This window comes from Parasteatoda tepidariorum, chromosome 1 (assembly GCF_982258835.1).
Source record: "Parasteatoda tepidariorum strain Cologne lab strain chromosome 1, Ptep-v5.0, whole genome shotgun sequence".
In the NCBI taxonomy this organism is placed as follows: Eukaryota; Metazoa; Arthropoda; class Arachnida; order Araneae; family Theridiidae; genus Parasteatoda; species Parasteatoda tepidariorum.
In genome coordinates this window covers 57,005,522-57,149,700 of record NC_141755.1, presented here as the reverse complement: position 1 = coordinate 57,149,700, position 144,179 = coordinate 57,005,522, and the positions used below count along the sequence as shown (strand labels likewise).

Genomic DNA, 144,179 nt, shown 5'->3' with positions numbered 1-144,179 from the left:
TTTAATATTATTTGTATAAGAAATTTCTTAGATGCTTTTATTCCATAAATGACGAGATGTTACTATCGCAGTACGTAAAAATAAAATGCTTTTTTTTAAAAATATAAATACCATATGCTCGATATTTGCAAGAACATTTAGTCGCCTCTGGTGGAGGGCACTCATTTTTCAGGGTTGCTAAAGCAATACTGCTGCCTACTAGCACCAAAAGGAATGCTCTTATTGCCATCTTTTGAATCTAGAAAATAATAATTTTCTTTAAACTAGCTAATATTTGAAAAATACGTCAGACAATAATGAGATATCTGCAGGTAACGTAGTGTGGGTATCTCGATCATGATTTGTAGTTGAAACGTTGCATTTGTTTACAACTATTCTTACCAATGTATTTCGAGTAATCCAAGCCCGTCAAGTATCAATTCTCCTAAATGATACATTCTATATTCTTACACAATGAATCTTTCTCAACGATTTCAAATTTTGCACCATATATTTCTTACTTGCACGAAGCCATGTAGAACAGAAACAAACTAATTATGCACGCCATTTAACTTCAAAACGATGAGCTGGGACAGACGTCATAGATTACGTGTGTGGGCATCCATGATCTTCTTCTTCTTCTTGAAGTGCAAGTGCCCAATTTTGAAAATTCTATGAGTTAAAGGCAGAGATTTTTATTTTCATTTTCACCCAGCTTACATTTTTAATGTTTTCACATAATATTTAAGCATATTTTTCCTTTTATGATTAGCTTATTCACAATTACTGTCTTGGTGGCGATTTTAATGTAAATATGAATACTGAAAAAAAGAAAAGAATTTTTTGACGTCTTAAAAAACATTGATGGCTCAAGCAATAAAGCATTCGCCTTCCAATGAGGTGAACTGGGTTCGAATCCCGACACTAGCAGGTTGATACAAATTCCGCTTCCGTCTTGTCCCGACCACAGTGCTTACATAAAATATCCTCAGTGGTAGACGGATCATGGGTTAAAGTCCCCATGTCGTCAGGCTAACCGTGGGAGGTTCTCGTGGTCTTCCTCTCCATGTAACTCAAAGGTGGGTTATTTTCATCAAAAAGTCTTCCAAGAAAGCAAATTTCTCCTAAAACTTTATCCAGAAATCCCTTGTCTTCTGAATTGGGTTCAAAATTGCATGGCTACGTAGTTGAGCATTAGTAGTCGTACACCCAGAAATCGGGTCTTCTGTTCATCAAGGGTTATAAAATACGAAATATTGGACGACAAGAGGACAAACATCAAATGCAGTTTTTGCAACACATGACTAAAAATGCTGTGGTGTTTATGAAAGTCTATTCAGAAATAAAAAACATTTGGCTAATTTTAACCAGTGTTCGCAATAATGCCATCACAATTTTATCTCTTTTGTAATTAATCATCTTCATGTTCTTTTCTCATATATTTTTTCTTTCTTAAAGTTTCAGGCAATTTTTTTCCTTTTTACTTGACTGTACTTAGTCATTTAAGACATCAAAAATTTTAAATTACAAAAACAATACAAATAAAATCATTGAGATAAATGTTAATGTCTTGTAAATAAATGTTAAATACTATTATTTTTTTTTTATTTCTTCAAATTTTGATAAAAATGAAACTGAAACCCAAATAGAAATAAATATTGGACTCAAAAGAAAAATACAATAGATAAAACTAATTAATTTGAGATTTGTAACTCAACTCAACGAACTAAATTTCTTGAACAGAAATTTGAAAAGAAAGGATTGTTGCTTTTATAAACCTTAACAAACATCACTCCAGTTACAAAGTTTAGCAATTTATATCAATAAAAAGAAATAACTTACTTTGTTGCCAGAAATCTGCACTCCTTTTATTCAAAGAAAATAAAAAACCGGCAGAAGTAAGTCAAAATAATTTCTTATCTGTCCTATACTACCAACAACACATGTTTCTTCTCATACAATGATAAAACTTTTTTTTAAAAGTACAATATAAAACCAAGTGTAATTTAATATATAATTTTTATAAAATATTTATTTTTATGAAAGTCATAAATATGTACAGTTCTCAAAGTAAAAAATGAACCAACCTGAATAACTTTTGATCTAATGATCGGATCTTCTCGTTCTAGGACTTAATCTTAATGGCTCGAGAAGGTGATTTCAAATATACTAACTACTATGTGCAGACGATATTTTAAGTTGCGGAATAAGTCACAAAAAAGTTAATCTCTGAATAAACATTTTTTTTTGTTGAAGAATATGGTTTTTTGGCCCCCAAAATATAGGGGGTGATCCGCCATCTGAGAAATATGATCTCAATAGTTCGGTCGGGAGAACACTCCAAAATTTGAACCACTTAATGTTAATTTTACTTTCGGTGTATTTTTCTATATTTCGAGAACTTTTTAAGCGAATTAAAAAAAATTCTCACACAGTTATAAAATTTGGTTATCCAAAGACAATTCCGTGCATAACTTTCAGTAAATACTATCTTTGGATAAATTTGCTAAAACTTATTTATCTTTGCCTAAAAAAATCGAAACGTTTGCGAAAAGGTATTATTTTTGGATAAACGAATTTCAGAATTGTGTGTAAAAAAGTTTCCTTACAAAGCTTGCGGGATATAACGAAATAAGCAAAAAGTAAAATTAGCATTAAGGGGCCCAAACTTAGGAGCACTCTCCTGACCGAACTATTGGGAACATGTCTCTCAGATTGGGGCTACCCCCTATATTTTGGGAGTCAGAAATCCGAATCCGTCAAAAGAAAAGTAGGCTTATTCAGAGAAAGTACGTTTTTGTGTCGGATTTTGTAACTTAAAATATCGTCTGCACTTATTAATCTCCATATTTAAGACCACCCCCTCGATCCATTAAGATTGAGTCCTAGAACGTGAAAATCCAATCATTAGATCAAAAGTTACTCGGGGTGGTCCTTTTTTGGGCAATGTACATTTAAAAGAATAAAATTAGGTTTGTTGCTTTTATACTTATAGGCAATAAATAATATTTCAAGACTTTCACTATTTCTGAAAAATTATATAATATTGATTGATCATTAATTCATTCTACACAGATTGATTTAAGTCGTCGTGTAACAAAACAAATTAGAATTCTTCAGATTATGTAGTTTCAAAAACATGCTTAAATTAACTTAGAAACAAAGCTTTAAACAATGATTCTATTTAAACCAGGGATGCACAATGAATTGGTGATAATGACTCGGTGAATTTGGGATGCAGAAACTAAAAAAAAAAAAAAATTATGTTAAATAAAAGGAAGAATGTGTGTATAACTTTCTGTTTACGTCAGTGTGACGGTGTCACTCTTTTTTGCAAGAATTCTGAAATTCGGAGGGCAGGAGAAAAGGGGAAAGGGAGAGGCAGAATTTTAGGTCCAAAATTCCCCGATCCTAAAATTTGATCAAAATTTTATTGAGTCCATTTGGAAGATATGTTTGAAAATGCATTTTTCTCATTAGTTTTATGATTACTTACTGTTATAAATTGAACTAGATGATACTGTTATTACAAATATTTACAGTGCTATTCATTGTTTTCACTGATTTAACTTTTTCCTAATTATTTAAACAAAAAAGTTTATCCCGCTTATTATTATTATTGGATTATTTTTATTCATTATCTCAGGTTTTCTCAATGATGAACGCAACTGGTATATTAGGGCTACATCACCGAATTAGTACTTCTAAAGATATTCGAAACCATGCATTTTTTTTCATTTATAATTAACTTTAGAAACGTGTTCCTATAAAAGTAAATAATTTATAATTAACGGTGATTAAAATAAAATAACTTTGTAAAAGAAAAGCAAAATTAATAGAATAAAGATAATCATTTCGGAGACCATAAGAAATGCCATACTATTATTGGCACTAATAAATTTGATAATGAGTACAATTAGTATTATGGTAATAGGATCCGTTTTTATAATAGTGAAATATACTAGTGATGTACATAATATTACCCAATATACTAATAATACAGCATAATGTAGGTATACTACTGTAGTAATATGATTTTACGCCCACCAAGGTAAAAGGCCAGAAAAAAATTTCTTGATCGCGGGACGTTTTGACTGTCATTAGTTAGTTTTGAGAAATATCACTATGCCAAATAATAATAAATATATTTAAGCCATATTTTGATTAGGCACTGAGGATGCCGGCAGTTTTGGCCGAAAATTTTTTTATTTTACCGGAGCATATTATGGAAAAAAAATTTCTGATATACAGTAATAACTGCCATAAAATAGCAGAATCACTCCAATTAAATAAGTATTACTGTAAGAGTTATGGTATAATATTTTAAGATCAAATTTAATTTTCGTAAAAATGGATTTTACGAATGATGCCGAAATTTTTTATACCGTATTCTAACATATAATAATAAATTTTTAACAAATTAATAATTTCTGCTTATGACAATATCGTTTATGATTTCGTTCCATTGTTAAATAAGGATTTAGTAATTACTTACATTTTTTTTACCAAAAACATAGAACGGGTATTCTGTGAGTAAAACATAATTAAAAGAATTTTTCGGTAATTTTAAAAACATATAATATGTTAAAATCTATATCTATCTGATATAAATATATCTGAGGATTAGGGTCGATTTACACTAGCATAACTAAATTTTTCACTATGTGCAAATAATAAGAATTAAAATGAATAAAAACAAATATAAGCAAATATAGCTATTGGGTTACAAAGCAAATTATTACAGCAAAAGGTGCAAAAAAGAAAACAAAAGCAGATACTTATAAATTTTCAATTTACCATAGAAGTTGACTTTTTCTGCATGGTGAATAGGAAATTCTTTACTTTTTTCTTATTATTTACTTATTATTTACTTTTTTCATTTTGAAAATTTACTTTTTATCCTATAGAATTATAGAAATTTGTAAGAAAACACATATCACAATACACATATCACAGTACACATGCCATAATATCAAACCTTGATACTTTAAGAAAGACAGAATTAGATCGAAAATTTACAGTTACAGAGCACGGCTGAAAAAAAAGATAATTTTTCTTTCCTTACGTGCTATAATTAATTTTTAAGAATTCAGAGACCAAGTTAAAAGGCTATAGAGACAAATTTCCCTCCATGGGCCTCAAACAGCGCGTCAATAATTCAAAATGAGCATTTTTAGAATGTTATTCTACTTGAATTTATCAAAATATATGTTGAGCTGTGTTAATGAAATGATAAATTTCAATTTTGCTTTAGTTCTTTATTTATAACACTAATACATGAAAAATTTAGACAAAAATGTTCATTTGTTACAAAATTGGCGAACGGTAAGACCATTTTTTGCAGTTGGAGAAACACATTTTGCTACGACTATATCAGCACGATTGCTGCACACCCACTTCAAGCTGTCATCACACTGTAGAGGATTTCCTAAAAATTTCATGCAAAACTTTTCAGTAACATTTAAGTTATGTTGAATACAGAACTTTAATTCACTTATATTAAATACGGAACTTTTTAGTTGCTATTCACTTACACTAAATACGGAACTTTTAAGTAAATATTTATTTATATTAAATACAGAACTTATAAGTACTAATTTATTTATATTAAATACAGAACTTTTATATAACAATTAATTTAAATTAAATACAGAACTCTTATAAAGCAATTCACTTATATTAAATACGGATATTAAGTAACAATTTATATTAAATACAGAACTTTCAAGTAACAATTTATTTATATTAAATAAAGAGCTTATGAGTTGCTATTCACTTATATTAAATACCGAATTTTTAAATTGCAATTCACTTATTTTAAATACAGAAGTTAGAATTTATTTATATTAAATGCAGAACGTTTACGTAACAATTTATTTATATTAAATAAAGAACTTATAAGTTGCAATTCACTTATGTTAAATACAGAATTTAGAATTTATTTATATTAAATACGGAACTTTTAGGTAACAATTTACTTATATTAAATAAAGAACTTTTAAGTAACAATTTATTTATATTAATTACAGAACTTTTAAGTTGCAATTATTTATATTAAATACAGAACTTTTATGATGCAATTCATGTATATTAAATGCGGAAATTGAATAGAAATCCATTTATTATTAAGTAGAAATTCATTTACTAATCTAGAGTTATATTAAATTAAGAATTTTTAAGCAACAATTACACTTTTATATATATATATATATATATATATATATATATATATATATATATATATATATATATATATATATATATATATATATATATATATATATATATATATATATATATATATTAAAAAATTTTCATTTAAAAACGTTTTACCATCAAAGTAAAGCCGAGCTAAACACAATAATGTGTCAGACCATGTTCCTTCGTCTAGGACATGAATTTTATTATCACTAAAATTTACTTCGGAAAGCAATGGCATTTCCGAAAACATGTCGTTCGGTAAAATGCTTATCTTGTTGTATCTGCAAAATAAAAAAAAATCATTTAAAAAACATTTTTTAAATCATTTTCATTCAGTTTCAATTTATAAACGGAACGATATCCCTGTTAAAAAATTCCGGATCAAATTACGGCAAAAAGTACCGGCATTCAGGGTGCTGGTACTTTTTATCATAAAATCCATTTTCACCGGAGCATGTTACAAAACATAAATTCTAATATTCCGTAATTTTTGCAATAATAATTACCATAAAATCATTGAAACACTTTAATTAAATAAATATTAATGTAACAATTACAGTATAATATTTTACAATAAAAATGGATTTTACGAAAAAATTGATTCTACGATAATACACCTTAAATCACGATAGTATAGTATTTACATTTTTTATAGTAATTTGATCCGGAATTTTTTGCAGTGTTGGCTGATATCAAAGTAAATTTTCTATTTAAATACAAAGCAGAGTAAAAGCACATTATGTATATTTTTCTAGTCATAAAAACGGTTATTAAAATAAGTAATATATTTTTCATTATACTTTTTATAATCTCACGATTTATCAAATAAATAAATTTAAAAAAGTTGTTCCTTCATTTATTTGTCACTAAGGTGCTTCACTGCAAATACTTTAAATTAAGTAGAAGAGAGCCACCTGTTGAATCAAATTGGAATGATTTACAATGGGGGAAAATTTTTGTTGCTTTTTCAAATACTTGATCTTACGTATTTCGATATCCTATTGTTACTAAAATTTATAGAAAACTAAGCTGGATTTTTTTTTATTTCAATTTGTTTAAGCTTATGTGCATACATACCACTAGAAATAGAGTTCCCCTGTACGATAATTAAAGTTGCCATATCATTGAAATAAGAATATTAACGTCGAATCTTATTTTTTACTCTATACGTGAGAAAAAACAAGAATTTCAGAAATAATAAGTTAAAATAATTCTTTTTAGACAATTTTAAAATGGAGGGCGCAAATAAAAGAAGGAAACATCAACTTTTAAATTTTTCTCCTAGCAAATTCACAAAATTTCGAAATTATTTGTACCCTTTTTACCCCTTTCAAACGAGGACAAGGAAATTAGTAATCCACTTGTTAGTATTTTTAAAATAATGTGGATGATAAAGGGACCCATTTTTCTAAAGGTTCGAAATAGCTGTTAAGTCTTCTTACCGTAGACTGTTGAGTCTTATTCCTTTGATAACATAAAATCTAGGTTCTTTTCGTGTAAACTTGTTAGTTGATTGAATTCGGATATTAATTTAATTAAAAACAATTTTTCATGTTCTCCGAATAAGCTGAAATAAGTTAAATTAATCATTAATTACATACCAAAGGATTTTTCATTGTTAATAGTATAACAAAATTCATAATTTTACTAAGATATAAAAAGTTTTTACATATTGTGAGAAGCAAAAGATTCCCAGAAAGAGATACTTTTGGGCTATTTGGACCTGTTGTACTTCTTGAACTAGTCCAAGTACAACTTACATACACTTTTCTAGTATTCGTAAAATTTGCATTTTATGTTTAAGAGAATGACAATTCGGAAAGTTGGTTACCCTTGTTAAGCTTCAAAATACAAGAAATATCGGGTTTTATTTTTCCTACCTAATTCATTGAAAATCATGACTCCACTAAAACAAAAGATCGCTATCATAAGCCTGTAAAACCATGAAGATAGTCAATGTTGATACGAGCATCAGCCACAGATGAAGCAAAACTCCTATACTGGTTGGTGCAAATATTACATTGGCTGACGGTATATGCAACATAAGGTGTTGCACTCTCGCCTATATTTAAAATGTGCATTATTTGTAACAGATTTCAAGGATTTTGGACCTTATGGTAAATAACAATAATGTTTTCTATATCCGTAATTATAGTCTCATACGATTTACAATTCAAAGTGCGTATTTTTTAAATTCCACGAGTTTGGATTACCAGTTTAGATGCAAGTAATGAAGTTTCCAGTTTATAAGAAAAAGAAGAGAAAAGATTTCTAAGCTTTCTACTTAAAATAAAACTAAAATCAAAAGGTACTAAGTTATTGGCTGCGAATGCGAAAAACATATAATACAATAATGCGAAAAACTTTTTGCAACACCGATTTCACTTCGGTACATATAATTATGCATTTATAAACGAATGAAAAAGGCGTTCGAAAATAACTGTCACAAGGAAATATGAATATGAATAGCTGTATGTAATATTGTGGTTTGCCACTTTTTTTCAAAGATGACATTTTTATACGCAGATTTTTCCAGAGAAAACAATTTGAAAGTTTTTGGAGATTTTACTAAATCGCCACACAATTGCCAGGAAACTTATATCACTTATATTAAATCTTGGTGGTTTTGCCAAAAAACAATTTCCCGAATAATTGGAAAAAAAGTGGCTTATCATTACATAGGCCCAAGCTCTTCGTACACTTTTTAACTTACTGTAGGTCCATTTTGCGTAAATGACTGGCTGGTGATGGAAACATGATTAAAATGATTTCCCACCACAGTTATAAACATCAAATTGTCCAAAGAGTGGAACACCTTATCACCTAATTCTTTGATTTCACATCTTTCAAGCAACAGCATTTGCAATGTTTTAGGTCCATTGGCAAAACAGTCATTACCAATTGTAGGAATATTGTTGTCTTGAAAAGATGCTATCTATAATGAATATATTGTTAAGATTCAAATTAACAGTCACAGGTAAGATATAGAATGATATTCATTAAAATAATGCAATATGTAATACTTCATAGACAAACACTTTTTTCCTCCGATTAAAATCTAAGAATAATTTTTAAAAAAAAGACTTAGTGCTGTGTAAGAAGGCAGCGGATGTTCCAAAAATGTCAAACGATTTTAAAGATGAATTCTGGGGAAAAAGTTGGAGTTAAAACGTATACAGTTTGCTGCGATTTCTTTAAGAATAAAGAAAATTTGTTCATAATAAATTTTATAATTAGTTACAAACTTAGTACTGCGTGCTTCAAATATAGAAAATTTTAAGAATATGTCCTTAGCATAAGTATCATTCATCATTTGAACCCGTCCTAAACATAAGTATCATTTACAAAAACATGTGAAGAAAATTACGAGACACACGTGCTGATATTATTGGTGAAGTGATCTAATATGATGCAGAAAACATTGCTTTGGATATTTCTAGACAACAGTGCAAACTATATCCAAAATTTTTAAAAAAATATTTCTTCATCCGTTTATATATACTTTGACCCTTCAAATCTTCAGTTTATGTGGGAATAAAGTGCAGAAAGGCTTTAACTCTTGATTTTATAAAGCAACATGCCAGTGTCATGTTTATGATATTTCAATAATGGAAGTATTATATGACAGGCATTTGGGGGAAATAATAATAAAATTGTTTTGGATTTTTGGAGATGAGAGAGACTTTTGATATTAATTTCAAGTTAAAAAAGGGACATCAGCATTTATTAAAACAACAGTATATGCTAAAAATTGTTTATACAACATAAATTTATCTTATCCTAATTTCTCTTGCAGCAGTGGATCAGGGAATCGGGCTTTCGCCTCCCAATGAAATATCCCAAATTCAAATCGCAGTGAGTTTTTCATAAATATCTTGAGTTTTTCAGAACAATAAAACATTTTATCAATGCTTAAAATGTAGATTAAGTTGAAACAGTGTCCAAAAAGTGTCACATAAACAAACATACGATCGCTTTTAGTATAACATGAAACACTTTATTCAGGGTCGAAAAACTAAAACTCCGGAGAAATAGACCGTTCATTTGAATTTAAAGTTTAATTTTTTTCTAGAAAAATGTCTAGGCTTACTTTCATTTTTTCCAGATGACTCAGTTTCATATTTAAAAGCATGGAATCTGTGTTGAAACTGTTTTTAATTTCCAGTTCCTCAAGTGATTTTTCAAGACCTGAAAACGGAGTGGATCCTAGAGAAAGTGGACCATTATTGACTTGCCAATTATCCAGCACCAACTGTTTCACATAAAGATCCTTAAATAAATCATCAGGTACTGAAGATGTTCTAATTCCAGCCAGCGTTAATTGATGAATGCCGTATCCATTGAGTCCCTCGAGATTGGATTGAAGATCTTTTTGGCTTTTAATCTGGTTGCAAGATATGACAGGAGCTAAAAACGAAATACAGGACATGATGTTAATGTGTTTTAAACAAGTTTTTTTATTGTTCAAATACTTTAGAAACCTTAAATAGCAAAATACTTATGAACATAGCGATGATTCAGTTCTTAAAGCACAGAGTTGTCATTGTGAAGTATTGCAATTTGAACCCGGTGGCGGCTTGAAGATTACTTAGATCGAAGATTATCAACTTATCTGGAAAATAAATGCAGTCGGTGTGCATTGCTGACCTGCTGATCACATTACCACCATTTTTCCTATGATCACGAAACTATGGAGCCTCCATGATTCCTCCTGGTCACATATAGCCGTTGCTGGAATGTTTTTTTAACTTGTGAATGTGCTAATCACCCCCCAAAAAAACTCATGAAATGTAAGTGCTGGCGTTTTTCACAAAGTAAAATCGTCTTATTTCACCGTAAAGTAAAAATTCTATATGATATGATGTTTAAGGAAATACAGAAGCATCCGTTATGAAAGCTTTACAGTTAACATAAATGAAAACAGTTTATGTAATTACCCATTTACAAAAATTTTGGCAAAATACATTTAACTTAACAACAATAGAATACTTATATTATTATACATATATATATTATTATATTAAAATACTTATTAGTAAGAGAAACTATTTATTAGACTTATTCAAACAGTTCTTTAGTTCGAAAACGGATATTTAGGCTTTTAAATTGCTCGCAATTTTTTTTCATAATAGATGGAAGTAAGTCATAAAAAAACTTGTTAGTCTTGTGTTACTCTTTTAAATAAACAATTGTTCTACATCACGCTTTGAAAAAATTTTAAAAAAATAATAAGACATAAGTATCAAAAATAAAAAATTTAAAAATATATCATTATTTTCAAAAAATTATATACTTTTAACAAACTTTCAAAATTACTAAATGGAATGATGAAAATTGTTGTAAGAATCTCACATAGATTCAAGGTGGCTTAGCTTTGGACACATAGATTTTACAAATATTCGAACTGTATTATTTATTATTACGTGAATATTTTGAAATTATAGCTCAAAAAGAAAAAAGAAAAAAAACATACATAAAAAAATATATTTAAAAGACATTTAGTCAGCCTAAGAAAATTTATGACAAATACTCAATTTAAAAATGTATTCAAACGTCTTATTCAAAAAAAAACTTTTTGTAATTTCGAGCACTAATTTACTAGGAGATTTCATGAAGAGAATCCCTACTATAATTCGCTTTTCTACTAACAGTATGAACAAGAAAACTTGTGCCAAAGTAATCAGGATAAAATAAAACCTTTATTTATTTGAGTTTCCGAAAAGTTAAAGAACAATTACTTTAAATTTTGCACGCATTTGAAATCAATTAGTTTTTCGAAATAGGTGTGATCATTATAAATTAATAATTGTAAATTAATGATTATAGATTTAAATAATTGTCCAGATTATTTTACTTTTGTTTAAAATGCTATACTCAAAAAAAAATAACTAAGTGGTCCACCCTGAATAACATATAAAAGTAAAAAGTGGCATTAGTCCCTTAAAAAAATCATATTTTAAAAAATTGATTTCTCAAGAACTACTAGACAATTTCTCTCAAATTTTGCATTTTTCCATGCAAGACTAAATTAATTAAAATTACGAACAAAATTTATGTAACTTACAATTAAAAAAAATTTTGACTATTATTACAAAAAAGATTAAAAAATACTACACATTTACTAAAAGTTACTTTTGCATGGAATTGTCTTTGGATAATTTAGAATAAGCAAATTTTATAATTGTGGGATAACACTTTTCAACTCGCTTAAAATGCTCTCGAGATCGGGCAAAATACGCAAAAAAACAAAGTTAACATTAAGTAATCCAAACCTAGGACCACTCTCCTGTCCAAACTTTTGTGATCATATTTCCCAGATCGCAACCACTCTTATATTTTGGGGGTCAGAAAACCAAACCAAACAAAAAAGATCAAAGTACGTTTTTGTGTCTGACTTTGTCACTTAAAATATTGTCTGCAATTAATTGGGATATTTCAGGCCACCCCCTCAAACCATTAAGATTGAGTCCTGGAACGTGAAAATCCGATCATTAGATCAAAAACTATTCAAGGTTGTCCGTTTACTTTTTTTTGCGCACTGTACATACTTACAAAAGGCTGTTTTTGAATGTAATACATGCTGTAGCAGATTATTTGTTGCAAAGAAAACATTCTTCATGGTTCCCTTCAAAAATCATATATTATTCAGAAAATGGGAAAAAATTTCAGATTTATCCCGAAAGCAAAAATAGTTTTCTCTGAAAAGTAGTTTAAGTTAAAACTTAATGTGCTATAAAAGCATAAAGTAATAGAATAAAATATGAATATTTGAAGACATGATATTCATAGTAAGAAAACTTACTATAAATGTTGTATAGAGTTATTCATACTTATGATTTTTTTTCTTAACAAATTTCGAATTATTTAAATGCAAAATCATTTCTTACTGTCCATAGCGTCATATGACTCTGATTCATTTAAAAAAAATATACCTAAACTAGCATTTTAAGTGTAAAAAAATACATTTGCATATTTCATATTCTTAAATTTAGCATTAGAACCTAAGATTGGAAGAGCAAACTAACAATTGCGTAGATCGTTCTTTTCGCGGAAAGCTAACTTCTAATAATAAACTATTTTTTACTTTCCATTATTACGTTTAGCAGAAAAAAAGTGTATGTAAATATCGCAGTACTATTTTCTGTCATTAAAAAGTTAACAGAAATTATAGATAAAATATTGCTTGTTAGTAATAAATACATGATATTATGAAGTATACATATAAATACGTATTTTTTTTTCGAAAGTGTTATTTTAAATCTTTTTAATCAGTTTTATTTCAGAAATTACATTAGCTATTATTTTAGAACGAATTATGCAAAATTAAATTATTAACAATTCGAAAGAGCAAGTAAGAGTAAAGCACAGCAGTTTTATTTAAACTTACTGTTTTGTCTCAAAATAATAAGCCTTAGTCTTAGAAATTATTCCTATAATAATAAATGTCTTAGTTATTTTCAGGGAATCATAACTTTTTTGTAGTGCTAAAAAGATCTTCTCGGTATTTAAAGGCGAATAAGGATCAGATTATCCTGTCTTAAACCCTAATGACATTTTTAAAAGTATAACGATATCATCGCTTTTCTTATTGCTTTCTGAAGTTATAGCTACGCACCTAAGAGCCATCTGCAAGAACATGACGTCATTTCCTCCGGTAAAGGACACTCATTCCAAAGGGATGCAGCATAAGCTACGGAAATACTTGCCAATACAAATCCAAAAAACTGTAATGCCATCTGAAAAATAAATACATTAGAAATATTGTTTTAACTATATTGTTTGATTCCGCTTACCGTATCTCGTTTTTCAATGTTTAACTCCTTGAAATTCTTTATTTGACAGAAAACTGAAATTTACAGAATAAATTACAGTGTTTGTTAAATCTAAATTAAAGATTGTTATTCCTATCAGTTATCGATTTTTGAAAGATTCAAAACTGTTCTTTACGAACTAATTAAAATTAAATTTGAAACCTTTAAAGCATAGGATATGGTTAGGAAAAGTTGAAAAGAGTTATACTTCAAATTAAAACCATCGACTTTTTAGCTATTAATTGAACTTAAGCTAACATAAAGTTAGGCTTAACGTATATGCTCGCAAATTATAGTCGCATAATGGTGTTTGGGGTTTTTAGATCAATTGTCTAAATTGAATTAAAGCAAATCATTATTTAAAGCAAAACGAGATGATATTTCTCAATTACTAATAATTTCGTACGCAAATGCGTACCGTTTTACAGAGCTGATAGAAGAATATAAATGTTAGAATTCCTACATTTTAGTGTTAGAAATCTATTGCCCCAAGGGTAGTTCTTTATAATTATTTTTATAAAACTGTAAATATTAGAAGTAATTAATATGAGTATAACTGATAAAGAAAAATGACAAATACTGAGAGGGAAAAATGGTAAATTAGGCATTCCTTCGAGAAAAAAAAATAGTTTCGCATATTTTAAGTTATTTAAGTTATTTTTTCTGTTGTATGAGATTTTGAAACAAAATTCAGATACTTTTGTATCACTAGTTTTAAATCTCCAATCAGTTAATTATAAGTTATAATAGTTAAATTATTGATAAAATTATAATAATTATGAGTTGTAATTTAACATGGCTTACTGAGCAAAACTATTAAATAATTGTTTCAGAGTAATTAAAACTTACAACAAAAATGTGAAACAATCTGTTAACAAATTAGCAGACGCCTGTGTAAATATTTCAATTGTAATGATCAAATATCCCTGGAGTGTCTAATTCGCTCTTGGCATTTCCGGCAAAATTAAATTCCTAGTGCACTTTAGCATACAAATAGAGTCTCGGTGCTGCTATCTAGTGTGGCAGAAACTAAACGTCCAAATTAACATGACCAACGGTATCTCACCCATTGTGGTGGTCCTGAAAGAGTGGATACCACCTCTGGAGAACGCACTAGGTCTGCTCATCGGCAAGACCGATTGTGCAGCTCATTAGAAATGAAAAAAAAATTAAAAAATTAAAAAAAATGATCAAATATCATGCACAAGGGGAAACAAATTCTGGAAAAGTTATCGTATAGTTTAATAATGGCAATTCTAGCAGTAACAAAAAACTATAATTTGGGTTAGTAAAGCTAAAATATATAGTATTTAAAGTACTCATTTGGTAATTTTTTCGTTCGAAATTCGTTTTGGAATTACGGTTCTTATTACCACATATTTAGTAAAATATACCGAACTGTAAAGTTAATTTATCCAAATAATGTACAAATGTAAAAAAATGTAAAATTGTACAACTATTTCAATTCCTATACTATTAATAATATGATTTTTTTTCTTCAATAAATTGTTAAAATACTCATTCACTTGATTACAATAAATAAAGTCACAGATTTTTTAAAATCCTATTTTCACAAAATCAATCTCAAGTAGAGTAATTTTTAGAAATGAAATAGGTAGTTATTGATTGTCTATTATTTGCCTTATATTTTTATTCTTGAAGTTTAAGTGTATAATAAATTTCTTACCTTCATCTTCGTGATTTTTTTCAATTGACAAAGAGAAAAAAAAACAGCATATGTTCTTATTCAGTTGTTTATCTCTTTAAGATAAGTATGTTCCTATGTTTCTTTTCCTGTGTCAGAAGATGTTTTTGGAAGCCAAGAATATTTTTCTAAAACTTTGTAGCGTGAAAAAAAAGTTTTATTTTTATTTTTTTTATTTTATAACCGTCGTTGAACAGAAGACCCAATTTTGAGTTTACGGCTACTAATGTTCAACTCCGTAGCCTTTAATTTTGAACCAATCCCGAACACAAGGAAACTCCTGGATATATACCCCCAGAGGTATGATTTGTTATGGGAACATGGAGGATTTTCTGAACCGACAGATTTAACGTGCACCAGTCATTATTTGCGAAGAAAAGTTCTGTCAAAACCATCAGAATATGGTAACATTTACTGTGTTTCAGGATGTATAAGGACGCCAAAAAGCTAGGTATTTTTTACCGTAGCGCTTTGGTAATGATTTTGATAAAACTGATAATAAAATATGCTTTTATAATATGTGATAAATTTTAGTAAATGTGGAAAAATTTGGCAATAGAGAATAGCATAAAAGCCATATTTTTCGGTAAAATTTACTTTTCAGTTTTTTATTTTTTATTAAATGTGTGCTAATATGTCAGAAACTGTGGTAAAAAGCCAAACCGGAACTTCCGGTAATCTGTTTCATTTACTTATTACACTTATTTATCTTTACAGTTTTGAAACCATTTCCAGCCAGTGTGTTAAAAAACGGTGATTACAAAATTGTACGGTTTTGTAACCAGTTAAAACTAGCATGGTTTCAAAACCAGCAAAATGAAATTTAACTGGGCATCGGAGTTAGATTACGTTAGGCTTTTCGTTAGGTAACGGAAATTGAAGCTAGGTTGAGTTGCATGTTGTCAACGTTGGCTGTGGCTTAATTAGTTTATCTCATGATGTTATCTATCTTGAGGAATGGGAAATATAAGATTTGTTAAGCAAATCTGTGGTGTTGCTATCTATGCATGAATGAGAGTTATCAAACAGATCAGAGTCACTAATTCAAGACAGTGTAAACTCTTCATATGTTGAAGAAATAGAAGAAATAATGCGGTGTTAACGTTGATATTTGACCGGACCTCGTGTTCTGTAGTTCATGAGATTGACAGATTAGCCCACTCCGGTACCGTATGTGCCCAACCGCAACGAGCTGAATGGCTTCATAAGGCGCGGCGTGTATAAAATTCTGGTTCTTTAACTTTATTCGATGAAAAATATCACTGCATGATTTTGTTTTACTGTTAACAATTTGAATGCCAATTCTTTATTGAAATGCTGTTGCTTTTGATGAAAATTGTAAAATATAGATCAATTAAATTGTTGTTTAATAATTTTTAGAGGAATTTCTATTAGTGAACAACAAAGGGAATCGTTCATTTACTGGAAAATATTTCTGTTATTTCCTTCCTAACCCGTATCATCCTTGCTACTGGGTAACAATCTTTTTTCTTTCCTTTACATTTTGGGCAACGACTGAAAGGTTCTTGCATCTATGAAGCGTGTCATAGGAAAACATTCATGGTGTCTATCATCGTCTGTTGTAATTACCGTGATTTTAGGAACACCCTGTAAGGACAGTAATGACTAAAAAACCTGCAAGGACGATTAATATGGAACACTCTATCACCAAATATAGCGAACATGAGCCGTGAGTTTAAAACACCGTTTAAAAATGGTTATTTCAGAACAACGAGCAAGGACGATTAATTCGAAAAACTGAGTAAAATCTGTTGCCAAATGTAACGACCATGCACTGTGATTTTAAGGACAGCTAATACGAAACAGTCTGCAATAAAGGTCAATATGGAACGTCTGGTGTAAACTTTTTTATTGAGTATAACAACACAAGATTCAACTTTCTTTATCACACCATTTTTCTTTTTAACACTACTTATAATTTACTATGTTCTACTCAAATAAAGGGAAATTTCAAAACAATAAAGGCAACAAGAACAAATCATATAAAGAATTTAATTTATTTTGCAAAAAATATGATATACCACACTATCATTGCTTGATATGTTTGTCATCTTATTACTAATCATCATAAATTATATTTTATCCTTCGTCGAAATTATTAATCCTGTTTTCCAGCTACGTCGCAAAACACTTTCAAAGAGTATTCCTTCATTGAATTAGGTGAATCACATTTAGCAGTATTGATATCCAAAGAGACTTCATTCTTACAGATCCACTCAAGATTTTTATCACATTTCAATGGATTTCCTATTTCAAAAATTTATTAATTAAATACATATTTATAAAAACATATAATTAGGTAAAAACATATAAAACATCAAAAACCACTGAACTTAGATGGGTACCAAACAAAAGAAATTCCTCAAAATAGGCGCAAAATTTTTTTAATGTAACGAAAAATGATAGATAGACGATTGAACTTAATTAACTGTATAAAAACTGTTAGCAAACTCCAAATAATTTTGTTATAATTATTATTATGTTTTCATGTCTTTTTGTGTTTCATTTTATTTGTGTGAAATAAATGTTATAAAAATTAAAGAACACCAGTGTCAAATAAATAACCGGATGATATGGTGATAGCGCTTGTTGAGAATTAAGAGATATTAAAGAATATATAAGACGCGCGCATGCGCGAAGAATTACGTAATGCTTCCAACCACGTCATCAGATGATATGTACGAGCTAAGGCTCCTATACTATCACAGCTGACCTATCAAGCAATATTGGAGCAAAAATGTTTACAAGTTAACGTTATAATAGTATTGTGCTTATGTTAGCTTTTTGCTCCAAAAATAGATGATAAGTCGGCCTGTCTAATTCAGGGGCTCTAGTACGAGCTAATTAATACGGTCGCTTTAATGCGGCTCTCTGTCTTTTACTATTGTTGTTGTTTCTGTTAATAAAATGTTATTAATTTTTCGAACTGCATAATTAATTAGGAACCTCGATGGACATCCTTTGGCCAATAATAATTAAGTTAAGTGATAGCGCTTCTCGACTTCGTCTGATACCCATTAAACAAAAAATAATAAAAAATGCATAATTATCTCATTAAAATTATTCTTAACTGGAATTAAATAAAAGTTATGTCTAAATTTGTATATAACTTTCTTTTCTAAAGAGTAAAAAATAATTTTCTTGCTTTAATAAAGGCAACATCACAACTTTTATATTAGTTATCATTAGAGCCCGGATATTTATGACCTAAAAAGTCTCAAGTAATACCCTTAAAAAGTGCAAAAAATGCCCTTAAAAATGCTCTAAAAATGCGATAATTGCGCTAAAAATGCCTTATGACATGAATGAATAAAGTAAAAATATTGAACTAAAACAATGCTTTACTCTTTAAAATAATTATGAGTCATTTCAAAAAATATAAAGCAATGCAATACTTGTTCTACGCTCATTAAAGTTTGAAAAATATGTTTTATATCCTAAAATAACAAAAAAAAAGGAAAATATATTCACTCCAAAACATTTTCATTTTGTATAGAAACTTTAATGAATATAACAACTTCCGTCTCATAATATTACTAAATATCAGAATTACATTGGATTATTAAATGTTTTTTGATATTTTGAAATGTAAGCGAGCGTCTCTTGTCTGAAGGTAAATTTTTATTCCTGGAGAAGAAAATTCCCTAGAAAATTGCAATGTTCTAAACTATACAAATCAGAGAAAATGCGAAAGCTGTAACAAAGAATTACTTCTAAAGATTTTACATCAATCAATAACATAATGGAAAAACATAATGACATGCAGGTGGTATTGAGAGTTACAACATGAAATGTAAAATTATAAGACAAATATTGCATTTCATGTAATAAAAATGCTCCAAAAAATAATGAAAAATGGAAAAAATTAACAAAAAACTTAAAAAATGCTTTAAAATGCAAAATACGTCCCTAAATTTAAAACAAAATGCCCTATAAATTTAAAAAAATGCTCTAAAGGACAAAAAATGTCCCAAAATGCAAAAAAAAATGCAAATGTCATCAAAATCCGGGCCTTAGTTATCATTTTAATTCGACAATTCAAGACATTTTAATTCGACACGCATTCTTAGCTAATGTATTAACATGCACAAAATGTAAAAATAATTTTAATATTTAATCCATTCAAAGGCATTTTCTTATAATAGCTAATCACAAATGCATAAAAAGGTAGTACTCACCTACTAAATGTATTTGTGTCTTTTTCAATATGGTTTCATCCTCTTCAACTGTATTAATCCAATTATTTGCCAAGTTGACGTACGCCAATTGAGGCATATTGCTGAACAAACCAAAGGGAATATCTTTTATTTTATTGTTCCTGCAAGATAGAAATTTAATTCTATTTTAAAATCATGAAGAATGACTTATTTATAATATGCAAAATTGTAATTTAGCTTGAGTTTAATTTACTTTTCTGCACTTTTCTTACAAATAAATGTGTACTTTTTATATAGGCGTTGTATGATAATGAGTAAGTAAATAAATGTGTAAGTAACTTTTCTAATGGAAGTGTAATATGCCCGCAGAGATTTGAAGGTTCACAACATAGGATGGCGAACATTGAATTTATTCATTATACTGAATATTTATTTTATTATCCCCTGAGACATCACGGCTCTGATGAATCAATTTGACGAAACCAGAATGACGAAATATTTCTTTATTTTTGACGAAAATGGTTTCCTTGAGGAAATTTAGTCACTCTGCCGAAATGTTCGCCCGGAGTATAAACCAGGAAGCGGTTTCTTCAAAAACGAAAAACATTTCATAAAATTTAGGTATTCATTTTTTGCAGTGTACTTCGGTGTAAAGTAGTCGCCGCCATTTTTAATGCTCAGTAACACTAAGATTTATAATCACGATATAAAATACACATAAAGTACGTCAAAGTTATTTTTATGAAATAATACAAAGCAAGCATCAATAATGTATGATGTTATATACAATATTTCTAAAGATAAAATTAGTTTATTAATGAAATATATTCAGAGTACAGAGAGGATATATGAATTTGTACCGAACGGGTTGAAACTATAAAATTATTTAATACAATTGATAGATAAAACTTTCTCGTAAGAACATAATTATCTTTATTATGCCACTAAAAACATATATGCCTTTTTATACTAACTACATTTCTTGTTTATTTCTATAGAATGTTCAGATGGGCGAGACGAATTTCACTTCTCTTTTCAATTGCAAACAAAAAATATGGGTCGGCTGAAATTGGAGGTTAGAAGTTTACTCCAAAATGAGCGAAAATAATTTATTAAAAAAAGTATATTCATCTAATTTTAGCGTAAGTTCTATCAATTGTCAGCGTCAAGATTTAAATACATCCTTAAAATTATTTATGAACGCTCGAAGTGGTATATAACACATATTTTTTAACGCCGAATTCGGATGATAATTCACAACAGTTTTTACGGTGTACGTATTATTCATAACACTGAAGAACCGATTTCAGATCTTAGATACTTTTGCATCTGCAGAGCTAACTAAAATCGCTGGTTTCAAATTTGCAACCGTTTTCTCCCTACAAACTCCGACTTTTTAATGACATATTTATTTATTTATTTTCGAAATATACGAGTTCAGAAATGATGAATATAACAGGGCTCGCATAGATGCTATGACAAACTTCTAGGAAAGTAAGGGCATATTATCAAGATTAAAGTTGCATAGAAACCCATGTCCAAAAATGTCATTATACACCACTAGCGGCTCTTCCCTATTGTGAATTGCTTCTTCATGTACTTCTGAAGAGGTCATAATATAAAGCTCTCCCAGACACGTGCTATGACATTTCCAGGTATGAGCTTCTATGAAATTTCAATCTTTATGATATTATTAATTCCCTTAGAAGTTTGTGGCAACATTTACACTACCCCTTGTTATATATAACGTTTTTAGTTTACTGATTACGACAAAAAAGTAGTCAATAAAGTTCATTTTAAAAATAATCTGTATCTTTAGGAGCAAAACCAACCTCAGATTTGAAATTTCCACTCCTGAATTAAGCAATATCATGTGTTTGCATAGGTGCAACCGAAAATTTGTTCCTCAGGGTAACCCAATTAAATTTGCAAAAGTTTCAATAATAAGAGAAAACTGTGTTGCTCTTTTCCTTTTTATAAAGTTTTATAGACGCTACATTATGGCCAAATACGCCTAGCAAGTCTTGAAAATGAGCGCCTATTTCGGAGTGCTTGAAGCATGTTGACTTTAATTTGCATCTAAATATGTTTGAAGCCAGCAAAGTTTTTCATTAATCAAGCAATATCTTACTACTTCAAATCATGGAGGTAATTTATTTAATACTACCTAAATTTCAGTAAAACAAGCTGGATTAAATTTATTTTTTAAATATCTCCTATTACGGTTTCACCAGTATTCCATTTGAAATAATTGGCACTAAAAATATTAACAGATCAAATTGAATCTTACGATAAATCAATATTTTCTAGCACTTTAGAATTTGAAGGGAACACAGATCTTGATACTTTTCTAAAAGAATTTCCAGTAATCGAAAGTATCTGAAGGCCATCTAAGGATTGGAAGGCTTTGTCTCCTAGTGTCCTAAGATCATTCCTTTGTAGCAAAATAGTAGATAGTTTCTTCGAGCCACCAGCAAACCAGTCATTAGTTAAATCATCAATGTTATTATCCGTCATCATCACAGACTAAAAGTAAGATTTTGACAAAGGACAAAAATTAATGTAATGCAACATAACAAAAATAAACAAACATCAACAAAAAAGAAAACATTGCGCATTATAAGGACACAGCCGAAGGTCACAAAGTTAAAACATTATCCATTGACGAAATATATTATACAATACTAAGTATAATATAAATATCGTTAGACAAAATTGCCTCAAAAAATCCTCATAATTGATTGAAATCTTATTGACTATGTTTTTTTTAATAAAAATTTTTCTGAAGCCTACCTTTAAATTCTTAAGATTGTCTAACTTCAAACCTGGAAGTGGATTCTTTTTAAAACTGTTGTCAATTACAAGCATTGTCAAAGACTTTTCTAATCCTCGGAATTGTATAACATCTGATGAAGCAACTTCGATTTTGTCCAAAGTGAGAAGCTCAATATGCAATCCTTGAAATGTGTCTGGTGCTAATTCAGGAAGTTCGACCTCGGATAGTGTTAGGTCGACAGAGTAACCTTTCAGCTCTTCAAGAGCTGACTTCAATGTTTTTACATCTGTTATTTTAGAGCAAGTAACTAAGGGACCTAAAATGAAATACTATGTTTAAATATTTACTTGAAATAATTGAAATTTTATTTACAAGTACTCTGCTAATCATAAAAATGTCCCCACAAAAACCCCAAATAATTTAATGAAACAAAATAAAAATGTTTGATAGAGAAATGTTTTCGAACTAATAAATTACGAATGCGGTCATAAGAAAATTAGAGGTACCTACATTTATGACTGAAAAAACGTATGTATTTTTCCCAATTTTTTAAACTAAATTTGAAAAAAAAAGTGATGTGTTATAATGAAATCATATACTTTTTTTAATAACTATAGTATTAAAATCTAACTTTCAAATAAATCTATTAAAATTAAATATATTATCAAACTACTTGCACTTTACGCATCTAACTATTCGATATTAAACAAAAATTAATTTTTCCGTAATTCATAAAACTTAACCGTTTGCTCTTAACAGGTGCCTGTCAGTAACTACTGTCACCTATAAAATACCTACTATTTGAAAGCGACAAAATTTTTCCATTTTAATGTTGAGAGATCATTTTATTTAATGGCCCCGGGTAATATATACTGCAAAAGATCCTGATTCAAATTATGGTAAAAAGCACCGGCACTGAGGGTGCTGTTTCTTTTACCATGAAATTCTTTTCTATCGGAGCATATTACGGAACAATACTGTACTTTGTGCAGTAGTAATTACCGAAAAGTCACTGAATCACTTTAATTCAATTATTATTACTGCCAAAATTACAGTAAAAATGGATTTTACCGATGATGCATTCAAAGTGCCGGTATTTTATATTGTGATTTGATCCGGAATATTTTACAGTGTTTGGTAATTCTAAATATTGAGTTAGGTCTTGAGTTACTTCAGTTTTTTTTACAGTTGAAAAAACCTCGATTAATGAAAAAAAGCGAACAAAAGCCTTAAATCAAAAACTTTCTTGAAAAAGAAACAGAAACACACAAACAATTAATTTTATTAAAATATAGTTAAATTACCCCACTTGATGGAGCAGGTGCATGATGCTGATTTTAAAGGAGGACACTCCTTCAATAAGGCATCGACAGCAATGGTGCTGTACACAAGGAACAAAATGCTAGCTATGAATGCCATCTGGAATCTGAAATGTGTATTAAAAATTAAAACGAATAATAAAATATAAATTCATAAAACATTTTCTAATACATACTTTCCATACAAAATAAAACACGAAGTACCTTAACCCTCTCATGCCTGAATTTTCAGTTGAGTTATAAAAAGCATTTCGATATTGTAGAAGCCGATTTAATGTCTCAGGATTGTGGTGTAATAATTTAATTGTGGTGTAATAATTCATTAGAAATTTTAGTCCGGTATAGTCAAAAATTGTGTTCATGTCCTATATAATTTTAATCCTGGAAAAACTGAATACTCATACTTCATTTAATAGGTACAATAATGTGTAAAATTATATATTAACCTTTCCAGTAATTTAATATGCCCTCCAAAATAACAGATTTTCTCTTCTTTCTTAAATCTTTCGTCGACTCCCAAAGAGATTATATATACAGGGGTGGCCAACCTGCGGCTCGCGAGCCATATGCGGCTATTTGAACGATTATTTGTGGCTCTCGATAAATATACCCGAGTTCCCTTTTCATTTTTGTGCTATTAGAATTTTTAAAAAAATTATCGCTCCGTACATTCCGAATTTTAGAACTTTGTTCCAGAATCGAAGTATCCTGAATTAAAAAAGGCTGCTTGTCGAATTATTTCAATATTCGGAACAACGTACTTATGTGAATCATTTTATTCTACTTTAAAATTCGTGAATTCCAAACACCGATCAGTCTTAACTAACCAGCATCTCGAAGAATTACTGAGAAGTGCTGTCACCAATTATTCACCAAATTTTAAAGAATTATCAAGAGAAGTAAAATAAATGTGCTTAATTTTTAATATTTAAATTCAATGCACATATTTTGTGCTTTTATTTGTATGTTTTCAATAAATATAATTTTTGTAAAAATAAGATCTTAATACCTTTTTTGCATATATATTAAATACATATTTAATTACGGCTAGGAAAAAATTTCAAATTCTGAAAAATGGCTCGACTATCAAGGAGCTCGACCACCCCTGTTATATAATCTCCTCTTAACTTTCTTTAATGGCCTGCCACCTGATGCGATTTCAAAGAACTATCTGGAGTCTCCAAATAAGGACTAAATTTAAATTACAGTCCAAATACGAATGTCAATAGCATTATGAAGCAAAAATATATATGTTTTTATCTGAGATCCATAAGCATAAGGGAGTTATTGACTTTTAATATATTATTCAGATTGTCTCGTACTAAGCTGCAGTCTTAATGGTTCGAAGGTCTCAATTTTAGTCGCTAATAAGTTTGTGCAGAAAATATTTTAAGCTATGAAATCAGATACAAGAAGCATATCTTTCTAAATAAACATACTTTATGTTCGAAGAGTTTCAATTCTTGACCCAGAAAATATGGAGGGCAGCCATAACCTGGAAAATATGATCCCAACAGTTTAGGCAGGAGAGTGGTCGAAAGTTTTAGCCCCTTAAAATTAACCCGTTTTTGCCCAGTTTTCTTTTTCTATGCTGAGTAGTAAAAAAAAGTCATATTTTAAATTTTTATTTCCTAAAATCTACTTGATCAATTCTGTTCACATTTTGGATTTTATCATTTAAAATTATATATTTAAAAATGACGGAAGCAATTGAATATACTACTTTTTCATTTATTATATTATTTGTCTTTCAAATGTTTTTTCACCATAATTAAAATAAACAGATAAATAATAAATTATTATAAAAAATTATTTTTTAGGTCCTTTCTCCAATCTACACTATTGGCACTATTAATTTCCAGATAACACACCATATTTTGATGGTCAGGATCCGTCAAAAAAAAGTCATTTTTATTCAGAAAAAATACTTTTTTCAATTTAAAATATCGTCGACACAAAAATTTAAGATTAATTCTCGAACCATTAAGATTTTATCTTAGAATGTGAAAATTAAATCATTAGAATATATGTTATTGAGATATTCCGTTTTTAATTTTGGCAACTCTGCATTCATCAATCATTCTGTAAAAACATACAATAATGTGTCACAAAAAAATTAGTCTTACCAAGTTGCAGAAAATATCAGATTAAAGGTATATCTAAGAACAGAGAGGTTATTTAAAATGTTCTAAAGTGCTGATAAGACTACGTAAAAATATATAATCTGTCAAAAGTGATTTTTCAGATGTAATGCAGCTGCTTTCTTAACAATATATAATGAAGCTCATTTAGATATCGATTACATTTTACTTTTACAAATCAATCAGAATCAAAAATTGAGTTTCTGTTTCACAATTTTTTTCTGTTTAGTATCAACATATATTTAATGAGAAATTTGAACCATTTACAGATTCTCCGATAACTGTACTTTTATATTTTTACTGAGTTTTATTATGGTATAAATGCACTCTCAGATAAATCGATTAACCTTGTTTCAACGTAATATATTTGCTTTAACATTAAAGTGAACCAGCTAAATAACACCAGCTTCGTAAAAGTTGAACCATAATGCGTATTACATATTTTTTAAGGATAATATGGTATGGAAAACTGGTATGACATGGTTTATTAAGGATAATATGGTACACTATATGATATCGACCCACTCTCAGTTAAAAAAAAATAAACTCTTAGATAAATCAGTTACTGTTGATTAATAATGTGGTGCAAATTTGCACCGTATTATTGATCAACTTTAATAGATTTATCTGAGAAAGTTAGCATTAAAACAAATGTTTTCCATATTTCAATATATACGTTACATTTAAGCTATGATTCAACATTAAATCTAATTTGTTTCAAAATTAAGACAAATTTGCATCGTATTTTAAGGTGTTCAATTAAACCATCTTTGTTACAAGTGGAACCGTAGTCCGTATAATACAAGATAATATGGTACAACTCAACAATATATTATTATCACAAAAAATTTCACTTATATAACTTTGGAGTTTTCGTGCTATATATATATATATATATATATATATATATATATATATATATATATATATATATATATATATATATATATATATATATATATATATATATATATATATATATATATATATATATATATATATATATATATATATATATATATATATATATATATATATATATATATAGTTAGCTATGTAAATTTAACATTAAAATTTTATCAAAAACCTTACATACGTAATTAACACCACGAATAACAAATATTATTATAATTATTATAGATATTAGGGGTTTATTTAAGTTTAGTACATTAATTTTGACAAACAATAATAAAACTTAATAAGATTTTAAGTAGGAAACTATTGCAGTCTAACAAAAAACAATGTAATTAAAAAGCAGAGCATCTTACTTGGAAATCAGCATGAATATTAAAATTTGTGAGTTTAAAATCGGAATCAGATATCTAACAAGCTGTTGGTTTTTTAGACGGATGTTAATTTTCCCACATTTATCTAAGGAATGGGTTAGATTCTTTTTCATTCCTTTTTTGGAAAGAATACTGATTGTTACCCATATGAAATAATTTATTCATCAACAAGATGGTTTTATAGTATTTTAATTTATCATACACTTGTGCCTCTTTTATTTGCGTCACCACTGTGGTCGTCAGCTTTGTTACGCCTACCACTGAGGATATTTTACGTCAGCACCTTAGTCGGTGAAAGACGGATGTGGAATTCGTATCACCCAGCATCGCTGGGTTTCGATCCCGGTTCACCTTATTGACAGGCGAGCGCTCTATCCCCTGAGTCATCACGGCTTATGAATTACCATTAACGAGATGCGTTAAATGACTTAAAACTTAATGATCAGCTTCATGCAAAGCGTGATGCACGCAGAAATTGTATTTAATACATGAGCCTATTTGATAAAGCAAATACGTTGTGAACTCACCTAACTTGTTATAATAATATAACTTTAATTCTTAATATTGTTTTTAAAAAAGTAGCGATTACCAAACAAAATTATTTATATTTGCTTATAAATCTTAATAGAATAACACGAAATCTTTTACACTATTTATTAATCAATTTGGATTCAAAATAAGCACTTAATTTCTTACTATATATAAAAATCTAATGATAGTGTCGCAGTTTTTCACATTTTTATTGGCTGGAAAATCACGTGGTAGGATCCAGTTTTCCCACATTCATTTTCATATTGGTTCGGTTGTCATCAGCATAGAATTGATATCAGTCATGAAGTTATTGCTTTCCTATCAATATTTTGATTTCCCTAATTTAAAGAGTTAAAATTGCCTGTACTGTTATTACGTTTTTGATTTTGTTTTGTTTCTAAAATAAAACTTTAAGAGGATTATTTTTTCAAAATTATTTTTATTAGAATAATGTAATTCTACATTTACATTTTAAGATAAAGTTCTTTTAATCAGCGTCTGATCTTATTAACAGTTTTACGGTTATTATTTTTTGTTGCTAATGACATTAGTATCTATATTATATAAAACGCTAATACGTACGTATGTATGTATCAATAAAACCGATGATATTTCTTTTCTCGCGCTGGCAACAGCGCGAGAAAAGAAATATCATCAAAACATTTATTCAAAATATCATCAAAACATTTAATCAAAACATTTTTAATTGATTGGATTCGGCGCGCAAGAGCACGTACTGAGCAACCAGATAACAATAACCAGAGTGAGCATTATCAGGTTGTTCAATTCAGATTCATGCACTAAAAAACATGACAATATTTAATTTAAACTCAATTAGAAATTAATTAATTAATTGAAGTGAGAATGCGTCATTGCTAGAATGCGTCTTTGTGCTAGAACATTGTGTTCATTGGCGAGCGAGCGCAACGAGCCATGGTTCACGGCGTGATCCACATAGGATTGCGTAGCAATTCTAGGGGGTTGGCGAGCGTTAGCGAGCAGGGGGCAGAGCCTCCTAGTAAAGTAATAAATATTGGACGTAGGATGTGGGGGCACAAGCGTAAGAAAACAGAATTCTTTAAAATAAAAATATTTTAAAGTGAAAAATTGCAACTTTCCTAGAGAAAAAAACTGTTTTATTCAAAGAATTAACATTTATTACGAAGAAGTTGTCAGAATTGGAGAGGGGCAGCGAGTAAGGGGCTTAGTCCCCTAGTGTAAAATAAATAAAAAAAATTTTATTGCCTGCTATTTTTAAAATTTCTTAGAGCTGAAAACTTAATTTTCCTATATGCTTTAGAAACCAAAATACTAAAAAACTGTAAAAAAATCTAATTTTAATTGAAAGGTTGTACCAAGGTTAATAATTTCATCTAATTTTAGAAACCTGCCTTGCATCAGTTTTAAAAGGGAAATATCCGTTTAATATGACATGCGTGTACAGTAAAACACCGATTAGCCATGACATCGGGTGGGAAAAGGCACCGCGGATAAAGCAAATTACTCAAAATGCAAGGTGGAAGAACGAAAAATATTTTTAAATATATTCATACATGAGTATACATTTAAAGCACACAGCATGAACCTTATTTCTACGTCTAAATCCCTAAAATAACGAATGGTAAAGAAGCAATTATTATATTTGAACTTCATAAAAGTCCTCGTACATAAAAGTGCTCGTACATAAAAGTGTTCATACATAAAAATGTTCCGTTACACTTTTTTGTAAATAAAATCAATGATATAGCAATTGGGCAACGGCTGAAAAGTTTTTGCATCCATGGAGCGTTTCATAGGAAAACATTCATGGCGTTACCTATTCGTTTCCCTTACAATACAATAACCATCTCTTGATTTGTGTATAAATACATTTTCGAGCTTATCTACAACATGAATAAACTTTACTGCTTTGAACTAGCTAAAAAGTGCCCTCTAGAATTTTAAAAAATGTATTTCGACCGTAAGTTGTATGGTGTTTTGTAATTTTCCTATTATGTTCTATCATCGTATGTTGTAATTACCGTGATATTAGGAAAACCCTGTAAGGACAGTTATGACTAAAAAAACCTGCAAGGACGATTAATATGGAACACTCTGTCACCAAATATAACGACCATGAGCCGTGAGTTTAAGAACACACTTTAAGAACTGTTATTTCGGAACAACGAGCAAGGACGATTAATTTAAAAAATAGAGTAAAATCTGCTTCCAAATGTAACGATCATGCGCCCGTGATTTTAAGAACACTCTTTAAGAACAGTTATTACGAAATAACCTGCCATAAAGGTTAATGTGGAACAACTGGTGTAAGCTTTTCTGTTGAGTATAACAACACAAGATTCAATTTTGTTTATCACACCATTTTTCATTTTAACACTACTTATAATTCACAATGTTTAACTCAAATAAAGGGAAATTTCAAAACAATAAAGGCAGCAGAACAAATCATATAAAGAATTTAATTTATTTTGCACAAAATATGATATACCACAGTATCATTGCTTGATATGTTTGTCATCTTGTTACTAATCATCATAAATTATATATTATCCTTTGTCAAAAATATTAATCCTCTTTTCCAGCTACGTCACAAAACACTTTCAAAGAGTATTCCTTCATTGAATTAGGTGAATCACATTTAGCAGTATTGATATCCAAAGTCACTTCATTCTTACAGATCCACTCAAGATTTTTATCACATTTCAATGGATTTCCTATTTTAAAAATGTATTAATTAAATACATATTTATAAAAACATATAAAAATTACTTTAGCTCAACCATCAAAAACCACTGAACTTAGATAGATACCAAACAAAAGAAATTCCTCAAAATAGACGCAGAATTTTCTTTAATGTAACAAAAACTGATAGATAGACGATTGAACTTAAATAAATGTATAAAAACTGTTAGCAGCAAACTCCAACAAATTTTATTATTATTCTTATCATGTTTTTATGTCTTTTTGTGTTTTATTTTATTTGTGTGATATAAATGTTATAAAAATTAAAAAAACACCAGTGTCAAATAAATAACCGGATGATGTGGTGACAGCTCTTTTCGATTTCGTTTGATACCCATCAAACGAAAAGTAATAAAAATCATAGAATTGTCTCATTAAAATTAATCTTAACTTGTATCAAGTAAAAGTTCTGTCTAAATTTGTATGTAACTTTCTTTTCTAAAACGTAAAAAGTAATTTTCTTTCATTAATGAGGACAACATCACAACTTTTATATTAGTTATCATTTTAATATGAAAGACATTTTAATTCAACACGAATTTTTAGCTAATGCATTAACATGCACGAGATGCAAAAATAATTTTAATATTTAACCCATTCAAAGATATTATCTTAAAATAGCTAATCACAAATGCATAAAAAGGCAGTACTCACCTACTAAATGTATTCGTGTCTTTTTCAATATGGTTTCATCCTCTTCAACTGTATTAATCCAATTATTAGCCAAATTGACGTAGACTATTTCAGGCATATTGCTGAACAAACCAAAAGGAATCTCTTTTATTTTATTGTCCCTGCAAGATGGAAATTTAGTTCTATTTTAGAAACATGAAGAATGCCCTCTTTATAATATGCAAAATTGTAATTTAGTTGGAGTTTAATTAACTTTTCTGCGCTCATCTTACAAATAAATGTGTACTTTTTATATAGGCGTTATATTTCTGCAACATACTCAAATAAATGTGTAAGTAACTTTTCTAATGGAGGTGTAATATGCCCTGATTTTAATGAAGGGTATTATTTGCTTTCACACTATAAAAATAATCTGCATCTCAACAACAACGACAGTGTATCTCAGCACTGTAATTGGTGGCGTCAACTTTTCACAAAAGTGGTGTTTTGAACCACCATACATAACTCTTGGATCTGAGTTTTACATTACACCAAGAATGTTTTTTTTACCCTGCACTCTCAGAAATATAGTTCTAACTTTTAGCGATTCAGTAATCCTTGAGCAGCCTTCCGTGATTTATGAGAATTGCGTCGCGAAATCAAGTGATTTGCGACGAAACGTGAACTCTCAAATATATGACGAAAAGGAAACTCCTGGATCAAATATTGGGGGAAAATCGCCTTCTTGGAAGACTTTTTGATGGAACTAACCGTCATTTGCGATACATGGAGGGGAAAACCACGAAAACCTCCCACTGTTAGCTTGACTCTAATGCATGATCCGTTTACCACTGAAGACATTTTACGTCAGTTCTGTGGTCGGTGCAAGCCAGATACGGAATTCGTATGGACCAGCCATCTCTGAGATTTAAACCAGGCTCACAACATAGGAAGGCGAACACTGAATTTATTAATTATACTGATTATTTATTTAATTATTCCCGGAGACATCATGGCTCTGATGAATCAATTTGACGAAACCGGAATGACGTAATATTTCATTACATTTAACGAAAATGGCTTCCTCGAGGAAATTTTGTCACTCTGCCGAAATGTTCGCCCTGAGCTTAAACCAGGAAACGGTTTCTTCAAAAACAAAGAAGTTTCATAAAATTTAGGCATTCATTTTTTGCAGTAGTAGTCGCCACCATCGTAGTTTTCTAAGGTAGTCGCCACCATTTTTAATGCTCAGTAACACTAAGATTTATAATCACGATATAAAATGCACATAAAGTACGTCAGTAAAGTTATTTTTATGAAATAATACAAAGCAAGCATCAATAATGTATGATGTATATCTATACATAATAATAAACGCGGCTGTGTGTGTGTCTGTTTGTCTGTCTGTCTGTAATCACAATATATCGCCCCAGAAACCTCGCCCAGGCACGAAACTCGGCACATAATTGTGTTTTGACATAATGAAGAAGTATTTTTTTTCTTTATCAAAAATTTGGATTAGTTTTTTAGTTATCAGTCAGTTATTAGTTTCTTACAATTAGTATTGTAAGAAAATCTATGCTTTTTCGTCTTCAAAGAGCCATATTCAAAAAACTATTAAAAAATGCATATACATTTCTCCACTCCTATAAATGTATGCTAATGCGAACCTTACAGTTGAAACATTAATTTTCGACAATTTAAACCAATAATATACAAAGGAATTAATAATTTAATTGTAAGGTTCGCGTTAGTTTACATTTATCAAAATGGAGAAAAATTTAACTTTTGTATTAAAAATGTGGCAACATATTCGATCCGTAAATAGAACGCTTCACTTTGACATATTTGTCGCTGTTCATAATTTTTTTTTTTTTAATGGCGGGCACTTGGAGCTATTGTCCATTGGCCACAGAAAGTGCCAGAACTGCTAATTCTCTTTTCGTTACCCAGTGGGCACCTGTGGCGAAGCCACGGCGGTGGAACAGCGTCGCCCACGTCACACTACCACAACCCGTTTATAGGGCGGGTCACATTTACACATTCACACACAAAGGAGAAAGGACATAGAACACAGATAGAGGGAAAGAAACATCCATGCCTTGCCCGGGATTCGAACCCAGAACCTTTCTGATGCAAGGACAGTTCCCTGCCCCTACACAGACTGGTCGGCGCTGTTCATAATTGTTATAATAAGTTTTTCTTCTTGTTTCCACGCTCTATTTTTTTTTCTTAAGCGAAGACGATAATTTTTGTAGCGATATAGAAATAGAAATTCATACCATAAAAAATTATATAGAAATAGAAATTGATACCATAAAAAATTAATTCGTTTTCGTGTTCTTTTCATGTATTTAGCATTTTAGTTTTTTTTTTCTTAGGCGTTGTTTTCTGAGGCCTTTTATTTAAAAAAAAACAAGTCTCCACCTGATAGTTATATTATAGGTTAGGTTACCATAGGCCTTATGTTACCATAGCAAAATTACATCTTCAAACATCATCAAGAGCTATAACACATCTGCAGCAGAACTGGATATGAAGACAAAATTGCAGGACAGGAACACTTTAATTGTCCACTAATCTTCAGATTTCCTGCTATGTTTTAAAAAACTTTATTTGTGAGAACCTTTAGCGTGGCGGACAGCTGGCCGCCTTAGGCGGCTAGTATCAACACCTCCTAGAATGAAGGCCTCAGCACGACACACCCCTCTCAATCCTTAGTAGTCCAACGAGAATCCTTACCGCGTCTTTTCAGAAAAGCTTCGATCGGATACTTTATATGAGTTTGTTTTTAATTAGAAACTTACCTTTCAAAAAATAAAATTTTTTAAGCACTTTTCGTCTCTACTGAAAAGAATGAAATTTATCGAACATATACTAACATTCTGAGAAAAATTATTTTAATTGCATTATCAATTGAAATAAAGATATTAAAAAAAAATTTGCGCTCTAATATACCTTTTGTAATTTATTTTAAGGAATGAGACAATATTATTTGACAATTTATCTATGTAAGCATTTATTATTATTCTTTCATTTAAATATATACATAAAACAAGCTATATATAATAAATAATTTTATCATTGAGTAAAAATTTTTATGAAAACAAATTTTCATTTTTAAGACAGCTGATATAAAGTTATATCCTTAACTTTATTGAAATTTGAACACAATTTTAAATTAGTGTAGTATAGTAAAATTATTTACAAGTTACTAGCTTTTTACAGCTTTCAAAAATGAAAAGTGATGAAACAAGCAACAAAACTGTTTATTTCAAATACAAATATAGAAACAATGTAAGATTTCATTTTAAATCTCTTCAGCTTATTAAAAATATGACCACTTAAACATTAATTTATTAGTCTAGTCATACAAAATATTTTTCAAATAAACTCAAAAAGTATTATAATGCTACTTGTCATGAATGTTACAAATAAAAAACAGAAGCTGTATCAAAAATTGATTCTATATTTTAATGTTGAAAAAAACAAACAGCTCCTTTATTTTAATGTTTGTAGTTTTCTTTTCTTAGTTTCTGGTTCAATTTTAGATTGAGTTACTTTTAAGTTTAAGTTAGCTTTCTTTTTATTAAGTCGTTCAGTTAAAATTGAATCATTTAGCTTTTTACAATAATTGCTTAAAAAGGTGTTAATGGCTCGAGTTACCAAAAATTTAACAATGAAACTGGAATCATGAGCAGAGCATTGATTGTCATTTAAGAATATTTCCTTTCTTTCCAAAACATTAATAGTAGTTTCAATAGCCAAAACTTTATGATTATGCATTTGTAGAAATGAGCTTTCAAACTCTTCAGAAACTAATTTTTGAACTACCACATATGCGTGCAAGATTATGTCAACAATTTCTTGCTTAGGGTAAACCAAACAACCTCTGTCTAATGTTTGAATGTAAGAGTTTTCAACATCATCTATCACATTAAATTTCTCTTCGATATCCGTTAATGTGATAGATTTCTCACAAGATGAACAATTTTTACGTTTTAAATAACAATAGCAACAAAAACCAGCAATATAAGTAAGCACAGGCAAAATACAAACTAATGGAATTAAATCATCTTCATTAACATCAATTTCTTTACCAAACTTTAATTTTTCATTTTCTACATTATCAGTTTCTACCAAATTGATATCTATTTCACCAAAAGAAGACGATTTAATTTTTAACGGGCCAACAGATTGTAATCTCAATTTGCTTTCGGTTTCAAAAACTTGTCTTATTGAAATATTATATTCAAATTTTAAAACTATGAAAATCATGAAAAATTTGTACTATCTCATTTAAAATGCCTTCTAAATTTAATATATATTTTTCTCCAAAATAAAAAAATGAATATAATTTGATTTAATTACCTGAATGATTATTTTAAAAAAGAAATTGTTGATTTAAATCAACGAACCCCGATTTCAACAGAAATAAACTATAAGTGAGAAAACTTACTCGAGAATTCTTAGTGATGATAAAATCCTTCCGTGAGAGTGCTTGTAGCCAACGTCTTTGTTGAGCTTCATCTTTGGGAAAATTAAATACGGCAACTTTTGGACCGTTAGTATAATTTATTTTGCAGTTTACTGCACAGCAATGGTAAGGCATGGCACATTAATATATATTGCAAATATGTAATCCAACAGTAGCTATCATAACTTAAAACTTCACGAAAACGAATTAAAAATAACAAAACACGTGGAAGGGGAAGAACCGGCGCCAAAGGGAATGACTGTTATGGTCACCGGAATTCCATTTCGCCAAAATCAAAGCTATGAATGACGCCAATGCTAATGGAAGAATGTGGCAGCCATTCAGGTCTACTTCGTTGGACTACCAACGGATCGGATTTTTCATTTATGTTAACCCGTGCTGAGGCCTTCCTTATTCTAGGAGGTATTGCTAGTATGCCATATTTCTAAAGATAAAACTAGTTTGATAATAAAATATATTCAGAGTACAGAGAGGATATATGAAATTGTACCGAGCTGGTTGAAATTACAAAGTTATTTAATACAACTGACAGATAAACAATTGACAGACTTGCTTATCGCAATGGAATGTTCAGATGGGCGAGACGAATTTCAATTCTCTTTTCGATTGCAAACAAAAAATATGAATCGATTGAAATTGGAGGTTTAAAGTGTACTCCTAAATGAAAGAAAATAATTTTTTTTAAAAAAAATATATTCATCTGATTTTAGCGCAAGTTCTATCAATTGTTAGCGTCAGGATTTAAATTCATCCTTAAAGATATTATAAAAATTATTATGATTAAATTTATTTATAAACACTCTATTTGGTATAAACTTGAAATAACACACATTTTTTAACACCGAATTCGGATGGTACTACATCACAGTTTTTACAGAGTGCGTATCATTCATAGTACTGGGGAACCGATTTTTTTCTGTTGTATGATTTTTTTTAAACAGATCTCAGATACTTTTGCATCTGCAGAGCTAACTAAGATAGCTGGTCTCAAATCTGCAACCGTTTTCTCCCTACAAACTCCGATTTTTAATGACTTATTTATTTTATTTTTTCGAAATATACGAGTTTAGAAATGCTGTATATAACAGGGTTCGTATAAATGCTATGGCAAACTTCTAGGAAAGTAAGGGCACATTATCAAGAAAGTTGCATAGAAACCCATGTCCGAACATGTCATCACATGCCGCTAGTGGCTCTTCCCTATTATGAATTGCTACTTCATGTACTTCTGAAGAGGTCATAATAGAAAGCTCTCCTAGACGTGTGCTATGACATTTCCAGACATGAGTTTCTAGGAAATTTTAATCTTTATGATATTATTAACTCCCTTAGAAGTTTGTGGCAACATTTACACGACCCCTTGTTATACATAACGTTTTTAGTTTACTGATTACGACGAAAAAGTAGTCAATAAAGCTCATTTTAAAAGCAATCAGCAGTTTTAGGAGCAAAACCAACTTCAGATTTGAAATTCCCACACCTAAATTAAGCAATATCATGTGTTTGCATAGGTGCAACTGAAAATTTGTTCCTCTGGGTAAGCCAATTAAATACGCATAAGCTTCAATAGTTAGAGAAAACTGTGTTGCTCTTTTCATTTTATTGAAATTTTATAGAAGCTATATCATGGCCAAATACGCCTAGCAAGTCTTGAGAATGAGCGCCTATTTCTGAGTGCTTGAAATATGTTGACTTTCATTTGCACCTAATTATATTTGAAGCCAACAAATTTCAAGTAATATCTTACCACTTCAAATCCTGGAGGTAAATTATTTAATGCTACCTAAATTTCAGTAAAAGAATCTCGCTTAAATTTATTTTTTAGATATCTCTTATTACGGTTTCACCAGTATTTCATTTGAAATAATTGGCACAAAAAATATTAACAGATCAAATTGAATCTTACGATAAATCAATATTTTCTAGCACTTTAGAATTTGAAGGGAACACAGATCTTGATATTTTTCTAAAAGAATTTCCAGTAATCGAAAGTATTCGCAAGCCATCTAAGGATTGGAAGGCTTTGTCTCCTAGTGTCCTAAGATCATTCCTTTGTAGCAAAATAGTAGATAGTTTCTTCGAGCCACCAGCAAACCAGTCATTAGTTAAATCATCTATGTTATTTTCCGTCATCATCACATACTAAAAGTAAAATTTTGACGAAGGACAAAAATTAATGCTATTTAACATGACAAAAATAAACATACATCAACAAAAAAGGAAACCTTGTGTATTATAAGGACACAGCCGAAGGTTACAAAGTTAAAACATCATCCATTGACAAAGTAGTTTATACCGTACTAAGTATAATCTATATATATATATATATATATATATATACATATATATATATATATATATATATATATATATATATATATATATATATATATATATATTATTTTGTTCAAAGCGCTTTTTTGAAATTTGATGCCCTCTAAAGGACTGTGTAATGGAACTAGATTAATTGTTACGAACCTAATATTGTTACGAACCTAATACCAAAAATAATGAAAATATGAATTGCACTGTTTAAGCAGCGAGTAATTAATTAAAAAAAGATAAAGGAACACACTATCAAACTTCAACAAATCATTAGCAAATTAAGAATAAATTGCGAAAATTAAGGTACTACTTATCAAAAGTAAAAAAAATTGAAAAGCAAACCTAATTAATTCCTATTTTTGAAATTTAAACTATAAAGCAGCCGAACAAAATACATCATTTCCTTAGTTTACAAGTACAAAACTTGTCTCAATTCAAACCTAATTTCAATTTGAAAATTTATTTTTTTATTTAATTTATTATCCAAGTTAAGAAGCTCAAAAATATTATTCTGAAAGATAATGTTTTGAAAATACACTGCATATTTTTGTTGAAGAAACGTTTTAAACAAGCCTTTTTAACTTTTTACAGCTTAAAAAACAAAACAAAACTTTAAGATAGTTACATCAAAATTAATATTTTTATTGTTTAAATACAGATTTGGCTTCACGGATTCTGATTTATTGGGAAAAAAATTTTAAACTAGTAGAGGGTAGATACCGTATTCCTGTATAATGCTCAGAACGAATTTCAATAAGTTCAAAACTATAAATAGATAATTTTGCTTACCAAACACGTTTATTTTGAATACAGTTTACATGCCTGCCGTTAAGCACTTAATAATTTGATGAATCTCTCTATCTGAATAAATTATTCTATAATAATAGGATTTACTCTAAGATGATATTCGAGAAATTTTTTAGATAAAATTGCCCCAAAAATCATCATAATTGTTTGAAATCTTATTGACTAATTTTTTTAAGTAAAATTTTTTTCTGAAACCTACCTCTAAATTTTCGAGATTGTCTAACTTCAAGCCTGGAAGCGGATTCTTTTTAAAACTGTTGTCAATTTCAAGAATTGTCAAGGACTTTTCTAATCCTTGGAATTGTATAACATCTGATGAAGCAACTTCGATTTTGTCCATAGCAAGATGATCAATATGCAGTCCTTGAAATGTGTCTGGTGCTAATTCAGGAAGTTCAACATCGGATAGTACTAGGTCGATAGAGTAACCTTTCAGCGCTTCAAGAGTTGACCTTAATGTTTTTACATCTGTTATTTTAGAGCAAGTAACTAAGGGACCTAAAAGGAAAAACTAGGTCAAAATAGTATTTACTTTAAATAATTGAAATTTTATTTACAAGTACTTTGATAATCATAAAAATTTCCCCACAAAAACACAAAATAATTTAATAAAACAGAATAAAAATTTCCCATAAAGAAATGTTTTCGAACTACTAATATAAATTACAAATGCGGTCCGAAAAGCAAACTATCTTGAAGTAAAAATAGCAGTAGGAATCAACCTAAGTCCGTAAAATTGTTTGGACATCATTTTGATAATTTTCGACCGAAATTTCAGCTAATTTGAACAAGAAGGTTTTGTTCCAAAATTACTTTTGTGAGTTGCAGAAATGGAAAAACATTGTGAGTATCTAGGTATTATTAGATTCTTCACAGATTAATAAGAAGTTTGACGCGATGTTTGGAGACTTAGCAACTTTTCGCCATCATTTACTACTTTTTACTTTATTTCAGCAATGTATGTAGCAAAGTGGTAGGTGCGAGCCTGGAGTAGAGTTCATATCAACCAACCACCACTGAGATTCGAACCTGGCTCACCTTATTGGGAAGAAAATGCTCTCTTCTGTGACACCGCTGCTCCAGTAACAACTGGAAAATTTTATACAGCTTCACTTTAGAGAAAGTGTGGCAGCTTGGATGATAATGAACACTCAGAACGACCAAAAACTGTATCAGCTTGCAAAAACATTTTTAAAATTCAGCAAATTTCGATTGATGATCATCGAGTTATAGTTATAGTTATAATCCATGAAAAGTAAGCAGAGTTAAAGAGTATAAAAATATCTAAAGAATGTGTTTAGCGGTATGCGCATAGGTATGCGCAATTTGACTGTAAATTGAGTTCCACGCTTACTCAATTTGAACCAAGAATGTCCACGAATAAACATTTGCGCTACCTGTTCGCTCAATATAAATCGGAGTTTTTTTTTAATTATTATTATTACTCAGTGTAGACGAAACCCGGATTCATTTTTGCAGTTTAGAAACAAAATCAAAGTCAAAACAGTGGACTAAAAGGAAGGAATCGATCCAAAAATAAAGACCAAAACTGCTCTTTATGCTAGAAAAGTTTTGATGATAGTTTTCTAAGACAGCCATAGAATCGCTTTAATAGATTACCGTGAAAGGGAAAAAACTATTATTGGCTCATATTATGCAACGTTAGTTGACAGACTAAAGGCTAACGAAAAACGGTAGCATTAACGAAAGGAAAGAAAAGTTGTTTCTCCACGATGATTCTTCTCTTATATCGATGGTAAAAACCCACTAATTTCTCCCTACTCTCCAGGCGTGGACCCAAGTCGCATTTCCTCGTTCATAAAAAAACAAAAACAAAGAAACACTCGGAGCACAAATATTTTCGTCAAAGAAGAAGGTTATGAATTTCGTCAAAAACTATTTTGCAGGGAAAGATTTTTCCCATTTTTTGGACAGCTTAAAGGGATGGAGAGCCTGGTTGAAAGAAGGTTTTGCAGAGAAGAAAAATATTTTTCTTCTCTACTTTAGAGTTAGAGTTCTTTTACACACCTATCGTAAGCAAGAAATAAAAGAACAAGATAATACTTTCGAAAATGTTCGAATTTCATCAGATACGAAATGTTTACTAGAAATATCAGTTTTTCTCTAAAAAACTAACTTTATTTAACTATATTGTTAAATTTACAACCATTTATCATAAAAATTAATTTTTTTTCCTCTTATTTAGAGCCGGCTTTGAACTGACAAATATAAATAAAATACTTACTAGACAGTTAATGCTTAGTTCTTTTCTTTTCCTTGATTTTGATTCCTAACCCAAAAGACAGAAGTACTCTAGAATGAGAACTGATACCAATAGGCTTCCTTTAACTGAAACTAATCCATATTTGTGCTACTTAAGAAGAAAAGTTACAAATACCTTCTCCAATTAGCATGTTGGCAATAGTACTAGTTGCATTACTTCTCATTCAAATACATCCTTAGGGTCTGGTTCATCTGCCACTGTGGATGTTTGCGACAGAACCGGTTACGAAAACTAGCAGTGGCAAAAAAACCGACAAGCCATCAATCTGATTTGAACTTAGTTCACCATCTTAAAAACAAAGCAGTCGACCGTCGACCATCTAGTTAATCCTTGTCTTAAAACTAATTTTTTATTAATGATTAAAAAAATGTTCTTTTTGCAAAATTATTGTCTGATGGTGTCTCTTTTGTTCAAAGGGTATCTTATTTCCTTCAAGTTCAACGTGAATTATATTTTATTTACAATAAATCTAATTGTATAACTCAAAATTATTTTTAAAAAAACACATATTCATTCAGACAAACGAAAATTGAAGACAAAAGTATTGACCTACATCATAGGAAAATTAGAGGTACCTACATTTATGACTCAAAAAACGTGTGTATTTTTGGTAATTTTTGAAACTGAATTCGAAAAAAAAAATTCTCTGTTACTATGAAATCATATACTTTTTCTTAATAACCATAGTATTGAAATCTACCTTTCAAATAAATATACAAAAATTAAATATATTATCAAACTACTTGCACTTTACGCATGTTCAATCGGATAGTATTCAATATGTAAGAAATAATAATTTTTTTGAAATTCATGAAACTTAACAGTTTGCTCTTAACAGGTGCCTGTCAGTAATTACAGTCATCTATAAAATACCTATTACTTGAAACAGTCAAAAAATTTCCATCTTTGTTTAGAGACCATTTAATTTAATGTCCCGTGGTAATCTACACTGTAAAAGATTCCGATTCAAATTATGGTAAAAAGCACAGGCACTGAGAGTGCTGTTACATTTTTCCATAAAATCCATTTTTATCGGAACATTTTAAGGAGCAATACTGTAATTTATACAGCAATAATTGCCGTAGAGTGGCAGAATCACTTGAATTCAATTATTATTACAGCCAAAATTACGGTATAATATTTTACGACAAAAATTGATTTTGCGGTAAAATGGATTTTACGGATGATGCACTCAAAAAGCCTATATTTCTTATTGTGATCTGATCCGGAATATTTTACAGTGTTTGGTAATTCTAAATATTGAGTTAGGTCTTGAGTTATATTATCTTTTTAACAGTTGGAAAAAATCCGATTAACGAAAAAAGCGAGCAAGAACCATAAGTCAAAAAACGTTCTTAAAAGGAAACAGATACACACAAGCAATTAATTGTACTAAAATATAGTTAAATTACCCCACTTGATTGTGCAGGTGCACAATGTTGATTCTAAAGGTGGACATTCATTCAATAAAGCATCGACAGCAATGGTGCTGTACACAAGCAACAAAATGCTAGCTATGAATGCCATCTGTAATCTGAAATGTGCATAAAAAATTAAATCGAATAATAAAATATAAATTCATAAAACATTTTCTAATACATACTTTCCATACAAAATAAAACACGAAACACCTTAACCATCTCATGCCTGAATTTTTAATTGAGTTGTAAAAAACATTTCGATATGGTACAAGCCGATTTATTGTCTCAGGATTGTGGAGTAATAATTTATTCTTGGAAATATTTGTCCTGTATAGTCAAAAATTGGTGTCTTCATGTCCTATATAATTTTAATCCTGGAAAAACTGAATACTCATACTTCATTTACTAAATACAATAAGGTGTAAAATTATATATTAGCCTTTCCAGTAATTTAATATACCCTCCAAAATAAATTAACAGAATATCAGATTTTCACTTCTTTCTTGAATCTTCCGTCGACTCCAAAGAGATTACATAATATTCTCTTAACTTTCTTTAATGGCCTGCCACCTGGTGCGATTTCAAAGAACTATTTGGAGTCTCCAAATAAGGACTAAATTTAAATTACAGTCCAAATACGAATGTCAATAGCATTATGAAGCAAAAATATATACAGTGGTGGCCGAAAGTGTGGACATTTTTTGAAAGTTTCATGTTTTTCAACTTTGATTGCTTGTAGAATATATTAATTTTCACCAAACGTTGATATATCAAATTGAAGGTAATTTAATGTAAAATTTAATAATTAATACAGTATTACAATATCTGTATTACAAAAAAAGTTATGCAACTAATAGTAAGATCTATCTTAGATTTGCAATTTCTTAAAGTGATACTTACACAATCAATACTAAGTAGGATAACCATTATTTTTTAAGACAGCTTCACAGCGTCTTTTCATCGAGTGAACGAGTGTTTGGAATTCATCTTTCGTAATCACATGGTGCCAAGAATCAATTATAGCTTCACTTAGTTGTCTTTTATTGGATGGACGTTTTTTTCGTACAGGAATTTTCAAACGTCGCCGTAAATTTTCAATTGGATTGAGATCAGGACTGTTTCCTGGCCTTAGTAACATATCTATGCCTCTATTTTGAAACCATGTTTTGCATACTTTTGCTGTGTGGCATGGAGCTGAATCCTGCTGAAAAAGTAATGGTGCGTTGTAGGGGAAGAGATCCCTGATGGAAGGTATCAATTTTGGTTTCAGGACAGTTTCGATGTATCATTTGGCATTCAGGATGCCATCAATTACTTAAATTCGTCCCACACCACCTGCAGACATACATGCCCAAATCATGACATTTGTTGGGTTTTTTATAGTTGCTTCAATGCAATCAGGATGAAGTGCTTAACCTACTCTACGTCTCACATATTTTCCACCATCACTACCAAAGAGTGATATTTTACTATCATCGCTCCAGATTACTTGCTTCCATTGATTTTCTGGCCATTTAATGTGTTCTTTTGTCCACTTAACTCGTTTTTCGCGTTGCTTTTGATTTAAATATGGTTTTTTCTTTGGAATTCTCGCTTGTAGTTTAAATCCTGATAACCTTCGTCTTATTGTTCTTGAACTTACTGCAATACCCGCTGCATTCATTTCACATCTAATGGCATCTGATGAAATTTTTCCATCTTGAAGGCATAGCCGTTTAATTTTTCTATCGGCAGTTGCACTTGTGCATTTTTTTCGGCCTGATTTGGCTTTATTTTCCACCGATTTCGTTTTCTCATAACGTAAGCAGAACTTTCGTACACCAGAACAAGTTACTGAATCACCAACTTGTTTTGCAATTTCAGCATAAGAGATCCCATTTTCTCTCAATATGACAATTCGGCTTCTTTTTGTGGATGTCCAATTAGTTCTTCTTGCTGATGGCATTGTTTAAAATTAGTTTAATAAAAAAAAGGACTTTAAATATTCAAAAACTGCAATATTCTATTTAATTGTACTAGTATGCATCATTCCTCAAAATATTTCCACAACAATAACTCTATTACCATCCAAATAACCTGAACTATAGTTACAGACATTTGATTGGTCCTAAGAACAGTGTTTGTGATTGGCTAGTACGCTTTAATTACAAAACACGTCCTTATTCAAAACGATTTGTGTTTGTTTGTTCTACTAAAATGACCATAACTTTTTTCGTAATACATATATTTAAATTCTGCTTTTGTTATTAAATTCTACATTAAATTACTATATTCTAATATATTCTACAAGCACACAAAGTTGAAAAACATGAAACTTTCAAAAAATGTCCACACTTTTGGCCACCACTGTATGTTTTTATGTGAGATCCATATGCATGAGGGAGTTACTGACTTTTAATATATTACTCAGATCGTCTCGTACTAAGCTGCGGTCTTAATGGTTCGAAGGTCTCAATTTTAGTCGCTAATAAGTTTGTGCAGAAAATATTTTAAGTTATGAAATCAGATTAAAAAACATATTTTTCTCAATAAACATACCTTATGTTCGAAGAGTTTCAATTCTTGACCCATGAAATATGGAGGGCAGCCATAACCTGGAAAATATGATCCCAATAGTTTAGGCTGGAGAGTGGTCGAAAGTTTAAGCCCCTTAAAATTAACACGTTTTTTAAACTCACCCGTTTTTGCCCCGTTTTCCTTTTTCATGCTGAGTAGTAAAAAAAAGTCATATTTCAAATTCTTATTTCCCAAAAACTACTTGATCAATTCTGTTCACATTTTAAATAAACAGTTAAATAATAAATTATGATAAAAAAATTATTTTTTACTTAACTATCATCTTTTGAAAAACGTGTATTATAATTGCGTATAAAATTTATTTAGTTACTTTAAAATGCTCGAAAAATATAATGAAATATGCAAAGTGTGAAAGCATTATAAATAGTCTGAAACTTTCGATCTCTCTCCTATCTGCAACTATCTGCACTAATTATTTCCAAATAACCTCCCGTATTTTGACGGTCAGGAGTCAAAATCCGCAACAAAAAAAAAGGAATTTTTACTCATAGAGAGTACTTTTTTCAACTTAAAATATCGTCGCCACAAAAATTTAAGATTAATTCTAGAACCATTAAGATTTCATCTTAGAGCATGAAAATTAAATAATTAAATTATATGTTATTGAGATATTCCGTTTTTCATTTTGGCAACTCTACATTCATCAGCCATTCTATAAAAACATACAATAATGTGTCACAATAAAATTGAGTCTTACCGAGTTGCAGAAAATATCAGACCAGAGATATATGTGAGAACACAAAGGTTATTTAAAATATACAAAAGTGCTGATAAGACTACGTAAAAATATATAATCTGTCAAAAGTGATTTTTCAGATGTAATGCAGCTGCTTTCTTAACAATATATAATGAAGCTCATTTAGATATCGATTATATTTTACTATTACTTCAGAATCAAAAATTGAGTTTCTGTTTCACCATTTTTGTTTCGTTTAATATCAGCATATATTTAATAAGAATTTTAAACCATTTACAGATTCTCTGATACTATACTTTTGTATTTTTGCAGAGTTTTATTATGGTATAAATGCACTCTCAGATAAATCAGTTAACCTTGATTAAACGTAATAAATTTGCTTTAACATTAAAGTAAATTTGCTCCACATTTTACAATGCTAAACTGAACCACCATAGTACACATTGCATAATCAGGTTTATTAAGGATAATATGGTAAACCGTGTGGTATCGACACATTCTCAGTTAAATAAAATAAACTCTCAGATAAATCAGTTAATGGTGATCAATAATGTGGTGCAAATTTGTTTCAATATTAAAGCAAATTTGCACCGTATTAGTGATCAACGTTAACCGATTTATCTGAGAGAGTATTTTATTTAACATTAACACAAATTTTTTCCATATTTAAGCATATAAGTTACATTAGAGCTATGCTTCAACATTAAAGGTAATTTGTTTTAAAATTAAGACAAATTTGCATCACATTTTAAGGTGTTCAATTAAACCATCTTTGTTACAAGTTGAACCATAGTCCGTATAATACAAGATAATATGGTACAACTCATCAATATATTATAATCGCAGAAAATTTATGAGCTATATTTATTCAACACACTTTATAATTTATATAACTTTGGCGCTCTCTGCTATATATATATATATATATATATATATATATATATATATATATATATATATATATATATATATATATATATATATATATATATATATATATATATATATATATATATATATATATATATATATATATATATATATATATATATATATATATATATATATATATATATAGTTATCTCTGTAAATTTAGCATTAAACTTTTATCAAAGACTTTACAAACGTAATTAACATCATGGATAACAACTACTATTATGATTATTATAGATATTGTGGGTTTATTTAAGTTTCCTTCATCAAATTCAAATTTTTAATACATTATTTTTGACAAACAATAATAAAACTTAAGAACATTTTAAGTAGGAAACTATTGTAGTCATACAAAAAAAAAACGTAGTTAAAAATCAGAACATCTTACTTGGAAATCAGCATTTTATATTGAAATTTGTTCATTTAAAATCAAAATCAGAAATCTAACAAGCTGTTGGTTTTTTAGACGGGTGTTAATTTTCCCACATTTATCTCAGGAATGGGTTAGTTTCTTTTTTTTCTTTCCTTTTTTGGAAAGAATACAGATTGTTTCCAATATGAAATAATTTGTTCGTCAACAAGATGGTTTTATAGTTTTTTAATTTATCATATTCTCGTGCCACTTTTATTTGCGTCACCACTGTGGTCCTCAGCCTTGTTACGTCTACCACTGAAGATATTTTACGTCAACACTGTGGTCGGTGAAAACCGGATGCGGAATTCGTATCGCCCAGCATCGCTAGGCTTCGAACCCGGTTCACCTTATTGACAGGCGAACGCTCTATCCCCTGAGTCATCACGGCTCATGAATTACCATTAACGAGATGCGTTAAATGATTTAAAACTGAATAATCAGCTTCATGCAGAGTGTGATGCATGCAGAAATTGTATTTAATATATACGAATGGTAAAGAAAAAATTAGCACATTCATACTTCAAAAAAGTCCTCATATATAAAATATTCATACATTAAAGTGTTCAGTTTAAAAAAATTCATGATCAATATAGCAATATGCGCAATTCAGTTTTCGATCTCTTCGCTGATAATCCATTCGTAGATAATCGAGGCTTTACTCTGTATATTTGAGATAAGCTTTTTTATGAACTCATTTTTTAAAAGAAAAATAAGATTACATTCTTATTGCTTAGTTCAGTAGATTGTTACATAAAAACAAAATATCTAAATTTATTATAATTATGTGTACTAACTTAGAAAGTGTAACTTTGGTGCATTGGTACAGACGAAATGCCATAAAAGTATACGTATATGTTGGCAAAATTAACTGAAGCTAAGGCATAGGTGATTATCACAAGCAGAAAATTCTTTGTGTAACTTTTACCCTCAACACAAAGAAAATAAGAAAAATAATTAAAATTTTACAAAAAGTCAATGCTGCCGTCACAGTTGTTTCAGTAAAATTTTGTCGAACGTACTTTCTCACACTGATGAGTCAAGAACTATTGGATGAAACAATATAAAATTGGGTGTAATTTTTTTTTTTTTTGCAGCCATTTGTTCTTATGTCTCAAAATGTCACTATATTAAAATTCGAATTATTTTTGGAATAGTTAAATAGTTTACATTCACCGTTTTTCAGATTTTTCGTTATAAAGGAAAACCTAATCACGTATAAATAATAATATTTTGCAAACACGTACTCTTATAATTGAAAATAAAAAAAAAGTTGTTCTTTTTTTAATTCGAATTAGTTTGAAAGCTCTTAAATTTAAAACTTTAGAAGTTTTTGGTATTTTTTTTACAAAATTTTGAAAAAATAATAATAAAATACGTATTTTTCTAGTCTTTTAGAGAGAACCAAGGTCTAATATTCTCATCTCATGTGGAAAAAAATTTAGAATATTTTAATTTGGGGGCTCGTTGTTATTTGTTACATAAACTACAATGTCGAGAATTCTTTCATATTCCTCTGTTTCTTCTACGATCACATTTACTTTCCCCTTTCCGCTTGAGTGACATTGCGTGTGTTTGATGTTAAACTATCTTTTCCTTATTTGCATTTTTTTTTTCGCTTTGAAAGAATAATTTGAAGGAACTAATTTTGTTTTCGTTTCTAAGAAAAAAGGCGAGTGAAAGCGAACAGGGATGGATTCCTCTAATTTTGTATATGATAATTTATTATACTAATAATTACTACTATGTAATTACTTTATTTTAATTGATTATCCGAAGGAAAAAGGTATCATAAAAATTTACCAGATTTTTTACGGTACCTTTCAGTGGCTTTTAAAATGGCCACTCTTACCTATATACAAGGTATTTCGTAACGACCACCATTGATGTATATTTTTAAAATACTAAACTAAACTCATCGGCGCGACAGCCCAAAGAGGGCCAAGGCCTACTGTGCCCATCTCAGTTTTCTTGACCTGGGGCTCTGGGGTGCAGAGGCAGATGTTCCGGTCAGGTCGGAACCCCCAGTGTTTAGTTCCCAAGCATGCTTGGTACTCATTTATCTACCCACTGAAGGGATGAAAGGCTGAGTCAACCCTGCCCGGCCCGAGGATCGAACCAGGGACCTGTGGAACGACAGCCCGAAGCGCTACCGCTCAGTCACCGGGCGTCATATTTTTAAAATACATGTGAATAAAGTATATTCATTAAGAGTCACGAATTATTATTTAAGCAAAAATGCTATTCCAATAAACTCTGTCAATCACTAATGAAGAAAGTGAGTTGAAAGACAAAGCAAATTTGGTCTCCTAATGATAATTGTAGGTAATTTGAATCCAGCAATCAAACAGGTTTTGAAGCTTGAGTCTCACTCTCTCAGTAAAAATACTTCATTTCTGGCAAGCTTTCTAAAAATATGCGTTAAAAGTGGTTATTTTGGAACACCTGTCTAACAATATCAATGCAAATTTGTTGATTATTGATTATTTAATGGGAAATTGTTTAAAAGAAATGCTTTAACTATATTTAATAACAGCAGAGAAATTATTGCAACAATTAAGAATTCGTTCTAATTTTTATCAACTCTTTGTTAAAGTATATGTCAAAGCTGAACAAAAGTATAATTAATTTTTATTGTTTCAATATTATATTGTTCACAATGACTGAAAAAGAGTTAAATCTTCATTGTCCTCACTCTTACACTACTAAAATTTTCCACTAATAACATTTAATCTCATGTAATAAGATAACAATTACATTATAATACTCAATTGAAATAATGTCTGAAACTAACTTCTCCAACATGCTAATAACTAATTCCTGTAGGTTTCAAAAAATTATAACTCAGGCGTTTTCTGTTTTCGATGTTCGCTTTTGGTTCAGGGCTTCACTTTGTTTTGCCAGATACGGGAAACAAACCTCTGATTTCCTTGTCACGTATGGAGGGCATTTTTTCAGGAAATTTTTGGATTCAATGGACTTTGAAAAGAATCAACAAGTTAATGAATTCATTGACACACCATATTCTAGAACTGACGTTGAAGGAGCTGCTGGTGATAGCCACTTCTGTCAAAGTCACCAACCTGCCCATCAATTACTAGCGCCCGATGTCCGTGGAAGATCTGAAAAAAACGGTAGCTCTCCTGGATCTGGGATTTTCGAACAGAATTTAGGAGATGTTAGACCAGGGCGTAACTGGAAGTATACCAACTTGGCGTATTACGTAAGAACTTTTTTCTGGTTCCTGGTAAAATTCTAGATTTCTGGTAAATTCACCAAAATTGCTAGATTTCTGGTAAAATCACCGAAATGACATTTCTGTTTTTAAAAAATAATAATTCTGGTAATAGAAACCAAAATACACGGTATTTTAATCAATTCATTGGATAATTTTCCTATACCTATGATAACAGTTTACCAGAAATTCAGGTTTTCAAAATTATTGTTCTTATTACCACACATTTAGTGAAAAATGCAAAACTGAAAATTAAATTTGACAGAATAAATGGTTTTTTATGTTATGCTATAAGGTATCATGATAAAATAATATCAGGATAAGGTATCAAATTTTGCTACTTTTTTACCAAATTTTAACACGCATTACAAAACCATATTTCGTAGTTAATTTCACCAAAATCAGAATAAAACCGCTTATAGAGTTTCTTGATGTTTTATGGTGTTTGAAGTTGGTAAATTTTAAAACAATTCAGGCATTTTAAATGCTATTTTCTTATCCAAACATGTATTAAGGTAACATAGCTCAGTATTGCACATACTTCTAATTGAGCAAAACTTACTTTGACATTGAAAGAGCATAAACTTTTAAATCAATATGTCGTGCAAACATACATAAGATTTAAGAAAAATCCAAAGTTCAGGCAAATAATAAATATTCAGAATAGATTTTTAAGTACATTTTTACAATACGTACTTTTTATATTTGTTTAAGCAAATAATATTTTCCATTAAAAAAATTGAAACAGGGAATTTGTGAAACATTAACTTCAATAATAAAGAATACGACGTTTTTACTCATTAAGGAAATTTTGATGTGACTGGTCCTTCATAGAGAATGCCTTCTTTCCCCAAATAATTGAAAATTCATGAGCAAAAAAATTTTAACTTATCATGATTTAATTATCTGCCTTTTCTATGTCTGAAAAGTAAGCCAAAACATACATGAATACTATATCATTAAAATATATGTACGATATTTGGAAATAAAACTTAAACTAAGTGAAACGAAACATGCTTAGAATTTAAATTTAATATACAGGGTGTCCAAAATTTCCTGGCGCGTACGTTAGAAAGTGATAGAATACAGCTATACAAGCATAAATCATCATACAACCCATGTTCGGAACTCAAGTCGTGAAGCGTTAAAGCAAGAAACATGCCGTATCATGAAATATTGGGAAAGAAGACAGTCGGAGATAGAAAAGAAACCTATAAAATCACGAAAAATATTTTATTCAACAAAAGGAAATTAAAGAACACTAAGTCTCAGAGGAACAGCTCAAAATTGTGACCGTCAATATAAACGCAGGCTTCGTACTGTCAAAAGAATTGACCACCGTACATTGACGAAAGCACCAGGCATCTCTCTTATGATGTCAGCAGCTACGGATATCCGGGTAAAAAGATCCTCAGCAGAGTATATGAGACCATCATCAAAATATATGATAATATATAAATGGAATATCTGAGGTTCTTCATATGACGTCCAGAAAAAGTGAAGACATAACAAATGCGGTGAGTGATCGTTGATTGGATCACCATCGCCCCGGATACGTGATATATAAGGCTTTACCCACGTATACACTTTAATGAGCTGGTGCCCCGTCTTGTTGGAACCACATGAGTCGCATAATGTGTGCTGATAGCTGGAATGAACGAGGACGTATTTCGAATGGATTTTCAGTTGCCACACGTGATAGTTATGTGTATTCGAAATACCCTCGCATGTGAATGTGCATTCGTCAGTTAACAGTATATGTGCACAAAACTCCGGGTCCATAGTCGTCTATTGGAGAAACCACGCAGTAAAATTGACACTTGCTCAGTAATTCGATGATTCCAGGCCCTGAACTTTCTACGATGATAGGTATGCATTTCTACATCACGCAGCACTCAATGCGCCATATTACGGGAAACATGAACCGCTTGGGAGAGTGCCCATGTGTCAGATTCAGTCCTCTCTCTCTGATACGATGCGCAATTTCGACAGTTACAGATGGCGTTTTTACTCTCATGCCACGTCCTGTATCCTAAATGCAACTTGAAAAGGAACCCCTTTCTCAAGGTTATTGATACAGCCATTGAAATTTCCTTGCATCAGGGAGCGTCTTGTTGGAAAACATCCTGGTTACAATCTTAGAGCATACCTTGCATAGCAGTCTGCTGCTCCAAACACGTAATGCATCTAGTCTTTCTCCTGATTAGAGTACGTATCCTTCTCTTCTTTGATCCACAGAGAGAGTGAAGACAGCTGCTGTAAACAGCTTTTTTATGGCAGTCGCTGGAAGACTCCCTCCAGTGCGTTACGCCTAGCTTTCGGACCATGAATTATATAGTGTTTTGTGCTTATCTAGTTGTTTTCTATCACCCCCTAACGTGTGTACCAAAAGTTTTGAGACACTCAGTATATTTCACTTATTGTTTCATTTCAGTCATTTTCTTTGAACCCTGGAATCTGCCACATCCATCCTGCAAGCACAGAAGAGCCCCAAACACCAGGTTTAAGTGAACAATTTGCAAGTCGTAGCCCGCACAGATCAGTATCGGAATGTTGTTCCCAGCCAGCAACGGAAAGCTTATCCAGGACAGGAAGCGCTTCTCTTTCAACTACAAAACGCAGACTTCACCCAGCTTCGGGAAAAGCTTCCCTAACAGAAGTAGAACGCAATCGTTCAGAATCAAATATCTCTCAGCAATCTTCAGCGAATACCTCATCGAAAAAGTACTCTCCATCGGCGACTATTCCTCCATTAATTCTGTCAAGACCAAAGAGAACGAAAAACTGAAAAATTCGATATCAGCTTTTGCATTATAAACGTTTTTCTAAGAAATTTTCTGTTTATTTTGTCTCGATGAATGCGTTTGAAAAATATGCAAATAAACACTCATTTTTATTTGTTCAAAAATAAACAAGCTTTAAATTCACTGCTTCCATACGAAGCATGTAAAAATTAGTTTTTAATTTTTGAACAATTCAAGAACTAGTGACTCAAAATGATTTATCGAAAAGAAAAAAACATGTTTTGAAAACAAACAAAAAAAAACCTGAAAGCATGTTTTTATACGTTTTGATCCTAAGTCTTTTGGTTACTACAATAATAAGTTCTTAGCATTTAAAAAACTAGATTTTAATTTTTTAAGCTACTTGAGAAGTAGTGACTCGGAATGATTTAATAAAACTCATTTTGGATTTCATTTCGAAATATTTTGACAAGAATAATTAATATAATTTGCATTTAAATAAATTTTTACCTTTTAAAAACTAGCTTTCAACTTTTGCACAGCTAGGAAACTATTGCCACGAAATAATTTATTAATAAAAAAATAACAATTTATTTTTAACATTTTGTCCACTGACTCTCTTGGTTAATGTAACTTGTCGAAATACAGCAATATATCATGTATACTAAATTTTCAGTTAACTTTAGGGGAACTCAATTTTCATAAAATATAAAAGGCATTGAATTTAAAATTTTAATCAGTCAGTACTTCCTTGAAAAACCTCCGAGAGCAAAGATTTTCATCTCATTTTTTTAAATTAAAATTTAAATAAAAAATTTCCAGCGTCACATGAAATCACTTCCTAACTGAAACTATTAAGCTAACCACCATTTCACACCCAAGGGGGAAGTGAGAGAGATAAACGATATGCTTTTTTTACATTAAAGAATTTATTTATTTATTTATTTATTTATTTATTTATTTATTTATTTATTTATTTATTTATTTATTTATTTACTTATTTATTTATTTATTTATTTGTTTATTTATTTACATATTTCTTACACATTATTAGACACGTATTTTTTAGATCCTTTGTTCCAAAAAGTGTTCTTTGAATTTTTTTTCCATTTTACTTATTTATATATTTTACTTTATAACCGTCATTGAGCAGCCGACCTAATGTTTGAGTTTACACCCATCAATATTCAATAGGGTGGACCAAAAAAAAAAGTTTTCTACAATCGAAAGGCACTACCTCCCAAAAGTTGTATATGATTAGCATATCATTCGTGAATTTTTCCTAATTTTTATGAGCCCTATTCATTCCCTGCAAAAGCCTTAAAATTTTCAAAATTTTCAAAAAGCTGCTATCGTGTAATGCTACCGCGAAGACAACACCAAGTCTCTCCAGCATTCCATATCTAGCACACGTTCTAGCAAGTGTTCCAAGTTTAATTCTGGTTTGGGATGTGACTGAGGTTGAAGGCGGTGGAGAGTATGAAATTTTGGGTACTTCTTTGACATTGAATTTGAAGTTTCCAGAATGAGCTTCTTTGCTTTCTTTTGTAACTGAAATGTTTTAGTTTAGCTTGTTTTTTTGAAATTCGGTAACTTGTGTTTCGCCTAAAGCTGGTTTCGTTTTTTATCTATCCATCTTTTTAATTAACTGTTCACAGACTTGCAAATTAATCGAACCTATTCTCTTTCATATCACAGTTTGCTAGTCATGAAAAAACCTCGCTCTTAAGATGAACTTTCCTGGGATTTTATATAAAATGTAAACCAGCCATTCTTGCTACTTTCGTGAGGCTATGGTGTACTCTTTAGTTTTCTCTCTCATGTTTACTTTTAGTTGTAATTTTATAAGCCTCACATTAGTATTTATTATTAATATGAAAAAAGCAATAAAAAAACTCCAGTGTCCGTTACTGAGTAATGAGAAAAATGAACCAGAAAAATATCAAACCAATTCATGAGTAGTGTATTAGTAAATACACAATAATTGCAAAATGTTTCATTTTCTTCCGAAAATTTTTAAAAATTCGGTGCTTTTTTAAAAAATTTTGGTACATTTTGTGAAATTTTATAACTTTTATAGCAGTTACAAGAAGTGAAAATATAGCTGAAAAATTTTTTTAAAAATTAACAAATTATATTTCATTTAATACACGGCTTTCAAATGTTAATTTGTTTTTATATGGCAATATTTTATAATTAGAAAAATTTACAAACATTTTCTGTTTTTTGATAAAATTTCAAAGGATCTTTTGCGGAGAATGAAGAAGACGCTTAAAGCTGAAAAAATGCGCCTGAGATATACTAATTCCTATACAACTTTTGAGAGGTAGTGCTTTCTAATTATCGAAAACTTTTTTTTCGCTCCACCCTAATTGTTTATTTGTATCTCCTCCTGTCCTATTTAAGGGCATACGGGAGTAGATACATAAAACATACATAAAACATCAGAAATTATATCAACAGCAGTATAAAAAGAATAAAACACAAGCGACCAACAGTTAAAAACATGACTCTAAATCCAGCCAAGACATGGAAAATCACAAAGATCATAATTAAAAGAGTAAAAACAATATACACATAAAGGTGAATAAAACACCCGTAAAAAAGCAATGCATAAAAGTAAAAGATTACATAAGGAACAAAATTTACAGTTAAAACATGACCCAAAACCAAGTCAAACATGGATAAAACTGATCAAATTAACAATAAAAGTACATAAAAAGTGCAGTAAAAGCTTAAGACACCCAATTTGGAGTGCGGGGTTCTGAATCCTTAAGTGTCATCACCCAAAATATCTTCAAGTGTCTTTTTTATGATACATTTGATAATACCCCTGCAGGTCGAATTAACAAGACATTGAATTTGATTAAAATTTTTGAAATGTTCTCCACGGAGCGTTCGGAAGCGTGGACAGTATAAAATTAAATGATCAATGCTTTGTATTTCTCCACAATAATTGCAATCAGGGGCTCTACTAAAAAATCTATTTTGATACTCACCAAACACGTCATGGCCAGTAAGAAATTGATTAAAATAAAAATTCGCCTGCAGTCTACTAATATTAGGATCCTTAATAAACTTATTCGTTTGTCTGCCTTTCTCGGAATCCCGCCACTCCTGTTTCCAACGCATGAAATTATAGCCTTTGACCAATGTTTTGACCAATGGCGGTGGAGCTCGGGACCTCAATGTCAACATTGCCGAGACTGATGGTGTTTTTAGCAACTCGATCCGCCTCCTCGTTGCCTTCAATACCAATGTGGGCTTTTACCCATCCGAGAAGAATATTTTTCCAGATTTGTTTGGTGTTTTCTATCAATTCAGAATCGGGATTAGGAGTTTTTAAAGCTTGTAACGAGGAGAACGAATCAGAGTAAATAGTTGCATTGGGATATTGGATATTTGCAAGCCATGTCGCTCCCCCCTAATGTACAACTTCCTAACCTTGCAATTTTGAGCCTAATCCAGAAGACAGGGGATCAAGCATTGAGAGAAATTTGCCTTCGTGGAGGTCTTTTTGATGGAACTAACCCAAATCCGCTTTACATAGAAAAAAAACTACGAAAACTTCCCATGGTTAGCCTGATGACAAGAGGACTCTAATCCATGATCCTTCTACCACTGAGGAAACTTTTTAGCACTCTCTTCAGTACGATCCAAGTGCAGAATTCGTATCGGCAAACCATTGATGAGATACGAGACTGGGCCACCTCATTGGGAGACGTGTGTTCTATCCCCTGAGCCACTACGATTCGTATTTATATATTTACTGGTTTAATTTTGAACACAAAATGGGCACTTAAGGAGATAAATAAATAAAATGAAATAAAAATTGCTGAATTCACTTGCGTCCGACTGACCGAAAAGTTAACTTGAACTTACTTTTTAAGAGAGTTCCAAATTAGGTCAGGAATTAATTGAAAAACATGCAAGTAACTTTGTTTTTCTCAAAATTCACAGATATATTCATAAGTTCTAATATAGTAAAAAAATCTACATTTTGGAAAATATTGGTTTCAAAATATTTTCAATTCGTAGAAATATTTAATGAGAAATATTAAAAATATGCATAAAGATAATAAGAAACAAAAATTATATTCATAGGCAAACCGCTTTAAAACTTTCTATATGATACCGTCTTTCGTTGGGCGGATGTCAGTTTTCCCATATTTATCTTATGAAGGAATTAGATTATTTTAAGAAAAATTTCCGCATTAGTTTTTTGAATGCTTATTGCCTTGTAATATAACCCAGAAACACGATATCTAATCAGTTTTATATTTACATCTACAATGAGTAATCATAAGAGGAAGAGTTTATCCCCTTCTGTTAATTTTAGAACCGTTTGTGCAAGGAATTTGTGTCTTGGAATTTCGAAAGCGAGTGCAAGGGGCAAATTTAGCCTCTGATCCTAAAAATCGTTCAAAAATTTTTGTTAATACCTTCGTGCGAAAAACGAGTTTTAATCACATGTTGACTATTACGCATTGTTAGAAGAAAATTAGGCATGTTTTAATTATTTAAAGGTAACACCAGTTATATCTACTAGCTTGCAGCTCCATTAGATTAAAAATGCGATTCGAGTTGATGTCTCGCTCATTAATAGTTATATTTATGTTTGATCGATTTGGTCACGTAAACTAGAGCCCCTGAATTAGAGAGACCGACTTATCCGCCATTTCGGAGCAAAAGCTTTTCCTCTAATAATGAAGAACTGCAAGATGTGGCAACTTACTGCTACAACCGACGTTAACATAAACTAGGATAATCGGCAAAGAAACGCGTGCATCTGTTTGCATTGTTTATTGGAAACTATTTTCAGATACTTCTGAAAATTAGCTGTAAATTTTATTAGCGGTTGAAAGTTTTAAATAAAAAAATTGTGCATGTGCTGCATGCCAATTACATCAGTCTTATTTAAAAATGATTTCAAAGTAAATTTGGCAAAAAAGTTTACCATCTTTCCCATATATTTCTAGTTGAGATTCTTCAAAATGAACTTGCGAAAATATTTCGGATACTTTTTTTTTATTGTCATGCTTAAATTAAATCGCATTAAAAGATTTAGGGTTTAAAATTTTAAAACCTATAAAAATTTCCAACACAGAAACAAGTAATTGCAACAATTTAACACAGAATTTCAAAGAAAAAAAAATTTTATATATCCAAAAATATATTAAAGATCGCATATAATATAGATTTCTTATGATAAATGTAAACAAACAGTTTGAACTTTAAGCGATATATTACCATAAGTAACTAAATAAAATAAAAATAAAAGAAACTTAAATGAGTCAGATCTACTAGTGATCTGATCTATTAGTGAAATACAATAAAAAAACAGGTAAATATTCATTTTTAACAAAAGGAAATATTTAAAAGTTAATACAAAACTTGACGATTCTGAAATCGGTTGTACGAATACTTATTCAGCCAATCTCCGGTCCTTGTTTATTGGTTTTATTTAGCACAAACACTTACAATTGTTAAATAAATTAATAAATGTCGTTTAAAAGTCATATTTTAAATAAATATGTAGGGGAGAGTTGGATAAAACGGGATAGTCGGACAAAACGGGATACGTCGCCTAGGGACTAGACTATTGCAGCTATCTAGTGGACAACGACAGAAACGTGTTATTCGACCGTGATTATATCATTCTCGGTGCGTACCGTCACGAGATCACTATTTGATAGAAAGTTGTTGGTCTCAGAACTTTTTTATTCTATTTTCTTGCCATTTTCTACATTTACGAGCGTTGTTTTCTACATTGTACTGCCTACATATATGGGAATAAAATTCCGGTGAGTATTAAATTTTATAAACCATTTATTTACCAATATTTTTATGTGCAATCTATCTAATTTTCTTTTCACATTTAGGCAGCAGTCATGTTTATTTTAAAAAGTGTCGGAGTCGGACAAAACGGGACACTTATGAGTTGGATAAAACGGGATAGAGTTTTTTATGTCCCGTTTTATCCACCTATTTATGTGTAGGATTATTACCTTTTAAAATAGCCATATATTAATGTAGGCCTAGGCTTTTTGAACAACTTATTTATATTAGCTATATATATTTTTGAAAAATTTAGTCTCTTTACATAGTAATGCAAAATTTGTTTATTAACGTTCATTATTAAGCATTTTATTTTCGACTCTAGGATTTCACATTTTCTTTAGAACTAATTTTAATGTATTTCTCTGATGAAGACTTAAGCTTTTTTATATGTAAACTTCTCAATTTTCTGGATTGCTCAACTCTATCTACATTCAATTCTAAAAAGAATTCTTCTCATTGTTTACTGAAGAATTTAAATACTTGATTATTAAAGAGTCTTTCAGGGATGTTGCTCAGGGATGTTGGAGTAAATTAGAAATAAAAGTGAATTAGAAATGGAAGAAAAGGAAAGGAGGATTAATTTACAAAAAAGAACCAAGAGAATTGAAGAAAAAGCTGCTAAGAAATCTCTCTTAAGAGCACAAGGCACATCTCGACAACGAAAATTGCGGAAATAAGCCTTAATGTTTGAAAACTCATAGTCTTTAAAAACAAATATAGCATCATATTTTTTTGTGTACTTACTTATAAAACAACAATCTATATAAAAGTGTTTGAACAGTAAAATCCCATGAATATAGTTTATAGAAATATTGCTTTGCAGTTCTCTGTCAGTTAATTATGCTTTTCACTTAGTTTTATGCAAAAAATTAAACATTGTAAATCCTATCCCGTTTTATCCAACCCAGGCATGCTAAAACGGGATATGTAAGAGTTTGCAAATTAATTTTTTTTTCTATTTCACAGTCAGTAAAATTAGTTTAAAATATGTTTTTTGTGTGCTTCCATAAATGTTGTAGCTCCAAAAAATAATAATGTATGGTTTTCCTTAACAGATATTCCGTAGTAAATAAAAACAATAATGGTATCCCGTTTTGTCCAACTCTCCCCTACTTAATAAATGCAATTTTCAATGAAAAGTCTTATATTTGGAACATAGTTAAAACTGTACAGTTCAAGTAACTCTGAAAGTTATTCAATTATTTTTTTTTTTAAATAGACGAAAACAAGCATTAAAAAAATAAATTCTAGCAACTTAATATCGTTTATACTCTCTTAAAATGAACGAGTGAAAATAACTCAACTTGAGTGCTATTTAACTCTTTCATCCAGATAAAACCGACCTTCTCATCTTGAGTTAAAATCACTCAAGTGAAAGAGTTGTATGGAAATAGCTCAATTTGAGTGAAAAAAATTTCACTCAAACTTGAGTTATTTTCACTCGAGTTTGAGTGATTTTCAGTATTACCTGAGTGAATCGTTTTCACTCAAACTTGAGTGATTTTAACTCGTGTTTGAGCGATTTTCTGTATTTCAGTTAAATTGCAGTCAAAATTTTTACTGTTAATATTCGAAATTTTTGTACTTAGTGGTGCCATCTATCGTAAACGAGAGAAAATACTATAGTTTTCGTTCCAAAAAAATTCCTTTGATAGAGAAAGCCTTCGATAGGAATTTTTTGTATCCTAACGTTTGTTGAATTTAAATTTCGAATTAGATAATATAGTACTCGTGAAAGATTTCGCTGTGAGCATATCGACACTGTGTGGGATTCGAACTGGCTTCCCGTCTGTCGTGAGATTGACCGACTAACCATCTCGGCTACAGTTCTGTGTCAAGACGGCTACAAAGAACTAATGAAAGAAAAGAACTACAAAGAACTAATGAGCTGGGTCTTATTGGAGAGGATAAAGTTTTTATTTGTTAAATCAAATACGGTGAAAACACAGTTAAAAAAAATTTTCAGAGTTAACAGTTTGAATGGCAGCATTTTGTGGTTATCCAACTATTTTGATTGTATACGGTAAAACAACACTTAAATGAATTATTACTTAAGAGGTTTTTTTTTATGAAAAATTCCTAACCACTGTAGATTTGAGTTTTTTTTTTCCTTTTCCCTAAGTTACGTCATTTTTCTTTGAAGTTTAATTTTTAAAAGTAAGGAGTTCTAAACGAATTTTTAAAGTAAGCAGTTTTATAAATATTATGCTCATTTAGGTTCAATTGAAAATACTATGAGTCATTTTTTTCGAACAAATTTATTCGTTTAATTTATAAAGCTTTATTTTCAAGCAATAAAAAAGGTATATTGTTTTAAATTGCCTAAATTTTTTTAAGACAAATTTCTGAAACTAAGTGAAGAAGACCTTAGAAGCTAAAAATTCTGGATTAAATACCCTTTTTCAAACTCAATTTTGCAAACTCTTTTGATATAAATTTATTTAAAATTCAAACTGTATATTCGTTTTGATTAGAAAAAAATAAGTATAATTTTTGTTCTACAATAATCCTAGCTTAGTATGAATTCGAATAAAAAAATTAACTAATTAACATTAGCTACTTGACTTTACTTTAATATTGTTTTTACCATAAACTTTACTCAAGCTTAAGTCAAAAAGAAATAAATAATAAAAATTAATGAAAACGACATTTTTAATAAAATTACTAAAATACAGAAATATTTAAATACCTAATTTTAGGCATATTTTAAACTAATTAAATTGTATCGCTTCTGAATTATAAATAATTGCAATTAAATCAAGTATGTATTTTATGAATTTTAACTATTATGAATATAGATAGTGTACGTTATTTCCGTTATCAATATATATGCTTAGAATTTTTACCTAATTGTAAGAAATTAATATATAATCAAAAAGAAAAAATATTATAAAAATTTAATATACCAGCCAGGAAAGCAAGATTGAAGACATCAAACTCTTTCAATTTTACAACAATGCAAAGTAACTGCAGTTTTTCTGCAGATTCATCAGAAAGTGTACTTCTGAAACAATGACTGCATAATTACTTCAAATTTACTGCAGAATGACCACGGATTTAAAGTTTCAGTTTTTTCTAAATTTATGATTTTAAAGTGACCTCACTTAAACTACAGTAATTTTGTAGACAATAGCTAAAAGTTTTTTCGAAATAAATTACTGAGAAATTACTTCGCATTAGCTGCAAAATAACAGTGTTTTTACAGTTAAGATTGCACTACAGAAAATTTGCAGTTAACTCTAGAAAAACTACGTAATTACTTCAGTTCTGTAAAATAACTACAGTTTAACAGCCTACAGTTTATAGAAAAATAGTTTGTATAATGTGATAAATACTTTATGAAATAAGAAGATAGTATTAATTCTGAATTCCAATTAAATAAAAGCTAAAAACGGGATAAAAACAGAAAAATTCAAAATGCTGCTTAATTTTTTTAAATATAATATTTTCCACTTTTTCCTTGAAGAAGTATAGAATGATATGAAATTAATTATCCAGAAATGTTTTGTACCAAAATTATACATAAAAAAAACTAAAACATGGATATAAATTTATTATATTAAAATAAAATGTTAAAACTTTAATATGAAATCTGAAAAAATTCTAAAACTCTTATCAGATATATAATATATTCCCACATGCTTTGACAAGGACTCTAGCAGGGAATCAAATTTTTTTAATATTTCCACATTTAACACTTTCAATTTTAATAAATTTTTTTGACAAATAATTTAAAAGAATAGTATATTTTATTAAAAAACGCTGAAAAACAGCTAATTTAAATGGAATGTATAAATAACACATTCAAAATAAAAGTATTTTCAAAATAAAAACAACAAAGTATATCTACTTACTGAAAAGTAAAACAGCGTCTTCTTCAGAAATACCGCTGTGAACTAAAAGTTGTTTTAATTCTTCTTAATTCAAAATATTAAATGACATATTCTCCAGAAAAAAAAAATTTAACGTAAAATGAAAACGAAGACATAATCTATTTAGATCACAGAACATAACAATTTTATTTAGATTTATTATCGTTTGCTTTTTAAAATAAAACGATAGAAATTCCAGCTTATATCTCGCACACAATTAAATAATAAATAAATCACTCAAGTTTGAGCTAAAGGCACTAAAATATTGCTTAATAAATACCACTCAAGTTTGAGTTAATGCAAAGCAAGAATTTCGCTCAAATAAGAATGTTTTTCACTCAAGTTGAGTTAAAAAAATTTAACTCTTTTTTGAGTAGGGGAAATAACTCTTTCATTTTAAGAGAGTATACTACATATATAAGTAAATAAATCCATTGAGTAAATAGATCCTTATAAAAGAAAAACATTATTTATAAGTGATTTTTATCAATTTTTTTATTATTGATTTCGATCGAAAATAAATAAACATCAACTGAGAAAAAAATTCTGATTTAATTACCGTACTGTATAGTAATGATATAAAAAAGAAAAGCAAAAAAAAATAATTTAAAGAAAATTTTGGAAATGAAACAAAAATATACGACATTTAAACCATTAATTTCGTAATTTTTCAGTTCATACCGTAGGGGTTTAACGAATATTCAGATCTTCAAAATTATAGTTCTTATTACCACACATTTTATTCAAAATACTCAGTTGAAAAGTAAATTTAACCGAATAAATTATTTCTATGCCATGGCCAAAAATATCATAATAATTTTCCCATACTTACCAGAATAAAAGATTCTATATTTAAATGAATCGATAAAGTGGCGTAATTAATATCAGAGTAACAATAACTCAGAAAAATATTCTTTTACATCAACTTATAAGGCTTTTTTTCTGTGTGTTTTCGAATCTAAAAAGAGTGATTTGCTAGGGGTTTTGAAGAATAATGTTAAACAATTAAAGCAATTTTAGAAACAAGGATTATGACTAACATTTCAAATTCATAAGAAACTTTATTACAAAAATCAATTTTATTAACGAAACCTGATTACAAAAAATACAAAAACAAGCAACAACATTTAAATTGTAAAGCACAATCTTCTATCATTTAGATGTCTAGAATTTACAGTAAAAGCAGTATCTATAATTGCAGAGCTTAGACTTATAAATAGAAATTATACAAAACATTTTAGTGCTGTCGATGCATATATTTCTCAAATGAGAAAAGGTAAGCTCTGACTTGAAAAAGAACATCAATCAATAAGATTTATTTCAAAAAAAGCCTGCTTTTCTAATCAATTTTTAATAGTATATAGTTAATAACAAAACATCGTTTAAAACTAAAGTTCGTTTAAAATTGAAGCATCATTTAAAAATTTGTTTGCTAGAAAATTTGTTTTGCCGCAATGATTTTTTGAGAAACTGTCTACACAGTTACTGAAACGAAAGAAACTGGACAATAAAAATGAATAATGCATTAAAATGCAACTATTTTTTAGGTGATATGATTCGTTAATTAAACATATTGTTCTGTAATGACTGCTATTTATATATTTTCAGACTATTAGAAAAAAAAATTCCCAAAATTATGAACATTAAGGGTTGCAAATTAATATTTCAGCAAGGAAAAAATCAAAAACACCATTGCAATCTAATGAGTCAGTAATAAAAAAGGCAAATAAAGAACATCAAAACCAGTTTGACTGCCAGAGAAAAGGAAGAGGTGTCGCATATAATTGATTTTCAACTTCAATTTATTGCCTCCAGCATGTTTTAAAGTTTTCAATCTCGCTGTCATTATTAATGATTTGAATTTCCATTGCATTTTATAAATATTTCTCACTTAAGTATTAATTTACGATTACGCACAGTTGTTTAGCTCCATTTTTGTTAGGAATTCAAAATATATAGATTAAGGGTAGTCATTAAGAAACATCTTGGTCACTGCTGCATTTTCTTTGCATTAATAAAGAAAAGATTTTTTTCCTATATTCGGGTGTGAAATTAATCTCAATGACCAAGACTTCCAAATCAAGCAATCATTATGTACAAATTTTTAAAAAATTGATAAACATTTCAATACAAAAGAAACTTACATAACGCGTTACAGTTAGCGATAAATATTCAGTTTATCTGTTTTTATTTTAATTAAAATTTATTCTAATTTCTTTGTTTCATTCTTATAAGCTTCTGGGATTCCATTCTTGTAGGTTCCGTTTTTGTATATTCCATTTTTCTCACTCTTTTTTTCACCTCTATTATAGATCTTACGATAATAGTCGATGAAAAGGAAGAAAAAAAGTACCGTTAAGAAAAATGAAAAAGCAAACGTTAGTTTAGAGGTGATGCAACCAATGGAAGACATGATGAGGAGATAAAAAGTCATAAGGAAGAACTGTGTCTGAAAAATAAACATTGTCTGTGATTATGTTTAAAATCATTAAAAAACACTTTGTTATGTAACAATAATATGTTAAGGAAAAGTATGTTTCGAACTTGAAATATGTTAATTAATTAGTGCAGACGATATTTTAAGTTACGAAATCAAACACCAAAAGGAACATTCCTTAAATTAACCTACTTTTTTTATGATATATTTGGATTTCCGACCTACAAAATGTAGGATGTAGCCGTAATTTGGGAAATATGGTCCCAATAGTTTGGTCGTAGCAGTGGTTCAAAGTTTGGACTCCTTAATGTTAATTTTTTTTTTTTTTTTTTTTTTTTTGCGTATTTCGCCCAATTTCGAGAAATTGTTAGCAAATTGAAGGTTTTTTGCATACACATATAAAATTCGTTTGTCCAAAGATAATTCTATGCAAAAAATAACTTTAGTAAATATTAAATATTTTTTTTTTATAATCGTCGAAAAAATATTTATATTGAGGTATACAATCTTTTGAATCATTTTTAAGATAGTAATTTCACATGACAAAATACAAAATTAAGAAAAAGTAATTAAATCATTTCAAAAATTAAGCAAGTGGATAAATAATTCCTGAGAAATTTGATTTCTCAAGAACTATTCGACCGATTTAGCTCACATTTTCCATGTAAGCCTATTCTCTTTAAAATTCTGTGAAGCATTGCATACTTTACAATTTACAATTTAAATAAAATAATAAAAAAATATTTACTAAAAGTTATTTTTTGCATGGAATTATCTTTGGAGAAATGAATTTTTACAAAAACTTTTCAATTCACTTAAAGTTCTCGAGATATGGGAAAATATCAACAAAAAAAAAATAACATTATGGAGTCCAAACTTTAAATCGCTCTTCTGACCAAACTATTAGAACCGTATTTCATAGATTTTATTTTATTTTTATAACAGTCGTTGAACAGCTGACCCAATTTTTGAGTTTACAACTACTAATGTTCAACTCCGTAGCCTTGTAATTTTGAACCCGATCCAGAAGACAAGGGAACTCCGGAATCAAGTATTGAGAGAAATTTGCCATCGTGGAGGACTTTTTGATGGAACTAACCTGTTTTTGCATTACATGGAGAGGAAGACCACGAAAGCCTAAAGGCAAGGATAGCCTAAAGGCAAGGGAACTCTAACATATGATCCGTCTACCACTGAGAGTATTTCACGCCAGCGCTGTAGTTCATGCAAGCCGGATGCGGAATTCGTATCGACCAGCTATCGCTGGGATTCGAACCCGGCTCACCTCTTTGAAGTCGAACTCTCTATACCCTAAGCAATCGTGACTCATATTTCAAACATTGTGGCTACCCCCTATATCTTGTGGATCAGAAATCCAAATCCGTCGAAAAAATGGTATGTTTTTTCAGAGAAAATGCATTTTCTGCCTGATTTCGTAACTTAAAATATCGTCTTCACCAAGTGAAAACGTCTGTGAAGATGTGATCATTTAGTCTAAAATTATTCAAGGCAATCGCTTTTTTTTCTTTTTTTCACACACTTTACCTTGAGACAGTTTTCACAACTTAATTAGCTTTAATTATAGCAAGACGCAGAATCTGGAGACAACACCTTTTCTTCTGATATACATTTTTTCCCCAAATAGTTTTAAAATAAAAATATCGCAACAAATAAAAAAAAAATTACAAACTTTCTCAAGATACAACACCTTGTTTTAATAAATCAAATTGAAGTTTAAATCAATGTCAAATATAATGCTTTAACTGTTTTAATATAAGTGTAAAAAAAATCGAAATTGTTCTCGATTTAAATGAACTATCAATATTTTTTATAACAAAAATTTTTTTAATTCCTTCATTTTTTTGCAATTAAATAAAAGTTAGTTCAATAGTTTATAAATTCATTCTCAGAAAATAAAATAGAGTGATCTTCGTGTACCAAGACAGTACTTTAATGTTTTATTTCCTATTTTTGATATATTGTCATTATTTGGTTAGGATCGTGATTAAAGATAAAAAATAATGATTAGAAGTAAAAATAATGATTAGAAATAATAATGATTGGAAATAATAATAATGTTGCCATTAGGTTCTTAAAAATTGTCTATGCCTTAAGTAAAATTTTTGACTTACATTTTTGACTATGTACCTGTACTACGTAAAATTCTTTACAATTTTGAATTTACTTTTCATATTTGTTAATAGCTCTCAAGATTGAAACTTTATACGTGTATTTTGTAGATTCCTAAGCATTTCACAGAAACTTAAAATCTTTTTAGAAAACTCTTTGTGTTATGAACATTCAATAAGAAAATTTCTCAATATTTCTCAAGCTTTCTCACTATTTAAAAAAAAACTTAAAATTTTTTTTCTAAATTATTTAAATATCTTGTTCTAAATTATTTAAATATTTGTGTCATTGAGATAGAAGTAAAACAATGTGAAGAACGTAGAAAATCTCTAGCTGCTGATCGAACGATTGTTCACGCCTTTCTTGGATTCATCATTCGTTTGAAACTGTTTTTCCCATGGTGGGATGTTTTTTATGTAAAAGATATGAATAATTATTAAATACAGCACTATCTCAAAAAAAAAAATAAGATAGAAGCCATTCAGTTTTTCAACCAAAATATTAATTATGAAGCATTTCTCTCAACCAAAAGTTTGAAACTGTTACAAAATATTATTTTTACCCTTGCATAAAAGTTTTAGTTGAAATAATAGTCTAGAATAAAAGATAACAAAGGCTCTAACTCATCGAATTACTGAAACGTTTACTAAATTAATAGTGACTTCAAATAAAAATAAGGAGGTGCGCATGAAGAGTTAAAGGTCGAGAATCTTACTTTTTTGTCAAAATCATTTTTTCGTTTTTTGGGTATAAATTTTAAAACGTAATGGAATGTAGGTGTGAAGTAAAAAAATACTTACGATTTGAAAAGTTGTTAAATACTTCTTCCACCACACATATTTTTGATATTCTGGTCCCATTGCGGCTATACCATAATAGGTATACATGACGATGTGAACTATGGAATTTAACCCCATGAAAACTGCAAGGTACCCACCTAAAACCGGTGTTTATAATTATTAATATTAGAAAAAAATATCCGTGATAAGTGTGCAAATTTAAATAAGTTACAATTTCAGTTGCTCAATTTAACATATGTTACGATGTAATCAAGTAAGATGCAATACAATACAAATTGAGGGGATATTTTAAACTGCAGGCAGGGCAGGAAGATAACCATCAATCATCTTCAATAAATTCTTTATCGGTCCGAAAGTTTAGGCAACTGAAAGATTTTTCGAACGCTTGTTTAAACAAAACAAAAAAAAGAAGGTCAGCTTATACAAATTCAATTTACAAACGCACAATTTATTACTGTCTGATTGTATAAACAGTGCTTGATATTTGACTTTTACTTCAGATACTTGACTGCATGGTAATAAATTATAGCAGTTTTACCAACTTGCTTTCGTGTGGGAGGGTGGAATCCTCTAATTGAAATACTGACTACTTTCCGGTTAGCTACAGCACTCAAATCTCAACTGGAGCTCTTGAGTTGGATAACAATGCAAGTTTTAATCCTTTTCTGACCGCCTTGCGATAATATCAACAAAATACCTTATTGCAAAACACAAGAAAAAATTCCAAAAATTTTCCAAATAGCTCCAGTCTACATTTCCTTACTGGGCTCTATTCTGAATGACAATAAAAATTCAATCCTTTCTTAATCATGACAAACGGAATTTAGTACGACTTCATTGCCAAAAAAATATTTATTGTCTGCCAAATTTCAGACTATTTTCTGATTAGCAAGAGCAATGAAAGTTAACTGGAGATTTTTTTGGATGAGCGCACAAGTTTCTATTGTTGAGAGTTATGAGCAGAATTTATAGTCACATTATCGTCTGAGAAAAATTGATCATCAATCAAAAATTAGACCACATTTCGAAAAGCTAAGTACACTTTAATTAGAGCTTAATTCAAGATAATGATAGAAATTTCCATTGCTTCCTGACAGCAATTTTATCTTGCAAATTTTATTAAATTTAATTGCAAATTTTATCTTTTATATTGTTGATATGTAGAGTTCAGTGTCAATTGAAATTTCAACATCTTTCCGGCTAGCCAGAATTTCAACTAGGCTTCCAAAATTTTCTCTGGAACAGTATGACTGAGGACAAAAAAGTATCAATTATCTATTAAATTTTGCATACAAATTTACATTCATTTAATCGACAATCAAAAATATTTTTCCACTTTCTGAAATAAACGATCGAGCAAACACAAAACCAAGAAAAATGAAAAATAATAAGTAAACATAAATTTTATAAATTACATTTTTCATGGGAAAAAAGGCAAATTAATTCCATATTTGCCACACCTAAAATTAAATTTAAGACAAAAAAGCCATAGTGCGCGTCACTTTCGTCACCATAGTGCGCGTCACTACTACCGCCACAAAAATATCCCCCATCTAAACACACACGTTTCTCTCAAGTTTTGTGTCATAAATTTTATGTTTTAGGTGACTAAAAAAGAATTATTTTCTCCTTTTTAGTTCACTTGAAAAAAAAAATTTTTAATTTTTATATTACGTTACCTTTATACTCTGAGAAAAAAATATGGTCAAAACTATCAGAATACTTTAAAATTTACCGCGTTTCTAACTCTACAGGAACACCAAAACGCCCGATAATTTTTACTGAATCGCTTTAATAACAGTTTTTGTAAAATTAACAATAAAATATAATTTTGTAATAAATCATAAAATTTGATAATTGTGGTTAAAAATCGGTAATTTTATCATAATACCCTAAAGCATGACATAAAATCCCTATATTAGGTTAAATTTACTTTTCAGTTTTGTATTTTTTACTAAATGTGTGGTTATGAGAACTGTTATTTTCAAAACCGAAATTTCCGGTTAACTGTTATCATATGAGTGGAAAAATTACCAAATGAATGGTTTTAATGCGGTATATTTTGGTTTTATTACCCGAATTGTAGGAGCTTATTTAGCAGAGATGTCATTACTAAAGAGTACGTTAATTTTACAAGAATTTTCTTTCCCGTTTTAACTGTGGTAACTCATTCCGCGATAGGTTAAAAGCATTTTTAAGGAAATTTCTATTTTAAAAACATGAACTATTCGTGTAAGTGGAGCAACTTATATAAATCACTTACTCGTTTCTGATCGAAATCCAAAAAATCCAAAGACGGGAACAATGGCATGATGGAAGACATGAAGAGGTGTAATCATGTTGTTTTTTTTACTCAACACCAGAAACACCTAAATAATTTAACACGAAAATTAGTTTATTAAAACAAATTTTAAAAATATATGATACGGTGCTGTTGAAAAAAAACGTCTTTTTATTTTCTGTAAAAAAAAACAGCATTTTTGTGAAAAGAAAATGTTAAAAAAACACGGAAAATTTAATAAGGTTGTTAAACAAAGATTTACGCTGCATTTATTTTAGAGTTACTTAATGAATCATGAATTTCAAGTGACCCTAGTATCTCAAAAGTTATTGAAGATCACAAAACATCTTTTGAAGTCATATACACTCTATAACATAAAAATACACGCACCAAGAAGCAATCATCCGATTGCTTTGAAATTTCGTATGCATGAATGTTTTGAACAGGTATGGCTAGAATGATGCCGACTGGGGACGTATTGTCTTTAGCGACGAATCCAGCTTCCAACTGTGTCCTGACGATCATCGAAGACGTGTTTGGAGACGCACAGGGCAGAGGGGGGATCCTGCCTTCACTATTGCACGCCACACCGGCCCTCAACAAGGCATTATGGTCTGGAGTGCCATTTCCTTTGACAGCTGGACTCCTTTGGTCGTCATTAGAGGTACACTTACTGCACAGCGGTACGTCGACGACATCCTGAGACCTGCTTTGCTACCGTTCCTTTTGCAGCGCCCTGGGCTGGTTTTTCAGCAGGGCAATGCCAGACCACATACGGCACGTGTTGCTTTGAGCTGTCTGCAAGCTTGTCAAACTCTTCCTTGGCCTACCAGATCACTAGATCTCTCTCCCATCGAGCATGTCTGGGATATGATGGGAGGGCGATTGCATCTGGCACGGAATGTTGATGACCTCGTTCGACAATTGGATCGAATTTGGCAGGAAATCCCGCTAGAGACCATCCGGGAGCTTTATCGGTCTATGCCACGCCGTGTGTCAGCTTGTATCCAGGCTAGAGGCGGGTCAACACCTTATTGAACTTGTTACTGTAACTCTGCAATAAATTATTCAATTATTCTGAAATTTTAATCATTTACTATTCTGTTTATTGTCTTCCTATCCACCAATTTCGACCAAATCGATCCACCAAATCGACGCACCAATTCTTGGTGCGTCGATTTTTTTGCTGTAGATTGTATTTGAAAAAACTTCTACACGTCAAAATGCAACATTCAGAATAAAAAAAAAACATAAATAAATACAGCATATTTTGTAATATCTATCTTTGATACATATTTTTAGATTCCTTGTCGTAAAGGAAATAAAAAAAGTACACATGTTAGGGGTCACAAATGATAATTAAGGGAGAGAAAAGCAAAAAAGCTAAAGCAATCTGACGTCTGAATCTGAAATCAAGAGAAGTTCCTTACTTAAACAATAATTTACATCCTTACTGTGTAGTCTTATTAACTTTATTTTTGCAAGGAATCGAAAAATATATATTAAGGAACATTAGATTCAGGAAATAAATTAAGGATTACATTACAAAACATTTCGTATGTATTCGTATTTTAAAATATATATTAACACTCACCGTGTCTAGTAACTCTATGTATCTTACAAAATATAGCTGATATCCCAAATCAAAGACCTATAAAATAATTTAATTTATTATCATAAAATAGCGTTAGTAATTTTACGAATATATAAACGCTATTTTACATAAAATGACTAAAATGATCTAAATGATCATATAAATACATTATTAAACATAAAATGACTAGAATGAGCTTATAAAGACACTATTATACATGAAATGACTAAAACGCTTCAACATAGAAAAACAAAATATTTATCAAAATTTAATTTTTTTAGATTGTCCAAACAATTAAAGAAACATAACTAAGTAAAGCGTGCTTACTTCAGGTATTTTAGTCAACTTAAAAGATAATTGTAAGCACGGTGCGCAAACGTAAGATATTAACAAATTTTAAAGTTTTCTATGCTGTTTTCATTCAGGTAACTTTTTATTTAGGTAACTTAATATGTAACTTTTCCGCTATAAACCGCTTAGAAATTCAAAAATTAATTTTTTTTTTGTCCCTTTCCAGTGAGGAAATAGTTATATTGAATGTTTGAGAATTCGTGTTCCGTCTAAAATCAGGTGATTTCGTGCTAATTAAAACGAAATAGAGTAATGAAATAGAATTCAAAAATAACTGAATCGTTATGTAATTAGTCTCAAAACACTTAATATAAACTATTATTTAAAATTTAAATTTGTAAAGGAAATACCGTAAACCGGGGCGAGTCTACACATCCAGGGGCGAGTCTACCCATTTTAGTTTTATTTAATTTTCACTATTTTAAATTGCAAATAAAAAAATTTTACCGACGGAGGACTTAGTTTCAGACTCTAAGGAAGATGGCGCTGTAGTAGTTTGATCCGTTTTTATTTATTTGGTGTCTTTTTAACCGACCTGTTCAAACGTCTTTTGAGAGATTTGTATTGAAAATCAGCAAACTTTTAGTTGGTGCTCTGTAAGTATATTATTATTATTACTATTTTCACTTTGGTTAAGTAATAAACTTATCTAAGACTAAGATTACATTAATTTTATATGAAAAAAAACAAAAAGAATGTAAGTTTGGCTGTTGTAAACAAAAAGCCAGAATTCGCGGGGCGAGTCTACCCATTCGTATTTTGTTTTAATAAAGCATAATAATATAATTTAGAACTTTGTTTATATTAAAATTAAGTCATTTTAAATGAATTTGAGTATATTATTTTAATTCTGCATTGATAAATTTATCATTAATAAGAAAATTTATAGGTTAAATATAGATGTAAATATAAAATATGTTTATTTTACCTATTTTTTCAATTTTTATATTACAAAGTTAACTTTTTTTATTTAATGCAAGTTAAATAAATTATTATTTATTATTACAGATGGTTCGAAATTATATTCGCAAAACAAATGGATTTAAATGTTACAAAAAATGCCATGATTTTGTTAATAATCTTTAATTATTATTATTTATTAATTATTTAATTGTAAATTTATATTAATTTTAATTTATTTTAATCAACAATAATCAGAAAAAAATGTTATTTTATAATGTTAATGATTATAAAAACAAAACTGTGATCAAAATGTGATAATCCATCAAATACTCAATTTGTGTTATTTTATGAATAAAAAAATGGAATATATAATAAAGTTATGAATTTTACTTCATAAATATCCTATATAGTAACTAAAATAACAATTTAATAGTAAAATTTGATTATTTACAATGTTAACATTCATTTTAGTAGAATGGGTAGACTCGCCCCATACGAGAGATTTGTCAGCAGTTCTATAAAAATATACAGTAACAGCGTAACTGTTAATATTTTCTAAAATCGATATCACAGCTTTAAAGAGGGATAAATAGCTATTCCGAAACACCTATTAAAAGCCTTTTTTCTTTAATATTTACAAAAGTTTGACAACTTGAAAGTTGACAAACTGAAAAAATGGGTAGACTCGCCCCGGTTTACGGTAACAGTTTTTACACTAAATATGTATTTTTGTAAAACATCTTTCATTTGGCCTCTACTTTTGAGATGATAATTTTCCAAATTGGATTTTCGCGTATGAAAAAACCTTTAGATGCACAATTTTTGAAAGTCAAGAACTAAAACTTTTCTGAACATATTTTTTAAAAAAATGCAAAATTATATTACATCAACTACATAAATGAACTTTTATTATCAATTGCATTGCACTTGTATACCACGTGTAAAAGCAAGAAAAACGTACTTTTACATCATTCATTTGAGAAATCATGTAGCTTTACTTCATCATGTATTGCTTAGCCATCATTGTGAACTCAAAAGTATTTTTCAAGAAAAGTGTAAATTAGTTTTTTAAATTTATTTCAGAATTATTTCTCTTAGCTATAGAAAAATAGATTGGTATAACTAGTAGACTTAAAACTAATCATCTTAAAATAATTTATTAAAGAGCAAAAATTACACAAGGAAACATTTTTTTATGCTGCATGAGATTTTTTAATGGGTCTAGAATATTTTCACGTCACTGATTTCAAATCTGCAATCGTTCTCTCTCTCCAAGCTACAGGCTTTTTTAAATGACATTTTTAGTCTATTTTTTGTTGAAATGAACAAGATTAAGAACTCTATATATAACAAGGAGTCGCATAAATGTTGCGGCGTTCTTCTAAGGGAGTTACAGCACAACATCAGGAATAATACTCCACAGGAACCTTTGTCTTAAAATGTCGTCATATGTCGCTAGGGGCGTTTCCCTTCTATTAATTGTTTCTTAAAGGATTCTAAAAAATTCTTAATGGGGATGCACCTCTAGCAGTGTAAGGATGCATTTATGTGTATGGGGTTTATATTTAATTTTAATACTGATGATGGACTTTAATTCCCCTGGAAATTTGTCTCGAAGTTTACGCGAGCAATGTTACACATAACGTTTTTAAACTTGTACATTTCGACAAAAAAAACTATAAATCTGTAGTTTTATGAACAAAACTAATTTCAAATTTTAAATTCCCACATCCGAATAAGTCAAGATCAAGTATTTGTATAAATTCAACGAAACATTTGTTCCCCAGTGTTATTCACCCCTTTCAAATTAATAATTTGTTGTTTTCTTACATATACAACAATTCATTGAAACAAACTTACTTCTGGAATTATTGGCGTTTCATTTTCATTGAGTGAACCACAAATGAAATTAAACCCTAAGACAGGTATGAAGAAAGCACCCTATAAATGCACAATAGATTAGGTTCAAACAAAAAAGATATCTATTGCAAACAGGCAGAATAAAACACATAAAAATATGTTTCTGTTTTTAGTATTTGTTGATTGAAAATAAAGTAATATTTTTAGAAAAAATTATTTTACGTGCTTTTAATTTCGAAATATGATTTTACATAAAATTGAAAACTTTCAGAAAATTGTTAAGAAAAGCAAATTTAGCAACATGATTAAAAAATGTTTTGTCATAACTGCCTCTATGCTAACAATAAAAACTGTTTAATAAAAATTGGCAATACGTTTTAATTTTTAAAAAATATAAATTTGAAAAATTTATTTTCCAGAAATAATGAATTCTGGAGTTTTATTTCCATGCAATATTAGCAAATATTTGAACTTTAATACTATGAATAGTAGGCATTGTAAATTGACGGATACGACATAGTCTAACTGGAAAATCTGATTTTTAGCAAACTGCTGACATCACTTTGCAATGCGCCTGTAAATCTCCTTGCAATAAGCCTAACAAATGATTTTGGCGATTTGCAAAAAGGGAAGTTTTCCAATTAGCCTATTACTTATACGCTATCCATGTAAAAATCTTGAACATTTATATTAAAAATGTTCACAAATTGTTCCAATTCCAAAATATATTAAGATGTGTTAAAATGCACGTCAGTTTTTTCTTTTTATGCAATGGAATCCGGTATTTAAAATACTATTAATAATTATAAGTTTAATGTATTTTTTAATAAATAAAAGTAAATTGTGGTGAATATTACAAATTTTTAAATGATAGATAAAATTTTGCAACAAAATTTGTATCTTTTAATATCTTGATTTGTGAATATTTATTTCTGATATGAATTCATAAAGTTGAGACTCCAAAATGTGTATGTCAATTTTTGTATGTATGTAATTTTCCCCCATAGAACTTAAATAATAATTAGAAAGGTTGTGACCATCAAAACATGGAAAATAATTTTGTAAAAATAAGAATTGTTGTATTTTGACTAATTTTTTCCGTCACTCATTTTTATGCTAATGATCGTATAACTTCTAATTCTACTTATTAAACTGAACAATTTAATTTGAAATTTTATGTATGAAGATTCTTACAAAAATTTCCTACAAAAGCCACCAAAAACATGATTCTGCTCACACTTCGAAAAATAAATTATACAATAACTGTTACGACTACTTCGTTTGTTTTTAATTTTACTAACTCTTTTTTGAAGTTTTTGTTCTATTTAACATTATTCATTAATATATTTAAAATGTTTACTTATAAGTTAATTAATTTACTTGAATTAAGTTAGATTAAACTTTAATGATATTGTTTAACGCAAATAAAAATAATATGGCAAGTTTTCGATACTTATGTAATTCTCATCATTTTATTGTAATAAATGGTGTATATTTATTTTATTAATATATATATATATTTGAGATACATTTTCAAAAAAACAATCATTATTAAAAAGAATTTTCGTTAATTTTTCTCTTTTTAGAACGAATGAAGGAATTAATTAATGAAATATAACGACACATAATTAAAAGTAACTAAACTATCTAAGCAACAAGTTTTGTAACAGCAAAACAATAAAAAACAGTATATTCTTGTTTAATTGGTCGTTCCAAACGAATTTTTGTTTTTTACCATGAAAATTAATTTTATTTACAAATATTATAATTCTAACACTCATTTCAACAATTACAACTCATGAGTAATAAACAAAGGTATTCATATTGGTAAGTTTAGTACATTTTTATATAAGAAAATGTCGATATTTTCTTTAACTATTATGCGTATTACTGCTTTCAATAATTTTAAACATATAAGTTTGCTGTCCTAGCAATGCGAAAATGCCAGACAGTTTTAGTCAAAGTACGAGCGAATTACTTAAACAAAAATACCAGATGACCATAAATTTAGTATCTACTGAGCAAGAAAAGGATTGCGAAGCGATCCGAAAAGGATTGTGAAAGCTGATCCGAGAGTTGGCGAGCGATTACAAGCCAATACAGTTCAAATCAAAAAAATCTTAAAAGACAATAGCACTTCACTGATAAGCAATTAAGAAAATTCTAATTAGAACATAAAAGCCGTGATGGCTCAGGGCATAGAGCTTTTGTCTTCCAATGATGTGAACCGGATTCAAATCCCAGCGATGGCTACTCGGCTCGCACTTATCACAGTGCGGACGCATAATTTACTATTAGACGGATCATAGGTTAGAGTCTTCTTGCCGTCAGGCTGACCATGGGATGTTTTCCTCTCAATGTAACGCAAATGCGGGTTAGTTCCATCAAAATCTAGATCCAGGAGTTCCCTTGTCTTCTGGATTGGGTTCAAAATTACAAGGCTGTGGAGTTGAACATTAGTATAACCGTAAACCAAAAATTGGGTCGGCTGTTCAACAACGGTTATAAAATGAAATAAAATTAGAACGTAAACAGTTAAATGAATTGAATTTAAATAGTCAGAATTTTGTATTTTTTTTATTTTCTCATTTTCGACATGTTTCAATGACAAAAACAAGTTATCAAATTTAACGAAAGTTTGCATAGGAAGACGACTCTGAAAACATTTAACCGGGTTAGATTTCCGGTGGAAACAGAGAGGTATTGAAAGACGATGATTAGAATCACCTTCAAGCTTTATCAGGCCATCAAACTGGTTTTAGTGTTTTCATTCTCATCATCCTAAATCATGATTAGCTGAATTTCGAAAGTGTTTTTCATATTTTCTCACTGGAATATTGAATTTTGTCCCCTGATGATTCATGCTTTGACACGTTCAGTTTTCGACAAATATATATTTGGCGCGATTATCATAGTATATTAGAATATGTAGGTTTACCAACCCTTTATTAAGATACATATATACGTAATTAATACAACTTTAAGCTTGGTGTTCTGTTGTGTTTTTTTTTTTTTTTTTTTTTTTTTGTTTTTTTTTTTTTTTTTTTCAATTGTCGCGTCTCTAAAAGAGAAATCCTATATTTCAAATTTTATTTTTATTTCTATGCAATAAATAATAATGTAAATGATGTAAAATTAACAAATTTTTTCTGAAATTTCTAATACTGCAAATAAATCCCACAAGAAAAGGATTATAAATTAATATAGTGTTAAGAAAGAAAATTAGAAAAAAATCTCACCCTAAAAAGGAAATAAAGATAAAATATGACTAGGCTGAAATTATAAACTGTCATTAACTTTCGCATTTGTATTGGCTTCCGGTTCTTCATAATGGCTGGGCCTATAAGTTCGACAAATAATACATAACAAGTCACGGATACGATCATGGGTGTGATCGTTCGTAGGAAGAAACGTTGTCGAGTAACAGGATCTAAAAAAAGTAACATTGTATTCATGTAAGAAAATTACATATAAAAAAAAGCTTATATAAATTTTAAATATTAATAAAGATTGTTCAGTTTGATACTTAAAACTAATACAGTATAAATGCAGAAAAAAATCTTTAAATAAATATTTAGTTAAATATGTAAAGTTCAAATTTATTAATAAAAATGCATATTTGATTATATATTACCTATTTCCAGTACTCATTAAAAAAAGATAACAAAATAATGAAGGTATCAAACTATAAAAGGAGTTGATGGGAAATAACAAAATTATAAAAAATACAGAAACACTGTAAAAAATTCGGGATCAAATCACGGTAAAAAGTATCGGCACTCGGGGTGCCGCAGTAGATTCTTACCGTAACAATTTTTACTGATACGGGTTACGAAACATAATATCTGATATACCGTTATTTTTACTGTAATAATTACCGTAAAATCAGGGAATCCCTCAAGTTAAATAAATATTGCTGTAAAAATCACGGTATATTATTTTGCGGCAAAAATGGATTTTACGGGTGATGTACCAAAAGTTCCAGTACCTTATTCTTTAATTTGATCCGAAAGTTTTTACAGTGTAGGTAATAAAATGATAAAGGTAACAAAACAATAAATAATACAGGTAAGTAACAAAATATTGTATATAATATAACTATGAAATTTATTGATAGATATGAAAATACTTTCCTAAAAATAGATTATTTTATACTATTGGTATTTCACATTGAAAATTGTTTTCTTATTTTTAGACAATAAATTTACATTAAATCAGTATTTTTTCAATATTTTCCTTTTTTTTACAATTTAACATTATAATTTGAAATCTTTAAGGAAATAGTTACAATTTTAATTGAGCGTTCAAGTTTTTATTTATGGTTATTTGTTTAAAATAACATAATTGAGCTTTGCTCTAAAAAAATTTTTCATTTATTTATTCATTTATTGATAGACAGATATATTAAGTTCAGGAAATTAAGATTTAGGTTTAGGAAGTACGAAAATATGGTTCATGATCATCAAATTAAGGATCTCACAAAGTTAAACTATATTATGATTGATCATGGTGAGGAATTTCTAACCGCATACTCACCCCCGCCGGACCATAAGTCATCAAAATTTTCGAGGATAGTTTCCATTTCTATCTAAAATTGTGGAGAAAAATAAATATGAGATAGAATAATAATACCAAACACAGTAAATAGATACCAGGTGTGACTCTATTATGGTGAAATAAAACGCGATGTTTTCCTAGTTATTCTGACCAAAATAAATAAATAAAATTCAATACGAATGAATTTCTAAAATCAATAGTTTTTTGTGCATAAAAAACGTGTAAATAGTCACAAATTTTGAACCTATAAAAAATTATGGAAAAGAAAGTTCTGCACAAAAGCGCAATTATTGGATTGACGGAATGTCTAAACAACCTCTTTTTTACATATACAGAAGGAAATGGATTTTTCACTAGGACAAATAAAAGGTATACTATGAGACTTCAAAAAATACTTGAAAAAAAACTTTTTGACATGTTTAGAGCCGCCCAAAGAATTTCCCAAATATAGCCTATATAGAAAGCTTTTAAACATTTTACATGCATATGGTTTGCTGACACCATAAAAAGCCTCTTCCTGAAAAATATTAAACAAAATCGTGATTCTACAAAATTTCTGGAAAAAGCATTTTTGTTCAAAAGTTTGGCCCCTAAAAAACAAGAAAATGGCCATGTCGAAATTTGACCACATGACTTAAGCAATATAGCGTATTTAAGCTCCAAATTCATGCATAATTTATTAAGAACCAAACTCTATTGTTAAAAACACAATTTAAATGCCAAAAAAATAAATATTTTTGAAGCTGAATGCATCTTACCAAAAAAATATTTCTAATATTTTTCATGAAAGAAATTCATTTTACAATACAGAAACCAAAACTAATGCGCTTAGAACAACCAACGTAGTTAAAGTGTCTTTAATAGTGTTACTGCTACTACCGCTATAAATATTATTAAATGGCAGGTAATATCAAGCAAAATAATTTAAATTGATTAAATTGAATTTAAAATAAGTAAAATTGTAAGATTGTGTTATACAATTTGGCACTCATGAAAATGGACGGAGAATTTCTGATAAATAGGAATATTGGGAATTTTTTGTCACTATTGGTGATATTTTAATTTCATTTAATTCTTCAGTAATTAATTTTGCATGAATAATAATTTTCTTCATACAAAATTGATCTACATTATACTGTTCAGTATAGAATAGAAGTAAGTAAATAATTAATAAAAATTTAATACGATATATCATAGAATGAAATTTATTCACCTAACATTTTTAAGTTTCCCTGCGTGAAATTAATAGAAGATAAAATCTGCTAAAGTTATCCAATCTATGTTGATTTAAAATGAGTTTATCAGATTTATCCGTACTTTCAAGACAAATAAATACAACTCCCCTTTGTTTATTTTCCAATTCATAAACTCCTTCTTACTAGAAAAAAAAAATATTATTTTCATTGTTCTGTTAACCCTTGCTAGTTAACTAAACATTCAAGTTGAAAGTTGATTTCATACAAAATTAATCTATATTATTTCAAAATTATTTATCCTTGCCTTGCTTACTGTTAGCCAAACTGCAACATATATGTTATAGTAAAATTATTATTCATATATACACCCAACATTATTTAAGAAAAATTATTAATAATTCAAATCTTTTATAAAGTCAATCAATAACATTCATGAATCTAACAAACAAATCCTCATTTTTTTGTCGCAAAAACATATTGGTTGAAAACGTACTGAACATACAGTTTTGTTTTTTTTTAAATTAAAGTTGTTGCCCTTGCTCACTATTATATTATAAGCCAAACAGTAACATCAATGTTATTACTAATAATTAAATTAAATATAAAATTGTTATTCATACACCCTACTTATTATATGTTCTTACTTAATAATTCAAAAACTTTTATATTTTCAATCAATGATGTTCTTGAGTACAACAGGCGAAACTTCGTTTTTCTTTTTTATATATTCCAAAAAATTCGGTTGTAAAGTACTAAAGATACATTTTTTTTAATTAAAGTTCTTGCCTTTGCTTAAACTGTTAATAGTAAGCCTAACCGTAACATTATTATTATTATTACTAATAATTTTGAAATTATAAAATTGTTATTTATACACCCTACATTATTATAAATTATAACTTAATAATTCAAAAACTTTTATAATGTCAATATATTCATGAGTCCAATGGGCAAAACTGTTTTTTTTTATACATATATCCCAAAAACATAGCGGATGAAAAAGTATTAAACTTACGAGTTCTTTTCAAATAAAATTACAATATTAGAGCTACATTTTTTAACAACTATCTTCATATCGTATAAATAAAAAATATTAACTTAGTATTTTATGAAATAAAAAAAACTCAGTATATAATTTTACCTTTAAATCCTCGACTATTTTGTTCCCGTAGGACGTGTTAACATCCATGGTGGCCGGAGTTATTGTGATTCCTCAAAGTCACAAACAGAAAAATACCTCCAATTTTAATGGAAGATTTCGAAAATACCTTGGCAAAAACAATCACCTTGACTCTGTTTTTTGTTAATTTAGTTAAAAAGGTTTTTCCTCTTTCATTTAATTTTTTCCATAAGTGTGAGGAAAGGAAGAAAAAAAATTACTAAATTACTCTGTTTGCAAGTATAGTTGGGTAGGTAAAAGAGTTGTAATGATCATAGCATTAACAATTAGAAGGAGTTTTTAGTATGGTCATTTCATTGTCTGAAGCCATCCAAGCAAACAAGTCCTTTGCGTGCTTTATTAAGTTAGAAAAGCGTGACACGAAACGTACGGGTGGTGGTAATCTATATCATAAATGGTAGGGTTTAGCAACAGGAGTTAAACAACAGGCAGGAAAGTACGCAACTACTAATGCTAAAAGATTACATTGTTTTTTGAGAAATGGTAAATGGCTTAGACATTTTTATTTTCACTTTGACAATGCCGTTATTAATGTAGGAGTCATAAAAGCCCTGTTTAATATGGCTGAAAATGATTGATAATTGAGCAGAATCTAATTCTCAAAACTCGCTTGTTTCAAAAAATATAGTCTTTATCTCAAAAGCAGTTCCACGTAAGAAAAAAGAATTGTGGTGATCGATTACGGTTCAAAGAACTACACATTTCTATTATTTCTATTTATTTATAAATTTTTTCATCCAGTCACTGATTTGATCGTTCTCTTCACTTTGAGCAATTGTGGCTCAGGTAATAGAGCATTCGCCTCTCTGTGAGTTGAACCAGGTTCGAAACCCAGCAGTGGCTGGTTGATATGAATTCTCCTCCCGGCTGGCACCGAACACAGTGCTGACGTAAAATATTGGGAATAATGACAGACGGAACATGGGTTAAAGTCCCTTTGTTGTCTGGCTAACCGTGGGAGGATTTCGTAATGTTCCTCTCCATGTAACGAAAATGCGGGTTATTTCCATCAAAAAGTCCTCCGCAAAGACTAGTTTGTCTCAATGCTTGATCCAGGAATTCCCTTGTCTTCTAGATTGGGTTTAAAATTACAAGGCTACGGAGTTTATAGTTTTAAACTCAGAATGGAGTCGACCGTTCAACGCCTGTTATGAAATAAAATAAAATTTTATCACAGAGTCTTTGATTCACCTTTTCATTGATTCCTTCTTTCACTAATTCACCCTCTTACACTGATTATTTATTCAACTAATCCGCCAATTCAATGCCTCGCTGATTAACTGATTCGCTTCATTTGTTCTCTTCTTCCTTTCCTTCGTTATTTTCTCGCTTTTCACATTTTTCACTTTATATTCATTATTTACACGCAAGAATCAGTTATAGTTCAATTGTAATGTCAGTTATGAACAACGTCAAGAACTCGATTTTGATCAAGAATTTTAAAAAAACATTAAAGACATCTTTATTCCTTTATCTAAACAACTTTTGTTTTCGGACTTCACAAATTTTCAAAATTTCACCACTTCAAATTTTTCTTTCTTTACGATGTGTCCTGTTATCAACAGATTTTGTGAAGAATTAGAAAAAGCCATAGGAAAATAGCTATACTTTGTTGAAAGAGCCAGACTTGCTAGATTATGATAAAGCTAAAGTGCTTCTGCCACCTGTTCACTTTGCTAACTACTACCCCTTAAGATTACTTCACCGCTAATTCTGTTTCTTGGAAATACACAGACATCTTACATCAAAACTTAAAATTGCTCAGTTAAAATAAGCTTAATGTTTTTATTTTATCGACTTTTTCGAAAAATAATGGCTCACTTTTTCGCAATAACCCATCTCTGACAGATTTAGTTCCCGTTCGCTTTCCTAATTCACTTTGCTTGATAAATTAACCTAATTAACCAAAATTAGCCTAATTCACTCTGCTTGATAACCATTTTTGAATGAGATTTTCAAAACAATATAGTCCTGTTTCCATAACAAATTCAGTGAATTCAATTGTTGTTTGATCATATCGTTCACCAAAATATTTTTTGTAAATAATTAAAGAAATAAACATATTTTTCAGGATTTATGACATAACTATTATTGACAGAGACTTCTAAAATTATGCATTTGGAAAAATGAATTGGTTATTGTCATTGCTACTCTTCTGTGAATAGCAATGAGTTGGAGTGATACTGTCGATAAGGAGAAATTGTTTGATAAATTCTGCAGATATTAAAAACATAATAAAATTTATTTTAAATTGCTTATTACAAAACACTTCAAGTAAATAAAAATACGATTAGATTAAATTTAAATATGTTTCCCAAAGCCTTAAACAAGGAAACTTGATTCTTTTAAATGGAAATTTTTATCGTAAATTACGGTATTGAATTATGCTATTTCTTATTATTTTATTTTTAAAAAATCTAGGTTTTGTATATTTTATGAGAAGTTTTATTTAATAACCGTCGTTGAACTTCCAATCCAATTCTAAGATTACGATCAATGTTCAACTCCACAGCTTTTTAATTTTGAACCCAACCAAGAAGACACGGGAACTCCTGAATCAAGCATTGAGACAAACTCGCTTTGGTGGAGAACTTTTTGAGGGAATGTTGCCGCACTTGCGTTACATGGAAGGGAAAACAGCGAAGACCCCCACGGTTATACCACGTTTCTATCCCATGATCCATTTAATACTGATAATATTTAACGTCACCGCTGTTGTCTACGCGAGCCTGAAGCAGAATTTGTATTAAACCGATACCACTGGGATTAGAACCTTGGCAACCTCAATAGGAGGTGAACGCTCTATCTCCTGAACCACCACGGCTCAAAAAAAATCAATTGTTGTAATCATAAAGAATACTGTAAAAGATATTTAGAAATCAAATAATAAAATGTAGTTAAATACGATTTCTTGATAGTTCTTTTACACACAATAAAAATTCAGCAAGTAATTAAACATATGAAGATCTTAAATAAATACTTCTTTAAGATCTTTAATAAATACGGTAAGATATTACTTGATTAAACGTCTTGATAAATATTGACCATAGATGGCGCCACTGGAAAACAAGAACAATTGCACCTTCTTTGCCTGAAATGGCATACGTCTACAACAAACGTCTCGATTACGTCTGACAAGTCTTGAAAATGAATGCTTATTTTTAAGAGCTTGAAACTTGTCAATTTTTACTTTCATCTTCTTACTTCTGAAGTCAATGAAACTTTTTTTAATCAAGTAATATGAAGAGCATATTTAAATTTTACGGCAGATGTAATTTTAAAATTTTTAATCGAACAATTTCGATGGAAACTCGCCGATTTAGGTCACATGTTTCTTTGTATTGCGCCTTCATCAAGCACAACTTCCGAAAACTTCTAAAATATTTATCTGAAAGCAATGCTAAGGAACAGTATGATGTATAAACTCAATGAGATCTAAAAAAATGTGGCTTACTAAAATATTGCCCTAAACCCTTCTAACATGTAAAATTGCTTAATCAGGCACTGAGGTAAAGAAGTGCGATATAGGCCATAAAACGTTAATTCTTATATTCTTAATATTTGAAACATTTAACGTGAATAATGAATAGTATTTTTTGTGAATGACTCATCTGCATTTTAGAAACTTCGTATCATAAAATTCATTTCGTTGCATGATTGTTTCTTAAACATTGTATAGGGTAAACCAACCAGTGAAGGAACATTTCCTATATATTGATTAAAAATAAGAATTTGAAAGTTTTTCTTTAGATTGATTGGTAACAATAGCTTACTGCCAAACAATAGGAAGTCATCTAGCAATGTTTTGGATTACCTGACCAAATAGACTTCTCTGGAAAAAATTTTGAATTTATTATTATCTCTGCAACACCTTGTTTCTTTGAAAAAATTATAAGGTGAGTGTTTGTATTTATATGTTTGAAGTGGAATTGATTGCATGCAATAGTTTTATTTTTCTCACTGTGAAAAAGAGAATTCAAAACATAGTTATTGAAGTTACGTTTTATTTTTTTTAAGCATCATAGCATAATAAAGTAGTGAGATAAGGGGTGTTTATTCACTGGATCACCAAACGATGAAAAACCAGTGAAGAAACAAGTGTTCCTTCACGGGGTTTTTTTCTAAGTTAATGAAAATAAAAGATAAGCTTTAATTTTCTTGTACCTTCAGTGATGTTCCGCATCAAAAGTATGTTAAAAATACGAAAAACAACTTCTAACCAGTGAGGGAACAGACATGTTCCTTTACTGGGCATAGATTTCCCAGTGAATGAACAGTATGTGCTAATATGTTGAGACTTTAATTTTCAATTCATGATTACAAAAAAAAATTTAACATTTTCCAAGTATTTATATGTTATAATTTCAAGAATAGGCTTGTTTTTAAATATTTGTATGACTTATAAATTTATAAAGAGTATTAAAAAATAACCAAAATTAAGTGTTCCTTTACTGGGTATACATTCACTGGTAAGAGCTGTTCCTTCACTTGGTCTTCTTACTACTTGTTATTTGAACCTCCAAAACTTTGAAACAATATTATGTAAGCTCTCTACAATTTTTTTACATAATTTGCAATTTGTAACAAATATGTTGACACTGTCATTTAACTAAAATTACGAATTTTGAAATTAATAGGATTTTTTAAAAGACAAGCGAAGCTTAAGTGTTCCTTCACTGGTTAGTTTACCCTACTCGTAATTCAAGGTTCTTCTGTGTTCGTTAAGAAATAAAAATAGGAACATACGAACATAAAACAAGTTTTTAAAATTATAAATACTTTATTATTTTCGATGGTAACATGTGAAAATTTGTTCATTTGATTTGTAAAATTCAACTTAATTTATAAAAAATTTTTACCATACTAATTAATACATTGTCAAATATTTAAATATCTAACTTATAATATACATAAATCTGTAATAAAAAATTTCCTGTGGCTATTCCACTTTAAATTCATATCTTTCGCAATTTTACCATTTGAATTACGAGTAGAGATTTTAAATAGTGATTAAAAAAAATTATAAGAAAATGAAAGCAATCAATATGCGTCTTTGTTGGTGTTTTGCTTCATTTGATGAACAATCATGGATTGATCATACACTACCCTATGTTTAACAAACAATCTTTTAACAAACAATGCATACACTGTCAAAATGCCAAACTGTTTTGGAAAATATATCTTGCTTATACTAGAATACTATAAAGTTTCAATGCCTTTCGAGAGATTGAAGTGTTACAACAGGAACTGCGAAAGCTATTCTTGAAACAAATAATGGTTAAATCCTAGTATAAGTTACAAGCTTGGCGGGGATTTAAGAAAAAGATAATAACACAATTAGAACCTATTTTAAGAATATGTTCTAAAATTTTAATAAGAATATGTTCTAAAAAATATTTCTACAATATTTAAATTGTGAAAGTTAATTGAAGAACTTTTTGAAGAATTTCCTTCAATTATATTTCAATGAAATTATAACAGAAACTAGTGTTAAAAATAAATGATATTGAGGTACAGAAAAAAAATGCAAGAAAAGGTAATGACAAATTTAGACTATATTCTAAAATATATATTCCAAAAATGGATTCCACAATTCTAATAAAAAAATATTTAATAAATCATTTCTAAAAAAAATTTATTATTAAAAAAGTCTTTTTTTAGAATTTAACCCAAAGTTTAACTTTGATTTCTATAAAATTGCAACTAAAAATGCATACCATACACTTTTAGAAAAATTGGTCCAATCTTGATACGAAGCAAATTTCCTTCAACCATAATCAGGTATTAAATTGACTCATCCCCAGCAACAAATTTACCTTGTTGGCCCTAGTTGGGCTCAAAATTGGCACAATATGGGTCCTATATGAACATGCACCGAAGGACCAATATTGGGATGTCTAGATTTTGTTATATTAATCCGAAATTGAGCCAATATCGGCCTATATAAGGCCAACATAGGTCTTATATTTTCTAAATAATGAATAGAAAATATCGGGTGAATCTGACAATCTATATAGGGCCGATATTGTTTGTAAAGTGACTGTAACATGTCGGGAGAATCTGACAACTCTATATAGGGCCGATATTGTTTGTAAAGTGACTGCAAAATATCGGGTGAATCTGACAGCTCTATATAGGGCCGATAATGTTTGTAAAGTGACTGCAAAATATCGGGTGAATCTGACAACTCTATATAGGGCCGATATTGTTTGTAAAGTGACTGCAAAATATCGGGTGAATCTAACAACTCTATATAGGGCCGATATTGTTTGTAAAGTGACTGCAAAATATCGGGTGAATCTGACAACTCTATATAGGGCCGATATTGTTTGTAAAGTGACTGTAACATATCGGATGAATCTGACAACTCTATATAGGGCCGATATTGTTAGTAAAGCGACTGTAAAATATCGGGTGAATCTGACAACTCTATATAGGGCCGATATTGTTTGTAAAGTGACTGTAACATGTCGGGAGAATCTGACAACTCTATATAGGGCCGATATTGTTAGTAAAGCGACTGTAAAATATCGGGTGAATCTGACAACTCTATATAGGGCCGATATTGTTTGTAAAGTGACTGTAACATATCGGATGAATCTGACAACTCTATATAGGGCCGATATTGTTAGTAAAGCGACTGTAAAATATCGGGTGAATCTGACAATCTATATAGGGCCGATATTGTTTGTAAAGTGACTGTAACATGTCGGGAGAATCTGACAACTCTATATAGGGCCGATATTGTTTGTAAAGTGACTGCAAAATATCGGGTGAATCTGACAGCTCTATATAGGGCCGATATTGTTTGTAAAGTGACTGCAAAATATCGGGTGAATCTGACAACTCTATATAGGGCCGATATTGTTTGTAAAGTGACTGCAAAATATCGGATGAATCTGACAACTCTATATAGGGCCGATATTGTTTGTAAAGTGACTGCAAAATATCGGGTGAATCTGACAACTCTATATAGGGCCGATATTGTTTGTAAAGTGACTGTAACATATCGGATGAATCTGACAACTCTATATAGGGCCGATATTGTTAGTAAAGCGACTGTAAAATATCGGGTGAATCTGACAACTCTATATAGGGCCGATATTGTTTGTAAAGTGACTGTAAAATATCGGATGAATCTGACAACTCTATATAGGGCCGATATTGTTGTAAAGTGACTGTAACATATCGGGTGAATCTGACAACTCTATATAGGGCCGATATTGTTGTAAAGTGACTGTAACATATCGGGTGAATCTGACAACTCTATATAGGGCCGATATTGTTAGTAAAGCGATTGTATCTGTCAATTCTAGATAAGTTCGATATCAGAAAATAACGGCTTTTTGAACTTTTATTAAGCCAAGATTCGTGAATATTGGTTCAATGAGAGCGCCTGCCTATTTTGCCTGCTAGGGGTATTTCCAACCAAAATATCGTGTAATAAAATATAAGACTCAGGGAAATATGGATCTACTAAGCATCGCATTAAAGTTTCAAAAAATTTGAATTATATTATGGTTCAAAACTCACTAAAATTTGTAAGAGGGTTAATTGCGTCAAAAATGAAAGATATTGACTTTCAAAATAAAGAAAATTACGTAATTACAATATGTTCAAAAAGCCCTAGAAGGAATATACCTTAAATATAATTTCCAAAAGTGTTTCAATTGCGAAATATTTTTTAGAGAATTTTTCCCAGAGTTTGCTTCCTATTTCAATTAAATAGCAACAAAACGTTAAAACCATAACAGCGACAAAAATGAATGGTAATGACATTCAAAATAATGCACAAAAAGACAATAGCTTAAGAGTCATCGCATTTGAAATTTCCTTGTTTTGTGGAACATCACGTGCAAAGAAACATTCTCCACGCAAAATAAACAAGATTATCCTTGAACTTAAAATGTCTTAAAAATTTCACAACAAGACTGATTATTTTTTCAACAGCACGAACCAATCACTTCTTTTTTGTCCTGAAAAACTACTAAACTGTACAAAATACTAAAATGAAATAATTAGTGAATATATCAAAAGTTATAAAAGCGTATCGCCGTCAGTATCTTTTGTAATGAAAATGTTACTGGTAGATATTTTCACAATGAAATTTTGAAACTAAGGAATAAAATTTCATAAATTATGGATGTTTTTGTGTCTCTTTTTTCCAGATATAAAAGCGACAATTAGAATGCCTTAAATGATGATTCGTAATTGTTTTGATTTTTAAAAAAATAAAAACATGATTTATTTGATTTAAAACAGATTTTTTTTATTTAAATCGGATTTTATTTTTTAGCTTAAAATTATTTAAATTTTATAAATATAATTTTTGTTGGTACATCATTAAAACATATTATGACCACAATTTCATAAGAAATTGATTTATATAGTAATACATACAAGCGCATGCTTCAAAATTCGGAAATATATTTTCAATTTTAAAAATAGAATGTGGTTTTGGAGATTTGTGTTTTAAAACTGAAAATTAACAACCAGGATTTTAATAACTATCAAATTTTTTAATAAAATAATCTGCTTCTTAGAGTCGTAATACTATGAAAAAAACTCGATTAAATTTTAAATTTGTTCTTTTTTCGATTGGCTGTTCAATGTCTATTCAGTCATCAAAAGAATTTACGCAGAATGTGTCTGAGCTGCATTTAAATATGTCTGCGGTTCAGGATTAACAGTTAAAGATGTCCAAGATGAAAACACAATAAAGCTTCTATTCCAAAAGAAATTAGACAACAACAATTTTGCAATGGGTAACCTGTAATCGCCGGCGGCTATCACGATTCTCTTCATTTTGTAGTGAATGATATGTAGATTATATTATTTTTCTAATATATTTTTCGATATTTTAACGTGAATAAAGTGTTCTATGTGTAAAAAATAACTATTTTTCTTAAAAAAAGAGCGAATAATAGTTTAAAAAAAAGGATAAATTTCGGATAATTTTTTTTTATTCATAGTATATTTTTATTTTGCTTTATTCGATAAAAATGTTTCTTAAGAAACGTTTTATAAATCATTTTAAAGCAATATTTCTGAGAAAAAAAATTATATGCTGTTTATCGCAACAGATTAAAGTTTATTTAAAATAAGGGGATATGACTTTTTACTACAGGAAGTTTAAATACGTACGTCAAACGAGTTTAGTTTCATCAAACTATTTTTTTTCTTTTTTTTTCTTTTTGCGCCAAATGAACAAACCTAAGTGTCACGAATTAGTGTTACGAACCCACACAGTTTTAAAAATAGCTCATTATTCGTTAAAAATCATTATTTCGTAATTAAAAATAGAGATGTAAAACTTTACACTCATGAACAGCTGTTTTTGCAACTGTTAAGCACTCAAAATTATAGAATTATATATTATACGCTAAAATGCGTTTTACATATGATGAAAGGGCCTTCGCAACATAAATTTCACAGTTTTTTACCTAAATAAGTTTTTAAAATAAGTAACTTTTTCTGAGTTCAGACACAACCAAAAAACCAAATTGCATAAAATAAAATGACATAGCTTCATCGAATTTGTAAAGATACTAGATAATTTGATTCAAATAAAACGGTTTTCTTCGTAAACTGTTGGTAAACTTCGTAATATGATTCGATTTGTCTCAAATTATGCACTAAGAAATATTTTTTTACAATATTCGATTAGCTTCCTGCAAAAAAAAATTTTACCATTAACCTTAAATTCAAAAATTTCAGACAGTATTTTTATTTTTACTACTTTGAAATTTGTATAATTTGTTAGTTCATATGCCTTGACATAAATAATGCAAAAAATATTTTCAACACGTCATTAAATTTTTATCTTTAGCAATATTTGTCTTAGGCAATTTTTATCATTCTCAAATTTCTATTTAATAAAAATTACTGTTTCAAAACTTATTGTTTAATATAAATTCTAAATAATATTACTTCTATATAATATAACTTTTTTTATCGGTTTATATAGATTATTGATAAATAATTTATACCAAAGCAAGACAATCTAAAAACTTATATGTAAGAAAATAATGCTTAAATATTTTCATTGACACTCAACCGTCTAATTTAATGAAGTTTAAAAAATTAGTAAATTAAAACAATATAATTGTAAATGTAATTACAACTATATTACAAATGTATCACAATTAAAATATATAAATGACGAAATCTTTAATCAATCTTGAAATTAAAATTTCTTTGCTTAAAGAAAAAGATAATTAAATTATTAAGTTTTAATTTATTTATCTAAATTAACGTATGAATTTACCTGTATTAAATTTTAAATTCCTTAACTTTAGCGACTTGTTCAATTAGAATGTCTCACACAATCCTACACAATCATTTCATTCTACATTTTGCTATAGCTTAGCGAAACGTGAAGGAAATTTAAACAAATGAATGTTCCGTATGAATATATGAATTAAGGAAAAAATACATAAAGATAACAAACAGCATTGCTAACGAAAAAATAATTGCTTCTTCGAAATTCGGAGATTATCTAATGGAAGAATGATCTAGTTTTCATTATTTATTTTTTATTTATTCATCCATTTCTTCAATTTTTCATTAATTTATTCGTCCATTCATTTATTTATTCGAATATTTTCTTCTTGTATTTATATATAGTTTAATTATTGGATCTAATGCTTTGAAAATATTATGCGTTGCATACTATAATACTATTTGATTGTCCCACTTGAAATAAACATTTTTGATTTTAAAAAAAATGTAAAAATTTAATGTCAAAAACGCAAATGTTGAGGCGTATTTAATCATAGCCAGTAGCAGACGACACGAATGCATTTTTTTTTGTTCTATTTTATTACATTATATACTAAAATTAATATAACATCTGATTCGATAACATTATTTGTGTTTATGATACTATGATAGTCTATTATATTCTATTCGATATGATTTTCAAGTCAATTGCAAACAGCACTTTCGATTTAGAGTCAAAAAATATTCTAAATATTATTGGTTTTAACTAAAAATTCTGCAGTGTTAAAGATATGAACATTTAAGTCGTATAATAAAATTTTCGAAATAATGAAAACTAAGTGGTGGGTTTATTCGTTTGAATTACTCTCGATTGCATTTACACTCGATTCTATTGTATAATTTACAAAAATTTTACATTTGTCTTGATCACATTATATTCGATTATATTTCATTTGATTTTATTATTTATAGTTTCATTAAAGTAAACGCCATGTGATCATAAAATTATGTATACTTTTGATATAAATTAAATTTATCCTTTATATGTTAAGGGATTATTAATATATTAAAGGATTTCTTATATTTCTCCTTTTTAATTTAAATTTATCTTTTACGAGAGTAATTCTTTGTAATAAAATTAAGTTTCATAAAAAGCAACGTTTAAAAATAAAAAATGGTAAAATTTTTAATAGTAATAGTATTATTAAAACAACATTTTAATGAAACTTAAAAAAAAAACTTTTGAAACTATAAACGGCAATTAATTTTTTTCTAAACTTATATGATTATATCCGTGTTCATATTTCAAGGCGTCGCGGGGGTCCGATTTTTGAGGGGGGGGGATAAAATGCCCAGTCACAATACTTATCTAAATTTCACACAGAAAAAAAAAGCATTCTTAAATAGTTTTTATCGCGATAATAGTTCGCAAAAATTTTCTTCACTTCTCTGAAATTGGAGAACTTTTAGAGATTTCTAATAATTGAGGGAAACATACACCCACCGTTCCCGCCGCTAAAACTGCCCAAGTATTTTTAATTATTATTCAAATAGGATATAACATAAGCATTTTATTATTAGATCTTACAAAATGTAGAAAATCCACGTAGTTTTTAATGATGGAATATGCTTGAAAAATTATGGACTCCACTTTTTAAATATTAAAAAGAAAAGTTAGAAAACATTTTACGCGATTGTTTTTATTTTATATGATTCCCGGATGAATATTCAAATTAAAGGCGTTTAAATAATCTAACACTTGCCTTCTTTTTTTTAAAAAAACGTAGTATTTAACCATATTACGTTTCTCATTAAATAATAATATCAAAAATAAATGAAATATTTACGATTTACACCAATTTAATATTTAGGTAAGTTCCTTGATCAAGTAAAACACTATCTTTCATCTGCACGACATCATTATCTTTCAAGTGTGTAATAGATTTCAGTGGGTGAAATAAGGTCGATAAAATAATTTCAGCTTCGCCGGTTTTAAGATAATTATACTCATTTGAAGCTCGCGAAAACTTGGATCTGAATTAAATCTATCTAAGTTTCCACCACTGCTACTTAGATATCTAGAATTATGACTACATTTGCTTTCTGCATAAGTATAAACATTTACTTGGTATCAAGTATCAACATATATCACACAACACATTATTTCACACAGCACATTTAACTATCGTAAATATATAAAATTCTAACTTAACATTTGAGCCATTCATTTTAATATAATCAGTTAACAATGACTAATGATCATTTAAAACTGACATCACTTATAAATAAATACGACGAATAAATTTATCTGATAATTCGTGGTTTTCCTTTGAGTATTTACTCTCAATTCAATGCATATGTTGGTTAGTTCCATCAAAAAATCCTCCACTAAATCAAATTTCTCCCAATACTTGTTCCAGGAGCTCCCTTGTCTTCTAAATTGAGTTCAAAATTACAAGGCTATGGAGTTAAGCATTAGTAGTAATAAACCCAAAATTGGATTGACTATTCAATGACAGTTATAAAATTATAAAATGATTATATCAGAGCCATGGTGGGTCTGGGAATAGAGCACTAGCCTCCTAATGAGGTGACCCAAGTTCGATCCCCAACGGTGGCTGGTTGATACGAATTCTGCTCCCGGCTTGCACTGACCACAGTGCTGACGTAAAATATCCACAGGGGTAGAATCCTTTTGCCGCCGTGCTAATCTTGAGAGGTTTTCTTCTTTTCATGTAACGATATAATTATAGTGATATTATCATTTATTTATTTAAAGGAAATAAAAGTTATCTTTCCCACTGTTATGCCCAATAACAGCTATATCGCTTTTGCTTAATCTAATAGCGTAAAGTGTGATGAACTTCGCGGTGACTTTACGCTATAAGATTAAGCAAAACACAATCGTATCAAAATAAAGATTAACAATAATCAGCATGATTTGACGTGATTTCTTGTAGTCCCTCAAAACCTTTTTTCTTCTTATTATTAATTTAGCTTTTTAGTACATAACTTTTTTTTATTGTTTTTTTATTTACATTTTTGCTTTACTCCCTCACTAATTGCTCTAAATAACTATATAGTCGATTGTAAAAAATAAATTTAAAAAGCAGCAATAGGACTTTTTCAGAACGCTGGGGAAAAATGCATTAAACTATAAGAGATTTAATAAAATAACATAATTTTTTTACTCTTTTAAGGCCCAAACCTTTCTTTGCCTCTACTTAATTCACTTCCAATGACTAGTGATGTGGCAGTTATAATAAATTTTATAGTATTCTAATTAGATTAAAATTGGCGGATAAATAAGCGAGAAGGAGAAAATTAAAAATTCATATATTTCAATTGTTTTAGAATTTCGTCAAAGAAAAAAAAATTTAAATATATGCCTATTTTTCAGTAATAATAACGTTTATGTCACTCAATCAGCACCTCTCTAAATAGTCCCCGTTCCCAAATTTTCTCCAATTCGACTATTTTCTGAAGAAAAAAAATTTTTTAAAAAAGAAAATTCTGTATGATAATGATAATAATGGTAACTAAGAAAATCAAATCAATTATAGTAGAGAAAAAAATAACCTTTCTTTCAAACTTTTTCGCCGAAATATTGATATTATCAATTTTTATCTGAAAGTAAACTTGTTCCAAAATTATTCCAAATAAAAGCGACGTCGCAATTAATGTACATAAAAAAAAAAACGTATTATAACTTTCATTTCCTTTAGGTAATTACGGTTTCGAAAGTTGCGTAAAAGTAATTAAGGCTATTTACCAATAGCCTTATTTACTGCATGATTTCTATGTAACTGATATAAAGGTGATTTTTCATAAATTTCCTCTTTACAATTTTCTTTTGGGTCCAGCCTTATGTTTAAACGTTCATTCAATTTTGGAACTCGGAGCAAATATTAAAATTTTTAATATTTTAACGGAAAAAGGCAAACACAAAACGACATAAGTAATAATAATAATGACAACTTAATGAGAGTAGAATGATTTTTCTATCAATATGGTTACAGCAAAAAACAAAAATTTTATAAAAAGAAAAACAATTATTAACAGTGTCTTAGAAAATTAAAATATATTTATATTACAATTTAAATTAAGAAAAAGAAATAAAAGAAAAAAAAACAACTATAGTTTGAGAAGTTACCTTTAATTAAAGTATTTTCCTAGATCCTCCTAATAAATGATTGTATTGATTTCAAAGATAAATTTTGTCCCATTAAATATTTAAATTCGACAATGATTTTCCTAAGGATAACGATTTCATAAATATATCTTAAATGTGCGATTTCATCTATTTTTATATTTAAACTAATAATATTCCGGTTTATATTGCAATACATGTATAGTGCGTTAGGAGTAATGAAGAAGAGAACATGATAATGTTCTCTATTGAATTAATTTTAGAAAGGGTTACAGAAAAATATGCATGTAATATATTTTTCAAGGAAAGTTTTTTTTTTTTTAATTTTTGTTTTACGGGTTCAATTTTACCGATTTCGTTCGAATTTCGAGTTGGATCATTTTTAACGGATTAAAATGGTGTTTAAATTTGAAAATTCAAATTCTTTTCAACTATTATTATATCAAATAATATTTTTAAAAAATTTGGTGGTAAATGTAAAACTTATCTGAAAGTGGAATCAGTTTCAGATAAGTTTTACACTTGTGCGCAAACAGTTTTTTTGCTTTCATAATTTCATAGATATGGCAAGATTCAAGCGGTTGAAATCCTTCGCTCATTTTTGTACCATATTTCACAGATTGTTACCTTGTAATATAGTTTAACCCTATGACGCAGAATTTTTACTAAACATATTTTTCATTCTTCTTCATCATTTTGTATTAATTTAGGTCAAAATAAATGAAAAATATTATAGTTAGAATTTTAATAATTTTTCTTTTAATTATTTCCTATGCCCACCTGTGTTAACATTTCGTCAATTCAGGCATTTACAGGGCAGATTTGTTGACCACTACCACTCTTTAAGGGGCACCATATTAGGTGGGCCAACGTTGTTCCCACAGTTAGGACAGATAATACAGAGAACGAAGGAACATCCATGTCTTGCCCGGGATTCGAACCCAGAACCTTTCTGATGCACCAATCGGCCATTTTAATAATTTATGGTTATGAAATACAGCATTACACACCGGTATCTTCTTCTGCGTTAAAGGTAAAATATTCATAACACGGCTCACTTTCAAAAAAATATGGAAATTATAAGAGTTTAATTGCAACATTTAATCCAAATCTAATTATGTCATAACAAAATGCATTTCTCGAATTCTAAGTTCGAAAAATGTTAGATCAAAAAGTAAAATGATTCAGAAAATTTTGAACATTAACTTGATGCTTAACTACCAAGAAAACATACCAAAAGAAAAATCAATGGATGTATCAATAATATAGTAACAGGATAGTAATAAATTGATAATATAAGAAAGTTTTTAACTTGTAGGTAACAGCCCAAGTTTTAAGCACTGTGGCTGTTTTCCCCTGAATTACCATAACTTATTTTAAAATAAAATTTAAGTATTAATTTAAAGTATTTTATAAAAAATTATTAAAGGCAAAGTTTTACATATTTATTTTTCATGTGAAAAAAAATTTCATTTAACAATTTTTGGTCTTTACATATCAGAAAAAAGTTCTCCAATAAGTATTGTAAATTATTTTAATTTTCATCTATTCATGTTTGCTTCCTAGCATATCATTAGTTCTAACATACTAGCAACTCAAAACGTGATCAAAAGCTTTATTTTTATCTTCAAATTATCAATGGCCAAATGCTTAATGATAAAAGGCATTAATCCGATGGGTTTAAAATTAGAAGAATTTAATATGACATGTGACTAAGGAAGAAGAAAAATATGAGAATCAGATATTATAGCACACCTCGTAGTAGGTTAAAGAAAATATCAGGAAATTTTTTTTTAAAAATCTAAAGTATTAGTGAAAAATTTTCTAGGAAACTGAAATTCCATTAAATTTTCTTGTGAAGTTAAGCTTAGACACGCTATGCTCACTCTGTTTAATGCTGAAAAGATACTAGCTTTTTATATTTTTCCAACAAAAAAAAAACTCCCTTTCTTAAATTTTAATTAATTTGTTTGAATTATTAATTTAATTTAATTTACTTTAAATCCTATGTTTCACACTATTTTAATTTCATACTTTCTATTTCCTTTTTTCTCCAAAAATTGCTATTTTAAAAAAATGAAAAGTAACCTGCTTTGTAAGTGGTTTTTTGCAAGATTTGAAACGTGTGTCACAGGTCTTGATTTCAAAACACTGAACATTTGATTTCAAAACACTGAAAGAAGTGAGAGTTCGAATTGTGGAGAATTTTAAAAATTTGTGATAAAATTTTTGTTGGGAATTAACCAAAAACTTTCTCGCACAAAGTAAGACTTTTAAGGATTTTTTATGGATTTAAAATGATTTTCAATTGTTTCTGGAAAATTTAAAAACTAAAATCAAATTAAAACACTGCTCAAAACATTTCAATGCCATTGGAGAGGCCAAATTTCCTGTTAGTTACCAAACACCTGATAATCAACAAGCTAAATATGATTCAAGTAAAATAATAATGAATAATGTAAATTACAACAACAAAGAACACAAAAGAAAAGATCATATAAGTTTATTTAATTACCAATAAACATTGAATTTTAGTGTGACTAGGCAAGTTCTTGTAAAATATTAAGTCAGTTAAAATCAACAATTAATGCTCGCAGCAGATTAGATAGGTACAAAGTTTAAAATACCAAAAATAAGTTATCAAATTTGCTATCTACTATACATGACTGCTTCACATACAATACAGTTTTTAGAAACAACGAATATGGAGACTTAGAATATACTATAAATAAAGGAACAATGATACACACGTAACTGTTTAACTCTATGTAAAAGCATTTAAATAACAGATCTTAAAGAAAATTCAGTTTCTTCAAACAGTGCCGTAAAGACAATTTAGTTTACTTTTTTTTAAAAAAAAAAAAACTCTGAATGAAAATCTGATATTACTTCAAAACTTGTGTCATTTATAAGAAATAAAAGAAGACAAATCTTCATAAGGAAAACAGTAACATGAAATGCAGATCCTAGAAATTGAGCTAACAGTTATAGCTTTTACTGACTTCAACCAAAAAGGTTTTATAAATAATGCCAATCATATTTTTATGTGACATAATAACTTTCAGTTATAATATTTATATGGATAAAGTACGGTACTATATAAAAATTCATATCTAAATAAAGCACAGTATATGCATACAAAACTATACACAAATGCAAAATTCATTTCAAACAAATGCAAAAAAAAAATAAATACAATTCATTAATAACAACCAAGGTATTTTAAAATTCTTCTAAACTAATAAATAAATATTTATCTTAGAAAAACAGATCAATGGCATATGATAGCAAACAGGATAAAGATACAGTTGTTAATAATATTACTTCAAAAAAACATTCCATCATATCTTACAAAAAAAAATTAGAAAAGTAGTGCTGTTAATTTAAGTGTAAAGTAAAATATTTTCTTAATAAAGTCTAAGCCATTAAACAATGGCATAATGGTCTCTAAATGACTAAACCATAGTCTTATAGCCTCAAAAATATTAAACAATAGAACAATAGTCTGAATAACATTTAATTTAACCATATTCACTAATGGTATTTCAAGACTGACAACTAATAGAAAAAAATTTATTTAGCTGATGAATAAAGAGAAAATATGCCTTCTGCCTTACTTCAAAAATTATGTAAATCAAATCCACTCAGTAATCTTTTCAATAACAAAACAGTTATTGTTAACTTTTTAACCAAACTGAGCTACTACAATTGAAGAATTCATTTTTATTCACTGCTGATTAACTATTGATACAATTTACATATTCAATTTAAATCACACATACACACCAATCACAGAGGAATTTTGAAATCTGATTGAAATTCTAAAGTTGATTTGATATGTGTTATTTGATTTTATATTCCAGAATTTAAATTGGCAAAATTACATTGTAAAATAGTTTTGAGCATTTTGATAAAACAAAAGTATTAAGGCATAAAATCAAAAATTAATGTATTTCCCAAAAACAATCAGTCCAGAAATAAATTTAGGGGGAAAATATTTAAATTTAGTTATTTAGGATAGGAAAAAAAACTGTTAAATAAAGGTAAACAAATAAAAAAATATTTCTGCCTACTACTAACTATTACTATGAAAAATTTTATTTGTGTTTAAAATAAAATTCAGTTTATGATTGATTCAAATGAAAGCCACAAAATGAAGAATATATAATTATGAAAATCTGTGCAGTTTTTAAAAAGGAGAATTCGGTATTGTTTTGAATACATAACAAAAAAAATTGCAAAGTTTAAACCCTTCCTTCTCGCTCCCGTGAAAATGACGGGGTGAAATTTCGTCCGCTATTTCTCGCTCCCGTAATTTTGACGGGCTGGAGTGTTCAGTAGTAACGCGCCAATGAGAATAAAACTAATTCATTTCCTTCGCACAGAAAACATTTCATTTCTCATTTTACACACCTGATGGCAGTACCAGGATATTTTTAAGGTAATTGTAGATAGTTAGTTTATTTTAAACTAGTTGCAGCACTAATCAAATACATAATAAAACATACATAACAAATCAAATCATAACAAAAGCCAAAAAAATAGACACTTTTATGACCGTTTTCTTGAAAATTAACTGATCGTTAAGGGGTTAAAGCAATTTATATAGGATTTTATTCTAACTTATAGACAAAAAATATAACAATCTCATAAAAACAACACTTAGTTCATTATTCGTATTATAAAATTAGCTTGATCAACTCATAAATAAAGAAAAGCTATTTTCATATGAACTCAATTCTGTGTCTGCCCCTTCATGTTAAAGGGCACATAGGTTTTCAGTATTTAATTTTTAAAAAATTACATTTAATTCGGCTTTCATCACAAACTGAATACAATTTTTTACTAAATATAGACAAGTAATTTTATGATTGTTTGTTGTTTATCTATATTATATTAATTGAGGTTTGAGCAGCCAGTGGTAATAGAAATTTGGGGTGTTAAAAATAAAAATATTACCAACAGATAGTTCCTAAATTACTGACAGTTTTTTTTTGTATAACAACAAACAGCACCAGTAAACTTGTGATATTAACAAATGTTAACAGTGCATAATTGATACATTTACATAATTGAGTAGTCAAATCTATAAATAGGAAACAGTTATGTACAATTCAGAATTCAATAACTTTACTTTAAATAGCAAATAAATAAAAAAATTTCTCATTATATCTCCTGCTATTACATAACATCTAATTCTAAAAGGCAAATATTTTAAAATCAAAGGCAATTCCAAATACAAAAATCATTAAAACTGGCAGAAAGCAACATCTGATCTAGGAAAACAAAAATTGCACAAAAAACAAATTGACAATAAAAAATGTAAATGCCCAATTATCAATGACATACATAGCACATTAAAGACAGAAATGGTATACAAAAGGAAGCCGATAAACATACCTTACAATAAATATGAAATATAAATTCACTTTCTTAAAATGATTTAAATCCACTTTAATTTTACATTAAAAATATTTAAGAAAAGCACTAAATTTGGCAATGGATAAATCCAAAAAGAAATGTTAAAGTCATACTTATATATAACAAAAATATATTAATTGAATGTAAAAATTATTTTGAAACTGAAAAAATTTAGCTTTAGTGAACATATTACTCACTTTAGCAACAACAAAAAAAATATGCATCAGAAAATCTCATTCCTTTACAGACAAACTTGTTTACAGGCTAAAAGTGATTTCAAAAAATAATATTAAATTACAAAATTAAGACTCAAAATTTCAATTATAATTTCAAAATGTTTTAAAATCTCATTAACTTAAAAAATACTTTTACAAAAATTTAACGCAAAAAAGAAAAGAGACAGCACTTCAAATATTCACAAAGTAGCTTAAAAAAGAAACAAAAAATCTTTCAAAAAAAGTTGAGGTGTAATTTGGACAAAACTAAGACATACATATAGCTGCAAGAAACATGCAACACGCTTTACTGACTAAGCAATTTTTTTTTCAGCTTTGGTTTGGCTTAAAACAACGAAATGAAAGTGATGTACCAAAAAGTATATGCAATTAATTGAATGTATGGTTTAATGGCACAATTCAAGTAGGACAGATTGCACCATAAAATAAAAGATGGAAAAACTTGTTTACCTTCCTTAAAATTACACGATTCAATTATATATAAAAATTATACTAACCTCAGTTCAAGAGTTCTTAGCATACTTGTCAAGTGTTCCATTAAATATATTTAAAAGTAGATGTGATTCTGACTGCATAAAAAAATCATAACTAAAATACTGCATAAAAATAATCATATAAAGAACTGAGAATAATATTTATAGGAACAATTACATATAATTCTAGATTTTATAATTAACTTAAATGTTTTCGGTCATTAAATTAATATTAGATTGTACTTAAAATAATACAATAATATCTACAATAACTATTTTACAATATTTAATAATCATAACAATTTATAAAAACGTTATGTTTCTTTTTACTTAGCCTACATATAATGTGTTTTATGTTTAAAGCAAAAGAAAAATTATTCCTTAAATAACAGACAAAAAAAAGAGCATTTCAAAAGCTCTTCTGGTGACAATAAACATGTTTATTGACATGTAAATTCTAAAAATTTATGTAATTGGTACATCACTTAACAAGTGGGCTGAAAAAAGTGAGAAATGTATATAAACATAAAAAGAAATATTTGGCCACTTTTATTTTATCCTAAAATTCTGAACATAGATTTTTTCCCTGTAATCTAAATGTAACAATTATTCCTTACTGTTTCAATTTACTTTAAAAATGAATCAAAAGATACAAAAAAATTGTCATTTGCTTATAAAATAACACTTAGTTATTTTTGAAATACTTTTAAGAATAATGATATAACTTCTTTACAAAGATTTTTTTTTTTTAAAATCACTAAATTCAGCCCACCTCAAAAGATTTACAAAACATTTCAGAAATACAAAGTATACAATGCAATCAAAATGATTCAGTATGTCATGACTCCATCTTGCATTTTATATGTTGTACTTTATATATATTTTTACACTCTAATGTTTAAAACTGTAAAACTACACAAGTTTGCACTTTCTTTGTTGTCTTTTCTGAGGTTCTGGACGCAATACTGCTCTAACTGCTTCATCAAACACCTGAGAGAAAGTTATGTTTTTATTAAATTTAATAAATTTAAAAAACTGTTAAAACCTTACAAATCAAAAAAAAAATTAAATAAATATTCGATTTTATCAATCTATAGAAAAATGTTTTGAAAAATTACAATGTAACATAGGAGTGATGATGTTTTGTTGCACATTTTAGGAAAGTTAACTTTCTTGCACCTTTAGTAAATATAAACAACAGTGCTCTTTGCAAAAATCATGATGGAATTGTTTAAATATACAATGCCAACCAACAAACATGAAATGTTACTGTTAGATTAGAACTAATTCATTTGCTGAGACGATAAAATCATAAAGAGGAATTAAAATTGTTATTTTGAATGAAAATAGAGCTTTTTTAAAGATATTATAACAGGCAAGAAATTATTACAACCAAATGAAAGAAACTAATTAAGTAAATAAAAAATTTAACATTTTTAATACTTCTTAAATATGAATATTTTAAAAACAAAAATACTTTTTAAGATTTTATATTTTTATACTAATTTTTAGAAATAATTTAACAATATAAAAAATAATAAAGTTTATTAACCCCTTAACTTAAAAGCCAAAGATAACTTTGGCTTTTTCAATCTTTAATTGTTATGTTAAAGCAGTGTTTCCCAAAGTGTGGTACGCATACCCTCAAGGGTACGGGAACAGTTTAGCGGGGGTACGCATTCTTATGAGAAATATCTTGCAACAAACGGAAATATCAAAAACTTTTATTTAAAGACAAAGCTAGTCATGAAAATTTACGATTATGTATTTTTCTATTGGCTATTTTTTGCAGAGTTAACAGTTAATAATTAGTGGTGTCTACAGCCAGTTGTGATTTTTAACTTTTGTGCAATTTTTATAGTAAAAAATACATTCATGTTTTTATTAGTGGCACACAGCATTACGAAAAATTTAAGAAAGGGTACACAAAAGTCATAAGTTTGGGAAACACTGTGTTAAAGGATTAAAATTGTTACTCATGTAGAAGTTTTGAAATAAAGCATGTGCAAATTAACATAGTACTAAATTTTCTTTTATGAATAACAAAAAGAGCTTCTATAGAAATTTTTTAAAAAATTATTATTTTATTATTTTAAGCTTTTTTTTCTTAATTTTTTTGTCCTATGTCGTTGTTCCTGTTTTTCAGTGGCACCATCTAAGGCCAGGAATTTGACTTTTGTCATGCCTTTCACGCAACCACAACCCGTTTATAGGACGGGTCACATTCACACACAAAGGAGAAAGGACATAGAACACACAGAGAGAGAAAGAAACATCCATGCCTTGCCCGGGATTCAAACCCAGAACTTTCAGATGCAAGGACAGTTCCCTGCCCCCTACACAGGCCGGTCGGCATTTTAAACTTTTGAAACAAAAAATAAAAAATTTGTTATTGCACACAAATGAAAGATTTAAACTTTAGATTTAATACCTGTTTAAGGCCTCTTTGTGTAAGAGCTGAACATTCAAGATATTTCACTGCTCTAATTTTTGATGCCAACTTTTGACCCTGCTCCCTTTTAATGGGAGATAAGCTTTGCTCTCCTAATTGTTGCAATGTCTCTTTATCTTCTCGCAAATCAATTTTTGTCCCTAAGAAAAAACAATTAGACACCTCAAAAAAACAATATGTATATATCAAACCTATAATTGTACAGATTACTTATTATTTATATTGAAGACACTGGACATCAAATAAATTAAAATAACAAAAACTAAAATGTGACACATGCATATCTTTCTTAAGATTGCTTAAGAGGCAAAGAGAGTCACAAGTGAAATTAATACAATGGAGTCAATAATGATAAGACAGAATATTCTGAAAGATTTCTTTCTAGGCAGTTTGGGAACATCAAGAATCTGGATAAACTATAATCATATTCAATTTGAACATCCTAGGAATATGCAATGAAATGATTCACAACTCTGACCAAATAAATATGAGCCAAGACATTTTGTACTTAACCTGTTTTAAATTTACTTGTTATTCATTAGGAAACAAGAGTAAAACAATACAAACACAATTATATAAACCAATTTTTTAATCTACTTATTTGCTTAAATCTTATATTAATGTCAGAATTTCATTTACAGATCATATAATTCTAAGATAATAAAACAAATAAAATTCATTTAGTTATATTTTGCATAAAAATATATATTAGTTCTTCCTTTTGTTTAGGCGATTTGGAAACTTCAAGAATATTTTGTACTTAACATGTTTTAAATCTGCTTGTCATTCATTAGGAAACAATAACTAAGCATGACAATTAAAATCATATAAAACTAATTACTTTGTTTACTTGTTTGTTTAAATCTTACTTAAATGTCAAACATTTAATAGCAAGATATATAGTTTTAAGACAGCAAAATAAATAAAGAAAGAAAATTAATTTAATTAAGATAACTTAGCTTTTCTCTTGAGTTAAACTTATAAACACCTTCAGTACTACTCGGTGCATACAATTTTAGGACAGTAAATAGATAAATAAAGAAATTTATTTTGCTATATTGTGTCTAAAAACATAGATTGCAAGTTTCTACCATGATATTTTTTGATGCACAATTTGAGATCATATATTCGAAAACAAATAAGAAAAACAATATGCATTGTAATAACTAGTCATATACAAACTTACTAGCAATTTTGTTTGGTTAATAGAAAAAAAAAATGCTAAATAAATTACATAAAAATTCTAGAACAATTAGAATATTATTGGAAAAAAAAATATTAAGCTAAATTAAATTTTAACTTATTATAATTTGCTTTAACACATTTAAAATTGTTGCTTCAAATTCAAAATCTATTTAGACGTCAAAGTATAGGAAAATTCAGTAAACAGTTACAAAAAGCATGAAAAGGAGGGAGGACATATATGATTTTCAATCACAATTCTAAGTTTAATAATATATCAAAAAATATACATATTTCGGATGAAATAAAAAATTTTGACAAAACTTTATAGGGTATAAATATATGGTTAAACAGGGTACATAGCCAAATTCTTCAACAAAAAATAAGCACCTTTTAAGTACTTTAATTAGGACATACGCACTAATAAACGGATATGCGCACTAATAAAATTTTTCCCTCGTATTGTTGAAAATTCATCATGTGTATGTTAACAAAATGCAAAAAAAAAATTCAAAGTTGCATGATCATAATAAAAAAATTAGTTTCTGACAAAGAATTCTCTTCTTGATTATATTAGCCACCATAAAAACAATTTATGTACAATTTTAAATATATTCAATATTGAGTGAATCATTCTAGTTCTTAAATTAATAATTTACTTTACACAATTATGTCAAAAATCTTTATTCAAAATTATAATTAATTTAACAATTATTTAAAAAAGTTATCAAGTGTATTTTTTGGATTTGAATAAAATTACTTAGAAAAGCATATTCAACAAAACATTATATAACAAGATTACTATTATTGATCATACTGAATTTATAAAGATGTGTAAAGAATTAAGCAAAATAAGAAAACTTTAATTTAAATAATTTAAGAAAAAAATCATTTATATTTAAAATAAAAAAATAAATTAAAATTTAAGAAAACTTTATATAAATAACTATAACATCATCATACACTCATAATAATTAAAAAATCTGAGATAATTGACTTTTTTATTTCAGTATTTTTTAAATGTGATCATTAAGAGTTGAATTAAAGTTTTTTTTTAATGACAACTCTGAATACCACAAGAGTTTTTACTCATTTAAAACAGTGAAAGTCCCTCACCTCATACTTTTAAAATATCTTGCCTATAAATATTATGTAATTCCTTTGTAAAACAACTTAAAAGTAATGAAAATTTTAAATGTAATAATGCAATGATAAAAAGTAATAAGTAAAGAAAGTAATAAAGTACAATGAGAGTTTATAAAAATGTAATGCATCCGTGGACGGTCCTCAAGTAAAGAATCTAACAAATTAAAATCTAAATTCATTCTTATCTTTATTAAATTAAATGAATAAAAGAGAGACGAAGATTTTGAGATGAAAGTTAGCGATTATTTACTACTCTGGGGACCCACATGAAAATATGTAATTAGTGAATGAACCCCAAGTTAAGTTCAAGGATTATGGTATTGATCGATAAAGAGAAGAGCGCAAGAAGGTCATTAGCTTACCAGTGATGAAGACAAGGGTTCTTCACCAATGATGAAATTAACAAGAGAAATTAAATTTTCATTTGCTTTTAAGGGGCAAAAATTGGCAATGTTTAGTTGGTCCCTTTGATTAGCGAAAGTTCAAGAGATCTTCAGTTCAGTTTCAGAGGGCAGAAAAGGACGCCTGAAATTCTCTCTTGCAGAATGCAGCAGAGTTGCTCATGAGAAAACAAGAATCCAGCTCAGCAAGTGCACATGTGGAAACGCAAGTATTTCATCAAACATTTAAAATTATAGGCACTTTCATACGCTACTGACCAAGAGGTATGGCAAAATGGATTGTAGTTGAATGAATTGTGAAAACATTAAATAGAACCATGTGAAAATTTCATTTTGGAAAAGGGGAAATTAAGTACTTTTTAAAAACACCCAATGAAAAAAAGCATCTTTAAGAGCTTTCAAAAAACAAAACGCCAAAATAAGCACCTTTAAATACTTTTTAACAAAGCTACACACCTTGTAAAAATTATAATAAATTATTACTAAATAGATTCCATGACTGGGAGCAATTTATCTTAAAGTGCACTCTTTACCTAAAAATGCAAACTTAAATGCTTTATTTTCCAGTACTTACTATTTGTACTTTTAAAATACTTATTATCAGTTAAAATTAAGATTTGTTTTTCCATTAAGTAGATTTTGTTTGCATTACTTTTTTTAGTACCATTTAATATCATGCCAACTTGAAAAGAGTCACGTACTGAAGGAAAACAGTCGCCTACATTCCACAAGTGATGAAACTAGAATTGAAAATTTTGCAATGAAAATTCTGATATAAAAAAAATTTATTGAAAATAGGAATTTGCTTACAAAATAAATGATGTGAAGATATGGTCAATGATTTAATTGTGAAAGATCTACTGCAGTAAAATATATAACTAACTGCATAAAAAAAATGTCCCTCTCATTATGTCACGAGTCCCATATTTTGCGTAATCAGTTGACTATACATAGAGACATTAATTTAGCTAAAAAGGAGGAACAGAAAGAAGAAAAAAACTAACTGCAATACTTACCAACTAAAATTATTGGAGCATCTGGGCAGTGATGTTTAATTTCAGGATACCATTTAGAAGTAACATTTTCAAAGGAAGACGGACTAACTACACTGAAGCATATGAGGAACACGTCAGTCTTGAAAGCAAAAATAAAAACGAAGTTAGAATAATAAACAAATTGTATAAGACAAATCATTTTAGCTTATCAAAAATAACTTTCTTATTTGCACTAGGGGATTTTATGTTGGATACCACAAACTAGACAAACCCAAATTCCCAGAGATTTTCACAGTAACAAGTAAAATTTAGAAGTTTCACGGTTTAAACTTACACTGTTTAAATTTGCATATTTTTAAAAGCAATATGTATACACACAAGGATATGCAAACCCTGAGCATCAAGTCGCCATGGCCCCTAGAAAATCGTTGCTGTGCCAAATATTTTAAGAAAATATAACATAAAAGCAAGTTGGTAGGGCACTAGGTCCATGTCCAAGAGGGCGTGGGTTCGATCCACATCGGCCGAAGACACCCCGTGTAGTGAATGGTGACTGATGCACGTTTAATCTGTCAAGTCACAAAGTCCTCCATGTTCACATAACAAATCATACCTCTGGGGGTACTGATCCAGGAGTTTCCTTTTCTTCTAGATTGGTTCAAAATTACAAAGCTACGGAGTAGAACATTAATAGTCGTAAACCCAAAATTGGGTCGGATGTTCAACGACTGTTATAAAATAAAATAATAAACCTATATTTATGTTTATTGAGAATTTACAAACTAATTATACTTTATTTCATACCTAAGTTTTTCATGACATTTAATTAAAAATCTTAATTTGATAAAATCATTATCAATTTTATGCAAACCTCAAGATAAGAACTAATAATCAAACATGTTTATAATCTTAACTTTTTAAAAGCTTTAATTAAATATGTAATAGAAAATATGTAGATGTAATAGAAAATCATACAGAGTCATCATTTTTGTAGGAGGCAAAGAAAAAAGATTCCTGTCTGAGAATCAATAAAAAAGACAGCTATCTTTTCATCTGTATATGTAATAGAAAGTTTGTACAGGTAAGAGTACATATAATATTTGTACATGTAAGAAGACATCTGTGTTATACCTACTGGAAGAAAGCCCGTGTAAGTTGACCACTTATGATGCATTGCTTTAGTGGTTAACTGAGACAGGTGGTCACCTTATAGAAGGGGATGAGTCATTTTTTTTTTTTTTTAAATTTTTATATAATGTTACTACTATGTCACTTTGTAATAACTGAAAATATCTAAATAATATTACATACACTAACATTTTTAATTGATTTTATTTTAGATATTAGCTTCTATAAGAGATAAATTTAATAAACTGTAATAGATACAAGAAACATATGAATTTACCTGTGGGTAGGATAGAGGCCTTAATCTATCGTAATCTTCCTGCCCAGCTGTGTCCCATAAGCCTAAACTAACAAGTATTCCATCACACATCATTGCTGCTGAGTAATTATCAAACCTGCAAATAGCAAATTATATAAAACATATTAATGCTGAGTGTCTGATTTTGATAGTGAAGTTACTAAGATATCAAATGAAATGAGTTTTAAATTATTTTTTTTCAATTAATACTTGAAATTGAGATTTTGAAGCATTTATTTTTTAATCCAAAATGATTGCTTTAAAAGGTAAAATAGTGTGTAATAAAATCAAGATATCCAGAACCTAAATGTATTTAAACTTAAACCAATATAACACACAATAGTATATTATCTACTGCAACCATGAATAAGTTGTTAAACCTTAAACATATTTTTTTATACCTTTTTCACTGTTTTGTATTAATTTAAATCAAAATAAATGAAAAATAATATATTTAGCAATTTAATAATTTATGATTATGAAATACAGCATACAACACAGGTGTCTTTTTCTGGGTTAAAGGTAAAATCATCCAAACACAACTCATTTCAAAACAATAATTTTTCAAACTTGCACTTATATACAGTTATTTAGATACAATTATTCATCAATGAAATTTTTTTAATTTACAAAATCAATTATTAAATCTTTGAACATGAATGAGAGAATTTTTTTTAAACTACTTTTTTTGGATTTTATACTTTAGTACAAATATAATTCCAATAATCTAACCGATTTTTTTTTAGTATCTATTAAACAGTTTTTTACACTTAATAAATACCAAAATATATTTTTGCTTGTAATTAGAGCATCAAAAAAGAAATATATAAAAGAGACACTGTTGTCCCATGTGTCAAAGGCTAAGTGCAAATAACTCAAAAAATATAAACTATAATGTAAATGTCTCAGTATACCTCTTTTTTATAACTAGTGGACTTTTTTAAACTTATTTCAACGGTGTAAAAAATATTAGTCGTGACAATAATTATAAAAGAAAAATGCCTCTAGAAGTACCTAGTCAAAATCACTTAGTACAAAACCTGAATAAAATAACATCTAGTGTGGACATAGTAATATCTCAGATCTAAGAAACAAAGTATGACAGTTATGACTACCTTGCAAAAAATTTCTCTGAAAATGAGAATGAATCATAAAATCAAACACATATGAAAAAACACTTAGGTTATTAATGTTCCACATTTTTTTTGGATGATAGTAAAAAAAATTTTTATGCAATCAATGAAAATGATGCTTTATCAACTATTTGTAAAAATCACACTCTTTACTAAATAAACTAAACATTACTGGAACCACAAATACAAAATAATCCTTAGTAATCTACGACACTAGTAACCAAAGGGTTATCATACTAACACAAAAATATGAGCAAACTAACTAAAATATAATATTCATAGACATTGCAGCCTGTAATAAATAATCTATAAAAATAAAACGTTTTAATCAAATGAAATAGATAAATATGCAAAAAAATAAATAAAAATATCAGTTAGGTTTCTTTTTTATAACATTGCTCTTGATTTTTATATATATATATATATATATATATATATATATATATATTCCCAAGCTGATTTTAATAATTATACATTTATTTACTTCATTCTTTAAGGCACAGTCAATTAACTATGCATGATAAACAAAAAACTGTATTTGGAAATATACTTCTTTTTATTAAAGAGGAATAGTCACATTGTCCATGTATCACTGTGCCTTTATGTTTACTGTTTATCAGAACAGTAAGATTTTGAAATTCATAATGATAAAGATACAGAATTCATAAAAAAATATTCAGTTAAAAAAAAAATTAAAGCAAAGGCTGTAAAGAAACCATTTTAAAAGACACAGACAGTCGAATGTCTTGAGCAGTTCTTGATATTTTGTTTTATCTTATTCATTATAAAGGAATTTATTTTGGGTAAGAATGAGTATGGAAAATAAATTTCCTGAAAGAAATATTACACTAAAAGTAATTCTTCAGCATTCATAAAGTTAACACTTTTTACCTTGCAAATAGTAACCAACAAGATCTAAAAGAAAATTTCAGAGCTTAAGTGGTAGCCTAATTTTCAAAGTATTAAGAAAAAAGGTAGTTACGAATAATTCTAAGAAAAGTAACTATTTATTAAAATGCCAAGATGAGCTATACTGCCATGCAATTGAAAAAACAATGTAAGTGCTTCACATTAGATATTGAGAAAAGTGGTTTGACAACTATTTTCTTTTTATTGGTAATGATGTAAAAGCTAAAATAGAATTTCAGAAAACTGAAGAAAAAAAATTTTTTTACAATATGTAGCTTATCATTAAAAAGTGACATATATAAAAATAGTATGTCATCAATGCTCAGCCAACTGATACATTTATGGCAAAGCTTTTCGAAAAGCTTTATCTTATACCCAAATAACAAACAAGTACAACTTATCAAACAACAAAATTCAAACATTTTTTTTTAATACAACAAATAATCAATTAACATTTACTCAATACGCCAAGAAATACGTCTAACAAGAAAAGAAACTTTTCAAAAAGCTTTACTTTAAAAGTAAAATTCTATTTCCAAGTACAAATAATTAAATTATAAAATTGAAAAAAATAATACATACACAGTAGGCACATATTCACCAGGGAAACTGTCTGTAGTATATGATATAAGCATACATGTTTTGCCTACTGTTCCATCGCCAACGACGACACATTTTATAGGTCTTCCGGCGGAGACACTACCTGCTGGAGCCCTCTGCATCAGAAATATTGGATGTACCTATTGCGGGAAAAAAAATCTTTAATTCTATAATCATACAAGTTTCATAGAGTAACATTTTGCATACCATAGAGTTCAATTTTTCACTTCTTAAGAACTTAATGCTTATACTTTTTTTGATAAATAAACGTAATAAAATTAATCAATATTTATTTTAAATTTTAGTTAATTTATTGCACTTTCCTTGAGTTAATTGGTTTTTACAATTTTTTGACTTTTAATTTAAATGAAATAGAAGGCGAGTCAGTTTATATTACCAAGAGTGAATTAAGAAAAATTTAATATCAATATCAAGTTTTAAATAATAATAAAAAAACAAGAAATTGCAATATTTTTGTAATGTAAAAATTATTATTTTTAAATTTATTGACAAATAATAAGTAAAACGTTACACGTATAAAAAAAACATGCGATAAATTATTTTTTTTCAGAGATTTAGAGTAAATTTTAAACTTTTAAGCTATGAGAAGCTTTAATAATACCCTTACAATATAAAATACAAAAATTAGTAAATTTACTGATTTATAACTTATGATAATGAAATAAATTTTTGGAAAATGTCTAGTAGTTATATGAGCAATGCCATTTTGGGTAAGTTGGACCAAATGTGTCAAAGATTTTCTTAAGCACCTAAATTTTAGTATAATTAGGTACACAATTAGGAACAACTACAGTAAAAGTTCGTGGCAATCTTGTGCAAAAAATACTTGTTTTAACTCATATTAGAGCCTCAGTTAATGATATAAAGTACAATAAAAATTTTGAGCTTAATTTAGATGTATCACTAGGTTAAAATAGAAAAGGAAATAAAAAAGGAACAAAATAATGAGTCGTAACAGATAATGTAAGGCAAAAAAATAGCATTCTGAAATAAAATTTAAATAAAGAGATATTTTCAATTAAATCACACCATTAAATACATTAAATTTAAAACATTTAGGAAATATATAACACACCAAACACAGCCATACATAACAGTTTATAAAATTATTTATGAATCGTTGTATAGAACATATATAAAGTGCAAATAATATCTGATTCAATAATATTAAAGTTACTTTAAACAGAAAATTATTCTCAAATAATGACTTTACAGAACATACAATTAAAGTTTAAAGAATAAATTATTATATAGCATGATTGTATCCAAAATCTGCATTTATATTATCACAACATTTTTAAAGATTTTTTTATCTATTATTCATTTTTTTCACATATAATTATTATAAATAAACAATCATGTGAAACAATTAAAGTTGAAAGTGTTTGCAATTTATACTGCGATATAAAATAATGTTAAGTAACAAAATCTTTGTGGTTGAGTATTTGTCATTCTATCAAAATATGTTTTTGAATTTTAATTGAATTGGGCTAATTGTCGGTATTCGGTCTTAGTCTGAATCAATACTTCAATTTCAGAGTAATTTAGGTGATTTGTTATCGTATTAAAATTTTACTATAACTAAGCAAAGGTAATGTGAAAGTAAGATTTGGAGAAATTAATGAAATACAACTTCAAAGTATATATTAAGTGCAGAATATGAAAACTAATATGCAATATAATATCGTAAGTTATGTAACAAATAACTCAGGAAAAGTTTTTTAAGCTATGATAATTGAAAATTCAACAAAAAAATAGCTAACTAAAACAAAAGGCAGCAAACAATAAAGCCGATTGTAGTATATCCACCAATTTCAAAACTTTATTTACACTACAATTAAATTTAGTTTAGCGGTATTTCTAACTCTTGATACTTAAGGTGCTGATGAACAGAAACAAATGAAGATTGCAAGAATAAAAGAAAAGTGATTCTAAATTGTTACAATCAATAAAAAGCACATACCTTTTGATTAAAAAAATTATTTTAAATTTTTTATCAGAGCGTCAAGCAGAGATCACACAACACCAACCCCAACAAAGATTTTCCGTCCGGCGAAAATTTTCCAGTTACCACCCAAGAAATAAAATTTCGAATAAAGCAAAATGTTATTTTAATCCTTCAAAGTAATCAAACAGGAAGAAGAATCAAAATAATATACAATTTAAGTAAGAGTGTTCGTGCTATTTTTTATTATTTAAAAATTAACAATGTCGCTTCTGTTTCATGATGACTCATTCTATATTGTGTTTGGAAAATTGGCAACTGAAGTGTATGTCACTTTGAGTCGCGAAATGTAAACAAACAACCAAAAAAAGTCGACGGTAGTTATTTTTGTTATCTATTTTGACAATTTTTTAAAATTTATAGAATTCGAAAAATAGTTTTTATTAATAGCTTTTTTAAAGAGTTTTTTCTTACAAAATTCATATATATTGTTTTTCGTTTTCTTTTCAGACGTCATATAATTTGTCACTACTATTTTTACAAAATAAATTTTACCTCTTTTTTTGCGATAAAAAATTGTTTGTTTCCCACCACTTATCAGAACAATTTTTTGTAACAATCGTCACACAAATTTATCTTTATGTTATTTTAATTTAATGTAAAGAACCGATAAAAATGGGTCGTAAAGGAGGAATCTTCACAGTTTAATTGATTACAAATATACGCTATATTTTAAAAATGAAGTATCTACCTATATTCATTAGCAATTTTCAGCTTCCTAAAAAACATATTTTTACCATATGGTTTTATTTAAATAATCGAAAATAAAATACCCCTTTTAATTGTGCGATCTTTGTTTTTTAGAATAAATTAATGCAGGTTTGTTGTTGAAGTAATTCTATCTTTTTAATTTTTGGATGTTTATCCAGCTGTTAAATACTACTGTTAATTACTTCGAAAAACTCGCCCATATTTCCCAAAAATAATGAAATTGAATTTTCATAAATTTAATAATCTAAATTTCTTTTCTGTAATAAAAACTAAATATTAATTTGATTCTAAATCTTTTTTTTTATTGATATTGTTGAAAAATTATATTAACATAGCTAAATATACAATGCTTTTTTATTGAACTAGAATTATATTTTTTAAATGAATACTTTGGCTAGCAATTTACCACCTACCCATATTTTATTTTTTTCAGTTAAGATATTCATTAATCTCATATTAAACTGTTAATATGTCATTTTCTTTATTTATTTGAAAATTAGAATCTCAAATATTGAAGCTAACATTCTTATAATTTTATTTACATTCTTTTAATGACTTAAATTTCAACTAAATATATATTTTATTTTCTTATTACTCTACTTTGTAATTACAATAAAATATTTAATCTATATTGTTATCATACTTACTTCTTATCACTGATTCTAATACAAATGTTCTATTTTTAAAATTTTAGTTGAGCAAAATTAGCAGAACAGCCATGCCATTTAATAGTTTAAATGGTAAATATGTTAATTCTAAGTCAATTGAGAGACTTATTTCAATAAAAGATGATGAGAACATACCAGGTGTTGAGGATATTTCGATCATTAGTGCTTCTCAAGATATTAAACAGGTAATTCTTTACTATTTTTGAATGATTTAATTTTTCTTATTACTGTAACAGCTTAAAAAAATTGTTAGAGCTTTGTCTTTATTTCCTTGATGTAATTTAATAAGCACAAAAATCTGCCTGATAAATTTTTTTAAGAAAAACTTGCTTTAAGATTTATAGCCCATTGCTTATGACACTTAGCATGGTGAAGCCAGTAATTTTGGTCCTCTTATTATACCAGCCGTATGTTAATTATACCTTTTTTTATGTTTTATAATATTTTTGTACTCTTTTATCAAATGCGTACCAACTTCAATTACAAAATTATTTCAACTCAAAGCAAAAATGTCAACATCTTTTTAAATAATATTTAATACCATAAATCATTAGTGAAGTATAAAAACATCTAAATTTACTGATGTGTTGCAGTATAACCTAAAAATTATCTTGTTGAAATCAGTGACTCTGAATACTGCTTAACTCTAATATTTTGCACAAAATTACAAAAATAATTATTTCTTAACTTTGCTTAATAATGTTTCTGACTGTAAAAATGTTTTATGTTTTTTTTCCATTTCCATCGTGGAAGCCTATTTAGTCTAACCTCTTTTTCCATAAGCTTCATATCCAAAATTATCCTTCCAAATATTTTTCCATGGTATGGAAAATTATAGACTGAAACTATTTTTATTAACTGTATCCATTGTATTAAATTTTGGTACTGATATTGGTCTAATGTCAATCAAAAAATTATATGAATATCATTTAAAAAGTGTTTCAACTTGTTTCTTGACTTTTCTCAAAATTAAATAACTTTGAAAATGGGTTCTTTATAAAGTAATATGGTTGGGTATCATATAGCCAGATTAATCAATTAATTTTGTTGTTCCATAATGCCCCTGATAATATGGTGAATCTACAAACAAAGACCACAAGCAATGAAAGTCAATTTTAAAATAAACTTAGAGTACTCTATCTTAACATGATATCTCTTTCTTCTTCTTCTTTTTTTTTTTTTTTTTTTTGCGCCTAAAAGTATTTTCTAATATACAGTTTCAAAATTTTTCAATAACTTCAAATTGTTAAAACCTCTGCAACTATGCATAGATCGTAATATTTTATTTAAATTAATTAAGATTCTGTCAATAAAATAATCTCGCTTCCATTGTCTGATCCATGTCAATCATTTACGACAGATTAATATATTTAACTGGTCGAATTCTTAAATATTTCCTTTTCTGGTTTAAATTTTTATCCTCATTTATTATCTGAATGCAGTTTAATTAATACATTCATACTAATGCGTTACTTTAACCTTAATTATGCTGATGACCAATAGTTGTGTTAATGTTTGAACTAAGTGCAGAAAAAATAACTTTTCAAAAGTTCCCTTTTCTCAATTCATATAATTTTTTTTCCAGATTAAGGAAATAATTCGAAATAATCACTGGAGTATTGACCATCCTATTCGTCAAAATTTATGGGAATGCTTGACTAATCAAATATCCACTGATGAGCACATTGATATTTATCATGAATTAGTAAAAGATCTATTTGGTAAATGTTTTTTTTTTTTTTCATTTATATTTTGTTAGTCTTGTTTTTTATGGAAAAATTTCTTGGAACAAAAAATCTTATTTTTTACTGTTGATATACTATCTGCTAATTTTAAATCAATGAAATCTTGTTTTCTTTTCAATTCTTATAGTATGCTTTTTTTGCTTTATAATTAAAATTTAAGTGAAATTTATTTAAAAATCTGAATTATTCATAGGGGGACCTTGTAGTTTCATTTCATTAAATTAAATTTTTTAAACTGATGCTTGAAAGTTTGATTAAACTGTTGTAGTACATGGCATATATATGTTAACATAACTGTTATAGTATGTGGCCATTTATAGTATATGGCACATATATGTTCAGAAATTTTTAGAACCAGTATGTCAAAACTTTTACTAAAAAGAATAATATTAGGTTTTTTTCTATGTTAGAGGTCCTACAAACTCACCACTTTTCTAGGCTATTTAGTTATTGTAAATTGATATACTTTACAAACACACAAATTCTAATTATTGGAATCCATCTCCAATGGGTCCATATTACAATAGCTTTCACTACTGTCTTCTTTTTTTTTTTCCTTTTTTTTTGTAATATCTTGTCAACTAAGAAGTTTAATATAGCTCAGAAGGTTTTTATACAACATGGTATTCTGGCATGTGATGGATATTTCATAAGCATCTTAATATTTTGTACTTTTACATGATACCTTACTTATGCAAATGGGACTTGTCGTTCATGAAAAGTTTTTTGATTTCTCCAGCTTATAAAATTCACTATTCAAGTTTTGAATTTTGAAATTTAAAATAATTTTCAAGAGTAAATCAAAACACTCACCCTCAAGACAAAACAAACTGCACTTATAATAGAAAGGATAACATTTCGTTATTATTTTATTTTTCTATATCTCTGACAAATATATTCTTATTTCTTTTCTAACATTCTATTTTAGAATTATTAGTAATTTAAAGCTTATGTTTTCTATCATTGACTGTTTAATTTTTATTTTTGGGAGCCATTTATTACAATTGCATTTGGCATTTGAACATTTTACTTACTTTATACAAGTAAATAAAAGAAAATTAGATTTTTACATTTCTAAAGTTAAATAAAAGACTTTGAAACAATACTGCTCAATAATCAATTATGTAATTGTTCTTTTAAAAATATTCTGTTAAATATGTTGTTTTCTATTCTTAACAATTTTATTTTCAGGCGACAACTACTACAATTGCAGTTTGCCTTCATTTGTAGATCCAGCCTACTGTATTCGCTATCATCTGAATACAGATGGAAAACAAACAGTGGAAAAAATCCTTCAGATTATTCGTCAGTCAAAGCCAGATATAACATATTGCCCTGTTTTATACCCATTAATAAGCATCTTTTTACATTACATGTCTGAAGAAATGGCTTATTCTTGCACAATGAAGATATTATCAGACAAACAAAATTACATTTCACAAACCAAAGGAGATCATACAGCTTCTGCCTATTTAGTCATGAAGCTCTGTAAAAAATATGCTGTAAGCATTTTTTTTAGCTAAAAAATCTTAATTTTTTGTGTATTTGTTTGTTTAAATTAATATCAAGCTCTGTCATTTTAATTATAAGTTGAAATGCTCAAATATTAATATCTAAATCTCAACTAATCTTATATTCTGAGATAAATATATGACAGTATAAACCTTATTATGTTAAAATATGCAATGAATAGTATTCTATAATAACTCCCACTTTCTATCTTCAAAATTTGTCTTAATTGGAAACTATTTATAATAACTTCTGTCATATATTTATTTTTAAGTTCAAGATCGATTACAATCTGCTATTTTTGTTCTATGATAAATATTTGAAGTAGTGGTGAAAAATTCATTTGATAAATTTGGAATACTTTCCTTTTCAGTAGTCAAGATGTTGTTAAGTATCAACAATTAGTTATAATATTGTGATGTTGTCCCTGGGAGCCAAAAATTAATATTAGATAATAGAGTTGTAAACAGACTGTGGGGATCATATCTGTGTGTCACAAGTAAAGGACACCATGTCCATTTGTTTCAAAAATTGAGTTAATACCATGCTTATGTTGTAGATTTTTCACTCTGTCTTGTGGTATAGGGCACTTATGTTCTGTCATAGTAATTGGTGAAGTTAGGCAGTTTGAAAAAACACCATGTCCAACTTTCTCTAGAGATACAAGATTGTAAAATCTGCTTTCCTCAAAAATTACATTTGTGTGACATGGTGTCTTTTACCTCTGACGTACAACTAATTATTTTTAGAAGTGTTTCAAAATTAAATTGTGCATCTCTGAACATTAAGATATATCTTTTGAAAATTTTACATAAATTTAACTCTCCACTTTAAATGTTGTCAACATCATATGCCTAGATATAGCTTTTGTATCAACAACTTTTCATTACGAGCCATTACTTGAGGATCCACCATACATCTCTACTTTTGATCTGTATTTTCAGTAAATTTTATGACCTTTTCAACAAAACTAAGCCATTTTATTTTCTGTAGATTCATTAAAATGGTTCATAGAAAAAAATTTTGGAATGTCTTTTATTTGTATCTTCTTTCATGTTTTTCAAATCATGTATAACATGCATGTCAAAACTATGATATCAGATTTCTTTCTTCTATTTTTATTTTGATGTTTAAGTTCTTAAGAACAAGCCATTTAAAAATGGCTATATCTTGTTAAAAATATTAGACCGTCTTATAGAGAAAAATATATGAACTCTAGAAAATGGCAAGTCATCAAAATTTGTTCACTTAAAATATGCTTTTCTTTATTAACTCCTTTTATTATTATTAATGAATTTTTTTAATGACACAAAATGTAAAGGTTTTATATCCTTGACAAAAAAGAGTTGAGTTTTGTTATATATCGATGCTAAAGTCCTAGATGTTATCTGTTATTAATCTGATTTTACAATCTGTTTAATCAATCCTGATCATAACTTTCTGCAATTCATTTTAAACAAGAAGTTTTGTATTTCATTTATACATCACATTCATATAATAAAAGTCAAGTCTTATTTTAATATCGTATCTATGTTGCACAAATATTAAGTTTCCAATACCTTTGTAGCTGCACTAATTTTTTATAACACTTTAAGGAATACTCTACCTTTTGTCACAAAACCCAAACTAAATCTTGTAAATTGGAAACAATTTTTAAAAAAAACACACACACATGAAGTTATTTTTAAGCTTTTAGAAAGCATCTTAATTATCATTTAAAAATGTAAATTTTCTGAGCCTATTACAGTTAGGTTTAAACAGAAAGCAGTCTTTAAATATATTTAGTAATAATGTTTTAACAAAAAAGACAAAAGTAAAAAATTGTTATTATAGTTTTTCTGTCCAGCAAAAATCATTCTTAAGATGAATTTTTCCCCTCTAAAAAGCACCCATGCAACTTTTCTGAAAAGTCTAAAGATATTAAAAAGTAAAGAATAGCATTACCCTTAAATATGCATTCACTTTCAGTTTAAATTTCAGTATTAATATTTTGTACGAAAGTTTATGATGGCATAAAAGCAACTATATGTGTGCCCATGAAATGAAGTGCTCTTGTGATTCAGACGATTAGGAAATCACTGACACGCTAGGCCATACTCGAGGGATGAAGTGAGAGACAATTGTCCTGGGACCAGAGGTTACTGGCAGTTCAGTTTAAATTCCTTACAAAAGATGCATTTTTAACTATTTTTTCTGAAAAGAAAATTACTGAAAATTCTTTTATAGCAACTTAAAAACTAAAATTTTTAATAAAGTGTCTTCAAAAATCCTATAAAATAGGACTTTTGTGCTTTGAGGAAAGAGCCCACCATGAATTTCATCCTGGGACCTGTAAAACCTGTATCCTAACTTGTTCAATCACTGACAGAGAACCAGAGATAGTGAGTTTAGTCCTTACAACAGACCAGCAACTGATGTGTGCTTAGATGCTGTCCACCTTCTCTGATTTGGTCTAAATTACATGGAAATCCTATTATGGCCATTCATTGATAATTCCCTGAAAGACAGTGTTAGATGCAAAAGTAAAATTTGTATTTTGTTCACAATGAAATAAAAAAATTAAGTGTGTTAATATATTAAGCAAGCATGTTTAACATCGTATTATGAATAAGGTTTCTTTATATTTCTCATCATTGTGTTTATTTTCATTAAAGAATAATTGTTTTGTTTGTTTAAATAGAAAAATGCTTATCTTCAACTTGAAAAAGAACTCAAAGAGCATGAAGACTTGGAAAACATGTTTCAAAATTGGATATCCTGGATTTTTAAAGGATTACCATTCACATATTTGGTATTTATTTCTTTTTTTTTTATCTTAAGCTAATGTTTTACTTATGACTCAGAAGTAATAGCTCTTGCTTAACTGATCTTGTATTTAACAACATTATGTTATTATAGAAATATTTTCAAAGTTTGTAATATTTTTTAAAGTTTGCTAAAAATTCATGATTATAATAAAATGCACACTTATTGGAGGTGAATTGGTATCAGTATATTTGATACTTTATGCTTAACACTTAAAATTATGAAGTACTTTAAATGAATATATCATGAAGTTCAATTAGTATAAATTATTCTTTCAAAATATAATATTTAGTAAATTCAGAACAGTACAGCTTTAGCTTCTGCTTAGTACAGCTTTAACTTCTGCTTAGTACAGCCCTAGCTTCTGCGATAATTACTTTCAATTATTTAATGTTATTCTGAGTTCTTACTTTTGTCACCATATTAATTGTGTTTTATATTTTAAGGCTAGGACTTTAATTAAAAAAATCAATTATCAACTAAACTTACTCTTTTTCAGATTTTGTGTAATAGTGTATGTATACATTTTGTTTATTTCTTCAATTATTTGTGATCAGCAGTTTATAATCTACCCTAAGCAATTTTTTTTAATAACTTGACAGTTTCTTTTTTTTCTAATAATATTTAATTAGAAAATTTTTAATTTTCTGCCAATAAATTAATCATTGTCATTTGATAGATTTTGAATTACATTGGAAAAGTTACCTACAAATAGCATAAATACAATTACTTATAACTAAATTTTTTTAAATTTTCTGCCTTTATTTATTTATTTATCTAATGGCTTTCCTCATTTTAAGTATGGTCAACTTTTATTTTTCATTTATTTCTTGAGTGAAATTTATGGAACAGTAAGTTAAAGTTTTCCTTTGTCATCTACACATTTGGCTAATTTTTTTACCGGACAGATTTGTAAATGCATAGGTTTCTTAGGAAAATGTCTTTTTTTATGAAACATTTGTGTTTCAAATTTAAGTCAGGACTTTTTTTATATAATGTTTTGATTTCCCCTTTAGATAAAGGGAGTTGGAAAACTATTTATAATTTATGTTTGTTTCTTTTAAAGTATTTATAAAAAGCTACTTAAAATAAGTGATACTGCAAAGGGATGGATAAGTATTCCCCAATATCATTAATAAAAACATTTATAGTTGCTACTTAAAGTTTATTGTAAATGTTTTTCCAAGCAAAATGTATTTAAAAATGAATTCAATATTATTTCAGTTCACTATTATTCTGCATTTCGTTTCAATTTAATCATTATTTGAATTATTAATTTAATTAAATTTTTTTACTGGGTTCTCCAAAATTAATCAAAAAAGGGCAAATTATATTTTAAAAAAAACAGGTGGTGATAAAAATTTGTGACTTGGCATCTTCTGCTAAGGGATCCAAAGGGCCAAGTTTTAAAATACAGTGAAACCTCTCGGAAGCAACACCACTCACCGATCCACAGTAAAATGGTCATTGATGGAGGTTGGTCACTCTTAGAGGTTGCCTCCATTGACTTTGAAATTGTTATAGAGGATGCATGATTTTTCGCAAATGATTTTAATATTTTAATTTTAGTCGGTGTCACTTTCTTGGAGTGGAAATGTTCTGTTGGCTTCATTAAAAGATGTATCAATGAATAAAATTTAGTGCCTATAAAAGGGATCCCAACTGATATAATCATGTGTAAAAACAAATTTACCAATTTTCAATGATAAAGATATTTTAAATAAATAAACAATTATGCTTTTTTTTGGGTTTAAGTTTGCATTTAATTTTATATCACAAAAATTACTTAGCTTTAAAAGATGAGAAGAGGCTTGTTTGTCTGGGATGCCTGTTTTTTCTAAAATAAGTTTTTTTTAAATTGACTTGTGACTTGTGAAATAAATCATTGATAGCATCGTCTTTAGTGTACTCTGAATGCAGCAAGAGGTTGTATCATCAAAAAGAGCTCTCTAAATAAGTGCTTCACACAAATATTTTAAAAACATTTTAATCTACTAATTTTTTTGTTTTGTTATTTTTTCTTGTTTCCTTAATTGACCTTTTCCGCATTTAATGCAGATGTTTTCCCGGTCATTGGGAGAGGTTTTAATGATCTTTCCTCTCAGAAGTAGTTGTAAATAGAGGTGATCTTTCCTGGAGGTTTCACTGTATAAAGTTTGTCAAGGTGCTAGTAACTGAGAACAACTATAATATAGTATATTCAAAATAAATACTATTTGAAACTCACACAGTAACATTTTACAATTAGTATAAAAATTAAATTGACAAAGGACCTTGCAAATATTTTAGCTAAAATAGTTTGATATGCTGCCCAAAACAATATTTTATTGTTGTTTTCAATCAGAAATGCCATATGTTGACATTTTGTGTTACTAATTTTAAAACTGGTTCACTGAGCAAAACCCAGTACATTACTATCTTTGTGCATTTTTTTTTATTGATTTCTCACCTACTCACAATTATATATAAGTATACAATTAATTTTTTGAACATTTAGTATTACTTCCTAAATTTTTTTGCAACTTATATGTGCATTTTTTTCATTGACTTATATTCTTATTTAAGGTTCGCATTGTTGATTGTTTCCTGGTGGATAAGAAGAAAAGCTTATATCGAATAGTTATTGCTTTGTTGATACTATATAATAAAAATGTTGGTGAGTATCCTTGTTATGAAAAAATTTCATATGTTAAATTAGTTTTTATATTAGTATTCGTTATTATTGTATAATGAATTAAAAATTCAACAAAGTCGGTTTTTTAGTTAACTATTTCTCTAATTTTAATTCAATCAAAATTATATGAACTTAATTAATTATAAGAATTTATCTATTTTATATTATTTTACTTGCTGAAAAAGCACTAAAACACTTCAAGTTACTTTTTATTAATAAGTTAAGTGTATAATTATATTTAGCTGCTCATTGTACTAACTGGTGGCTACATTATAATAAGGAAAAAAAATTTTCGCTTGTCTTTAACTTTTTGTAAGTTCTATATTTTAGAGGGGGGGGGGAATTCATTGCATAAAATTAAATTATATGTATTTTTTGATAAAATTTATATATGTATATTTTTGCTGATTGTATTTTTAATTTGTGAGCTGAAACTAAATAATTCCTTTGAGATTTAGAAAATTGCTGGTATTTTTTATTAATATCTGTTTACTATCATATAGTGAATTAATTGTATGCATCCTTATTGTCATTTACTTTATGCCTGAAAAATTGTTACTTAACACCCATATTTAGAACTTTATTAATAATTTTAAATTTTATGCATTTTTAACTATTTATATAGCTTTTTAATGTGTCTTTTTCCTCGTATTAAGTAGAATGATATTATCACAATGAAACTGAGCATCACTTATAGATTAACTTAAGTAAAAAAAATTAGTCTAAGAATATTTTCTAAAGATTTAATTAACTCTTATCTAAAAATATAAGTATCATTTCTATTCTTTCTATATTAGCTCTATTTTAAAGAGTGCAGTATCTCAATATTTGAATTAGGGGCTTGGTCTAGTGAGTGGTAACACTGTCTACCTTAAAAAGGGTGTATGTAAGAAATCAGCATTTTTTTTATTACAAATAAACTTGTGGGGGTGGAGTTAACGCCCATGCCAACCTTCATCTATCAAAAGGTACCTCGTGATTGAATCAAGTTAGCACGTCTTATATACCAGTGAATTGATGTTTAATATTCGTAGTGGTACTTACGCCACAATACTCCCCCACCAGAATTTTATCAGGGATAGAATTCGATGAACGGATACCACTGGTTGCTGTACTTAAGACCGGGAGAGAGAGTCACCGGGTGTGTGAGTGCTGAAAGTGAGAGGTGTATTAATTTCACAGTCGTAGTTGCTCCTGTGTTGCCATTAGCAGTTGAGTGTATGCAGGCTGACGTTGTGTTAAATCGAGACAAGACTGAGTAGCAACAGCGTGAGGAGGATTGGATAATGTCTCATTCATAAGTAGCAAGTCAACTGTTTAATGTGAACCATCCATCGAAGTAGGCGTCACCGTCAAGTTATTATGCGAATTGGGCGTTACGGCGAGTACAAATCACGTCCAGAGGTCACCAATGTGGGGGCGGTGTTATCGACAATGCAAACCTTCATCTATCAAAAGGTACCTCTTGATTGAATCAAGTTAGCATGTCTTATATACCAGTGAATTGATGTTTAATATTCGTAGTGGTAGTTACGCCACAAACTTAAGGTAAATTTTTAACTTATGCATTGCCTTTTCTAAATTGTGTTAAGACATACCCCAAGCCACTTTATCTTTAAAAGATATTTATGGTAATAAACACTGAATTTTTTGTTTGTTTACATTTAAAACAAACTTTTTTTTAAAAAATGTTTTTAATCACAGACAAATCAACTTCTGAAGATCTTGGAAGTTTGCAAAAGTTAATGGATTTTTTCCAAAATATTCCTGTTCCTGTTGAAAAAGTCCTTAAAGTAATGTATACATTATAGTATTTTATCAACTCTTTCTTTGCGTTGTCTTTTTTAATAAAGTAAATGCTGTTTGTTGTAAAAAAATTTTTTGTCTACTTACTCGTGTCAAATAACAATAAGTTTTTGAAATTTTTTAAATTATTGCATCTAATAAAATGCATCTAAAATGAAGCAAGATTGCGTAGCAAAAAAGTAAAAAGCTTCAATAACCGTAGATAAACACCTCATTTTTTTTATAAGATTTAAATTAATTAGTCATCGTGAGTTTATCACCCTTTTGGAAAGGGAGGTACCAGATATTTCAGCTGTTCACTGCGTGATTCACAGACAGTATTTAGTATGAAAAAATCTCAGTGACCGTTTGCATCAATCATTGCAATATGCCATATCTGCTGTGAACAAAATTCACAGTAATGCTCTCTAAGATCGATTATTTAGACAACTGTGTAAGAAAAACCATGAAGAATTCAATCGCTTGCAATATACACCGAGATTCACTGACTTTCCAAAAGCTTCTGTCTCAATAGGTATTGGAATCTTTTCGACTCTGTGCTTGAGGTCCTCGAAAACAGAAATGTAGCTCTAAGAGACAGATTGCTAGAATTTAAGAATGACTTTGGCTGATTTATCTGTAAAATTTAATGGTATTAATGTACGACTTAAAGGCGACGAGCTCAAATCGATCCCTACAAAATAAGTTATTTTCGCCTTTCTGAAAAAACTGATTTTGTTTTAGCAGAATTTTGGTTGGAATGAGTTCAGCCATGCAGGCAAAATTCTCTCTGATGATGCACATGCACAAGAATATTTTCAACACCTTGACTCTTTGCACATGGACTTTTCTGACCACTTTAAAGATGTTTTGTTCCCTCGAAGTCCCTCAATGGGTTTATGAACCCTTTTGTAAATATTGAAACAGCAGAGGTTCAGATTTACGAGGAATTGGTCGAACTTTTAACTAATGAAACTTTGAAATGGTAATCGTCTCACAGAATTTTTACTTAACACTAAAAAGACTGAAATACCTATATTGCTCAAAAGCAGTCAAAATGACTGCATAGAAAAACTAATGAATAAAGAAAGCATAACTAATGTATAAAGAAATTTTTTTTAAATAAAATTTAATATTTTTGTTATTATTTTCAGTTACATAACAAGTTATTTGTAAATATTAACAATAAAAAAATTATATGTTGTACAAAAAGTCACAAAATTGTAAGAAATTGTGTTATCATTGTTTTTCTAATTGAAATTAAAAAGCAGTCAAAATGACTTCCATGGGCAATCTAGTGTTAAAGGTAACAGTCGTCTCTATCTTGGACTGTAGACTATCGTTAAAAAATTTTTTAATTGCGTTCCCTGCCTCCTAACTTGTCGAATGTGGATTCAGTGCTGTTACGGATCTTGTCACAAAAAGAAGAAATCGACTCGAAATTGTGCAAACGTGGGTATTTGCATCTTCATCTCACTAAAAGTATTGAACCGAGCGTTAAGGAATTGGTTCTGAACCATTAAGTACAATCATCCCACTAACATAGTTACTTGAATGTTTTGTTAATACTACTTTTTAGTGTTACAAAATTATTTTGGGTGTTATTTTAATTATCTAATTTAGAATAAATTATTCTTTTTAAGCATAGGTTTCTTAGTTGTATTTTTTTTTCATTAAACATATTTATTTTGATCATAACAAATAAACGGCGATTACCTGCCGTGAGAAAATTATCAAGTTAATTTATTCTTTTTTAAAAAACCAAACAAATTCAAAGCGTGAAAAAATTGCTTAAAAATTTGCCTCTTATAATTCAGCACACATCCCTCCGTCTCCATGCTCAAAATAGCAGGATTTTTATAAAGGGGGGCGTTGAAATATTTTTTGCTCCTTAAGGGGGCTGCAACGTTAAAAAGGTTGAGAACCTTTGCACTAGATAAAGTACAAAAGAAAGTGAACATCTTAGGTAATTAACTGAATAATTAGAATTAAAATGTTTTGTTGGATTTTTATTGTAAATATTCTATAATAATTTTTTGAAAAAAAATTTTCTTGACACTAGACACATAAACAACAATCGACTTATTGTTTTTATGAAGGTTTAACAATTTCAGAGAGTAGGTATATTGAAAGTATTTTATAATTGCTCAAAATAAAATTCTCTTTTCAACAGTAAACCCAACAGCAGTAATCAACTGATGGTTTTTATGTGATAAAGATGAATTTAAGTGTGACTGATGTATGTAATGTTATACATTTCTCTTTCCTCTGTGTTTTAAATAGATTCTAATAGATAGTTCAGTAGATAGTTCTAATAGATAGTTCTAATAGATAGTTCAGATTCGTGCTTTATTTAAATTTATTAACGACTTACCAGTTTCAGGTGGGCACTGCTTCAAGGTTAAATTTACTAGTATTTTCTTCTTAAATAAAGTGTTTTTTACACATTCTTTCTTTTGAAATCTATCCTTTTTATAAAAAATGCTCTCATTTTGTTATTATTTTAGCAAAAGTTAATAAGGTTAGAAAATATTTCATAACTCTAAAGTGTTTCCATCTTTAACTCACAGAACAACAATATTGTATGTTTGTTATGTAGATTCGTCATTGTTACTCAGTATCTATTTTTTTAAATAGTTATTTTTCTTTTTAATTCCTATTTCAGATGGGATATGGCATACGAGGATTCAGTGAAAAACTTGTGAACCAACAACTAGTCAAGGTACAGATGACCTTAAAAAGTCATACAAATCTAGGAGGACGATCACAATCTGCAGATAGATTGTCCCCTTCACAATCTGGATATCATTTGGGGATCAACTCATCAGATCAACCTATTATCAGACAAGTATACTGATTTTAGATATTTGTTTTCTCATACACTTTAAAAGTTCAATTAATTAATTATTTTTATATTGTAATAAATAGAAATTTATTATAGTTTTTTTTTCAATACTTTTAAAGATAGATTATTTTTCTGTAGATGGCACCACTACGGTAAAGTTTAAATTCAATCATAATAATAATATTTTTTTTAGAAATTTTGAATTAGTCGTTTAAAATGGAATTTTTGGGGTGAAATCTGGGTAACTAAATTTATTAATATTTATTGAGGATGGTAGTATAATTTCTATGGTGTATTGGTGGATTTATGACTGTTTTTTCTCAGGGACTTTTTTTTTTGGTTCTGACGTCCGCCGGATGGGGGATGACTCTGGACGTGGTAAACAGGTCAGTCTAGATTCTTTCGCCTTGTTGAAGAGAGGATAAAAGAGAAGCGATGAATGTGGCTAGGCGCAGTAGTAAAAGGGCAGTAGTAATCAGCAGTAAGCAGTTAACCAGACCAGTATCCTGGGGATACGGAGTTTGTTCGCTGAAAGAGTGGTCCGAAACAGTACCTCGGAGATGGTGGATCGTAACCTTAGGGAAAGCTAAACTGAAGTCTCTAGCGGGAAGGACTACCGAGATTAGCCGAAAGCCGATATCCTCGAGACGATGGGCCAAGTCCGAGGGAATCTACGCTGGACGTCTGGTGTTCCCCTTCTACATGCCTAAGCCTCTTGAAGTTAGAATAGCTGGAGAAATTTCGAGATCCTAGCCGAGGAGTTTGTCCATGAGTTCATCTACCATTCCAGTGGGCGGTTCCAGAGAGCAAACAGTAAATTCTTTTGGGTACTTATAAAACTTTAAATTTTATTTCATTAACATTTTAGAGGAATCATTTACCGTAAATTCTGAACTGTTATGTTGTGTTTTTTTTGTGTAGGAGAACAATCAGTATTTAAGTGTGATTTATAGATATCATAAACCAAGTCTGTGTTTTTAGTAATGTTAAATGCAGTTTTTATTTTTTAAATGTCTTTTTTGAACTGTAGTAATTGAAGGTTATGCTTGAGTGTTATAAGGTTGCATTTTAATTTTAATTAATGTATAAATGTTTATTCCCATGTTAGCATTTGGAAATGTGTGAAATTATGTTTTTTGAAGATTTAGAGGTGCAATAAAAATGAGTTTAAAATGTTAAAAGTTTTCTGTAATTCATTAGATATTTGTCTACTAAATAACCTGGGTAACCGTTACTAAATTTAAATTTAAATCTTTTCTTCCTTTTTATGTTCATTTAGTGTTTTTCTATTTATTCAAAACTCTTTTTATAGTTGAAAATGGATTCATCTTGTCGAACGAGGTCTGTTGGTGTTGTGGCTTTGGGCAACTTCAAATCTTGCATTATCACCCCTGAACAGGTAAATTATTCATACAAATTACTGGATGATTTTTTTTTAATTAAGTTTATTTTATTTGTGACAGCAACAATTTTAAGCCACTTAATAAAGTGGTATTTGTTCTGCTTTAGAGAATTTTTAATAAATAATAATTTTTTATGTTAATATATTTTTCGATTTGATAATCATTACAATTTACGATAATCATTTCAATCAATCTGTAGTAATTTACAATTTCAATCCATGCAAACATTATTGCTATGATTCATGATAGCTTATATAGCTCATATAATGGTAAGATGAGAGATCTTCATGAATGTTGAGATGAAATAATATTCTATCATAATTTTAAGATTAAGTATTAAGAATTTTATAATTATGCTAAAAAGTAAAATTTAGTTTTCTCCTTGCTTAATGTAGTAATTTGTATTTCATTAACATATTACAAAATTTCATAAACTTTTAATATGAATCTTCAAAAAGTCATGCATATGTAGTATGGAGATGATAAAATATTTATTAATTCACTGAATGTAATAATCCAGTGTGTATAATAATTCACGAATAATGAATGAAGTTTCCCAACTACTGGGCCCTTGCTTCAATTTATTACTTGCTTATAAAAAAAGAAAATCTTCTATGAACATGAAGGTGCATCTACATCTTGAATACTTTTAAGTTAAAAAATTTTTGTATGGCAATTATGTAAAATGGATAAGATCTATTACCCTGTTTTTTTTTGTGTTCCTACCCAAAATTTCAGCATTTACAATAACTTGTTAAATAATTATTGGTAAAAACTATTGTTGTTAATAATTTTATGCTTCTTAAAAATATTCATATTTTTTGACAAGATTTTTTTTTCTCTTTATATATATTTACTAATAAATATATACATCTATGCCTTTTAATTGAATCTCCTTGAAAAAATATTCATTTAAATTTAATTCAATCTATCACTTTTATGACAGCTGAAGAAAATAGTTTCCCATGGACGGTTCAAAGAGGCAGTTGAGAGAGGTTAAGAATAAAAGAATTGTCACATCTGAAAAACAAGAATGAGTCTGAACATCAAAGGCATAAGAATTATTAAAGATGTTATGAAAACAAAGGTTACAGATGTTTACATCACTCTAAAAAGGATTAAATTGACGGCTAAAAGACTTCTAAACAAAAAGAAAAGAATGGGCAACCACTAATAAAATAAAATGTACCACAAGCAAAACCTAATACACATTCTGATAATCTTTTTTTCTAAAATTTTTGAACCTAATAAAGAAAGAGTATCAAGTGCTAAGTCAATGATTGATGAAGGCAACCAGCATTCTATATAAAATATAAAGCAAGAATGCATGAAGGAAATATAAGAAGCTCAAGCTCTGATAGATGCTGACCAGAGAATGTTGAATATTGCCGAATAAAATGTTCCCTATAAACATAACTTTAAGGATAGATTTAATTGTATTATTATCAATTACATAATTTGAATTTAGTCCAGTAAATTAAAAACGTTATTTTGAGATTGATAATCTATTATTAGAATCTTTATAATTTTGTTAATAAAATTAATGCTAGTTAGAAATTAATTAGGGTAAATTTTTATTTATTTAATTATTATGATTATATTAAGAAAATAGGCATAAAGCAATGTATTTTTAGTTAAAAATTCCCATATATTTTTGTTACTTCTATTCCTGTATGCATTAAAGAGAGACCATTATATTTATTTTAAATATTATAAAAAAAAAATTCCTATCTTGAAAACCTCTATCCATTCAAGCTTTTCTTACAAAATTTTTGTGCTTAGTAGATTTATGCTTTGTACTCATTTGTTTTCAATTTTACTTAATATTTTTTAATATAATGTTTCCTTATTTGTTTGTATGTTATAGATGAGTGTTATTTGGAGTTGGCTACCTTTAAGAATTTCCATGTCTCAACCAGAAGTAATTTATTCTTCAAATGAACACGGTGTGTGCCTAACAGCATTTTACATGACTGTAGGAGAGTGGGAACCTACAATTTTACTTATCAAGTCTACAAGTGATGAAGTAATTATTGTACAATTATTAGTATTCTATAGTTCGCATAATATTAGGATTAAACTTATGCTGTGAAACCTCCTGTTATGGACACTCCTGCAAAACGGACACCTCTCAATGAGGACATATTTTTAATTCCTCGTGAATCTTCTATGAATAAACCATCATGTACATTCTCGGCAAAGCGGGCGCTTCCATAACCATAAGCATTATTTTCTATCTCTTCAAACCGGACACTATTTTATCTAAATTTGAAAAGAATAAAACTTTTTCTTCTTTAAATTGCCAGAAAAAGTATGCAACTTTTCAACATTTTTAAAGCATGCAAATTTTGTGCCTTTTCCATAACTAAAAATATTCTTAAGCTTTTTCACCACTAAAAAATCAATTTTTCTCCTGTCACTTTGCCTTATCTTTGCAGAGAAAGGAGAGAAAATAATACTGCTCATTCGGATAGCAGCATCTTTTCATCTGGATGAAGCAGGTTATGAGACCCCAAATGAAATGACGTGTTAAATGTTCTCAATGCTTCTTCTCCACTAAAAATTTCTTTCACTTTCTTATAAATTTGAAGACTGTATTTAACACAGCTGGGGTGAAAAAAAAGATAATAGAGACATAATCTTTCATATGAATCAAACATTCATATGAATCAAAACAAGTTATATGACAGTGTTCATATGAATCAAACATTTATTCAGCACTTGATAGATAATTAATTGTGAATATATCAACTCCATAGATCCTCATGTCTTACAGGCAAGCATTGATTTGTTTTGTTTTCTGTGAATTGCAGGAGGTTTACTTTCAAGGAGGTATTAACCACGTTTCCTATCAAGTGATGGATAGGTGTTCCGGGGTGTAAACGTAATAATTGAAACCGACTAAGGACTAAAAGCTCTTATTCCGTATCATATGACTGACTTAAATATCTGTTTTAATAGGAAAATTATATTCATTTATCTGTAGCTACATCTAGAATTATGTATTTATATCAACTTTTTCACATATTCTTTTTGTATAGAAAAAAAATATTCTTTAAAGTTTTAATAAATACCCTTGTAGATAGTTATTGTAGCATATTTAATTATTTCTATATCATTGAAAATATTCTAAGAACAATTTACGGGGATAAACTTCGTTACTAGGGTACCCTTCCAAACAAGCAATTGTAAACAAGCAATTTTTTCGGTCCCAAGAGTGTTCACTTAACCGAGGTTTCGCTGCATATTTTGAAAATGTGTTGTATGTTATAATAAACTAAGAAATTATAATTTTCTTGCTTATAATGTTTTCCAATTATGAAACTTGTGGAATCAATTTAAAAACTACTAATTGATGAAAAAATATTAATTTTGGTTCTTAATCAATTAAGATACATAGATGATAATTTTATGAGTGATGTGACTCTATTAATAAACTGTACTTTATTATTAGTTTTTTTATTTTTTGAGTTTTTCTGCAAGATGCTAATAATTAAAATTTATCTTTACATTTTTATGTATTATAAAATTTCTTTACTTAAAGAAATTCTGTTTCTTATATAGGATAAAATATATCTTTAGGAGGTAATATTGATAAATTATGTAGCAATATTACAGAATATATTAAGGAAATGTTACATTATATGTAAGGGAAATGTATAATATCTATATATATAAAAGAAATGTATGTAATATTACTCAAAACTTTCTGGTAAGTCTGAGAATTTCATTTCAAAAATTGAAGGAAAGCAAATGCTTTCAAATTAAAATATAATCTTTCTGTACAGCATTGTCTATAAGGAATGCGTGTAGTACAATAAAATTTTTACATCTGTTTAAGCAAATTCAATTAGTTAACAAAAGCAAATTTAATTAGTTTTGTTTTGAAAGGTTTTGAACTTATTTTTTATCAGATTATTGGAGCGTATTGTTCTTCAGCTTGGAATGAGAGAAATTCAAGTGATGTTCAGAACAAAAAGTACACATATTTTGGAAATGGGGAAACATTTCTATTTACTATTTCTCCTGAACTGAGAAAGTATCACTGGGTTGGATCTGTGTCTGGTGAAGATGTGCCTCATTCTGCAAAATTATTTATGGCAGCAGATAACCATATGATCAATGTTGGTGCTGGGTAAGTTTACCCAGTTTATGTTTTAACCAGTTAATGTTTTAACCAGTTATATAAATTAATCTATCTTTATCAGTCAATATCATTAATTTTTAGTATAAAAAGTTTTGCCACTTTTTAAATTGGAAATGGTATCTTTTTGCTGTTATTTTTCAATCTGAAAATGAAGCTAAAAAAATTAGTTTAGTTTTAATGGGTGACACTGGGAAACAACTTTTTTTTGTACTATGTTGCACGAGATTTTTAAACAGATCTTAAATACCTTCATATTGCTGCCTTGCCTGCAATCTATTTCTATCTCCAAGCTGTAGTTTTTTTTTTAATGACATTTTTAGTTCATTTTTTGTCGAAATATATAAGTTTAGAAATCTTATAAATAACAAGAAGTCACATAAATGTTACGACATACTTCTAGGGGAGTTTGATCCCATCATCAAAAATAGAATTGCTTAGGAATCTGGAAATGTCACGAAAGAGCGCTTCCGTATTATGAACTGATTTTTCGTTTGCTTCTGAACAGATCACAATAGGAAAACGTTCCACAATAGGGAAACTTTCCCTATGATGACATTTCTGGGTTAATGCAGTTTTATTCCTGATATGTGTCCTAACTCCTCTACAAGTCCGATGCAGCGATCATGTGACCTCCTGTTATATATAATGTTTTTAAACTTGTACATTTTGCCAGAAAATAATCTAAAAATGACATTTTAAAAAAATCTGTTGGTTTAAGAGCAAATATAATTTCAGATTTTAAATCTCCACACATGAGTTAGGTGATAGGTGAGTTAGGTATTTGCATAAATGCAATATAAAATTTATTTCCTTGTGTAATCCACAAAACCCCACCTAAGAAGACTGTGAAAGGAACCCTTCATGGCTAATTCTCTTTACTGATTTAAAATTTAAACTATATAAAAATATGAGTTCAGATATGACAATAATAAACTATAAAGTCAAAATTATTTTTTAAAAAAAATTTAAGGTCAAATTGCAAACAAATAATTGGCAGAATTAGTTGCTGTTTTGGAAAGGTGAATTTATCCAGTCATAATTTGCTTGCAATTCAATATTTTAGGGGAAAAAATGCCCTCTTTGTAACTTCGCAGTTTACTTTTGGGTTACCTGAACTCATATTATTTTTTATATATATTTTATAACTTAAATTATTAATGTATTTGTAAAAGAATTTGCCATAAAGGTTTTCTTTTGTGGTACAGTGTCTCCGCTGTATAATTTGTAACATTGGCCTTCTATCCAGCTATAACAGTAAAGGCTTCCCTCTTAATTCTTTCTTAGATGTGTTCTTGTCAGCATCTTGGATCTAACCGCAAAGTTTTTTAATGATTTAAAGTAATCATACGAAGAATATATCTTTAAAATCATTAATAAAAGTTAGAATTAACTGTTTAAAATTTTTAAAATAGCCAATTATTGTTTTTCCATACCCTTCCTTTTGATTATCTAATTTATATTATTTTGATTATCTAATTATATACTATTTTCTTGGTCATGCAATACAAATTTAAATCTGTTATATGTAAGCTAATAAATTTTTAATGCTATTGTATTTCTTTCTATTTCTGCAATAAATGTAATATAATAATTCTTAGTTTCCATGCATATTCAGAGACTGTTTCACCTTTATTTCTTTTGAGTATGTTTCCAGATAAAAAAAGTGTAATCAAAAAAATAATATTAAAAAAAAAAATTCATTTGAACAGTTTCAGAATTCTTATCCATTCACCAAATTATGTTGTTAAATAGTTTTTAATGTTCGATTTATAAAAATATGCATTTAATACATATTTGTATTATAATTAATATATTTATATTAATTATGATAGCAATGGACAGGGCCTTTTACTGGATGACAACCTTCTTTATGGAAGAACCGAACATTGTGATACATTCGACAATGAGCCACTGTGCAGCTCAAATAATTTTCAGTGTAAAGTAGTTGAAGTTATTGGCTTTAAGTAATCAATTTTGATTAGCTGAAGATCTGAGAAAAATATATATTTTACATTTTTGCTTCTTAAACTTGTAAACCATGACTTTATCTATAATCAAAATTATATATTTTATATTTATAGCATTAAAAATGCTTATGCTTAAAATATTTTTTACTTAAGATTAAACAGTAGAAAGATTAAAAAAAAATTTTAAATATATAAAATTCATGATTTTACTTTAAAACATATGCTGTTAAACTTCTGTACTATTTTTTATCGTGCATGTAAGTTTCTTCTAATGTTATAAGTTTGATAGTCCATTTTTTTGAGGAGTTATATTCTGTTATACTCAGATCCTTGTTATAATTTACTAAATGGTTAATTCAACATTTTTTAATGAATGTCTTTTTAATCATATTTCTATTATTAAAATTTAATTCAAGAATTTATATTGCAGATTTAAAAAATTTTAAAATATTATCTTTTTTAACAAAAAGATATGTTTTAGTTCAAAATATGTTTGTTTTAGATTTGCAAAATATTGTTTTAATTTAATAACTTGTTCCAAAATCTACAAATTTGCAATGTAGAAATGCTATTAAATTCTTTGCTCAAAGGAAGCATTTACAACCCTTTAATTGATTTGAGGACTTTTTTTATCAGCTTTATTATTTATTTGTATTTCTAGTAAAAGTAGTTTTGTTGTGTAGTCTTTAGTATAGGTTTTGGATTTTTGCAATGTTTGCTCTCTTTTACAAAATTACTCATTTGAAAAACGCTCATCTGATAAACCTGATAATGATTTATTTGGTTTCATGTTTACATTTGTAAACATTTGAGTCTCATTCATAAATGTTTATATTAAATGAATAAAATAGAATTTTTTTTTCATCCTTTATTTACCTTTTTTATTGGTAGAAAACAAATACCAATAGAAATAATTTTAAATGTATTGTTTAAAATTATTCATATAAAAGACATGTGTCTTAAAGTTATTAATTAGGGAAATGATTTAAACTTTCTAAGTAGTGTGCAATTCTCTTTTGATTATTTTTGCTTTTAATAAGATTGGGCATGTGATTCTTCCTCTAATTCATGGCATTCCACGAGACTGTTGATTTGTGGACTTAAGCGAATCAATAATTTATATTCTTGCAAAATTTTTATATTAAATTTTATTTTATAACTAAGGCAAAATCTTGTAATCGAGACTTTTATTCTGCACTTACCAGCTCTCTCTTTTCTTTCTTTTTTTTTTCCTAAATTCTAAATCCTTGATTTTTTTCGCAGATTTGTTGAAGAAAAACGCAACTTCAGATAAACTTCCAAAACATGAGACTGAAAAATGTAAAAAAATCTATAATAAATTCGTCTAGAATTAATGAACTACTGAGGCTAATACAAAAGTATAAACTTGATTACCTAAAAAGTAATCCCAAGATAGCAAACATTTCAAAGGGTCGCTTTGCTAGTAAAAATGGTGTTTTTTCTCATTTTTTTTAAACTTATATTTTAATGAGTTATAATTTTGTTGCAAAGAACTTTTTAATAAATATGATATAGGTCCTCCTTTTTTTTTTATTTGGCTATAATTAGATCAAATTAGTTTTTAATATAATTTTACGGCATGGCAATTTCGAAACGTGCATTTCAGTGATCTCTTTTCAGTGCACGCTATACCATCTTAAATCCGTTTTTCAATCTTTTTTTTCTTTTGCAGTTAATGCTATTGATTCTCTCATGATTTTTGAAATTCTGATATTATTACAATGTGCAAAATTTGAATTGTGCAATTGAGTAATCACTTTTTGATGCGCTTGATTTGCAGTGATTCCTTTGTAAATCCATAGGTGTTTCGATCATTTTATCAGCTATTATTGCTACCAATTTTCGCAGTTATCTTTTTTAGATCGCTATATATTTCTGCATTCAAATCGTGCATTAATTCGTCACTGTTTTGATCGACATTTCATCAGTTATTGCTGATATCTACGAGTTTTTTTTTTATTTCGATATTTTTATACAATATTATTAAGAAACGAGAAATTTGAATCGCGCATTTGAGTAAATACCTTTTCACATGCACCATTTGCTCTAACTCCATGCAGTGTTTAGATCATTTTTCGTTTCGTTTTTCTGCCGTTATTGTTCTTAATTTTCACATGATATTTTAAAATTCCGATATTATTATGATACAGGAAATTCAAATCGTGTACCTGAGTATTCACTATTTGACGCGATAATTCTATCATCTTTTCAATCAATTTTTCGACTTCGCATATTTTTTAAAATCTCAATATTTTAAATACAATACTATTTATTACTACACGTGATTACTCAGGTGAATCTCTTAATTGACCACTCTTTTCTTTTTTCAGTTATTGCCGTAAATTTCACAGTTTTGTCTATCCTTTTTTTTATTTTTTAAATGCACAGACTACTTGCAAAGAGTGATAAAGCAGGAATATGTTGTAAATTTTTTTTTCAATATATTTTTTTTAATTCTTTACTGTGTTGACGAGAAAAAAAGTTGGATAAAAAAAAATTCTCTTTTTAAATTCTATAAATTTTACTTTTGTGCATAGAAATTAGCTTTTTTTTTATCTACTGTGTAATATATATATATATATATATATATATATATATATATATATATATATATATATATATCAAGTATATTCAATAGCATTAGGGAAAAAATTTCAGATAATTTCTTCTCCTAGCAATCACATGTCTGTAAGATTTTGTAGAGGTTTTAACATGTTGATATTTTTACTGGATCATTCGTTAAGTACAGTTTTTAATGTTTTAGTGAATTAAGTGATCTTTAAGCATTCCTAAGTTTTGCTCATATTTATGAATGTTTTGTTTTTGAACATGTTGAATGTTATTTAATGTACATTCTTGTTTGTGTTTTACATAATTTTTTTGTTATTCTGCTTAAATCAATATGTTTTATCTAGTCAAACTATTTAAAGCTATACCTGGTTTGCAGCGTTAAGGTATATTATTTTAAAATTTATTTAAATAACACTAAATATGCTTTACACACTTTTCATGAATTCAAAACTAATGTTTCTTTACACCTAATTTGCAAAAGGTCCTAATTGCAATTAATTTATATAGCTAATATACTAATTTTTTAAGTATCATATTATCTGTGTTATTTTTACTTTAAAGCTCAAAATGGAGAATGTTGTAAATTTACAGTCTTAAACCGTTAGCATTTTTCAATTTTTTAAATCAAGATAATCAAAAAGACCTTTTTATTATTACTGTTATTAAAAGTATATAAGTAATAAAGAAAGCATTCCTCATCATTAAACATAATTATTTTTTCCGTTTGTGATAGTATTTTTCAGATTATTCTTACTCCCTTTTTTGTCTCTGTATGTCAAATGATACGAAAACGTTGATATGCAATGAGATTATTATTCATTCATTATGTCCATTCATTTTTGTGTTGTATTTTATGTTGAAATTTTATTTACATTATGAATTTATTATTCTTTATAAAACCATGTTAATGATATTTTTTTTTATAAAAATTAAGATATTTTTATCATATTATTTTCAATAATTTATATTATTTATATATTTATTTTATTGACTGCCATATCTTTTATATAAAGTGCACACATTTGACAACTGGAAAAAAAGCTATTGATAAAAAATACCATCCTTCATATTTTCTTACTTAATGAACTGACCTAAATACAAATTTAATAAGAAAATGGACCACAGTTGTTGATAAAAAAAAATATAAACTTAATATATTTATGAATGTTATTTTATGAGCATACACATATATTCAAGTGCAATGAAAAAAACTTGCAAATATATGAGTTATTTGATATCAAACAGTCCCATGCATGAGGTACTTTTGAGTGTTAAGTTTGAAATTGTTTAATCACATTGATTCATTTTGAAGTAATTTTTGTCTTGCTTTCTGTGATAAAACAACCAAATTATTTTAAGTAAATGTTTACGAACTAATGTGTCTATTTCTGTTCTCCAATATTTAAAAACAATTTATTAGTTTATTAATTATTTAGTTTATGAAATAGGGTGCATAGCTTTTTTAAAAAATACTTAAAGGTGCTTATTTTTGATTTACGTTTTTTAAAAGCCCTTTGTGCTTTTTTTATTCGTGGTTTGTAAAAAGTGCTTAATTTTCTATCTTTTAAAAAGAGATTTTGTTTTTTTTAACTGTATTGATTGTCGTTTCTAAATTACAAAAAATGCATGATTTTCACAATTTTCTCTGCAATATTTATCAGAAACTAGTTATTTTATCATGATTGTGTAAAGTTCTTGAAAATGTTTTTGAGTTTTATTGATTTTTATATTTATAAATAAAGAACTTTAAACAATAGAAGAAAAAAAATTTATTATTGCACAGATCCTTATTATGAATTTTTTTTTTTTGGAAAATGATTAAAAAAAATTTTTGAGTGCTTAAAATGTACATAAAGGAGCTTATTTTTTGTTGAAAAATCTGGCTACGCACCCTGTTAAAGTATGATATATTTGGTAAAATGTTTATTCCTTCTACTTGAAAAACTTTAATTGTTAATATTTGATTTTTTTTTTCACTTACATGATTTTTAAAATAATATATGATTGGTACAAGTATTTACTTCCATTTCTTTCTCACCTTAAAGTGCTTAAGCTTAAAATAAATATTGTTATTAGAAACAGTGTTAAAAACAGAATTTTAGTAGAATTTTTAAAAAAATAACTAACGCTATTTTATACCTTCTGAATCTTTCTTTAGTGATAAAAGTAATTTAATCTTCTCTGCTAATTAAAGATTTTTTATTATAAGTTTTATAAATTGAATTAGTTTTAAACTATAAAATAAAGGAAATTTAAATTACTATATAAAAATAAGGAACCAAATAAATTACTATATATTTGATAAAAGACCTTTTTTTTTTTTTTTACTCAATATAATTCGTAAATAAAAAAAAGTCTGAAAACACTAGTTATGCACTCAAAAACTAATACAGAGCTTGGACGTTAATCTTTACGCATAATATAGGAGTTATATTATAAAAATTAAGGCTGGAATATTTTTTTTTACTAACATAAATATTTGTTTTGTTCAAATGTTTATGTTAGTAAAAAATAGTGAATTAAAATATTAATTTAATAAAAATATTAATTAAAAAATTATTGTCAATTTTAAAGATGGGTTATCCATCTTTTAAATTGTTTAGAAATGATATAGCTTTCATCACTTGATTGGGTTTATAATCTAAATTAAATAAAAAGAATTAAAACTAATTGATTTAAAAAATAGTTCTTGGGAACATTTTGAAGAAGGATATGTTTTAGAGCCTAAGAAATGAATGACTTTTTAATATTTTTTTGATAAGTCAAAATTATGCCTGCCCGTGACAATATAAATGCATCTTTTTAAGTTCAAAAATTATTTATTAATAATCTAGTATTCGCTTTTGCAAACCACTGTTGATAACATCCTCTTTAAATGCATAATCGGTGGAAGCAATGAATTGGTTAATTTTTATTAAAATACCCAAAAACTATTTTGACCCCGACGAGTGAGTTTGGAATAAATTTTTCACCACTTACTTAAAGAAATGTAATTAACAATTTGCTGCTAGATTTTTTTAAAATTTTTTTTTCTATTTTTATATTTGGGTTTTTGGATATCTGGGCTATCTTGACTACATCTGTATGATTTATGAATATTTAGATATAGAAATTGAAAGAAAAATGCTGTAAAATATGCTGATGAATGTTCTGAAATAATCCCTATGTTGATATACACAAATATCAGCAAAATGGCAGACTTTGTGCGAAAGTTATTCAATGTTTCTAGATATATCAAAATCAATTGAGATTATAATAAATGTTTTTGATAGATAAAACAACTTGTGTTATACCTATTAACGTATTTTTATTGCTCATAGAGATATTTTAATGATGGTTATTTATCAATTTAATATTTTCTTGTTGATTCAAACTTAGTATTTTGTTATGTTGTGCCAAATATACCTGATTATTGACTTTTTATTTACAATTTTTATTTTAAGTGAGATTATTTTCTGTCAGTAAACATGTACTGTTATGTTAACCCTTAATGCTTGAAAGTTTTCTTGCTAACATTCAACTATGTAAACGTGATGTTTTAGAGCAAAAACCTTCCTAGTGTTAAGGATTGGTAATATGTTTATTTATATTTCATTAAATATTTACTTAATTGATGTTGATTATCAAATTCATTATCTAAATAAAATATATTTGTCACGTTTTATGTTTTTGTTATTTAAATTATAGTTGTTTTGTTTTCATTTCCTTTCTGTTGTTTTATGAGGACATTCATACCTTTCTCACACTTTAATTTAGATCAATTACGGAAAAATTAAGCTTTAAAAAAAAGTTTAAATACAAAGTTTTTCAAGTGGACTAAAAGGGAAAAATTAAATTTAAATTTTTGCCAAACGAAAAAAAAATGAACACATTACATTCGAAAACTGAGAAGGATATTACGTATTTAAGTATTCCATATATTAGGTGTGACAAAAATTTATTTTCACCTTTTGAGAAACTTGGTTTGTTTAAAACAAAATTATAATTTATTTATAATTAAAAATTAATTAATCTAATTATATTTCCTGTAATTATAGTTTTGTATCTGTTAGTTTTCTTGCATACCGTTCTCACACTTTAATTTAGATCAATTACGGAAAAATTAAGCTTTAAAAAAAAGTTTAAATACAAAGTTTTTCAAGTGGACTAAAAGGGAAAAATTAAATTTAAATTTTTGCCAAACGAAAAAAAATGAACACATTACATTCGAAAACTGAGAAGGATATTACGTATTTAAGTATTCCATATATTAGGTGTGACAAAAATTTATTTTCACCTTTTGAAAAACTTGGTTTTTTTAAAAGAAAATTATAATTTATTTATAATTAATAATTAATTAATCTA

At 28.4% G+C, this 144,179-nt stretch overlaps 6 protein-coding genes across 15 annotated transcripts in view; 1 reads left to right on the top strand and 5 right to left on the bottom strand.

The window, feature by feature from the left end:
* The window catches only part of LOC107454487 (uncharacterized), a 25,582-nt gene extending 9,780 nt beyond the window's left edge, over positions 1 to 15,802 (bottom strand). Inside the window, exons 1-8 of the mRNA XM_087156131.1 lie at positions 15,679 to 15,802; positions 13,796 to 13,916; positions 10,271 to 10,587; positions 8,894 to 9,115; positions 6,401 to 6,461; positions 5,291 to 5,407; positions 1,822 to 1,841; positions 112 to 238 (exon numbers count right to left, since the gene is read on the bottom strand). Coding sequence (XP_087012257.1) covers positions 112 to 238; positions 1,822 to 1,841; positions 5,291 to 5,407; positions 6,401 to 6,461; positions 8,894 to 9,115; positions 10,271 to 10,587; positions 13,796 to 13,916; positions 15,679 to 15,684 — 991 coding nt within the window. The 5' untranslated portion in view covers positions 15,685 to 15,802. The remainder of the gene's footprint in view (positions 1 to 111; positions 239 to 1,821; positions 1,842 to 5,290; positions 5,408 to 6,400; positions 6,462 to 8,893; positions 9,116 to 10,270; positions 10,588 to 13,795; positions 13,917 to 15,678) is intronic.
* A 1,893-nt stretch (positions 15,803 to 17,695) lies between these two features.
* LOC107454499 (uncharacterized) lies at positions 17,696 to 27,422 on the bottom strand. Of its 4 annotated transcripts, none has more exons than XM_087164960.1 (6): positions 27,379 to 27,422; positions 23,955 to 24,076; positions 22,668 to 22,966; positions 22,165 to 22,400; positions 19,896 to 20,035; positions 17,696 to 17,964 (listed from the first exon to the last, which is right to left on the bottom strand). In XM_087164960.1, the coding sequence occupies exons 1-6, from the start codon at positions 27,390 to 27,392 to the stop codon at positions 17,816 to 17,818; spliced, it is 960 nt and encodes a 319-aa protein (XP_087021086.1). In that variant the 5' UTR covers positions 27,393 to 27,422; the 3' UTR covers positions 17,696 to 17,815. The 4 variants fall into 4 exon arrangements, with proteins under 4 accessions (XP_087021086.1, XP_087021089.1, XP_071035860.2 ...); XM_087164963.1 differs by having other exon boundaries at positions 27,207 to 27,387; XM_071179759.2 differs by lacking the exon at positions 27,379 to 27,422 and adding an exon at positions 26,096 to 26,208.
* Positions 27,423 to 30,372: 2,950 nt separating this feature from the next.
* On the bottom strand, positions 30,373 to 47,263 carry LOC107454490 (uncharacterized). 2 transcript variants are annotated; one of them, XM_087164981.1, is made up of 7 exons: positions 47,212 to 47,263; positions 45,155 to 45,210; positions 42,608 to 42,729; positions 39,111 to 39,409; positions 37,686 to 37,921; positions 31,324 to 31,463; positions 30,373 to 30,641 (listed from the first exon to the last, which is right to left on the bottom strand). In XM_087164981.1, exons 3-7 carry the CDS (start codon positions 42,720 to 42,722, stop codon positions 30,493 to 30,495), a joined length of 939 nt encoding a protein of 312 aa, XP_087021107.1. In that variant the 5' UTR covers positions 42,723 to 42,729; positions 45,155 to 45,210; positions 47,212 to 47,263; the 3' UTR covers positions 30,373 to 30,492. The 2 variants fall into 2 exon arrangements, with proteins under 2 accessions (XP_087021107.1, XP_042898971.2); XM_043043037.3 differs by lacking the exon at positions 45,155 to 45,210 and having other exon boundaries at positions 47,212 to 47,240.
* A 16,705-nt stretch (positions 47,264 to 63,968) lies between these two features.
* LOC107454251 (very long chain fatty acid elongase 7) lies at positions 63,969 to 92,608 on the bottom strand. Of its 2 annotated transcripts, none has more exons than XM_043043031.3 (8): positions 92,484 to 92,608; positions 79,820 to 79,871; positions 78,523 to 78,713; positions 75,284 to 75,364; positions 72,170 to 72,226; positions 70,558 to 70,663; positions 68,295 to 68,431; positions 63,969 to 65,376 (listed from the first exon to the last, which is right to left on the bottom strand). In XM_043043031.3, the coding sequence occupies exons 2-8, from the start codon at positions 79,863 to 79,865 to the stop codon at positions 65,131 to 65,133; spliced, it is 864 nt and encodes a 287-aa protein (XP_042898965.2). In that variant the 5' UTR covers positions 79,866 to 79,871; positions 92,484 to 92,608; the 3' UTR covers positions 63,969 to 65,130. The 2 variants fall into 2 exon arrangements, with proteins under 2 accessions (XP_042898965.2, XP_042898964.2); XM_043043030.3 differs by lacking the exon at positions 92,484 to 92,608 and adding an exon at positions 82,178 to 82,335.
* A 6,836-nt stretch (positions 92,609 to 99,444) lies between these two features.
* Mtl (Rac family small GTPase Mtl) lies at positions 99,445 to 115,220 on the bottom strand. 2 transcript variants are annotated; one of them, XM_016071705.4, is made up of 6 exons: positions 114,943 to 115,220; positions 112,941 to 113,098; positions 110,299 to 110,413; positions 108,915 to 109,032; positions 105,149 to 105,309; positions 99,445 to 103,707 (listed from the first exon to the last, which is right to left on the bottom strand). In XM_016071705.4, the coding sequence occupies exons 2-6, from the start codon at positions 113,078 to 113,080 to the stop codon at positions 103,630 to 103,632; spliced, it is 612 nt and encodes a 203-aa protein (XP_015927191.1). In that variant the 5' UTR covers positions 113,081 to 113,098; positions 114,943 to 115,220; the 3' UTR covers positions 99,445 to 103,629. The 2 variants fall into 2 exon arrangements, with proteins under 2 accessions (XP_015927191.1, XP_015927192.1); XM_016071706.4 differs by lacking the exon at positions 114,943 to 115,220 and adding an exon at positions 114,743 to 114,895 and having other exon boundaries at positions 101,744 to 103,707.
* sky (GTPase-activating protein skywalker) lies at positions 115,176 to 137,424 on the top strand. 4 transcript variants are annotated; one of them, XM_016071703.4, is made up of 12 exons: positions 115,176 to 115,301; positions 116,390 to 116,548; positions 117,949 to 118,084; positions 119,300 to 119,610; positions 122,298 to 122,408; positions 124,988 to 125,078; positions 126,801 to 126,889; positions 129,547 to 129,729; positions 131,039 to 131,125; positions 132,997 to 133,155; positions 135,044 to 135,264; positions 137,109 to 137,424. In XM_016071703.4, exons 2-12 carry the CDS (start codon positions 116,414 to 116,416, stop codon positions 137,242 to 137,244), a joined length of 1,659 nt encoding a protein of 552 aa, XP_015927189.1. In that variant the 5' UTR covers positions 115,176 to 115,301; positions 116,390 to 116,413; the 3' UTR covers positions 137,245 to 137,424. The 4 variants fall into 4 exon arrangements, 3 of the variants coding, with proteins under 3 accessions (XP_015927189.1, XP_015927188.1, XP_071035861.1); XM_016071702.3 differs by having other exon boundaries at positions 115,301 to 115,803; XM_071179760.2 differs by lacking the exon at positions 115,176 to 115,301 and adding an exon at positions 115,607 to 115,667.
* Positions 137,425 to 144,179: the final 6,755 nt, after the last annotated feature.

Coding starts and splice junctions, on each gene's coding strand:
- LOC107454499 (XM_087164960.1), bottom strand. Junction 20,036..22,164: donor CTAGAAAATATTGATTTATC/GTAAGATTCAAT, acceptor TCTATCTTGCAG/GAACAATAAAATAAAAGATA. Junction 17,965..19,895: donor GACACAAATACATTTAGTAG/GTGAGTACTACC, acceptor TTTTTGAAATAG/GAAATCCATTGAAATGTGAT.
- LOC107454490 (XM_043043037.3), bottom strand. Junction 37,922..39,110: donor ACAATCTCGAAAATTTAGAG/GTAGGTTTCAGA, acceptor TTTTACTTTTAG/TATGTGATGATGACGGAAAA. Junction 30,642..31,323: donor GACACGAATACATTTAGTAG/GTGAGTACTGCC, acceptor TTTTTAAAATAG/GAAATCCATTGAAATGTGAT.
- LOC107454251 (XM_043043030.3), bottom strand. CDS start 82,225: ATGGATGTTAACACGTCCTACGGGAACAAAATAGTCGAGGATTTAAAG. Junction 68,432..70,557: donor TGGATTTCGATCAGAAACGA/GTAAGTGATTTA, acceptor CACCGGTTTTAG/GTGGGTACCTTGCAGTTTTC. Junction 65,377..68,294: donor ATTTAACAACTTTTCAAATC/GTAAGTATTTTT, acceptor TTTATTTTTCAG/ACACAGTTCTTCCTTATGAC.
- Mtl (XM_016071705.4), bottom strand. CDS start 113,080: ATGCAGAGGGCTCCAGCAGGTAGTGTCTCCGCCGGAAGACCTATAAAA. Junction 109,033..110,298: donor GGCCTCTATCCTACCCACAG/GTAAATTCATAT, acceptor TTTGCTTTCAAG/ACTGACGTGTTCCTCATATG. Junction 105,310..108,914: donor TGCTCCAATAATTTTAGTTG/GTAAGTATTGCA, acceptor GTTTTTTCTTAG/GGACAAAAATTGATTTGCGA.
- sky (XM_016071702.3), top strand. Junction 118,085..119,299: donor ATTAGTAAAAGATCTATTTG/GTAAATGTTTTT, acceptor TTTTATTTTCAG/GCGACAACTACTACAATTGC. Junction 131,126..132,996: donor GCATTATCACCCCTGAACAG/GTAAATTATTCA, acceptor TGTATGTTATAG/ATGAGTGTTATTTGGAGTTG.